Raw genomic sequence first — 144,179 nt, forward strand, 5'->3', positions numbered from 1 at the left:
GGATTAATGGATTTTTTTAATAAGTCATTAATAAGTAAGGCTGAAGGGAGCAACCCCATTCCTTTAGCCATTCTGTCAAGTGACAATACTGTAAGAAGCCCCAACTGGAAAACAGAGAGTGAAACTTGACTGGACACTGAAACTGTTAGAGGGTCCATCTTGGATTTTGCAGCTTCTAGAACTAAGAAAAGTGAACTATTATTTACTAGTTAATATGATGTTATAGTATTCCAGATATACTAAACAGAATTGTTTACCCCGGGGGGTGGGGGAGAAAGGATAGCAAAATTCCCTAAACATGGACTTGGCTTTAGAATTTGATGATTTGTAAACACTGAGTTTGGAGTTACATGTTTTGGAAAAGCTACAGTGATGTGAACAGAGCACCACTGGTGATTCTGGTGAGGGCTCAGAAAAGAGCTAATGAGAGTCCTGAATCTTCTTGGATATCATTTAATGGAACTGTTTCTTGACCTTAAACTAAGATCAAATGGAGATTGTCTAAGGGTGAATGAACTGGGTGTTAGCATAATGGAGCAATTCCTTTTATTGTTTTTTCCTTCTGTTTTGTGTGAGAGTGGTCAGAGTTGAGAGAAAGTCCCATTTGGCCCAAGCTGATGGCAAACTCACTACATCTCTGAGATGATCCCAGCATCTCGTGCCTCCTACTTTTACTTTCCAAGGGCTAGGATTACAGGTGTGAGCCTCTATGCCTAGCATGCAACACTTAGCAACTGGATTGATCTATCACAAAAATTAACTAAAGGGTATTGGAAACAGGAGGGAAACCATCCTTCTAAGAAAGTGGCAAAGAACTTGATTGATGGAGAGCAAACTGACTCAGTAAAGGATGAACACACTTGCTGAAGCTTGAGCAGCTGAGTTCACTCCCTGAAGATCAAAGTTGAGGACTGACTCTGAAAGTTGTCCTCTGGATGCCAGACATGTGCCATTGTAACCATGTGTAATCCCCCCCCCCACACACACACATACACACATCCTATTAAATAACTAAATAATGTGAACAGAAAAAACACTTGGCAGAAATAAACCTTTGAGTCAAGGCTGATGGCAGAATTCAAGAGTAAAACTCAATTGTTGGCTTGAGGGTTCCTCAGAGACTGTGAAGCCTATGGAATAACTTCTCCCATTATTTGCTGTAAAATATTTAAAAGAGAGACAGAAATTAAAGCCTTCACTTATAATCAAAATAAAAGGAGAACTTGACATTTTGAGTTAGGCCTGAACTGAATCCACAAGTAAATAACTCAGGAAAAACATTCAGCTGGAATTCAAAATTAAATCGGTGACTACAAAGAAATTTTTGATAGTGTATTTCTTTACCCTCTGAACCTGAAAGCCTTGTGCTTGCTTTTACCATAAGAAAGCTGGAAAGATTAGACGAGGGTAGTTCCACCTCTGTGAAGATTTCATTTCAGAGATTCTAGAACTCAGAGACCAGCATGTGACCGAGCCTGGTACTTTAATTACTGTTCTATGGCTGTGAAGAGTCACCATGACCAAGGCCACTCTTAGGAAATAAAGCATTTAATTGAGATCTTACTAAGAATTTCGGAGGTTTAATTCAATTGTTGTGATGGTGGGGAGCGTGGCAGCAGTCATGGCAGGCACCAGTGCTGAAGAAGTAGTTGAAAGCTACATCCTGATCTGCAGGCAGAGAAAGAAGGAGTAGGCTTGGCATGGGCTTTTAAACCTCAAAGGCCACACCCTAATAACACACTTCCTCCTACAAGGCCATGCCTCCTAATCCTTCTAAGCCTATCAAAGAGTTCTACTCCTGGTGACTAAGAATTTAAATACATGAGCCTATGGGGGCCATTCTTATCCAAACCTTCACACGTGCTCAAGTAGGCTGAAGAATGAGAAGCTCTATAAACAGGCATACTGGGTTGCTTCATAGTTTAAGCTTTTGTTTGTTTTATTTTTCAAGACAAGAGTTTCTCTGTGTAGCCCTGGCTGTCCAGGGGCTCACTCTGTAGACCAGGCTGGTCTCAAACTCAGAGATCTGACTGCTGCTACCTCCCAAGTGCTCCCATTAAAGGCATGCACCACCACCACCCAGCTGTAGCTTAGATCTTTATAATCCAGTCACCTGACTGAATGACCAGATAATCCCAAATGCATACAGGGAAGCCATGATGTCCTAAACCCATGCTAGAAAAAGAACCAGACAACCAAGTATTTGTATTTATTTTTAAATGATGCCCCATATACAACAGATAGTATATGAAAGAAATTTATTGGATGGAGGTGGAGAGATAGAGAAGAAAAGGAAAGAGAGACATGGTGGGTCCCCCCCAGGAAAGAAAGGGAGGCAGACAGAGCGAGAGAGAAGAGTAAGAGAGGAAGGTAAGAAAGCAGAGTAAGACAGGAGAGTAAGAGAGACAAAGTGGTGGCATGGTCCTTTTATTGCTTGTGCATGCGTACCTGCCACATACCTGGTGGGCTATACATGATGGCACCATAGGTTACTAGGCAAACCAGAAGCAGGCTGCTTATACGCTAACACTAAGCACCATCCAAATCCACTTCCCTAAGTTAGATGAAAGATTGGTACTTTAAGCAAATAATTTTGGAGTTAGTATATTAATTAAATATACTCAGATACACATACCTCCTCAGTCAACTGAGGTATCAAAGTATCTCACCAACAGGACTGAGATTTAAAAGGAGATGTCTGTCAATCATTAAGCCTGTTTAGAGTAGTTGCCAAACATGGTAGTGGTGACTACTGTCAGTATGAATAAAACTTATTTTACACAAGGACTTCAAAAGTCACATGATTGCAATGTCACATGATTGTAGCCAGCATTTTACTACTTTGTGGGTTCTACTTTCTTCCACACTTCTCCACCCCTTTTCTTCTTCCCTTTCAACTACATAATACTAGATAAGAGAGAAAAAAGGATGACACAGAGGAATTAAAAGAGATCTCTGAATAAATCAGGAGTTGGAAAGGGGGCTTCATTATTGTTAGACCACTTTCTGCTGATTAAAGGCCTCAAGTTCCTTAGGGCAAATTTCACCATCAGGATATCTAATTTCTTCTTGTTGTTTCTTCTTTGTAGATGACTACTTAACAAACCTTGACCAACAGTGACCAACAGTGACCAACAACAACCAACCTCAACCAGCAATGAGCCAACAACCTACCCTGCCTCTCTGGGCCCTAGCATTTATACACTCTCTGAAAAGTCCCCAGAATTACAAATGGCACACAATCACAGAAACTATCTGCAGCTGGCAAGACCACACCTCTGCTAGAGCACAGGGAAAATCATAGTCATCCTCTGTAGAGCTCTCTGATAGCTCAACAGCTGGGATTAAAGCAAAAACACATTCTTATGATATTTTTTTTATTTTTTTCCCTTTTTTTTAATTTTTCATCAATTACACTTTATTCATTCTGCATCCCCCCATAAGCCCCTCCCTCCTCCCCTCCCAATCCCACCCTCCCTCCTCCCTCTGCTTGCATGCCACTCCCCAAGTCCACTAATAGGGGAGGTTCTCCTCTCCTTTCTGATCTTAGTCTGTCAGTTCACATCAAAAGTGGCTGTATTGTCCTCTACTATGGCCTGGTAAGGCTGCTCCCCCCCAGAGGGAGGTGATCAAAGAGCAGGCCAATCAGATTATGTCAGAGGCAGTCCCTCTTCACATTACTATGTAACCCAATTGGACTCTGAACTGCCCTGGGCTACATCTGTGCAGGGGTTCTGGGTTATCTCCATGAATAGTCCTTGGTTGGAGTATGAGTCTCTTGGAAGTTCCCTGTGTTCAAATTTTCTTGTTCTGTTGCCCTCCTTGCGGAGACCCTGTCCTCTCCAGCTCTTACCTCAACATAAAACCAGACACATTAAATCGGCTTGAAAAAAAAGTGGGAAATACCCTAGAACTCATTGGTACAGGGGAAAACTTCCTGAACAGAACACCAACAGCACAGGCTCTAAGAGCAACAACCAATAAATGGGACCTCATGAAACTGAAAAGCTTCTGTAAAGCAAAGGACACCGTCATCAAAACAAAGCGACCACCTACAGATTGGGAAAGAATCTTCACCAACCCTTTATCTGACAGAGGACTCATATCCAGTATATATAAAGAACTAAAGAAGCTGAAAAGCAGCAAACCAAGTAATCCACTTAAAAAATGGGGAACAGAGCTAAACAGAGAATTCTCTGTAGAGGAATACCGAATGGCAGAGAAGCACTTAAAGAAATGCTCAACCTCACTAGCCATTAGGGAAATGCAAATCAAAACAACCCTGAGATTTCACCTTACACCCATGAGAATGGCCAAGATCAAAAACTCAAGTGACAACACATGCTGGAGAGGTTGTGGAGAAAGGGGAACCCTTCTCCACTGCTGGTGGGAATGTAAACTTGTACAACCACTCTGGAAATCAATCTGGCGCTTTCTCAGACAACTAGGAATAGCGCTTCCTCAAGATCCAGCCATACCACTACTGGGCATATATCCAAAAGAGGCTCAAGTACACAAAAAGGACATTTGCTCAACCATGATATATTTTTTTAAGAAACCAAAACTTCAAAAGTCTCCACTATGCATGACCTTGTTTGAAAGATTTATCAGATCCCCATGACGAGAAATTATCTGTGCTGTAATTACCCTGCTGACTCCCACTGCACAGTCTACAACCCACTAACAGATGATTGCTGTTAGATTTCTAGTGAACACAGGAGAGGATCATAGCTCTTCTTCCTACTAAGCTCCCAATTCATAGTGTTCTGTCAGATTGAGAATTTTATCTGATATGCAACAATTTGTATCAAATAGCTATAAGAGGTGGAGAGAAAAACATGTAAACGAAATCATTAAGAAGACATATTTTTCACATATAAAGCAAGTGTGAAAAATCTTGACAGTTGGTGTCTTTTTTTTAATGTTTTTAAATTTTTTATTAAAAATGTTTTTTCCCTATATATTCTGATTATGACTTCCCTTCTCCAATCTCCCCCTAGATATTTCCATTTCACTACCCACACAAATCCATACTCTTTATACCTTTTTCTCATTAAAATATAAATAAGCATTTTAAAGAAAAATAATAATGATGATACAATAAAAACAAACCAGAACAGGACAAAACAAACAGAAAAAACAGCCAAAGAAGAAGTCCAAGAAACACATTCAGACACTGAGATATATTTGTACACAGAGGAAACCCATAAAAACAAATTTGGAAACCAGAATACACGAGCAGAAACTATACAAGAAAAAAATTAAAAATTAAAAAAAAACTTAAAAAATACCAGACAACGCACTGTGAGACAAAATAAAACAACAAAAACCTCAAAAAATACCATTGAGTTTGTTTTGTTTTGTGTTGGCCATCTAAGGCTGGACCTGCCTTCAAGTGGTTTATATATCCAGTCAGAATCTGCTGGAAAAAAAGTTTTCCTTGCAAGCAGTTATCAATTGAAGATAGCTTCTGGCTTAGGGATTGAGTCTTGTGTCTACTTATCCTATCAGAACTGTAACCCTATATGGCTTAGACCTGTGCAAGCCCTGTATTTGCTGCTGCAGTCTCTGTGAATTCACATGTGTGTAGTCATGTTGTGTCTAGATGGCCAAGTTTCCTTGGTGCCTTTCATTCCTATTGGCTCTTACACTTTTTTGCCTTCTCTTCCTGAGCTCTGAGTGGAGGAGTTTGATGGAGAAATTCCATTTAAAGCAGAGTGTTTTCAAGCTCTCTTACTTTCTGGACACTGTTCAGTTGTGGGTCTCTGTATTTGTTTCCATCTGTGGCTGGAGGAACTGTCTTTGATGGTGGCTGAGCAGGATACTGATCTATGAGTATATCAGAATGCCAATAGGAGTCATTTTGTAACTATTCCTTAGCAGACCAGTAGTATTTGGTTTTCCGTTAGGACAATGGCATATTCTTAGGTTCTTGGCCAGCTGGGCAATGTCGGACAGGGGTTCTATCTCACAGAGTAGGCCTTACTTCCAGCCAGAGAGAAGTTTGTTAGTCCTATAACTTTTTTTAGTTTCTACATTAACTAGAACTTTCAGCTATATTCTGCTACAAAGTACTGCAAAAGCATGGTACAAGCCTGTAATCCCAGCACTTGGGAGGGGCAGCAAGTGAATAATGAGAGATTCAAAGTCATTCCCCACTATTTGGGGAGTTCAAAACCATCCTGGGCTGCATGAGCATGTGGCTCAAAACAGTGATGCTCATTTAAGCCTAAGATTTAAAATTTATTCCAGTGAACTTTTACTTTATGTTCCCAAACCCTAAAGTATATTTCTAAAAGTAAATTCTACGCCATATACTTCTAAGCCTATAAATCCTGATGAAATGCTGACCCTTTTAATGTTCTTTTCATTTCTTTTGTATAATTTTCAAAATTTTTACAAGTCTGTCTCAGTACTGCATTATCTGTTATGTTGACAAGTGTTAATGTAGTTCCCATCTTTCCCCAAAAGGACTATAAAAACAAGGCTTTTGGATTTAAGGCATAGATATAAATATTAAGCCCAGGTGTTTTTAAATTACCTTTACAATCCCAAAAGATGCTGTCTATATTGAACAGTTCTGGCCAAATGTCATAAACTGTAGTCTATGCTTGTACTGACTTAGGTGACATCCAGAATAAATGCATAACATAAAGCCGAGCTTGCTGACATATTTATTTCTAGGATAGTTCTGTCATCTGAATTTTATAATCATATTTGAAAATCCAGCTGTGGAAAGGTATGCACACTAGATAAATAACCACTGGGCATCTGCCATACCACAGAGTCAGACTGTATATAGTAATAAAAAAAAAGTCTAAAATGCTGTTTCGGCAATTCATCCTTTTAAGTTAAAATTTCCAATTAACCATACACAGTTTGTCACTGTCGATACATATAACAAGTCACTTTATGCCTGTGAGAATAAAAGATTAGAGCATTTTTTTTTCTGAAAATTCTCCCTAAAAGTGATTTCTGGCTTCTATAAGTCTTGACTTATCTAAAATCTTTCTATAAATACAAATGTCCACTTTGCCCAGAGTAGTCAGTTTTCCATTTTTGGTTAATTCTAAAGAAGAGCTCTGTCCTGTGCAAGAAATGTTGGCTCAACATCCTGGTGGATTGTTTCTATTAACAGACAGGAATGTCTTCATATGATCTAGACTACTATTCCTGGGAGGTAACAGGTTCAGTCCTAGAAGAAAACACATTGCTCTAGTCATGATTTAATGAATATGTTCAACTTTTAGGAGATTCTTCCTTTACCAAAGGCATGCTTTAATTCTAGACCTATGTATTAAGCAAACATGTAAACCAAAAGAGTAAGTGGTTATGACTAGCACACATTTTCTTGGAGACCTTTGCCAATTCAAATGTGATGCTTTGAGGTACAGCTAATTCTCATTAGCTACTTTTCATTTTAAATATTTTACTAAAATTACAATGAATTTTATTTGATGAAAAAAAGGGGAGGTCAATAAATACAATGAAAGCTGCCAAGGCTTATGACAAGCAGCCTATGGAAATATAATTTTTCAGTTGTGGTTGATGCAGTAAGTAGAATGCCCCTACACTGCTCACACAATGAGCGAATGCTGTCACTACTATTTTCCTCTATTCTACTGCCATTATCTCTCCTACTCCATTTAAAGAATTGGCATAATCCAGCTTAGAATACATAATAAACCAAGGTTTAGGCCTCTTAAGTACAGATAGCTTATTTTATATTCCTTGTATTGCCCTAGCGTAAACATTATACCTTCAACATACCAATCCAACAAAAGAGTGACATATCTGCCCTGTTCACGTCTTTTACCATTGAATTGTTCGTAATCCTTACCTCCTTGGGCAGTTTGTATTCACAACAGTGTCAGTGTGTGAACTCATCTAGAAAGAAAAAAGTAAGGAAGGACTGACTATTTTAGAACTTTTGGATTTGGGTTTGGATTTTTCTGTGATTATTTTGCACAGATTGAAAGATTTTTGGTTGATAAAAATATTGAATCTATTGAAGCAAAACCTCTCATCTAAGAAAGCATATATTTCTTCATCATAATTTTTGCTTATGATAATAGGGAAATATAAAACCACTCTAGCCATATTAGCATGTTGGCTGGTACATACACATAAGAATAACAGCAACTGGGCTCCATAAGTTACACACACACACACACACACACACACACACACACGTGTGTGTATGTATGTGAAACAGTAATAATATAACAACAACAATAATAGTACTAATTATAGAAGAAAAGGTCTGAAAGACAGACACAGAAAGAGTTGGAGAAGGCAGAAGGAAGGATGAAATTATGTAAATACTTTATTCATTATGAAATTATAAAAATTTTAAAAATAAATTAAAAAGTCTTGTTCATGAGTCTTCAAGGAAATGTGAAAGCCATAAGCTCATAATAAGAACAGGAGAATGGATTTTTAATTGATATTTTAATGAACTTCTGGAGAAGGGAATTAGACAAGCATTTCCTATGTAGCAGAAAGCAGGAACCCCTAGGTTAACACATTGAAAGAGTTGTTGGTCTTTCAGTCAAAATTCTGGAGTACAAGAAGAAAAGGAAAGCACAGATCTGATGACAGATCGCAACACAGAAGGAACCAGAGCAAGGGGCATGATGAGTTGAATAACTTCACTGGTAAGGTTCTAAGAAGAAAGCACAAAAAGAAAAATGAAAACATTGTTAGAGGATGAATGCAAAGTGTCTCTTACAGGCTCATGTGTAATCACTTGCTCCCCAGCTGGTGGTACCATTTGGGAGTTGGAAGAACAGCTAGAGCTAGTGTGTCACTGGATGAGAGGCTGGTTGTAGTAGGTATAGCCAGACCCTATTTCAGGCTTGATCTCATTCTGCTCCTTTAGGCAAGCTGAGGTTTTAGGAGTCAGAGTCACAAACATGGTGGCCTAAACACCACCATGTATTTCTTGTAGCAATGGAATATATCTCCTCAAACCATGAGCCAAAATGAATCCTTCCTTTCTTAAGCTTTTGTAGGTCTCAGCTACAAGAAAAATCACCATATAAATATGATATAAACACAGTCATGCTTTGTAAACAGGAATTAGAGCAGTATCAGAATACTATTTCTCCTTCCATAGTAATTATCACAAATAGCACCTATAGAAACCAAACAAAAGCTATAAGTCCACTACTAGAAATGTAAACAAGGAAGAGAACAGTTCAAATGTTCAATAGTTGGGGGGAGGGGATTTTTAAAAAAGTCAAGGTTCACCTTAATAAAAGGATTGTGGTGAAACAACCCAATTTAAGTTACTAATTAGCACAGACTTAATCAATGAAATATTCAGTTGTTGAGGATGTACACTTAAGGACCCCTGAAAGGGCTCAGCTGGCAAAGGCGCTTGCGGCCAGCTCTGCCTGTGTGAGTTTAATCCCCGGGATCCTCCTGGTAGAAGGAGAGAAGTGATTCTCACTCACTGTGTTCTAACCTCCACATGCATGCGAGAGGATGCACATGCGCAGACATGCACACACTCACAGTAAATACATATAATTGAATATTTCTAAAAGAATGTATAGCTAAGCAAAAACCTCTAAAGAAGATTATAACTTTAATGATTATAAAGCAAGCCAGTAATGGATATTAAAATCTTTAGACACAACATATGATGAAAACATATCCTCAAATATCAATAACACATATTACCGGAAGACCCATTGGTGAAATATTTATTTTTGGTAATTTTTATATTAATGAACTTGATAAGTCATTGAAATACACAAAAAAGAAATGAATTATGGATTATGCTTTTCTGTCAACAACAAAAAATAAGATTACATTTACAATAAGTTTCAGTTTTAATAACCACACAATCCATACAAATACAGATAGAAAAAAAATGTAAAAAAAAATTAAGATACGCCAAAATATAAATAAGCTCATTTGTGGATAAAATGTGCCCCTTGTACAGTATGTAAGTATATTATATATGTATGTATATGTATGTATATGCATAAAATCTTGTATAGTTGTATATGTATACTTGAATATATATACATTACATATGATATATATTATATACGCATTCTTATATAAAATATTTAGACAGGATGTAGTGATTCAGACAAACTCAATGTTTAAAATTTAAGAAGGCAATTCAGGACTCTATTTTTACCACAATCTATCTGGAACAAAACTGGCCATAGCCTAAAGGTATTGGTATTTTTTTAATAAGCAGTTTTTAACCCTTTTCCTAAAGAAGAAAAGGGGTTGGGGAGACATGGATGGCCTCTTAAACTTTCCTCCTTTGGCTTGTGAAAAGCATAACACTTTCATTTCCCATGAGTGAAGTACATTGTTGGAGCTATAAAGTATGAGGACATTATGCTGGAAGCAACTATTACTGCTGAATGACCAAGTGTACTTTAACACAGACTATAACTTCAGTGAAGATATATCCCATCAGTTTAAAAGTGAGAGACCGAAAAGTTTAAAGCCCCAGCCACCTTGTATACTATCTAACCACCACAGACGAAAGCTGGACCTCAACAACAACAGAAATAGCAAAAAGCCTACACATACATGGAAACTGAACAACTCACTACTCAATGACAGCTGGGTTGGGGAAGAATAAAGAAAGAAATTAAAGACTTCCTAGAATTCAATGAAAATGAAGGCACAACATATCCAAACTTATGGGACACAACGAAAGCATTGCTAAGGGGAAAGTTCATAGCACTAAGCGCCTTCAAGAAGAAATTTGAAACATCACATACAAGCAACTTAATAGCTCACCTGAAATCCCTAGAAAAAAAAGAAGCAGACACACCCAAGAGGAGTAGACCATTGGAAATAAACTCAGGGCTGGACTCAATCAATTAGAAACAAAGAAAACAATTCAAAGAATCAATGAAACCAAGCACTAATTCTTTGAGAAAATCAACAAGATAGACAAACCCTTAGCCAAACTAACTAAAAGGCAGAGAGAAACTGTTCAAATCAGCAAAATCAGAGACGAAAGGGGGACATAACAACAGACACAGAGGAAATCCAAACAATCATTAGGTCTTACTTCAAAAGCCTATATGCCACAAAATTTGAAAATCTAAAGGAAATGGACAATTTTCTTCATAGATTTCATTTACCAAAATTAAATCAAGATCAGGTAAATAGACTTAATAGTCCTATAATCCCCAAGGAAATAGAAGCAGTCATCAAAAGTCTCCCTTCCAAGAAAAGACCAGGGCCAGATGGTTTCAGTGCAGAATTCTACCAGACTTTCAGAGAAGTGCTAACTCCAATTGTCTTCAAACTATTCCACAAAATAGAAACAGAAGGAATATTACCAAACTTATTCTATGAAGCCACAGTCACTTGATACCTAAACCACACAAAGACCCAACAAAAAAAAAGAGAACTTCAGACCTATCTCTCTTATGAACATTGCTGCAAAAATACTCAATAAAATACTTGCAAACTGAATCCAAGAACACATAAAAGATAGCATCCATCATGACCAAGTAGGCTTCATCCCAGGCATGCTAGGGTGGTTCAACATACAGAAATCCATCAATGCAATCCACCACATAAACAAACTGAAGGAGAAAAACTACATGATCATCTCCTTAGATGCCGAAAAAGCATTTGACAAAGTCCAATACGCATTCATGTTTAAAGTCTTGGAGATACAAGGCACATACCTAAACATAGTAAAGGTAATATACAACAAGCATACAGCCTACATCAAACGCAATGGAGAGAAACTTAAATCAATCCCACTGAAATCAGGGCCAAGGCAAGGCTGCCCACCTTCTCCATATCTCTTCAACATAGTACTTGAAGTCCTAGCTAAAGCAATAAGACAACTAAAGGAGATCAAGGGGATACAAATGGGGAAGGAAGAGGTCAAAGTTTCACTATTCGCAGATGATATGATAGTATACATGAGTGACCCGAAAATTCAACCAGAGAACTCCTTCAGCTGATAAACACCTTCAATAAAGTGGCTGGATACAAAATTAACTCAAAAAAAAAAAATCAGAAGTCCTCCTGTATACCAAAGACAAAACGGCTGATAAAGAAATCAGGGGAACAACACCATTCATAATAGCCACTAATAACATAAAGTACCTTGGTGTGATTCTAACCAAGCAAGTGAAAGATCTGTTTGAAAAAACTTGAAATCTCTGAATAAAGAAATTGAAGGTGATATCAGAAGATGGAAAGATCTCCCGTGCTCATGGATTGGTAGGATTAATATAGTGAAATGGCCATCCTGCCAAAAGCAATCTACAGATTCAATGCAATTTCCATCAAAATACCAACACATTTTTTTACAGACCTTAAAAGAAAAATTCTCAACTTCATATGGAAAAACAAAAAACCCAGAATTTCCAAAATGATCCTGTACAACAACAGATCATCTGGCGGTATCTCTATCCGTGATTTAAAGCTGTACTACAGAGCAATAGTAATAAAAACTGCATGGTATTGGCATAGAAACAGAATGGTAGATCAATGGAACCAAAGAGAAGACCCAAAAATAAACCCACACCTCCGGATACTTGATTTTTGACAAAGAAGCCAAAACCATTCAGTGGAAAAAAGACAGCATCTTCAGCAAATGGTGGTCTAACTGGAGGTCTACATGCAGAAAAATGAAAATAGATCCATATTTATCTCCCTGCACAAAACTAAACTCCAAGTGGATCAAAGACCTAAACATAAAACCAGACACACTAAATCAGTTAGAAGATAAAGTGGGGAAGAGCCTAGAACTCATTGGCATAGGAGACAACTTCCTAAACAGAACACCAACAGCACAGGCTCTAAGAGCAACAATCAATAAATGGGACCTCATGAAAATGAAAAGCTTCTGTAAAGCAAAAGACACTGTCTTCAGAACAAAAGGAGAGCCTACAGACTGGGAAAGGATCTTCACCAACCCTATATCTGACAGAGGGCTAATATCCAGAATATATAAAGAACTAAAGAGGTTAAAAAGCAATAAATCAAGTAATCCACTTAAAAAATGGGGAACAGAGCTAAACAGAGAATTCTCTGTAGAGGAATATAGAATGGGAGAGAAACAGTTAAAGAAATGCTAAATGCCCTTAGCCATCAGGGAGATGCAAATCAAAACAACTAAGATTTCACCTTACACCTATCAGAGTGGCTAAGATCATAAAGTCAAGTGACAACACATACCAGAGAGGATGTGGAGTAAGAGGAATCCTCCTCCACTGCTGGTGGGAATGAAAATTTGTACAACCACTTTGGAAACCAATCTGGCACTTTCAGACAATTAGGAATAGTGCTTCCTCTACATCCCCCTATACCACTCCTAGGCATATATCCAAAATATGTTCAAGTATACAACAAGGACATTTGTTCAATCATGTTCATAGCAGCTTTATTTGCAATAGCCAGAACCTGGAAACAACCCAGATGTCCATCAATGGAGAAATGGATACAGAAATTGTGGTACTTTTACACAATAGACTACTACTCAGCAATTAAAAACAAGGAAATCAAGAAATTTGCAGGCAAATGGATGGAACTAGAAAAGATCATCCTGAGTGAGGTATCCCAGAAGCAGGAAGACACACATGGTATATATTCACTTATAAGTGGATACTAGACCTATAAGGATAAACATACTAAAATCTGTACACCTAAAGAAGCTAAACAAGAAGGAAGACCCAGGGTAAGAGGATCAGTCCTCACTTAGAATGATAAAGGGGAAAGACACTGGAAGAAGAAAACAAGAAAAAGGACAGGAGCCTACCATTGAGGTCCTCTGAAAGACTCTATCTAGCAGTGTATCAAAGGTGATGCTAAGACTCATAAACAAACCTTAAGCAGAGTGAAGGGAATCCTATGAAAGAAGGAGTTAGTAAGACCTGGAGAGTACAGGAGCTCCACAAGGAGAGCAACACAAACAAAATATGTGGGCTCAGAGGTGTTTTCTGAGACTGACACTCCAAGGTACATTCATGGATATAACCCAGAACCCCTGGTCAGATGTAGCCCATGGCAGCTCAGTATCAAAGTGGGTTCCCTAGTAAGGGGAAGAGGGACTGTTTCTGACATGAACTCAGTGCCTGGCTCTTTGACCACCCCCCGAGGGTAGCGCAGACTTGCCAGGACACAGAGGAGGACCCTGCAGCCAGTCCTGATGAGACTTGACAAGCTAGGGTTGGATGGAAGGAGAGGTGGACCTCCCCTATTGGTGGACTTGGAGAGGGGCATGGGAAGGTGGGATTGGGAGGAAATGAGGGAGGAGACTACAGTTGGGTTCAAAGTAAATAAAATGTAATTAGTGTAAAAAAATAATTAAAAATTATTATTAAAAAAAAGCCCCAGCCATGTAGGAAAAGAAACTAGCTTAATGCAATCTTTCCCCACCCACTAGTTATACTGTTACTAGGAAACTGGCCCACCCCCTTGGGAGAGACACCAGGTTATTAATGGTTTGGGGACTTTCCTATAGTCAATCAATTCAAAATGCAACATCCCTTTTGTGTTTTGACCAGCAGATGCTTGCCACGCAGGAATCCCCCTGCTTTGGGCATTCTGGGAAGGACTGGAATCTTTAAATCACCCAACTAACCTGAGCAAGGGGCTCTTGGCTCTCACCACTTTGGCAGTGGCGGTGTGAGTCCACACTGCAGCTTGTAATAAAGAGATCCTCAGGGGTTTGCAAGGGACTTGACTCCTGGTGGTGGGTATTTTGGGTTTCACAATTCGAGCATAACAAAAGCATGTGTCTCTTCCAGCTTTTCCAACTTAAAATCCACAAAACTGCATTAAAAGCCGAACTAACAGTCTTCTGACCCTTCTGATGAGTGACTCTTGTTCCATGTGCATTTGAGCATTCTTGCAGTTGAGCACTCTTACCTGTCATTTGCTTTAGTCTCATTCACCACCATAATAAAATGGAAAATGCCACTACTGTATACTTCCTAAATATAAATGTTAATGTATTACCATGCATCTTTTTATGTAACTGTATACTAAACTATTTAAATTCACATTGCTAAACAGTGTTAGGACCTTAAATATTAAGAGCAGTTGATGTCCTTCTATTTTCTGAGCTAGGTTCTCATTATATAAACCAGGCTGGCCTCAGGTCAATGTCTTCCCATCTTAGCTGCTAGAGCACTGGGATTGCAGGTGGAAACCTCCATTTCCTGCTAGCCATTGACACCTTTAAAATTTTTTTATTAGTCCTTTGTGAGCTTCACATTATGCACCCCAATCTCACTCCTTATCCTTTTGTATCCACCCTCCACCCTTGCAAACACCCCACACACAGAGAAAAAATATCTCATTGTGGAAACTGTACTGTCCGTGTGTCCCACAGTACACTCTTCTGTCCACACTTCTTTGCTTGCAAATGTTCATTTCAATGGCTTGTTGGTCTGGAACAAGGCCTCTGGCTTCTGCTATTCTATCAATACTGGAACCTTACTGGGCCCCCTCTGGGATATCCTGTGGTCCTGTGTCATGGAGAGCCTGTAGTTTTGGATCTGTGGGACCAGCCCCTTCATGCTTTCTAGATATTGGAGTGGACTAATTCCCAGATGTAGATGTGAGCCTGAGAGGTATATGAACTGGTCAGCCCACTAGCCCTCTATCATGGCCTTGGGGCTGGCTCACCAGGAGGCCAACCCTTCATGCAACCCCAAGTTACCTCTCTCCCCTGCAACCAGGACCAGCTCTACCCTGCTGTCCTGGGCGAGGCGCATGGCCCTACTCTCTTGAGTGTTGCAGCTGGTAAGGGGAATGGCCAGTTCTCCCTCTCCCTTGACCCTGGGGCCAGCTCCCTGGCTGCCATAGATGATAGGAATAAGGGAGGGAAGGGCACCTCTCCCTCATCTGTACCATCACCCAGCAGACAAGACACAGTTCACCTGCAACCCTCACACCGTGGGCCAGCTCTACTGTGCTGCCCAGATGAGGTGCAGGACCCACTCCTGAGTGCTGCAGCAAGTGAGGGGCAAGGACAGATTTCCTGCTGTCATGACCTCAGGGCCAGCTCTCTCACCTGCCATAGGTGGCAATAGGTGAGGCTGGGGGAGTGCATTGCTCCTTTGCCCATGTTGCTGCAGATCAGACAAGTCTCAAGGCCAGTTCTCCCACACCCAGACCCTTGGAGAGGCTCACACTTGTGCCTCCATCAAAGTCAGCTCTACTGTGAAGCCCAGGTGTAGAACCTGCTGTCCAATACAGCTGATGAGGATCAGGGACCGTCCTCCTGCTCTCCTGAATCCAGAGTCAGGTCTCCTGCCAGCCACAGGTGGTAAGAGGGAAGGGGTTAGGATGGAACCTTTCCCTCATCCACACTACCACATCAAAGACAAGTGGTAGGGCCAGCTCTCCCAGGTTGATATCCCTGGGCCAGCTCACCTGAGTTCCTGAAGTGTGACAGCCAGCTCTCTGGAGTACTGTAGCTGGCTAGGGGCAGGTTAGCGCTCTCTCTCTATTTTTTAATTTATTACAATTTATTCCCTTCGTATCCTATCTATAGCCCCCTCCTTTATCCCCTCCCAATCCCACTGTCCCTCCCTCTTTTCCTCCCATGGCCCTCCCCAGTCCAGTGATGGGGAGGTCCTCCTCCCCTTCTGTAGGGTCAGCTCTCTTAATCTCATGCCCCCAGTGACAGCTCTCCCAGGAAGTCAAGAGCCAGCTCTGCAGAGCCATCAGACATTAACATGTCCCAGGCATGGATGTCTTCCTGGCCTTTGGTGGTAACAGACAGAAGCTGCTCAGGCCACAGATCTGGACATGGCCCCCAGTGGCATCACTGGCTTCTCACATCAGGTTGCTCTTCACTACCCTCGAGTCTGCCGTACTGCCTCCTTCATTGTGCCTGCATCCTTCTGTTTCTCTTCTCTTCTGTTTCTTAAGATTTCTCCACATCTTACTTGCTCCTCTTAGTGGTACAGTGCCCGGGGTGTCTGAGGTCATCTCAGGAGTGGTCTCAGGAGTGCTATGCTCTAGTCATGTATTATGGCACAGGCCAGAGGTCATCTTAGGCATGGTCTGCCCCCCCCCCCCTTACCCAAAGGCCTGTGCAGTGCCCATCTGGTGGTCATCTCAGGCCTGTAGTCCCAGGAGAGGTTCTTCTGGTTGCTCCCTGTATTGGGGGGGCATCTGGGGCCTGTCTGGCATGGCACTGGTGGCTGTCTCAGGCTTGCTTTTTTCAGGGAATGCCAGGCTACTAATCATTCAGGTGTTCATTGGTCAGAACACTGAGTGTAGACCTCTCTCCTCTCTGCCATCTATTTTTAAAATTGTTTTCATTATGGTTATTATTATTAATTACAATTATTCACTTTATATTCCATCTGTAACCCCTTCCCTCATTGCCTCCTAGTCCCACCCTCCCTTACTCTTCCCCCTCTATGTCCCTACCCTCGTCCACTGATAGGGGAGATCGCCTCCCCTACTATCTGACCCTAGCCCATCAGGTCTCATCAAGACTGTCTGGATCTTCTATGGCCTGGTAAGGCCACCTTCCCAGGAGGAGGTGATCAAAATGCAGACAACTGAGTTTATGCTAGTGACTGCCCCTGCTCACCTTACTATGGAACTCACATGGAGACTGAGCTGCCCACGGGATACATCTGAGCGGGAAGTCTAGGTCCTAACCGTGCATGGTCCTCAGTTGATTCATCAGTCTCTATAGGACCCCTGGGCCAAGAGTTTCTGGCTCTGTAGGTTTCCTTGTGGAGTTCCTGTCCCTCCAGATCTTTCTATCTCCCCCTTCTTTCATAATTCCCTGTACTCTGCCCAAAGTTTGGCTATGAGTCTCAGTATCTGCTTTAACACCCGGCTGGGTAGTCTGTCAGAGGCCCTCTGTGGTAGGCTCCTGTCACGTTCCCTGTCTTCTACTTCCAATGTCTACCCTGTTTGCCCTTCTGAATGAGGATCAAGCCTCTTCACTAGGGTCCTTTTTGTTGTTTAGCTTCTTTAGGACCATAGATTTTTAATGTTTATCCTATATTATATGGCTAATACCAACTTATAAGTGAGTATATACCATGTGTGTCTTTCTGCTTCTGTGTTACCTCACTCAGGATGATCTTTTCTAGTTCCATCCATTTGCCTGCAAATTTCTTGATTTCCTTGTTTTTAATTGCTGAGTAGTACTCCATTGTGTAAATGTACCATAATTTATATATCTATTCTTCAGTTGAGGGACATCTAGGTTGTTTCCAACTATTATGAATAAAGCTGCTATGAAAATAGTTAAGCAAATATCCTTGATGTGTGGTTGAGGATCGTTGGGATATATGCCTAGTACAGCTGGATCTTAAGGTAGCACTATTCCTCATTTTCTGAGCTTACACTGGAAAAAGATCTTTACCAATCCTACATCTGACAGAGGGCTAAATATCCAGAATATATAAAGAACTCAATAGGTTAAAATCAACATACCAAGGAATCCAATTTAAAAAATGGGTTACAGCCCCAAACAGAGAATTCTCATCAGAGGAATAATGAACGGCAGAGAAACATGTAAGGAAATGCTCAACATCCTTAGTCATCCAGGAAATGCAAATCAAAACAACCCTGAGACTCCACCTTACACCCATCAGAATGACTAAAGATCAAAAACTCAAGTGACAACACATGCTGGAGAAAGGGGAACCCTCCTTCATTGCTGGTGGGAATGTAAACTTGTACAACCACTTTGGAAATCAATCTCGTGCTTTCTCTGCCACCTGTTGATGAAAGGACCATGCATGGAAATAACCTAAAACCCCTGCACAGATGTAGCCCATGGCAGCTCAGTATCAAAGTGGGTTCCCTACTAACCCACTTTGGGAACAGGGACTGTCTCAGTGGCGATCACCTCTCCCTGAGGGGGGAGCAGCCTTGCCACTCCACAGAGAAAGACAATGCAGACAGTCCTAATGAGACCTGGCTGGGGTCAGATGGAAGAGGAGGAGGGCCTCCCCTATCAGTGGACTTAGAGAGGGGCATGGGAGGAGATGAGGGACGGATACAGAAATTGTAGTACATTTACACAATGGAATACTACTCATCAATTAAAAACAAGGAAATCATGAAATTTGCAGGCAAATGGATAGAACTAGAAAAGATCATTCTGAGTGAGGTAACCCAGAAGCAGAAAGACGTACATGGTATATACTCACTTATAAGTGGGTATTAGCCATATAATATAGGATAGACATACTAAAATCTGTACACCTAAAGAAGCTAAACAAGACGGAGGACCCTGAGTAAGATGCTCAATCCTCATTCAGAAAGGTAAACAGGATAGATATCGGAAGAGGGAGAAATCAGGGAACATGACAGGAGCCTACCACAGAGGGCCTCTGAAAGACTCTATCCAGCAGGGTGTTAAAGCAGATACTGAGACTCATAGCCAAACTTTGGGCAGACTACAGGCAATCTTATGAAAGAAGGGGGAGACAGAAAGATAAAAAGACCTGGAAGGGACAGGAGCTCTACAAGGAGAGGAACAGAAGCAAAAAATTTGGGCCGAGGGGTCTTTCCTGAGACTAATACTCCAACCAAGGACCATTCATGGAGATAACCTAGAACCCCTGCTCAGATGTAGCTCATGGCAGCCCAGTCTCCAAATGGGATCCCTAGTCTCTGACATGAACTCAGTGGCTGGCTCTTCGATCACCACCCATGAGGCGGGGAGCAGCCTTGCCAGGCCACAGAGGAAGACAATGCAGCCAGTCCTGATGAAACCTGATAGGTTAGGGTCAGATGGAAGAGGAGGAGAACCTCCCCTATCAGTGGACTGGGGAAGGGGCATGGGAGGAGAAGAGGGATGGAGGGCAGGATTGGGAGGGGATGAGGGAGGAGGTTACAGCTGGGATACAAAGTGAATACACTGTAATAAATAAACAAAATTAATTAGAAAAATTAAAAATGAAAACAACAACAAAAAAGTTCATAGTATACTTTTGTGGAAGAGACAGCAGGATCTCCAAGTTCAAGGCCAGTCTGGTCTACAGAGCAAGTTCTGGGAGATAAGGGCTACACAGAGAAATCCTGTCTCAAAAAACAAAAGAAACGTTCACAGCAATACTTAGCTTTCATCAAGCTTTATCCAGCACTTCAACACCTGTTTTATCATTACTTCCACGTGGGAGATTTTTCCTCATGTATAAAGTATTATCAAATCCATACTTGTATCCTTACATTACACTATATAAAGAAAGATTTTTTCTGGCAGCTGCTATGGAAAGGATAAAAAGGTCCTCTTTTCTAGAAGGCCCAGCAAACATTCCTTTTCTACAGTTTTTTTTTTTTTTTTCATGTGTCAATCAGTACCTCTGAATAAAAAGAAAGAGCTGTAAGGACAGTAAGCACATGCCTGAGATAGTTCATTGCCCACTAGGAAACTACGTCCCTAAGGAAGGTGATATGAGCTAGATAATAAGTAATTTTCTGCTTTTGCCATCATGTTATACAAAGTATTCTATATTAATAATCACTTTCCTCACTCATGAGAAAAAAAAATTACAATCCATTTTACATTTTTAGTTCCATAACCAATATGAATACTATGAAGGATATTTGGATTTGAAGATAAGTCCCAGATTAGAAAATAGAGAGGACAGTGCTGATGATAAGAAAACAAAAAGGGATGGTTCCTAGTGCTAAGAAGATGGCTATGTTTTATTCCTTTGGGGGAACTTTGAGACACTTCCAGAAAATTATGACTTAACCTATACAGAAATGAAAATGAAAATGTATTAAATTCCTATCACCTGAATAAAAACAAGCCTATCCAAATAAATGTGTTTCATTTCCTAGGGTATAAATTGGAGATGGCTTGTCTTGGTAGACCCACTAGAAGGCTGGTCTCTTCAAAGATGGCTTTCCCCCAGACACTGTAAATGATTGGTGGTGACTGTCATTTAGCTAAGATGGCCAAATCCTTTTACTCCTTTCCTGATTCAGCCAGACAATAGTCTCTTGATTCTGCTTTCTTAGGCTTTCTCTTTTCTCCAATACAGTTATTTTTCCTTTTTCTTCCTTTTTTCAGACAGGGTCTCTGAAGTCAGGCTGGCCTTGAACTCACTGGTGGAGGAAGCTTTTGAATTCCTCATGCTTGTGCCTTCACCTTCCAAGTACTAGGATCACAGACATGCACTACTGTATAACTTAAGTCTCCATGTTTAGTCACGCTCAACTTCTGTTCTTTTTTCTTTTCCCTTCTAAAATGCCTTCAAATCAATTTTTCTTCAGTGAATATCTGGATTTGAAGTCTCATCCTTGCCTCACAAGGTAAACTCTCTAAATGAACATGCAAGCTGGGCATGGTGGTATCTGCCTTTAATCCTAGCACTCAGAGGCAGAGGCAGGTGGATCTCTGTGAGTTCAAGGCTAGCCTGGCCTAAAATGTGAGTCCAAGACAGCCCAGGGTACACAGAGAAACCATGTCTTGAGAAACCAAAAATCAAAAGAAAAACACAGAACAAACAAATAAACAAAGAACATACCATACAAGAATCAAGCTTTCCAATCCCCACAAAAATTAGCGAACATTTTTGGTAGTTTCATGCAATATTGCATGAATAGTATAAATATTATTTCATTTTTTAAGTGTCAGTGGGATAATTTAAAACATAAGCCACAGTGTGACACTCTTGGTTATCAGTGTATCACCTTTGCTAGACTTTGCAACAGTTTGCAAAGTAGTTGCACTGGCTGAACTGTAGCTAGAAGAATTTAAGAATATAATTAACAATAACCTTAACCATAGTGTCTGATCTTCTAAATTTCATAAATGTAAAAAGTATTTCATCACTGTATGCTTCCATATGTAATTTCTCATTTAGGATTCTTCTTCTGAGCAGCTCTACTGTCACTTTACTTTTATATGCAATTCTACATTTCTTTTTTTATAGACATTCTTTGTATATTATGAATACTTTTGTTGGCTATTTACATTTTCAAAGGTACCTTCGTACCTGGATATTTCCTAAGATATTCTAAAAATATGCAACAGTGATTGAAATCTCATGAGACAATTAAAAAGTAAGATTTAAAAATAAAAAGAGGTCAATGGGATCATTTGGACAAAAGTTTAGAGCTTTGGGAGCTTCTCTTGAAACTTAAAAAAGATCAAACAGCTCCAATGACTTCTAGAACCTTCAAACTGTCTACGGTGCACAGTTTAAGAATGGTTTGAGTCTGAACTCACTATAAAAGGAGGAAGAATCCAAAGCCAAAGAAGTTAAGTTGCTGACTTGGGGTCCGGCCTCTACCTTCATAAGGAAAACATGGGAAATATTCTGAAGCAGTAGGGAAGGCTGACAGTGACTCTAGTCTTGGAAGCCTAATTGTCTTCCTTTGGGAAGGCCACGCCAGAAGTTTTACTTCACAAATATGTCCTCCCAGATTATTTTCTACCCAAACTCTGCCCTTGGTGTCCAAGCTACTCACCAATCCCCATGTCATTAGCTCTATTATAGATATGTAAGATTAAACTCTGGAATTTTTTTTTTCCATGGGTTTTATAGGCATGGCGGGAGGGACAAAGTAGGCAGATGTTGATATGATAGTATGGAAAGCAGAGGCCAGGTTGACTGAGCTATTCACCATGACTAGCAGTTTGATGTCTCCTCAATTGTATGTGAAAAGGCTTCTCAAGGTGAAGGTGGAAAAGACTATCTCTATATAATGCTGCTGGACACAGAGGCAGGGACATAACTGCCAGCTGTTATTACTCATGCCTCCTCAGGGTGCTGTGCTGTGCGCATATACACCTATAAATTATCTAAAATACACAGGGGTTAGGTTTTGACAAAACCTTTCTCAGACAGGTCTAGGCAATTGTCCTCGGCAAATACACCCAGACTTGTGGACACTTGTCAATAATATGACAGGATGTTACCTACCAGGACATTTATGAACTCTAGCTACAGCTCCTTCACTAATATCATGGCTGCACACAGAGGTCTGCAAGCTATGCCTGATTCTCATACCTGCTCAGGTTGAAATCCACAAATGGACAACTTAATTGTTTTGCCTCTCTACAGAATTACTTGACATTGATATGTTATTGTTCCCCTACTACATTCGTTCAATAAGAAAAAAAAAAAGAAAGAAAAAGAAAAAAAGAAAGAGAGAAGAACAGGAAAGAAAAGAAAAGAAAAGAAAAGAAAAGAAAAGAAAAGAAAAGAAAAACCCTTTCACAGTTGAGCCAGTTTGAGCTAAGCTTTAGGAGACTTATGAGCCAGATGCAAGATGCTGGGGGTAAGGGGCTGGAGAGATGGCGCAAGAGGTTAAGAGCACTGATTACTCTTCCAGAGAACCTGAGTTCAATTCCCAGCAACCACAGGGTGGCACACAACCATCTACATCTGGTGCCCCCTTCTGGTGCTGTACAGATAATAAATAAATAATTAAATAAATAAATCTTAAAAAAAAAAAAAAAAAAGATGCTGGGGTGATCTCCAGATAACTTTGAGCCTTGTATTTTCAGGGCTACCCCCAACCCCACCCCGTGCAAACAACAGTTCTCCTACAAATCACCATCTACTTAATCAGTAATTACAGCAGCTTTTTAAAATATCAAATTCATTTTCATATTACATTTCTTGCATTTTGTTTTAAAATTGTTCCTTACTACCATGAACAGGACAAGGTTGTTCACTTTCCACTCCTGTTCAAAATATAGTGTCAAGGTTATAACAAGAGCAGTAAGACAAGAGGAGATGATACACGGGCTACAAATAAGAGAGGAAGAGGCCAAAGTAATATGACTTGACACATAAAAGACTCTATAAAGATTCTGCCAGAAAACTTCTACACCTCACAAATACTCAAAGTAGTATCCTACTACATTAGGATACTACTTTTATGAAAATTAACATAACAAAAATCAAAAGTTTTCCTATATAAAAATTATGAGCTTAACAATTATCTTAGGGTTTTTTGCTATGATAAAATACCATGACCAAAAACAGTTTTGGGAGAAAAGGGTTTATTTCATCTTACAGCTTGTAGTCCATCTTCCAGAGAAGTCAGGGCAGGAACTCACTGCAGGAACCTGGAGGCAGGAACTTATTCAAAGGCCGTGAAGGAATGTTTTTTGTTGGCTGGCTTCCATGGCTTCCTCAACCTGGTTTCTTACAGCACCTAGAACCACCAGCTCAGGAGTGGCACTTCCCACAATGGGCAGCCCTCTTGTCTCAATCACTTCTTAAGAAAATGTACTATAGACCTTCCCTCAGGCCAATATGGTGGTGGCATGTTTTCAACTTCAGTTTCTTCTCCCAAATTTACTCTAGCCTGTGTCAAGTTGACATAAAAACTAGCTATCATATTGATTAATCGCACTCATAACAGCCTTTTAAAAAGAAGCATCTAGGAATAGATCTAACCAAAGAAACTACTGACTTACAATGAAATATTTAAGGCACTGAAGAAAGAAGTTAAAGAAAATATCAGAAGGTGGAAATACATTCCATGTTCACAGACTGTTCAGATTAATATTGTGAAAATGGCCATCGTGCCTAAGGCAATTAATAGATTCACCACAATCATATCAAATTTCAAAGTAGAGGTCTGTACAGATAGCTCAGAAGTTAAGAGCAGTTAATGTTCTTGAAGAGGACCCAGGTTTGATCCCAAGCAACTACAAGGTGATCTGTAACTCCAGTTCCAGGAGACCCAGTGCCCTCTTCTGAACTCCACAGGCACCAGGCACACATTTAAATGTGCATGTATGTATGTGTATATATGTACATGCAGGGAAAACACTCTGACACATAAAATAGATTATATAAATCTTAAGCTTTTTTCAGAAATTTCAACATGCTTCTTTACAGAAACTTATTTTAAATCTCATCACTTGTGCAGAAACACAGAAGATGAAGGATAGCAAGAATGACCCTGAGTAATAAACACACTGCTGAAGGTATCACCATTCCTAATTTAAAGTTAAACTGTCGTTTCAAGCTACAGTAATCAAAACAGGATGGCACTGACATTAAAAAAAAAAAAAGACACATCGATCAATGGAATAGAATTGACGATCCAGACATAAGCCCACATTCCTACCATTACCTGACCTTTGTAAAAGAAGCAATAAACAAAGAAACATTGCTTTAAAAACAAAAAAACAAACAAGCAAAAAACCATCTTTAACAAAGAGTGCTGGGCAACCCAGATAGCTATAGGTGGAAAGAATGAAACTAGATCCTCACCTCTCATCTCTCAACCTACACAAAATTTAACTCCAAACAGATCCAGGACTTCAACATAAGACCTGATACTCTGAATTTAAGAGTGGAGAAATGTGGGAATACACATTGACTTATAGGCACAAGAAAGGTGTTTCAGCACGGAACAGTGGTGGCACATTCATTAAGAATAATAATGAGCCAATGAGCCCTCATGAAATTAAAAAGCCTCCTGAGGGCAAAGGACAGCACCATTCAAGTGAGGAAGCAACCTATATCTGGCACCCACGGGAGGGATTAAAGGCATGCACCACCACAGCCCAGCTGCTCCTGTATTTTGTTTGTTTGTTTGTTTGGGTTTTTTTGGTCATCTTCTATAATATAAAATTTAAGTAGTTTATGCCTTTGGGTTGTTTGTAACATAAATCGTCTGTCCTAGAAGTCAAAATCAAATTAATTTTATTAGTGAGCCTAATGTAGGGTCATAAAATCAGGAGGCTAAAGAGATGGACCTCTGTAGCCCCAGCTGGAGTGTAATCTGTGCAACATAGAAAAATCTCTTCAAGTATTTAATAAGCAAACACAAGTATGGTGCATGGGGTTCCTCTCTTAGGACTCTAGCTACTAAGAAATATAAAACAGGAGAATCACAAGTTCAAGGCTAGACTCAGTATCTTAGCAGAGCCTTATTTCATCATGTTAAAAGAGAGCGTGGATATTAGCTTATTAATAGAAACTTATCTACTTGGCTTCAAACCCAAGTGCTGCAAAAAAGAGGAATGAGAAATTTCCCTTTGGTGATTTACAGCATCTGAGAGGTAAAAGAGCATATGCAGCTCTTGTTCCTACAAGTATTCCTAAAAATCACAACAAAAACATAGATGTTCAAAAAAGGCCCAATAAAAATCAATTCCAATGTTCTCAACATGACTGCTGCTCTCTGCCCTATACTGTTTCTAACCATTTGTTGTTAACAAGAAGCCCATAATTTTCAGCAGAAAAGCTCAAGTTATACAACAATTAAGCTCTGGGTTTGTAATTTAAACTTTCATACTACCTCCTCCGTCATAATCAGTCTGCAATAAGTCTCAGAGAAAATGAAATACAACCTGGGTTTATTATTGTAAGGGTGTCATGCTATTAGAGCTAAAAGAAGTGTTGGCATGTGTAAAACTGATAAGGTCCTTTCAGTCTTTAATGCTTCCCCCAGTGTAGATCAATTATAGAGAACTCCATGTGTAGAGTGGCATAAAACAGCCTTTAAGTTTTATAAGGAATGCATGCCACTATAACTTCCCATTAGAGGATAAGGACAGAGCTACCTTCTTCACTGAAGCATGGCCTTTGCTTTGCCTAGAACATTCCGTAGTCGTTGTTACTTTTCAACCCTGTCTCATACTTACCTTACACATTCCGTACAGTATTCCTGCATGCTCTTATTCAGACCCACTCACAGTAGTTTCCAGGCTTCTCGGCGTAAGAGAAATGCATGACGGCTTCCAGGGAAGAACAATCTGCTGACACCTTTATTGGCAACACAGTAATTTTAAGGGATAGACTATGAAAATCACTGTTAGCTGAGGGTAAACAAAAAAACTAGATCTTCTTCAAGATCTTCAGTTTAACCAAAGGAATGTTTTGTTATTAAAAAGTATTATCTAATACCCTGAGAGAAAGCATTTTTCTAATGATTTATTTATGCTTATTTTATGTGCATGAATGTTTTGTCTGCATGTATGTCAAGGCCCTTGGAACTGGAGTTATAGACAGTTGTGAGCTGCCATCTGGGTGCTGGGATTGAAGGAAGCCCTCTAAAAGAGAGCCCTTGACTACAGAGCCATCTCTCCAGCCTGAGAAAACACTTTCTAAATGAGAATAATTTTACAATCTCCTCAAAAATTTCAGTCAAATTTTATTATTCTAGAAGTTGTTTAAAAATAACAGTCTCTTGCTAAGTATATATATATATATATACAATGCTAATGAGTTCATTTTTATTAATTTTAAGTTGTTAGATAAAAGCATAAGAAATATATATTCTAAATTTCTAGTTTCTAACGTTTTTTCAATTATCTATTATTTTGTACATTATACATAGATTGGAAATATTCCCCATCATCTTATTTTGTATGTATTTATAGGATATATAAAAAAAGGATATGGTAGCTGCCTGACCCATGGGGTCATGTCCTCAGGATCCTGCGGCTGCTTATAGTCACCATAAGACTTTTCAGGGCTGTTGACATTGCCATTGTCTAGGGCAAGGACCTCGGATTGAGACAATATATTTGTAAAAATCTACATAAATGATACTACAGAAAAACCAGTTAACTGTATAAACCGTACAGTACATGGATAATTAAAGCTTTGCACTGTAGGATTTTGTGGGGTCTGGGGCTGAATTACTTTCCTTATTTCAATAGAGATTGCCGGACCATTAGATGTAAGTATTTACATTATCAAATACTTGGAAAAACACAACTATATCCATTAGTATTTAAATAGAAAAATAGATGAGAGCCTTCTTGACTTTGATAGAGACCCCCTGGTATATAAAATCCAGGTTTTATTTTCCCTTCTTCACATACCAGTTTGTGGGTTCTATAGTTCTCCTGTATGGTTATTTTGATTCATTAGTTTAGTTCAAAATGTATTATACTTAGATTTATTTAATAATATTTCCTTTAATAAATGTACTATTATTTCTTCCCTGTTTCAATGAAATAATAATAGTGCCTTATTCTGATACTGTTCAATATCCTTTATATGGACAAATTGTCATTTGTGAAAACTAAAATTGTTACTTACCAAAAAAAGAGAGAGAAAAGAGGTAGACAGAGACAAAAGGAAAGAAACTTAATTTTATTCTGTGTTTCCACAAGAAAACTTGACAAAAACGTTCCTTTTTAAAATTAGAATTGGATGTTAAGAATCATTTACTAAATCATTTCACTAAAGGAAGGTAGAGTGTTGTAGGGCCCACAAGGTGGCGCTGTGAGTACATGATGGTGCTCCTATTGCATAACAGCATTTTCAAAACTGGATTCTCTTGATTTTTCTAAATGTACTTGGAATTGAAAAAGGTAAAGCTATTTGTATTACCTTGATCTCTTTTAGTTGTCTTATTGCTCTAGCTAGTACTTCCAGTCAAAGTATCACTATTTGCAGATGATATGTCACTCATGAATACATGAGTGACAGCAAAAATTCTACCAGAGAACTCCTTCAGCTGATAAACACCTTCAGCAAAGTGGCTGGATATGAAATTAACTCAAAAAAAAAAAAAAATCAGTAGCCTCCTGTGTACGGAAGAAATACAGGCTTAGAAAGAAATTAGGGAAACAATACCCTTTATGGTAGCCACATATAACACCAAGTACCTTGGTGTGACTCTAACCAAGAGAAAGACCAGTTCGAAACAAACTTCAAGTCTCTGAAGAAAGAAACTGAAGAAGATATCAGAAGACGGAAAGCTCTCCCATGCTTATGGATTGGTAGAATTAACATAGTGAAAATGTCCATCCTATCAAAAGCAATCTACAGATTCAATGCAATTCCAATCAAAATACCAACACAGTTCTTTACAGACCTTGAAAGAATAATTCTCAATTTCATATGGAAAAAAAAAAAAAAACAGAATTGCTAAAACAATCCTGAACAAGAACAGATCATCTGGAGGCATCTCCATCCCTGATTTCAAGCTGTACTATAGAACATCAGTAATAAAAACTGCATGGTACTGGCATAGAAACAGGTGGATCAATGGAGTCGAATAGAAAATCTAGAGTAAACCTACACAACTATGGATACTTGATTTTTTACAAAGAAGTGAAAACCATACAATGGAAAAAAGATAGTGAGTTTCAGCATATGGTGTTGGTCTAACAGGATGTCTACTTGTAGAAAAATGCAAATAGATCTGTATTTATCACCCTGCACAAAACTAAAATCCAAGTGGATCAAAGACCTAAACAGAAAGCCAGACACACTAAACCTGTTAGAAGAAAAAGTAGGGAAGAGCCTAGAACTCATTGGCACAGGTGACAACTTCTTGAATAGAACACCAACGGCACAAGCTCTAAGATCAACAATCAATAAATGGGATTTTATGACACTGAAAAGTTTCTGTAAAGCAAAGGACACTGTCATTAGAACAAAATGACAGCCTACAGATTGGAAAACAATCTTCACCAACCCTTTATCTGACAAAGGGCTAATATCCAGTATATAAAAAGACCTAAAGAAGTTAAAAAGCAACAAATCAAGTGATCCTATTAAAAACAGGGTACAGAGCTAAACAGAGAATTCTCATTAGATGAATATCGAATAGCAGAGAAACAGTTAAAGAAATGCTAAATGTCCTTAGTCATCAGGGAAATGCAAATAAAAACGACTCTGAGATTTCACCTTATACCATCAGAATGCCTAAGATCAAAAACTCAAGGGACAACATGTGCTGGAGAGGGTGTGGAGAGAGGTAAACTCTACTCCATTGCTGGTGGGAATGTAAACTTGTACAACCACTCTGGAAATCAATCTGGCGCTTTCTCAGACAATTAGGAATACTGCTACCTCAAGATCCAGCTTTACCACTCCTAGGCATATATCCAAAAGATGCTCAAATATACAACAAGGACATTTGCTCAACCATGTTTGTAGCAGCTTTATTTGTAAGAGACAGTATCTGGAAACAATCCAGATGCCCCTCAACTGAGGAATGGATACAGAAATTGTGGTACATCTACACAATGGAATACTACTCAGCAATTAAAAACAAGGAAATCATGAAATTTGTAGGCAAATGATGGGAACTATAAAAGATCATTCTGAGTGAGGTAACCCAGAAGCAGGAAGACACACATGGTATATACTCACTTATATAAGACATATAACATAGGATAATCATACTAAAATCTGTATACCTAAAAAAGTTAATCAAGAAGAAGGACCCTGGGTAAGATATTCAATATTCATTCAGAAAGGCAAATGGGATGGACATAGAAAGATGGAGAAAACCAGGAACAGGATAGGAGCCTATCACAGAGGGCCTCTGAAAGACTCTACTCAGCAGGGTATCAAAACATATGCTGAGACTCATAGCCAAACTTTGGACAGAGTGCAGGGAATCTTTGGAAAGAAGGGCGAGATAGAAAGACCTAGAGGGGTCAGAAGCTCCATAAGGAGAGCAACAAAACCAAAAAATCTGGGCACAGGGGTCTTTTGTAAGACTGATACTCCAAACAAGGACCATGCATGGAGATAACCTAGAACCCCTGCACAGATATTGCCCATGGCAGCTTAGTCTCCAAGTGGGTTCCCTAGTAATGAGAACAGGAACTGTCTCTGACATGAATTCAGTGGCTGGCTCTTTGATCACCATCCCCTGAGGGAGGATCAGCCTTACCAGGCCACAGAGGAAGACAAAGCAGCCAGTCCTGATGAGACCTGACTGGTTAGTGTGAGAGGGAATGGGAGGAGGACCTCCCTAATCAGTGGACTTGGGGAGAGGCTTGGGAGATGAGGGATGAAGGTGGGATCAGGAGGGGATGAGGTAGGGGATACAGCTGGGATACAAAGTAATTAAACTGTTAAATTGTTTAAAAAGTAGAATCAAAAAAAAAAAAAAGAAAGAAAGAAAGAAAAAAGTTGAAATCTGATTATACATTAAATAAGGAGCAACTTCAAAAAAGGGGGGAGGGGTTGTTCTCCTCTACTACTGTCTGACCCTATCCTATCAGGTCCCATCAGCCATCAGGGCTATCTGGATCCTCTTCCTTTGTGGGCTGGCTAGGTCACCCCACCAAAGAGACATGATCAAAGAGCAGGCAACTGAGTTCATATCAAAGACTGTCTCTTCTCCCTTACTAGGGAACCCACATGGAGACTGAGCTGTCTATGGTCTACATCTGAGCAGGGCTACCTCTGAGGAGGTGGTTTAGGTACTTTCTATACATGGTCTTCATTGGTGCATCTGTCTCTGCAGTCCCCACTGGTCCTAGCTTTCTCTCCTTAAAAGCTGTGAACTTTCCGTTATTAGAAAATGAATCCATGTACCACATGGATGGCCACCATATGTGCTGGTGCTGATGGTCTTAGGTTACTGGCCAGAGCATTTGTTGGTTACAGGCCCAGCACTCTTCCCACAGGGGACACAAAAGAATCATGCTGTCAGCATCCCAGTGCTAAGACAGTAGTGCAGCTTCCTGACTACACATGAAGAAGTATGTTTGTTTAGTTTTCAGTAAGCACTTAAGTTTTGAGTTACAACCTATTCAGCAGCACAGACTGTAGACTGTACATATGAGATCCTCCTGGGTACAATATGCAAGTCTTGGCTGGAATGTCTCCAGGAGGATATAGACCATGGTCCTCCATCCCATACTTTCAAAAACATATGACTTAGCACTCCCCCAAATGTCAACACAAAAATACAGAGCTTGCTTTAACGATGTCACGCTGTAACAGCAATATACTGAAACAGACAGTTTACTGTGAAAACTGAATGAGAAAACCAGTACAATTACAGCTTAAAATATTAAAACTATTTATTTAGGAATGAAAAAATTCACATACCAAATAGAATCCAAATCTTAATAAAATAGTAAAGTACATTAAAATTATACAAGGAATAGTACAGAGTATATAAGTAGCCAAAGTCCTATAGAAGTTTATGCAGAAAATTCTACAATTAGTGACTTGTACATTTCAGTAACTCTACAGTCTTTTCAAACCTGCAATAGAACAAATGATAGATTTGCTAAGTCCCTGGCTCATAATGAATAATAGGACTTAAGTTGTTAGTTTCTGAGCTTAAGATAAACTTGAGGGTTTTTCTTATTTAAATAGAAGAGAGTAAAAATAAATCAATTCTTGTAGCATAAGTTATTTTAGAATTTTTCAACTGTCAAAGAGCTTTGCATTTTTTTAAGGTAGTAGGGTGAAAATATTCGGATATCATTTCATCATATCATATCATTTAAACTGCTTTTTGCTAAAACTAGATATAATGCCATTTGTTCCCAATGTAAGTGAACAATATAGGATCATCACTGGTCCTACTTCAATAGCTAGCTGGGAAGACCAGCAAGACTAACATAATACTGAAAATGTCTCCAAACTTTCCATCTACATGCACATAATGTTTAGGTAAATCAATTATCAGAAGTAGAAAAATGTGAATTATCAACTAAAGTATCTCTGCCCTTTGTAGCCCATGATTAATTCTGTGAACAGTGTTTTACATCATTTGTTGGAAACCAAAACAATGACTCATCTCACATACATACAACTGGAAGTAGATTTCCTATCCACTGGAATCTTGAAGGAAATTCCACCTTAGTGAGACTTTCACTTAGTGAGACTTTCTGAGCACATATGTACATTCTATGTATACTGTACTCCAGTACAGTTCCCTACACAGAAATGGTTTCTGTTGCCCCTTTCTGTTACTTACATTTTTTCCATCCTTTCCATTTTCCGGATTGTTGTTTCCTTTAATTTAAAAGCAACAAATTTAGGCAATTTCTCAAAGTAAGCAATCCTCAAAAATGGAACATGAATATACAAAACACGCTCTGAAGCACTGCGTACAGTGACTCTATGAACTCAAAGACCCCGTAAGAGTTTAAGTTTATAATTTACAATTTTTCTTGCCAAGAGTATACCCTACATAGTGTGCTAAAACAATACTTGTTTCTTCTCGACCTTAGAAATCATCTAAGAGGCGTTGACATTCTCTTACCTCTGAAAAATCCTTGAAGCTACAGTAATGAATAGTGGAGCTCCAGGGTGTTGACTCTGATGAAACTGTAGGACAGCTAGACAACCGAGACGTACTTGCTGGTTCCCCAACACTGTCTTTTTTATCTGTGAAGAAATTACATTTTAGGATATCTTTCCATTACATAGTAGATCCAAATACTTAAAATTTTCATTTACAGAAAAAATAAATAAATCTAAAATGGGTTACGGATATAGATAAAAACTCACTTGAGTTTTTAAGTTTTTATACATATGGAGACAGAGATGCTAAAAATTCTCTAATAAAAATGTTAAAATACATTTGTGGTCTGTGGTGTATGCTTGTAATCATATGTACTTGGGAAGCTGAGAAGAATCATGAGTTCATGGCTGGCCTAAGCAATAGAGAAAAACCTTGTGCCCCAACTCCCAAAAAAAATCCAGGATTATTTTTCCTTTATCGTGATAGAAATCACTTTAATATAAATGTTAGCAATTTAAACTATAAGCTACTTAAGCCTAGAGTGTTGGCACTTGACTGCTCTTCCAGACATCCTGAGTTCAAATCCCAGCAACCACTTGGTAGCTCAGAACTGTTTGTAATGGAATCTGAGTCCCTCTTCTGGTATGCATGAACAGAGCACTCATACACATAAGAAGCCCAAATAAATAAATCTTGAAAAATAAAACTATAAACTACTAACTTATGTGCTCCTTTCTTTTATAACCAATTCTTGGCAGTCTGTGATTCTCTATTTTCTTTATTCAAAGAGCTCTATAATTTTATTTTATTAATAAAAATGTTTAATAAAAGCTGGGTGATGTCTCCATCAGTAAAGTGCTTGTTTAATTCCAGAACCATGTTTAAAAAAAAAAAAGAAAATCAGATGCAGTGACGTGCATCTACAGTCACACCACTAGGGTGATGAGACAAGAGGATCCTGAGAGCTTGCTAGCTACCAAGTACAGCAAAGTTGGTGAGCTCCAGGTTCAATGAAAGACTTTACCTCAAAGAATAATGTGGAAAATTATAAACACACACACATACAGAAGGATGATAATGTTAAATGTCCATAAAAACCACTGTTCTGAAAGACTGAAGCCAACAGTACTAATACAATTTAAGGACTCACCATAGGGTATAATATCCATGCCACTAACAGAATCATAGTCTTCACATGCTGCATTATTCTCTTCAGAATGAATATTCTGGAAGGTACAGGTAAATATTTAGAATAAAATTAAGGGTGTTTCATTTTATACTGATAGACATAATACAAGCAAAGCACAGGGAATATTAATATATAATTGTTCTTACGTATATAAAAAAAAAAAAAACTTTTAAGTGTAGAAGTAGATAGTAACCTTCTTCAATCTACAACCCCAGTCTCTAAAAAGGTAAAGACAGACTAGAAACAGAAATATTTTTTTTAATTGCTCAATTGGGAAGTAATATAAGAAAATTAGGTAAACAGATATTAGTGAAAAATTGTCCACAATATTAACATTCCTTTATTCATATCATGTGATTTTTTTTCTATTTCCTGTAAAATTTATTTCAATGCAATCAATAGTATTTTCCACTTACCATGTTAAGTTATAATTTTATTCATTTATACCTGGGAAATAAATCTTTATTTATAAGTAGAAACAAAAATCTTAAAACAAGATTTCTCAGACTACATAAGGCAATGGTAAATGGCGTGGTTTAAATAAGAATGGGCCCCACAGATTCACATATTTAAATGCTTCCTCACCAGGGAGGGGCACAAATAGAGAAGGACTGGGAGATGTGGGTTGTTGGAGGAATGTTACTAGGGGTGGGCTTTGAGGTTTCAAAAGCCCATGCTGAGCCCAGTGTCACCACCTCTCCAGGCACAAGGATCAGGAGGCAGTTCTCAGCTGCTGCTCCAGTGGCCATGTATGCCACGATGCTGTCATGAGGACAATGGACTAAGCCTCTCAAAATGTAAGGAAGTCCCCAATTAAATGGCTTCCTTTATCAGAGTTGCCTTGGTCATGGTGTATCTTCACAGAAATGGAACAGTGTCTAAAAATGTAATTTTGATAAAAATGTTTCTATGAAATTTACTTTATGATTGAAGTTAATGCTGAAAGAAGAGTTGTAATTTTAATTTTACCCCCTCTCCAACTTTTCCTGTAAACTGAAAAAGCCTTCTGTCCTACTAAAATATGTAAAATAATTTAAAGGTTTTCTAAATATTCTTACATCATTTTAAGTATTACAAGTACTATTAATCACTAAAAGCTCAACTTACAGGTTTTTCAAATTATCTTCTTTGATAGGAAAACAAATAGCCACAAGAAGTATAATGAAACTTTTTAAACTTAAGTAGACTTTATTCTAACTAAACATTTCTCATTTTCTATATAGCTTCACTCACATATAGCATTTCTAAGAAAACACATATTTACTAAGGTAAGTACTTCATTATACATGACCAGTTTACATAGTGATACCTTCTTAGCCAAAAGCATCTCTGTTTCAAGAAGAGTGACTCGACTTAGAAGGTTATTCCAGGCCTTTTCATCAACCATCACTTTCCCTTTTACTGCAGCTTCCAAACACTCCACTCTTTTCTCTAGCCAAGTCAGCTTCTTAAGCTTTTCTTGACATTCAGCCAGTGTGATCTGAAGTTCAGTAATCTGAGGATTATTACAGATAGCCTAAAATGAGAAGCAAGATCACAGATGATATGAAAAGCAAATGTATTTCCATTCCTTTGTGTTGTTTTGATAGCCCAGGAAGGATAAGAGTATAAGAACACAGAGCCCTCCCTGCAAAAAGCAGTGGACTTTAACATGAGTTTGTCAGATGTGACCCCAACAACTATTTGGGAATTCATCTGCATGATGCTCTTTAGTTTCTTGAAACAATGCCTAATACAAACCCAAAAGGAAATAAGCAAATGACAATGTGATGATTACCTAGAGTGTCACACAGCAGAAAGTAAGCCCATAAATAATCATTCATAAATCCAACTGTAACACAAAATGTATAAAAATCAAAAGACACAAGCATTTTAGCAGAGCAGATTATATACATAATGGTGCTTGAGTCAAGGAGAAACAGAAGTGGAAGGATAGCAAGGAGTCAGGTTAGATGCAGACATCTATAATCCTACCACACAAAAGGGTAGGCAGAAGGATTTTTTTCAAATTCAAAGCCACCTTGGTTACATAAAGTCAGCCAAAGCAACAAAGTAAGACAAAGCCCTTTAGGGCAAATATAGCAAAAACTCAACCAAAGGGAAATATGGAAACAAAATGCCAATGTTTCTACTTAACAATAGAGGAAACAAGTGGTAGAAAACTCTACTGTGCAAAGCGGTACATCTCTCTTGGTAGATCCTATTGCTGGTACAAGTACTGTCTCTTATTTCTCTTTGCTTTACTTCTAACTCAGGAGAAAAACACCAAACATCCCACAATTGGAAGTCACTGAATCATATTCAGTAGGATCGACTCCTTAAGTAATAACATAGATGCCATAATTTAAGAATTCAGAAACATTCCAGCTTTCAAGCACTGAAATAATCAGATACCAATGCAACGTGTTACACAGCTCCCCAGTCCTTACTTGCAGCTCAGCCCTGACTTCCGAGATATGTTCTTCAGGTGTCATTACTTCACAAGTCTTCTCTTCTGACTCATCACACCCATCACTCACTTCTGTGGAAATTACTGTCCCTTCAGGAACGTTGACACTGTCTTCAGTGTACAGGTGTCGGATCACCACAGCTTTCTTCTGCATTGAGACAACACAGAAGAAATACTTCAGTGGCTTTGCTGCCACAATTCCTTTAAGTGTGCTCACAGCAATTCTCTAGACAGACTGTAGAAAGACTAAAAGACATTTAAATTACCACGTAAAATATATCACAATATAACATGCTAATATTAACATATTTTATATGTGTTTGTGAAAATGTGGTTCAGCTTTTTAAAAGAATTCTTATGTCTTTGTCAAACATTTTAAAGATTTCTAGCTTTCTTTCAAAATGCTGGAGAAAGCAGTTACAGTAAAGATGAAACATGATTAGCAAAGATTTGATTACTTGTTTAAACAGGCTGATCTGTGCTTTTGTAAATGTTTGAAATGTTACATGATAGGAAGTTAAAACAAAACAAATCAAAAACAACTTTTAGGTGTGGTAGCATACAACTATAATCCCAGCGTTCACTAAATCCAGACAAGAGGATTATAAGCTTCAGGTCTGCCTGGGCTATATAGTGAGACTCTGTCAATGAATAAGGTACACAAACAAATAAAAGTTGTGCCATAACTTACAAGTTAAATAACAACTAGCTGTCTGAGGACTCCCTATAATTTCGTTCTATTAAACAAATCATTATATATACTTTACCTTTAGCTAAAAGTTCAAAACACTAAAGGGAAAAGTATTAGCAAGGACCTTGCACTTTATCCACTGTCCTTTTGTCTATGTGTTGTCCGTATAGACACTGAAAACCCTAACAAAGGAAGAGAACATAAAGCGCATCTATATGAGATGAGGCTTTGGGAAGGAGACAATTTGCTTTAGCACTGACTCAACTTTTGTCTGAATTCTACTGATTTTTTAGTAGTTAATCAAGTTTCTGGTTATAAAGCTCTAGTCATGTATTTTGGATTAGGGAATGAATAATTCTATGTATTTTGCTTTATCTAGAAACAATGTACACCTTTTATCTAATTACACATTGATTATTCATCTATATTCTGTCCTCTCACCCAAACGGAAAATAGCTGGAAGTACACTGATTATTAAAATGACATTTTAGCTCAGAGATACCCTTGGATATAGTAAATGTTCTCTAAATGTATTAGATTCATTTAGCCACAGATGCTCAACACTGACAAAGGCAGAAACAATCTATTCCTATGAGTGAAGAATGCTCAAAACAGTAACTCAAAACCAGATTCCAGATTATTAGATAATCTATATTCTTGGTTATCAATGCATCTAAATGAATCTTGATAACCACTCTTGTTACTAATAGATTCTTGTTACTACATATACACGTCTTTTAGGGATGATCAAATATGTAATTAACAATATATGTAGAGGGGCTGGAAAGATTGCTCAGGTTAAGAACATGTATGGCTCTTGTAAAAGACATAGATTTGAATCCCAGCACTCACATGGGGGCCCACAACCACCCATGACTCCAGTTCCAAGGAATATAGCACTTTCTTCTGCTCCATTCTGGTGCACATATAGATGAGATAAAATAAATATTGTTTTTAAAACAATAGATGTCAATGCCTCTATAATATAACGATACTAAATTTTATCAGGAAAATGAAAAAAAATTCAAAATTAGGAATATAAAACCTGTTCAATTTTTTCCTTTATACACTCTTCTCACAACTTTAGAAATAGTTCCTAAACATTCTACACTATTAAAAAGTACCATGCTGAGACTATTTAAGTGGAGCAAAGGGAAGGGGGTATAAGAGAGAACACTAGGGAGCTGGATATAATCAAAGTACTGATATAAATAAATAAAGGCCATTTTTTTAAACTAATAAGTACTGATAAAAATACCTTGTATACTATGATATCTGACTAGAATATCTCATCAAATGTCAGTTGAAGTCATGAATCTTTATTGCATTCAGATATACTTCTGTTCCTTTGCATTTTCCTACCTTTCCTGAAGTCATAAACCTGCCAGTGATATCAAAGCCAACAGCCTCGGCAGGGGTTTTCTCCTTGTTCGAACAAGCCTCCGGCTCTTCCGAGATGTTCTTCTTTCTTTGGCATGACAGATTCTAAGTAAATAAAAATAGCAGACAAAATACATTTTGTAGACAATTATGATATACTATTTTCTATTAAATACTAAATTCTATTATTTAAATACTTTTGATAATAACAAATAGTAAAAGTAATGAAACAACTCATTTTGTTTCTTTGTTTATTGTAAACTTAAGTGAGACTGGTATGGTGGAGCTATAATTCCACACTTAGAAGACTGAGGAAAAAGGACTGAGGCCAGCTTTGGTTATGTAGAAAGTATGAGGTCAACCTGGGCTACATAATTAAAAAGAGAAAATAAAACAAAAACTTCAAAAAGCATCAAAAATACTTTATCTTTGAACTGTTAATTTAGTTCCACATCACAGATATAGAATATATGTGAGTAGTATCAGAGAAATCATTGTCCTTGACAGGGTTATACCCTATATGTGGATAATCCTAAGGCATTGAATATGTGGGCTGTATGGAACAATGGGATTTAGAATTACCTAGGTGCTATGGCCTTATCTAGGTACAGATTGTAGTGACCTGTACTCAGAAAAAAGCTACCTGTGAAATATTTATCTCCTCTAGAGAAGGCTCCAAGACCTAAATGTTTACAGGGTGGAATCCTCAACATCTCTGTGGTTTTACACATTCAGATCCCTTCAAATTCCCATCTTGGATCTAAAGAACCCATGTTTGAGCCAAACTACCCTTAGTTTCTAAAAATGCCCTTAAAATTCCTACAATTACGCATATAACATTAACATAAGAATTCCCTTCAATTCATAAAACACTGATGCCTAAGATTTTGGGGTCTTCACCTACCAAGCTTAGCTGCCCAGTCCCTTCCCTGAAGAAAAGCACTACTGCCTTTGCTTCAGTAAAGCTGTCACTATGCTTAAGTCTCTTTTACGTCTGTCCATGAATTCTTTCTTTAATTATTAGAGTCTAATGAGACAAAGACCTTGTGGGCCCAGCAAGGCAAGTAACAATGTATTTTTTAATAATTTGCTGTCCTTTCAAATACTGGGGGTTTCAGAAAAAGTTAGCACTAAAAGTCAGCACTATTCATAAAATCACCTTTTCAACGGCAATCAATTCCTTGTGCTTTTTCATCACACAATTCAATATATCACAGACAATTTGGATTTTCCACTCAGCAAATCCAGACTGTATGAACTGCTTTTTTGTCAAAACTGGTTTATAATCAAATTGATCACGAAGAAGCTGCAAAAAATAAGGTAAAAATTAGGAACAATTTATTCATATAATTCAAAATTTTATAACCCTTGGTCAGAAGGTAATAACTACCTTTGAGAAGACGATCAGGCCATTACATAAAGTATGCAAAGGGCCTAAAATTATAGAACGGGTGTTGAGTTATGACAGATTGCTAGGGATATGCCGGGGTGGGGCAGGAGGAAAGAGGTGGAAAGAGAAAGAGGGAGGGGGGAAAGGAAAGATGGAGGGAGGGAGGGAAGGAGAGAGAGCACACTTCAAAAAGCCAGAGCTACATGAGACACTGTCTCAAAAAACAAAGCAAAACAAAACAAAGCAAATAAACACACACCAAAAAAAATTATAGTACTTGACCTAAATTAATGGTAAATATAAGGTTCTTAAAAGTAAAAATCAACTGAGATCAAATTCAGTCTCCATTTGGGTGTCTGGATGTTACTGCAGCTGTAAGACCTGGCCTCAGATCCCAAGGAACAAACTATGCTAGTTTCAGTTTATATCTCACTAGCAAATTCATGCAGAAGCCTGTGGATTACAAGTTCTCTTTTGTTTCATCCAGTACATAAACTTTTACTAAAACTTCATAAAAAGCAGGCAAATTACAGCCAGTGACAGCATTTACCAGTTGCCATAATTAATAGGAAATGTTGACAAAGCAAACATGAATTGTATCTTAACTGCAACAGAGACCATATTTTAATGAGATAAACAATTATGAAAATACTGTCAACTATACATACATATAACACTTATCAACATATGAGAGTGGGCCCAGATTACAATGAAGCTGAAATTTTTTCTGTGGCCTAGTATTTTAACTACATTACTTCAGTATTTAGACACAGAAATACTTACATTGCACTAAAAACACACAATATTCAGAACAGAAACACGTTAAAAGTTCGTAGCCCAGGAGCAATAGGTTATGCATACAGGCCACATCTAGGTCTGTGCAAGCACAGTCTGATGTTTGTCCAATGCCAAAATTGTATATGGATGCATTTCTCAGGATGTATAGCACTGTTAAGTGAACATGCAACTGTGTTTTCATTGTTATTACAAGAGCATTAATTTTAAAAATCATTCCATAAAGTAATTATTACTTCATAAACTCAAAATACCTTATAGATGGTATCTGTAAAGCGCACATCATTCTTTGCTAAGAGCTCCACATTGGATTCCATCAAAAGTTCTGATACATAAGGGGAATATGAGGTAAAAGAATAGCTGATGATGGGCAAAAATGCTGCTGTTTCTCCCTTCATCAAACTGTCAGAAAAAGGGAAAAAGATTCTTAATTAGCATAGTCCCAAAAGCTGTGTGATTAAGTATAATTGGCAACATTGTCATTAACTTACTTACTCTTATAGGAACAATAATGAAGCAATATATGAATCTGATCAGACTATAAAACAGTACTGTGCATTCTCACGTGCTCAAAACTTCACTATCACTGTAGAGTCTATCTCCTACAGTGTTTACTGGTTTTATGAAGTGTATTCTTACTTGACCTATTTTATTTCTACTGTAAATAGAAAGAAAGTACCATCTTACAGTTCTCAAGAGTATTTTGTTTTTGTAACATTGTTACATTAACTCATCTGTTCCTACAAAAACTTGAAACTTGGTTAATCTTATGAACTATATAGGTTACAAATGAGGAACACACAGGAAAGAGCTTATGTTGTGATTAGACACCCACTTTCTGCTTCCTTGAGATCTGTATCTTCTCAGTTCTTGCCTAGGAAGGTATCCTACACTTTGCCCATATCTTTATTCATTATGACTCATCAGATAAATGCTCACTTCCATGAAGCCACCATCTCGGTATCTGCTGCCACATGCTATCTGTTTCTGACTGTCTACTTATTTACTATTGTAAAATGCCTTACTGATTCTTGCACAAAAAAGCAAATGAACTATTTCTTCACTTAGCCAGCTGAAGTTATAGTAAACATACATATAAACAGTATGTTTTCCACAGAATTCAAAATGTTTGTGTAAACCTCCCCATCTCCAACCCAAACTTTTAAAAAATTTTTGTTTTCATTTGTATGTGTGTGCCACACATGCTCCATGCCCACAGCACAGGCAGATATAAGCACCTGATGTGAGTGCTGGGAAGTAAACTGCTTCTCTAGAAGAGCTGCACATGCTCTTAACTGCTGAGCCATCTTTCCAATCCTCCACTCAAACTTTAATAAAACTTTTAAAGCATGGAGACTGCTGTAAGAAATCTCACTAATTGGGATTTTTCCTGCTAAGAGAACACATGATACAAATGTTTAAAATCTATCTTCTATACAATGAATACACAAAGAAATAAATTAGCAAAAAATGGTAACATCATATTGGCTACATTAAAAATACTACTTACTACTCTATGGAATGAGAGAATAGAAGATTATATAATTAATAAAATCCATTATACTCCAGGGAGTTTAAAATTATATGGAGACAGTATCTAGACTGATGTATATACAGCTAACAAACAGACATCTTAAATCTCTTGGGTTGGAATTTTTATTAATTCATACTTCTAAGTTCCTACAGTTTTCTGCTTTCTTAAATATTATAACATATACAAATAAATTTCCTTTAAATGTATTACAGCTGTTTGTTGTGTGCATATGTGTGTACATGCCCTCACATGCATGCACATTAGGAAAAGCACTTTGGCACACACATGAAGGACAAAGGACAGTTAAGTCCTGGGGACTGAAATCAGAGTCATCAGGCTTGGCAGCCAGTTACCTTTCCAACTTGTCAGCCCACGAGTGTATTTAAAGAGGAGCCAAAAACAAGCAAGCAAACAAACAAAAACCCCTAACAACAACAACCAAACCTATTATTTTCATTTAGGACCCTCATTGTGTCATATATCACACAATCTCAAAGTTTTAGCAAACACACCCCCCCACACACACACACACAGGAACACACACAAATAACGTTCAAATATCAAATGTATTATAGCTTACCCAATATAATCCACTTCGTTAGGGTAATTTATCGAACGAAGCACTTGTTGTAGCTTCCGCAAGCTTCTCCTTAAGTCACCTGTTGCCATTATTTAATATTAGATTCAGCTCCTAATCTTTCAACTTTTCATCTAAAAATAAAAGTATGAAGTACTAGTTAAGTGTTTGCTTCAGAAAGCTGTTTTTCTCTACTCCATGTGTCTCCTATATCTGCTCTGTATGCATCTCCTACACCTGCTGTATGTGACTCCTACACCTGCTCTGTATGGGTTCCCTACATCTGCTCTGTATGCATCTCCCACATCTGCTCTGTATGTATCCCCAGCACATTCACGTCACACTATTTCTACTCCTCGGAACTTAGCACTTCCGTGGCAGGTTAAGTGCTTACTGCATTGCACCAACTCTAAACCCTAAATCTAAACCTGGCTTCAATCTCAAAAAATAAGTTTGTCTTATATTTATGTTCTTCCAATGTATTTCATCTAGCACTCTCCCAAATATGTTTACCTCAAATGACAACAGATTACAATAGTCACTTTTCCCTGTGACCAAATACCTAACAGAAGGACACTCAGTGGGAAAGAGGTTTATTGGTTCAATCCTTGAGGAGATATGGAGCCTCCTAGTATGGAAACCATGGTGGCAGACAGCACTGAGGTGGCCGGAATGTGAAGTAGCTGCTAGCTCACATTTATCCAGACCAGAGGACAGAACAGCAAAGAAGTGGAATCAAGCTACCTACCATCTCAAGGTACCTTCACTCCCCAAGCCACCTCCTCTAGCTAGGTCCCACCTCCTAAAGATTCTATAACCTGTCACATTAGCACCCCAAGCTGGAGACCAAGTGATCAAACACGAGCCAGCCTATGGAGGACACTTCACATCCAAATCACGGCTGGTACCATTTGGAAAAAACATAGCAAGTTGAAATAGCTTTCATCATTAATTACCTTTAATGCTTACAAAAGGTATATAATATAACCAATAAAAATAAACATAAATATAGCACAGATTAGTTATTATTCCCCAGGGCTTGGATTTGGATTTCATGCAGTTGCCAATCAGATGCCTATCTTAAAACACAAAACAAAACAAACTCTTAATTTACTATTATCTTGTTCAAGAAAATTGTAAGAGTACTTTGAGAAACAAATTCTCTGAGACTAAAGCTCCTTGAAAATGAAATCACTGGCATTAAAAACAAGAACAATTAGATGAAATATACTTTATATAACTTTTCCCAGTCTGCATTTCAGCAACTATCAACATATAAATCACCCCTTCCCATACCACCTCTGTATCTACATAGATCAAGAGAAGTAACTAAAGCTGGCAATTTGCAAAATTGTAAGCCCGGGCCACCATCCATTTCTGTAGCCGTTGCCCTAGATTGGGCACCTATTCAATCTCTATATGAATACCATTCCCATTTCCAGTCTGGTCTTTATGAACATGGCAAAGAACAAGCTGCTGAGCATACTTTTAAGTACTCTTACACTGGCATTCTGGTCCCCAGTTTTGAAACATTAAATTACATTGACTAAACATTAACATGTTTAAGCAATATAAATTGTAGGGGAAAAAAAGGAAGGAATCCTAAAACCAAATTATACAAAATGCTGGTCAAAAAAGTAAGCATAATTTCACATCTATCCAGGCCAGGGGTAGACAAACATACAGAAATGGTTAAGACAGACTTCCCAGATCAGCCTTTATTGCCTAGACAGGTGAAGTGGGAACTACTGAGGCAGTAACTAAAAACCTTGTTCCTGAGATTTAAGATTGCAGGTCTGATCTTATTTGGTTCCAGATTCGTTTGACTTAACATAATTCTTACTTTTTATTCATATCCCATCTTCCCAGGATATTCGATTAGTCCTGGGACTATTATTCTGTGGGATCTTTTCTTTTTCTCATATCTTAGAACATCTTTATCTTTACATTATTTCTACCTCTGGTAATGGAATTTCTGACAATAAAGTATGCCCTAGGAATTTACATCCTCTTCATTACCAACAGAATGAGTATTTTGAAGAAGAGTAAAATTCAAGTACAGCTTGAATATATAGGTGAAGATTTCACAGAAAAGAAAAACAAAGACATTAAAGAAGATCACAGAAAACTGTTTAAGAAAGGTTTTCCTATTTTTTAATTGGTAAATACTAAAACTATTATTATTAATTAAAGCTAATCAAGTACTGATACATGCTTTACACTTGATCTTAGTCAAGAGGCCAATAAGCACTATACACTTTTTTTTAACATATCAATGGACATTAAAAGTATTCAGATTCAATCATTAAGGTCTCAGTGGTCTACCTAGTTTTCTGAAGAGTTAAGAGCAAATCAAATCTGCCAACTGAATTTCTGGAAGAGGTTATGAGAATGGCACAACATGGCTTTGGTGAGGAATGGGAACTGAACGAAGGGCCTTGGCATATTACCCAGTGGCTCTACCACTGAGCTAGATCCCCAGCCCAGCAGTTTAAAATGTTTAATTTTAAATCCAGCTCAATCTCATAGCTGGATTTACAGGTCTTTAAAAACATAAGATATCACTGTACTCAAAAATCTTTTCGTTCAGGATAAAGTAACTAAACTTTAACCTCGGTGTATAGCTAGGATTTTGAGATCCAGCTCGATTTGTCTACAAGCTAAGCTTTTAGAAAGAGGAATAAATATTTCTAGAAATTAAATTTACAAAATCTCTCCGTAACAGATATTAGGAAAATGCTGTCGTAAGACAAGAGGTTCGGTGACGGGGTTGGGGTGGTGGTGCAGGAGACAGCTAGGGTGAATGGGAGCAATAGCTCAGTGGCACCGCTGCGTTCATATATCAAACTGTCCTTTTTGGCGCTTGCAAATAAATCTAATCCAGCCATAAGTCAAGAATAAATATGTTACTATTGCTTTTTATAGAGAGAGAAATCTGTAGTCCTAAAAGTAGATGGAAAATTCTTTAGAATAAAAACCATGAAGATGAAAGCAAAGAGAACACGAAGAAGTATTTTTACTCTTCTCGACAGTTTTCTGGAGCTACATGTATCTATTCTTGGCTGACAGGCTCTAAGAGGCATCTACAGTGTTTAACTTCGCAGCCTTAAAACCAGTTCTAAGAAGGTGGTCTTCCTACTTGCAGGGCACAAAGCGCCTGTGTACAGAGTCAGGTCCTATCTAGGATTCCCCTCGTGCCGCTAGACTTAAAAGTACGAAGCCGTAGACCTGGTCGTTCGCCCTCAGCTCAGGAACCTCGGTGAGCACAGCAGACAGACCACCTCCATTCACACCAGAGCACAGCCTGTTCCCGAGCGCGGACCCAGCCAGCAGCCGCCAGGGAGAGCGAAGGGGTGCCGAGGCGACCGGGCCAACACTGAAAGGAGAAGAGAGTGAGAGTAACCTGAGAGAGTGGCGGGGACCGATTCTCCTACAGACTCAGAGGCTGAACTCCCGCGCCCTGGGGCGCCTCTCGCGCCGACGGTTTGGACTAGGCACCGAGGGTTCGAGCGCGGCGCGAACAGCGGCTAAACCTTCCGAGCCACCGGCGGCCCCAAAGTCTGGGATTCCTCGGCGCAGATTCCACACGGGGTCTGCGAGACTTTCTTGGGAGACTTGCTTCTCACTAAGGGATGATCAATTATATAACTTACACTAGATGTCACATTTCAGACTAGCATAACTCGGAGGCCAGAATCTTTTAGGAAAACATGCGAAAAAATAAAGACCTTATGGCGAATCTGAAAGAGAAAAAGTGAATCCTTATTCTATGAGGAGCCGCTCCGCGACGTCACTTCCGGCAACAATAGGAAACGTCAAAAACTTACCGTCCGACACTCCGGCTTCTGCAGGCTGAGGTGCTGTGAACTCGCGGGGGTCTGGGACTGCTCCGGGTGCCCTCGCAGCCGCCGCGTTCTCCAGCGTGAACACGCGCGCACTGGACAGGCCTCTCCATGGCTTGGGCATCAGTACCCGGCTGAGCCATTTTCTTTTCGGCTGACAGCCCCTGCCCGGAGGCTGAGTCGTCGCGGCGGCGGGGGAGATCGCAGGTCGCTCAGGTACTGGCGTCGGCTCAGATACTTCCAAAGCCTTGCCTCTTCCGCCTGTACGCTCCCGCTTTTCTTCTTGGAAAAGAAGACTAGGTGTGCTTGCCACTTAGCAGCGCCGGCCCAGGGAGCAACAGTTTAGGACCAATGACACTGTAGTACGTTTTGAGTGACAGCGGCAGCGACTTATCGAAATGGTATATCGGCGTCGAGAGGCGGGCGTGGGTCGCCTCTTTCTCTTTCTAGGCCACTGGTATAGAGGTCGATTTGGGACTCGGGGTAGAGACGCGGTGTCGTCCCCCAAGAAAGATGACAAACAGCGAAGGTTACTTTCTTCAGGTTCCTGTGTTGTTTCGTGTTAGTTATAGTGTTATTAGGTGCCCAAGCACGCTTTCAATTTTTACAACATTCCATTAATACGAATCCAAATACAGACAGTTTAGAATCACTGCTGATGATTAGTTTCTACAGCTGTTAAACTAACTATAAAATTGGCTAAGTTCTTTTCTTTTTCTTTATCTTTCTTTTGTTGTTGTTGTTGTTGTTGTTCTTGTTCTTGTTACTGTTGCTTTTCTGTGACTAGGCTCCACTTCCCACCTGGTACGTACTTAATACGCATTGTTCAGACAAAGGCCATATCAATGTGCAATTCTTGTTTCATATATTTTAGGTTTATTTTGCATTCTGTATTTACTAGTTAATAATTGTGGCTACTTCGTTTACAAATGAGACATTTATTTTTAAGGACCACTGTGTTCTCTTCAAAGCACTACCTTCATCATTGCAATTGAATACAATTTGTTGTTCATTTCAGTGTTTGCTCTCCCTTTTGTGCTTTCAGACAGGGTCTTCTGCTCTCCCAGATCATCCAAACTGAAGGAAGGCACCTGTAATTTATAATCCAACCTTAGAAATGATACCCTATTACTGTTGCCATTTTGTATTTGTTAGGAGTCTTAAATCCAGCCCACTTTAGATGGTCAGAGGATAGCATAGGCCTTGAGGCCCAAGAATAAAAAAAATCACTAGAATCCATTTTAAAGGCACCTGGCACAGTTACCGTGGCTGACAGCTTTTAAGCTGAGCCAAAATATATCCAAAAGACAATAAGTCCGACATAGAATAAATGTCTAATTGTGAAGTTATATGTAAACCTGTACTAGCAATAGCTCCTCCTGAAAAACAATTTTTAAATGTATTTTGTATTAATTATCCTAAAGAATGTTATTTAGTATTACCTGAAGAATAGAGTATCTGAAAGGAATGTTTGTGATTTTACGGTATATATATCACTATTAGAGATTGTGTATTTCTTATCTATTGCCATTTTACATAGCTGAAATTGGATCAAATGGATGTATAAAAGAATGTTTTTGAAAAAGCAAGCAAGAAAAGGCTAGGGGTGAATTTAAATAAAATGCAGGTCAGTGGAAAATTTTTGTTAAACCCATTTGATCAAATAGAGTTCGGAGAAGTGTGTTTTGGAAATGTATTTTTAATTTTGAAGACAAGCATTAGATGGCATTTATGAATGGTAAAGGGTAGCAGAATGGGCTACGCCTCATGTTGCTACTTATATCAGCCAGGGAGTGCTTTTCGAGACCTCTACTCAAATGAAGCCAGAATATTTTACTATACTGCAAAACAACAGCAACAACAACAAAAACCTGAGGATGAGACTATATGAAGCAAAGTTTACTAAGATAAGGAATATTGATTTAGTAGAAGCATTGAAAGAAGAGGGACTTAAGAAAAAGGGTACACACACATACTTTGTGTACATACATACTTTGTGTACATACAAAGTATGTGTGTGTACCCTTGAAAGTATCTTTCAAGATAGAGTTGTATTCAAGTGTCTTAACAATAGAAATACATAAAATTTTGATGGCTTTTAAAGTTATATTATTTGAAGGGTTTTAAAAAGTAAATAAGGGCTGGAGAGATGGCTCAGCAGTTAAGAGCACTAGCTGATCTTCCAGAGGTCCTGAGTTCAATTCCCAGCAACCACATGGTGGCTCACAACCATCTATAATGAGATCTGGTTCCCTCTTCTGGTATACAGGTGTATATGCAGTCTAAACACTATACATAATAAATAAATCTTTTTTTAAGTAAATAATACTGTTTGGGTGTACTTATCTTTTTCTCAGGAATGTTCTTTTAATGAATAAGATGTATTGGTTTATGGTGTATTGTATAGGTTTGAATGTGATCAGATGAAAACATAGGATTAAAAAAGAGTCACAGTAACCCTTCCTATCCATGGTTTACAACAAAGTCAAGTCTTGATTGTAAACATGATTCCTGCATTTGTCAGACTCTCTTTGTTCTTAGCAAGTACAAATTGGCAACCCTCTTCCCTTCATATGACCCCATAATTGTCCCACATCAGCAGGCACCATCTTCTATCCACATACTTCACTGCATTTCACCAGTACAGATTTGGCACATTAACGATAAAAGCTTATTGGGAGCAAAAGGTTGTGGCTTTAGGGTTTATTATGGCAGTGTTTTGGCTATGACCCAATAGAAAGTTGCCTATGCTTCTTCCCGGATTTGATAGATACTATAAATCCTTTGTAAAATATTATCCACGTTTATTGAAGTAAAACAAAGGTTTACATTCAAGTTGGGCAACAAGTTTAAGGAGCTTAGTTCTAGAATTAGCCATTTACATATTCTTCAAGAATAAGGGGCATAGGATTGTTTAAACTATTGAATGAAGGAACCAGATTTAACAAATAAACCAAAGTTAGCCTTTATCTGCCCATACAGCTTAGCTATTTATAGATGTGATGAGGGTGGGAAAACAGGAGGTGGGAAGTGTGAATGCTAAATATACACCACCATCTCCACCATCTTTCCTTTTTTTTATCCATGTTTTCATGTTGTACATTTTTAGGTAATTTTCCTCTTTATTTTTGTGGAATCTGGATTTGATTTTTTAGTTTTCAGTTGTGGTGAAACAACGTACAAAATAAAATTCATCATCTTATCCAGTTGAAAAAATACAAATCAATGGAATTCAATATATTTATAGGGGCATGTGCCCATTTTCACTATCTATCTGCATAATTCCTTATGTTTTATAAAGGTAAAACTCTATGGCTGTCAACCACCCCATGTGTTTCACCAGTTCCTGGCAATCCCATTCTGTTTTCTATGATTTTGGCTACTCTAAGTCCTTGTAAGTACATGTAAGCAGTATCATGTAAATTGTTTTTATGTAGTATTGAAATATTAACAATGTTAAGTTTTCTAATTCCTTAGTATAAAACTATGTCTAGTTATTTGCCTTCCTTCTATCAGCAGTGCTTGTACCTTTTGTTGTAGAGTTGTAGAAGTCTTTCGCCTGACTAGTCAAATTAATATTGTATTCTTGGTGTTCTTGTAAGTGAAATTATTTTCTTAATTTCCTTTTCAGATTGTTCATTAGTATATAGAAGTAAAACTGATTTTTTTTTTTCTGTTGACCTAGCATCCTGCATCTTTGCTGAATTCATTTGTTAACTCTAAGGTGTTTTGTTTTGTTTTTGACACAAAAGCAGAGGTCTTACTTCAAAGAGAATAAAAGAAGGCTTATAAAACAAAGCCAAACATGACTCCATAGTCTGAGAACATAGCTTCTGGTTATTCCAAATACCATGTTCCAGCATGTACAAAAAACTGTAACAGTTTTTTGACATTTTTATAACTATAGAACAAAAGAATGTCTAGATCAAGGCACTTTTCCAATACAGGGTAAAGCATGAGGAAGTTGAGTTATAATGATCAGGGAAATTCCTGCCACAGGTTTCAGATGTTGTCTGGTACTTGGTTAGCTTTTTATTTGGTGAAAGCTGTTGCTCAATTAAGTTAATATATCCCAAAAGGTTTCATGTGACAGTCACAAGGATAGTAAGTCAGACAGAAGTGGGCAATGGATGGCTATTAAGGGGTTAAAAATAGTCCAAGATAATTTGATTAAAGATATGCTACATCCCAACTCTCCATAATCACAATGTACTAATCAGTCAATATTGTAAAATAATCTTTAACATGGGTGTGGCTTCTTTTGTGAATTTCAGTTAACTGTTTTACCTTAGGTTTTTCAGAATCTTTAGTGTTCTGCATGTAAGGTTATATCTGCAAAGATAGTTTTACTTTTGTTTCCTAGTTGATGTCTTACATTTCTGTATTAATTGCAAAGATCTCTGGAAACAAATGTATAGCTGAAAGAGATTTGGGTTGTCAGCTCAGAACTCTTACTTTACATGTGAGGAAACAGAGTTCAAAATTTAAGAGATTTGCCCAGTTCTCACAAGTTGCTAAGGAAGGAGCCTACATCTCATTTGACTCTGCTCCTTAGTTCAGGTTACCACCCTCAGTATTTTGCTTTAAAACTTTAGGTGATGTTCATTGAGGAGGTATGCTGGAATGTGCCATCATGGGGACTGATACAGTCATACTGAGTAATTTGTAATGCTTTAAAAAGAGAACCTTTTTAAATACAATTGGTATCTGTGAGCAATGTGATACATTAATTGTATGTACAAGTTAAAACATAACTTGTTTTATAATAAGCATGTTTAGGTCAAAGCAAACTGAAGAAATTAAATAAGCCAAAACTTCTCAGATTTGTGGGTACTTTTGCATGGCATGTCTTCATTTTCTTACATTTGTTTAAATGCTATTTTCCTAGCACTTATAGGAAGAAATTAAAGAGGTGGGGGTGAGGTGAGCCTTAGAAAACAAGGCAATATTGTAAATCTTTTTGAATTAAAACAACCCAGGATTGGTATGCCTTTTAGTAAGAAAAACTGCTCTTGCAGGGCCAGATCGCTACATTTAATGAGTGCGGCTTTTATGTGTTGAATGTGCCTTGTGACCTCTCAGTGCTTAACTGTTTCCCCTTTCTCTTTAGAAAGCCCTCCTTGTGGATTACCTTTTTTCATTTCTCTGAAACTGTGGGCTCTAAATTTTAGGAGTGTGATTGGTTATCAGGTGTTTTTTGTTTTTGTTTTGTTTTGTTTTAAATTCACCAGTCTACTCTAAACAACTTTGGTGGTCTCCTTGTCTATTCTTTTGGATGTCCAGATGTAAATTATAGGCTGCCATTCTGATTCCAAGTGCCTCACTGAAAGCATTTTCTCACAGACTCTCCCACATTCTTACTCCATTAATACCACTTCATGGCACCTGAAGATTTTAAAACCTAAAATAGTGAAACATTAAGTTGTTAGACTCTATTTGAGAAAAGCTTTTAAAAAAAAATAGGTGAATTTCCTTTCTTTAAAATTTAATCAAATTTGTATTTTAAACATAACTATCTGTGAATATGTTGGTACTTTATCTGAGCTAGGATGTTTATTTACAGATTCCACTTTCACTACTTAGATGTAAAACACAGTGAAAAAAAAAAAACCACTAGAATCCCATTTAAAGCCATTTAAGTGAAACTACTCATGTTTTGTCAGTCAACACATAGGTATGACTTCACACAGCTCAGAAGGAACTTTATGGAATCATATTGTCTGAAGAAAAATAAAATAATTAGAATGGAGTTTAAGAGACTCTTGTAGTCCTGTTGGCCACTATATACGTATTAACTGAAAATGAACCGTTCTTCATTGCTAGTTGTGCTGTATAGTGTTATGTCAACTTGATACAAGCTAGAGTATCCTGAAAGGAGGGAGCCTCAACTGAGAAAATGCCTCCCTATGATCTAGCTGTAGGGCATTTTCTTAATTAGTGACTGTTGTCGGAGGGTCCTGCCCATTGTAGGTGGTGCTATCACTGAGCTGGTGGTCATAGGTTCTAGGAGGAAACAAGCTGAGTAAGCAGCACTCTTGATGATACATCACTCCTATCTTCCTGGTTCCTGCCCTGCTTGAGTTCCTGTCCTGACATCCCTCAGTGATGGACAGTAAAAGCCAAATAAACCTTTTTCTTCCCAAGTTGCTTTTGGTCTTGGTGTTTCATCACAGTGATAGTAACCCTAACTAGGGCATTAGGGTTTCAGCCACGGCTTAGGCTGCCTGAGTGCTCAGCTCAGTGACACTGAATGAAAGCATTCGTGCAGTTACCTTTCCTTCTTCCAGTCATGCTTTGTTGTTCAGTTATATAAGAATGTTCTTTGTTTTTCTTTCTTTTTTTTTCTTTTGTTTGGGTTTTCTGAGACAGGATTTCTTTGTGTGGCCCTGGCTGTCCTGAACATCACTGTAGACCAGGCTGACCTGGAACTCAGAGACCCACCTGCCTCTGCCTCCCAAGTGCTGGGATTAAAAGCCTGTACCACCATTTCCCATTTAATATAGTAATGTTGTGATAAAAACTGATTAATGTTTAACAGGCAGGCTTTATATTAGATAGAGAAGATCTCCTAATAAAATAATTTGTATTTTGTTTTTCATAAATAGTCTATTATTTTGAAAAGAATAGAAATATATATTTGTTAGTTCACAAGTCAATGCACTAGCCCACTCCTAGGTTCCTTAGCAACCTGTAACATCATCACTTGCAGCCATCCAGTGTGTGCATCAGGTGTGTGTGCTTCAGCTGTGCACCAGATATAAAGGACAGCCCATCACTACCCATTCTCTCTGCTTCAGCTCCTCTCCCCTTCCCTCCTCTCTGTACTCTCAGGGCCCTTCATCACCCCCCTTTTTCTCTTCTCCTATGCTTTCCCACTGTCTGTCTCTCTTTCCCCAGCCCCATACAATCTGGTCTTCAATCCAGACCTATGTGTGGTATTTTTAATATATTATTACAATATTTCTGACTCTCCATACACATATAGATATGCTATCACTCTTTTACTCTCCATAATACATATATAACATATATTAACGTATAGTATATTGTGGTAAATTTAGAAGGTATAGTGTAATAAATGTTTATTATTAGGCTATAGTTATTACAGAAGTATCATCTAACCTGCTACCAATAAAGACATAGACACTTGTTGTATTTTATAAAATAGCCTTTACTTAGAGCATTGCAGATATTAATCCTCTAAACTAACTTTACCTTCCATCCCCAGTCTTGAGCTAGCGTACATCCATGGTCCCAAAATACTTATTAATGTTTTTCATCGATGCTCATCCAGCCATGGGCTCCTTTCCCATGCTAACCCATAGCATCAGTCCATTTCCTTCTCCTCTGATCCTTTCTCAGATACAGGCCAGCGATGAGACTGGGAGAGCAGTCAGGGTCCCTGGTCTTCTAGTAAAAGCCTTGGACTCATATGCACCCAAGTCTGAGCCCTACATCTTCTCTTCTCCACCTGTGTGGTCACAGACATAAAATTTCTACTGACCTTTGAAGATGATTGTGAGGACTTCTTAGTGGTCTCCTGATGACCCCATCCTGTGAACCCCAAACTCCACCTCCATTTCTTCTACCAAATTCCAACCTTCAGCATTTCTTATTTACCAGTCAACTTTAAATTAAGTGGCCCAAGGTTTACACAAGGCAGGTTTACGTGAGAATGTACTCATCTGAGCAGGGACAAGATCTTGGGGGCCAGTAATTAAGATTAAAATACATAACACCAGGCCAACCCCCAACAGTACATATAATATATTGGATATATAATAATATATATTGTAGAGTGAGACATTGATAGTCAGCCAAACACCATCTTTTAAATAAATGCAATCCATCTACTGAAAGTAAATTGTATACAAAACTATTATTATACATGAAAAAATTAATAATATTAATAATGTTCTGTAATGTTTTCTAGGTCTGAAAATCCCTTTACAAAGGAGATGTTTTTAAATGAAAACTGTGCTTTTTATTTTTTGTAGTTGCTTTCTAAGATTTACTCTTATATATGTATATGGGCATCTTGCCTGTGTGTATGTCTATGCACTGTGTGCATGGAGTGTTCACAGAGGCCAAAAGAGGGTATCAGTTCTCCTGAAATGGAGTTTTTTAGTCATTTTTAGCATGCAGTTACCACAGAACTGTCATATTCACATACATATATGTATTATTTTATGTGTTGGAGTTTTTATTTCCTTTAATAAGCTTTATGATGAAAATGAATTCAAATGAATAAAATATTACATAATCCATGCACTTCAAACTATTTTAATAGACTCATATCTAAGTGAAGATATCATAATATAGAAATGCAATTCAGGAGTGGTACTGTACAGCTATAATCCCAGTATTTGTGGGGACTGTGGCAGGAGGCTCCAAAGTCTGAGGCCAACGTAGGCTAAACAGCAAGACCCTGTCTTGAAAAAAGACTGAAAATACTGATGTATGATGACACATATCTGCATTCCACGAGGCTGAGACCCAAGAATAATGACAAGTATGAAGTCAACTAGGATGGTGTAGTGAGATTGATATATTTTTTTTTTCTGTTAAATGACAAATGTATCTTCAGAGTACTTCCAAAAGACCCATTTGACCAGCATAGTCTTCCCATCAATTTTTGGAATTCTTTCTGGAAACCATACCAGTAGTAATAGAAGACTGCCTGTAACTCCAGTGCCAGAAGATCTATTCCCCCTTCTGCCCTTTGAGAGCACACAAACATGTGGCGCACGTGTACACAGAGAGAGGGACACAGTGAGACAGAGACAGGGAGAGGAGAGAGAGAGAGAGAGAGAGATCTTTGTTGCACTGACTTATTACAAAATAATTTCCCTCATTTCCCACTTTGTTTTTAGGTATGGTGTACTAGCCTAGGCAGTTAGCTTCTCCTTATGTCTTCCAGTTATGTTTTCCTAGCAAAAGTTAATGAGATTCCTCTGAACCTCATAGACTCTAAAGTAATACAATTTAGGAGTAGGATCATGATTACTTAGGTAATTGCATCCAAAATAATCTTATAGATATACTTTGGGATGGAAGAACAAAGTAAAAATTATCTTTTAAAAAAGATTTAAAGGATAACAACTTTCTACTTTGGATTAGTCACCAAATCTTATATGCTGTTAGTCCCATGGGATAAGAATTATTAACTATTATTTTACTAGTGAGAAAAATGAGAATCAAGGATTATAAACTAATCAGTCTTTGTTGAAGGTTAATCAATATTTTTTTTGCATTAAATCTTGTATGCATTCCACAGGACAGTCTAAAAAAGCTGCAGCTGGCAGCGGCAGATTAAGTACTGTACAGGCCAGCGATGAGACTGGGAGAGCAGTCAGGGTCCCTGGTCTTCTAGTAAAAACCTTGGACTCATATGCACCCAAGTCTGAGCCCTACATCTTCTCTTCTCCACCTGTGTGGTCACAGACATAAAATTTCTACTGACCTTTGAAGATGATTGTGAGAATTAAGGTGTAATGATACATAAACGTTTTGAGTGGTTGTCACAGAGTAGTCAATAAACTGGCTTTTCCCTTTTGGTAACCAGTAGGTTAGTTTTGTGTGCCTAGCAGGGGTGGTTTTGTCTTTCGTGTTTCGTCTAAGGTTCAGATCATAACAAGAAAATTATTTCACTATTTTACTGTATTCATATGAAAATAAGTATTATTTTTCTAAAATTTTTGAAACAGTAATAATCAATTTGGATTAGTGAAACAATATTTTATTTGAAAGGGGGTTCATCAAAGTAATTATTTGTATTAAATACTGTTTTTTATTTAGTTTTTTTTTTTTTTAGTTGGTTTTTTTGCTCAGGAAAAACTCTGTTTTGAAAGCAGTATCAGTTAAGTTTAAACTAGTCTCTTTCTAAATATTTGTGTATGGGAGTCCAGGATATTTAACAGCTGCTCTGACGGGTGACATGTAGGTGAGGGAGATAGAACACCTTCTTATTATATCATTTCCCGGATACCTTGGACAAATGCACAGGGCTATTTGGAGAAGAAAGAAATTTATCCTGGAGTTCTAGGTGCCTAATTTATAAGGTTTTGAATTAGACTTCAGGGCCTATGTTACATTTTATTACAGTCCACAGCCTAAGTGTAGACTGGGAGGAATTAAATGGAAAGCCTGCATCACAGCTGTTATGCATCTGGGGGTTTGGTTAAAAGGGACTAACGTAGCTGAGCCTGAATTATGATAAAAAGCAGGGTCTGGAGGCAGTTTAACTGAAGTCCTGTGCTCTGATTAGAGCTGGATTTAATATTGGCCCATAATTTTACATAATTATAAATTGTAAGTGTCTTCAGGACATCAGCAACTTAATTCCCACCACATGAAAAAAAAAGTGATTATGTCACCTGTGGATCTCAATAGTCTTTAGCAAGCAAGCTGGGATAGAGGCAATGAGCAGACCAGGTATTTAAACTTCACTTCCAAGTGCTGCACCTCAAGCATCCCAGCTCTTCCTTATAATATCCTACAGCTCTCCCTGAATTTTAATGAAAAATTTTAATTCCGATAAACAAATATGTTCTGCAGATTTGTTATATACTACTGGGAAAGATGGTTTACATTGTTGTGTCACCTTATCACCTTTCTCTCAGGCTTGCAGATGGGTCAAGGACTTTGGAGAGTGGCCAGAAACCAGCATCTCCAACAGGAAGCCTACAGTGAGCCAGGCTACCTCAGCAGAGAGCAGAGCAGAAGAGTGGCTTCAGGCAACATTTCTCACACCAGCCACCGTAAACAAGCCCAAGGAGGCATCGATATATACCATCTTCTGAAGGCAAGGAAGTCGAAAGAACAGGAAGGGTTCATTAACTTGGAAATGCTGCCTCCCGAGCTGAGCTTCACCATCTTATCCTATCTGAATGCAACTGACCTCTGCTTAGCTTCCTGTGTTTGGCAAGACCTTGCTAATGATGAGCTTCTCTGGCAAGGGTAAGTTAATCCACTGATATTTAACTCAGATACTGTCTTGCTTAATTTTCTTTTCATAACATGCATATATTATGAAATAATTATTAATTAAATTTTTATTTTTTTATATATTAATTACAGTTTATTCATTTTGTATCCCAGCTGTAGCCCCCCTCTCTCATTCCCTCCCCATCCACTTCCCTCCCTTCCTCCGTCATCTCTTCCCATGCCCCTCTCTAAGTCCACTGATAGGCTAGGTCCTCCTCCCCTTCTATCTGACCCTAGTTTATCAGGTCTGATCAGGACTGGTTGCATTGTCCTCCTCTGTGGCCTGGCAAGGATGCTCCCTTCTCAGGGGGAGGTGATCAAAGAGCCTGCCACTGAGTTCAAGTCAGAGATAGTCTCTGTTCCCAGTGAAATAATTTTTTAATATGAGCTTATACATTTTACTGTGTTTTACTAAATCATAGGAAAATAAGTAATAGTTATCTTCTCAGTCCATTTTGATATTGACATAAAGACAGTAGAGAAAACAATGGGATGATGAGTTTACAGAAAGAAGAAAGTTTTTATTCAAGGTTGAGTAGAAATTTTAACAGTTGCATGTCCTTGTAATAGTGAAGAATCACGGATTTGAAACAGTGTCTTAAGGAAACTTAGCAGCACAGCATTTGGTATCTGTAGTTGTTGAATTATGCTGTGCTTAATTTGTTGTTAATGTATGATCTCTTAAAAGAGCAAGACAAATCTCCTTTCCCAACATTTAGTGATACTTCACAGTTGCCATGGTTATTTAATACATCCCAAATAGCTTCTTAACATGGCAAGCTCTGAGTAAGACTTGTAGCTAAATGTTACTGCTGTGCATGTTAGCTGTGTGTCTTTCAGGAAGTTTCTTCTTCAGTTTTTTTGTATGGTGTACCAACACTGGAAAACTATTGACAGGATTAAGCAAGCCAGTACATTTAAAACCCTGAAAATAGTTACTGTCATTTAGTAATCTCTAAGTGATTGTCATCTAGTATTGATCTTATTTTTGATTGCTTGTGCTTAATTTCAGATAGTAGTCACAAAAATGATTAATCTTTGCTACACAAATTCTTAGACGCTACTAAAATTGCTAATTGTATGGCATTGATCATATTTAAGTAAACCGGAAGTGCAGATTTAAAAATAAAAGTTTATAGCCACATGTTACTTCTCTAAAGACCATGGGACCTGGGGGAATGGAGCTTAAAAATGAGGCAGACTAAAGCCTCATTTAATAGCCAACTTTAGAGCATTAGACATGAGAGCATTAAGAATAATCACATGAGTAAGAATTTTCTTACTCACATGATTTTTCTCACATGATTAAGAATAATCACATGAGTAAGGTGTGCAGTCACAAGGACAAAACTTCCGTGGCAAAAACATGACTTTTCATAGAGGCGTTAAATAAATTACAGTAGTCAGCTGTGATGAATAATCTGAAGTAAACTCACTATCTGCTGTCTCTAGGATGAGCACAAAAAATATTCTAAAACCGATTTTGTGTTTTTCAAGAGACTGAAGTCACAAGACTCTTGTTTTCTTGAAGTTGTTTTTACAAGCACTCAGAATTTCCTTCACACAACTCCATTCTTGGCTTGTGTTCTGGCAGCTCTAGAATCTAATTCTGTTTCATCTAACATCAGAATTTTGTCATGTAAATGCATGTTTTATCTTAGGAAATAGAGTAACTTTGGCTTTTTTTTTTTCCTCTTATGTTTACAGGTTGTGTAAATCTACATGGGGTCACTGTTCTATATATAATAAGAACCCACCTTTAGGATTTTCTTTTAGAAAATTGTATATGCAGCTAGATGAGGGAAGCCTCACCTTTAATGCCAACCCAGAGGAGGTAAGTGGAGGTTATCTGCCTCAGGTGAACTCTTACGATCTTGCTGCAACATTCTAATATTGTGACTTGCGGGGGAAATTAAAAGTAATTGCCTTTTCGGTCTGAAAAACCAAGCTTCTGGTTACTGTTATATGGCATAACTGTAATTTGTCTTTTCTGGTCCTATTCTAATCTGTCTATGTGCAAACATTATATGGCAGAATTCTTGACATGTATACATTACTCTACTGGCCTGATATAGATTACCAGTGAGTATAAAAATTGTCAATGAGAACATACATGTAATATTTTCATCAAATTATATCTCCAGCATTATCTTCCCATTTATTCTATTTAATAGTGATGTACTTTTATTAGAGATAATCACAGACAACATCATTCTGTATCAAGATGTTGAATGTTGATGGCCTTACCTGGCCAGATGGCTCATTAGGTAAAGGATTTTGCTGTGAAGTCTGGCAGCCTGCGTTCAATGCTCGGAACCTATAAAAAGGTGAAAGGAAAAAAACAGAACCTGCAAAGTTGCCTTCTAACTTACATACTCGTACTGTGGCACAAACACATGCGTGTACTAATATAATCATTTTTTATTAAAAAACATAATTTAATGTTACCTAAAGCTTCTTCCTGATTCTGTTATTTAATTATTTCATAATACGTAAGAGTGAGCAAAATATCAAGAAAAAATTTCCCTTATATTTCCTATTCTTAATGTATCTTGGAAAAATTAAGAATTTTAGAAATGCATACATATCTCCTGGACTTAGGCCTTCAAATCCAAATGGAAATGGGAGTTAATTACTTCTCAGTATGTTGTTTTCTTTGGAAACATTAATTAAAATACTTTAATTTAATAGTTACTTTAAAATAATTTTCATTTGTTATAAAGTTACTAAGAATTGTTTAGGTTGGTGGCTGGAGAGATGGTTCAACAGTCATAAGAGCACCAGCTGCTCTTTTAGTGGTCCTGAGTTCAATTCCCAGCAACTACATAGTGGCTCACAACCATCTATAAAGGGATCTAATGCCCTCTTCTGTACCCTATTCTTGTATGAAGGCATACCTGCAGATAGAGCAATAATACATATATTACATAATTAAATAAATCTCTTTAAAATGGGAAAAAGAATTAGGTCATTCAGCTAAGTAGTTCTAAAATTATCTTAATTTTGCTATAAGTAGGAAACTTTTTTCAGTTTTTAAAGTGTAAATTTAAGTATTGCTCTTATAACTATGAATGAAATAACCCAATGACAGTACATTTTAAAATAAATTGACTTTTATTTACTATGAATAGTTTCCTTGTTAAATTTGTCTTGTACACTTATAAAGCTAAATGCCATTTTTAAACATACACTTTATTATTCACTCTTATAATTATCAGTATAACAAATGATATGTTATAAAAAAAAACCTGCTTTAATATTCACATTCAGATAGCCATTCTCTTTTTTATCTATTAATATTTTGAAGAAGTAGGTGAAATTCTAATGCTTTTTGTTGTTGCTGTTGTTGCTTTGGGCTTTTTGAGACAGTATCTTCTATAGCCCAGGCTTGTCTTGAATTTACTATGTTGCTCAGGCTGGCCTTGAACTTCTGATCCTCCTGCTTCAGTTTCCTGGATGCTGCGACAATAGATAGTATGTCACTGTGCCCCCCAAAACATGATATTCTTAATGAAAATGAAATAATTTATGATTAGCTAACATTCAAACTATATATTTGGAGCCTTTATAATAAAAAAGGCACTTTTTAGACTCTAGTGAACAATAAGGAGTTATCATAAATTAGAGTTTATTGGTTATTTCTTTATTGTAATTTCCAGTATCTTTTACTATAAAATATAGTAGCTTTTCACAGTATCTTCTGTGTAGACAGATAACATAAGTTATGTCACTTTTCAGCTCTTATACTGTGGCCAGTGTGCTTTGTAGGGAAATCTCACTATAGTTATTCAGAGACTGGATTAGTTTCAGAGCCTTTCTTATTTTCATTACCATTATACTTTACTGGTTGCTGACTAAAACAGTTAATGTGGCGAGCTGTTTGATCTTTTGCTTTGTTCTGCTTAGCAATTAAGTGGGGATTGCTGAAGAAGAACTGAGGCCAACTAGTGTAGTGTTTTTGCTCCGGGATGTGTAAGAATCAGGAGAGACAGCTTTTGTAAGCCCCCATCTTTTGTGAAGTCTCACTGGCTTCTGCCATAATTATATGGACGTTGAATCAAAGTATCATCTTTCATATGTCTTGCAAGTGTTCCATTGTAAGCAAAGTATAATTTGGTAAATACCAAGTTGTACAAAGTCAGAAAAGTGAGATAGCATTGCTGGTACTGACTGTGGTAAGTAGTTGTTTCTTGCTGAATATCTTATAGTCTTAAAAACAAATTCTAAAGTCATGCTTTCTATGGAAGAAACAAAAATATTATGACCTCACACACTAGATATGGGTTAGATAATTTTAAATGTCTAAACTGGAAAAAATAAGACAGAAAAGATGTTTCTATGTTTGCATCCCTGTACATTATGCCATGTAGTTCTTGTTAATAACTCCTAGGATGTTTTGAGGGAAGGCAGAAAAAGGGTATTTAAGTCCCTTTTTTAATATGCTAGAATTAAATGTATAATTCAAACATTTGTTAAGCAAGGGAATTTAAATTATCAAAATAAGATTTTTAGGTCTTCAGTTTACTTTTCCATCCTAACTTCCATTGTTATTGAGAGTTGGCTGTATTCCTTTTCTTCACACATGGGCCTGATTTAGAATAGTCTAGAGTGTTACTGACTAAATTAATTCACTATTCTGAAATGGTGCTGCCCAGAGTCACAGAGCTGAGCCACTCCAAGTCTGTCATTCCAGACTCTGATTCTATGCTGTTGTGAATATCAGTAGCTAAGTAGCTATTACCTATAGCAAAAGAGAAAATAAAAAATTGTCTTTGCTAGAATATATTTATGGTACAAATACGACACCCCTCCAAAAAAGGTATTTAATGTGTTCAGAAAAATGGGAGAAAACATTTTAATGACTGTATTCTAACTTTCATTACAAATACAAAATAGATTGTTTATTGTTTACAAAGTAAATCAAATTCATATAAAAAAGTTATTGGAAAGATATTCTCATGTAGAACCTGGCAGTATGACTATAATTAGTCAAGTCATGGGAATGGAGTGCTAGAATCAGAGTACTTTTTGGAGATTTATTTTCTTCCCCCACTCACTGGAGCACTGTCAACAGACATTTTTCTGGGTCCACCTAAATGAGCAGTAAATTATTGTTGATAATATGTTCAAATGTAAGTGATGTTTATTGCAGCAGCTGTTTGAGATAAGTTACATATATTTGTTGAGTATTGTTTAAGAAGTGTGCTTTTCCATGGTTTCTAGTTTTGTACTTAAGATTTTTCATAGTAAACATCATTAAAATATAAATTAAGAATACTTACAGCCACAGGGAACAAGATTCTCCAAAGGACACCGTTCATGTCACGGATATGGGTAACCAAACTCCATAGCAACTGCTGGCAGTGGCTCATGGGGTGGGGGAGAACATCTGCACAATTTTGGTACGATTATCTAGCACGCTGTTGCTATCTGCATGACACTGTGATTTCTAGCTGTATGTTATGTCTTGATCTTGTGCATGAGCTTGTGTACTTTGTGGTGATGACCACATTCTAGAAAAGGAATGTGCTGAGTACTACCTGTTTTCATGAAGTTGTACTTTCCCTGCATGTACAAGTTCAGTGTGTCAGTTCTCTTCTGCGAGGAGTGCTGTGATAAGCTCTGTTTATCATCCAGTGTTTCTTAGGATCCTTGTTTTACAATGTTTTCTGGACATAGTTATCTTTAAATTTAGAGTCTTAAAAACTGATGGTAAGCATAGTGTAATACAGACTTGTTTTCATATCTGCAGGTGTGTTTTAAGTAGTTTTTTATAATGCTATGCAGTCAGATTTTTAAAAGTATGCTTTAGGTGTATAAGAATATTTTCCCATATTGATATAGAAATATCTAATTCTATACCCTTTTATACATTTTACTAAATGGATCTTGGATTACATTTACTTAAAATATTTTGTTTGACCTACTTTAGATGGAAATTAATTAAGAATATGTATAACATTGTTAAAACAACATATTTTTTTGCTGTCGGACCAGCAAATATATAAGTTCTTCCATTATAGGAACAATTTTAAGAGGGAGCTCGCTTTGTCGTTAGAGATTTTAATGTATAGCCTAAAAATGGTTATTATCTACTTTGTAGCATAGGAACAGTGGTGTGAATAAAAAACTTTTACTACTAAGTATAGATAACCCCAATTGGTTTCAACAGAACATACAAATGAACATTCTCAATTACATAGTAAGGAAGGCATTTTGCAGTTTAGTAAATTTGAATAGGTTAGATTTCTGGTTAGTCGACTTGTTTACAATATAGTTTTCTAAAGCCTATAATTCATGATGCACATATGGAATAGTCCACAAGTAAATGTAGGGCTTATTTGATACAATAATATTTGATTTTATTAAAGGAATACACTTATAGATTTAAGACTGGTTAAGAAGTTATATTATTCATTTAGAGCTATCTAATATGATCGCTCTGATAAAAATCTGTTGGTTTATAATTGCTTGTTTTTAAATGTAGCCAGCAGTAGCTATAATGGAATCTGTATACCTTCAATTATTTATTTTCTTTTCCATTGTCTGATAGTACTTCCTATTTAAAAACAACAGTTTTAGTATCCACTTTTAAGTGAGTATATACTATGTGTGTCTTTCTCCTTCTGGGATACCTCACTCAGAATCTCACGATTTGCTGCAAATTTCATGATTTCCTTGTTTTTAATTGCTGAGTAGTATTCCATTGTATAAAAGTACCACAATTTCTGTATCCATTCCTCCATTGATGGACATCTGGATTGTTTCCAGGTTCTGGCTATTACAAGTAAAGCTGCTACGAACATGGTTGAGCAGATGTCTTTCTTGTGTACTTGAGCATCTTTTGGATATATGCCTAGGAGTGGTATAGCTGGATCTTTAGGAAGCGATATTCCTAATTGTCTGAGAAAGTGCCAGATTGATTTCCAAAGTGGTTGTATAAGTTTACATTCCCACCCTAGACCTATAAGATAGGATAAACATACTAAAATCTGTACACCTAAAGAAGATAAACAAGAAAGAGGACCTTGGGTAAGATGATCAACCCTCACTTAGAAAGACAAATGGGATGGACATTAGATATAGGAGAAAACAAGTAACAGGACAGGAGCCTACTACAGAGGGCCTCTGAAAAGTATCAAAGCAGATACTGAGACCCATAACCAAAACTTCGGTAGAGTGCAGGGAATCATATAAAAGAAGGGGGAGTTAGTATGACCTGGAGAGGACAGGAGCTCCACAATGACCAAATATATCTGGGCATAGGGGTTTTTTTATGAGACTGTATATCTAACCAAGGACCATGTATGGATATAACCTAGAACCCCTGCTTGGATGTAGCCCATGGTAGCTCAGTATCCAAGTGGGTACCCCAGTAAGGGGAACAGGGACTATTTCTGACATGAACTCAATGGCTGGCTCTTTGACACCGCCCCCCCACCCCCGAGAGAGAAGCAGCCCTACTAGGCCACAGAGGAGGACTTTGCAGCCAGTCCTGAAGATACCTGATAAAACAGAGTCAGATGGAAGGGGAGGAGGTCCTCCCCAATCAGTGGACTTGGAGTGAGGCGGAGAGAAGATGAGAGAGGGCAGGTGGGATTGGGAGGGAATGAGGGAGTGGGATACAGTGGGATGCAAAGTTAATAAACTGTAACTAATAAATGAAAATAAATAAATAATGAAAACTACAGTTTTGTTGTGTCTTGACAGACTAAGATAACTTTCATGTTTGATATTTTGGTTATTAGCTAATTTGTTAGGAAAAGTTTTACTAAACAAAATATGCCCCTAAAGCAATATTCAGTATTTCTGTAGACTGATACAAATGTCCCTGACTAGTAATTTGGTATAATTAACTATTTGTAATCAAGTCTTTGATATCTCATTTTCCGTATGAACTCTGTAAAATCTAAGTATGTCCTATTTCCAGTGAAGATTTACAGGCTATGTAGATGGTTTTTTATTCTGGAAAAATGCACTAACTTTTGAGATTAATCATAGATCCACAGAGATAGAAAATTTTATTTATCTTGCTATAGAAAATAGTCTCAGTAATAGATAGTAGATAGTAGATAGTTGATAACAAGCCCTTTTAGCAGGAAGATGTATGTACCTTGAACAATCTTTACAGCCTAGAGATGAAGAAACTTAAATTTCTAATTCTTGGCTAGGATATAATCTGAAGGTTATCTTGGAATGATTGAGGTGTTGGTGCCTGTCAGTATGTTTCTCAGTTGTTGCCTCATATTATGGACTGGTACCTACAGTAGGTATCAATTAGAATGCTTTGGCTTCAAGGAACAGAGAACCTAAGCTGACAGTGAATAAATGGTATACATTTCTTTGCTTTAAAGCATTTTGAGGGAGATGTCTTATAGATATGTAGTGATCTCATCATGGAGAGGCTGTTGACTTTGAGAGGGCAGCCACATCTAGCATCACATTTTCTTCCCTTCCTTCCTTTCTTCCTTCCTTTTTTCTTCTTTCCTTCCTTTTTTCCTTCCTTCCTCCTTCTCTCCCTCTCTTCCTTCCTTCCTTCCTTCCTTCCTTCCTTCCTTCCTTCCTTCCTTCCTTCTTTTTCTTCTTCCTCTCTCCCTTTTTTCCTTCTCTTTCTCTCTTAAAAATAGATTATTCTTCTCTCCTACATCCTGACCATAGTTTCCCCTCCCTCCACTTCTTCTTTCCCCCCGACACCTCCTCTCTTCCCCAAATTCACTCCCCCTCTGTTTCCTCTTCAGAAAAAAGCAGGCCTCCAAGAAACAACCGCCAAATAGGACAAAACAAGATACAATAAGACTTAGCAAAAAACCCTCAAAACAAAAAGCTAGACAAGACAACCTAACAGGAGGAATAAGTCCCAAGAATAGGCAAAAGAGTCAGAGTCACACCTGGTCCCACTGTCCCACACAAGCAGCAAGCTAACATAGAGGACCTGGTGCAGACCCTAGACCGTCTCTCTCTCTCTCTCTCTCTCTCTCTCTCTCTCTCTCTGCATGATGTCTGGCAGTGGGTCTCTGAACCCACTCCCGTAGCAGTATATTATTAGAAATCAATTCATTGATTTTTTTTTTCCAGTTATGTTTGGTTTTACCCTAGTCACTAGAATACTCGGTCTCCAGTTCCTGGCCTTCCAAGCAGTGTAGGGCCCGTGTTCCCTTTCAGGCCATATGCTCCCATGTGGGCTTCAAGTTAGACCGAAAATTGATTGGCCACTCCCACAAGTTCAGCACAACCATTTGTCTGGCAAATCCTGAATTATTTGACATGTTGTAACTAACCAGCAAACTGGAAGTATTAACTTACAGAGAAAAAGCCAGTTGAGCTGTGTTTCGGTTGGGGATTTATTTATCTAATTGTCAACCAGCTCCTTTTACTCCAACTAAATTCTCAAAAGCAAATATGAAGATAAATTGACTTGCTAATTAACAATGTTTTGAAATAATTTGTATTCAGGATTATCTATCAAATTCCTATAGATTTGGGTAATGAGGATGATAAAAATAAATGACTCTTTGAGCTACCGACAATAGGAACATGATAACAATCAGGGATAAATTTAATTTAGAAATTATTACCCTTACTGAGAGTATCTCAGATTCAATTCTTTCTTCCTAATATTTTATTTTCAGGTGTTGCAAAGAGTCCTTACAACTGCAAGATGGCAGTTGGTTTTGTCATTACATACACATCAGAATCAGCAAGTGCATTTGTTAGAATTGGTTCACATGGAGGTCAAGAAAGCCAAGGGAAATAGAACCAATAGATTGTCTTAGAATGATTTATTCAACTCTAAAGGCCATGAATGCAGCCTGTCATTCAGCTGGCAGATGTGGCCTCCCTAGCAAGGAGTCAAGCCATAAGATAATATAATAGGCCAGCTAGCGCACACCTCTAATCCCAGCACTCAGGAAGGCAGACGCAGGTGGATCTCTGTGAATTGAAGGCCACGAAGTGAGTCCAGAGCATCCAAGGCTACAAGGAAAACCATATCTTTGAAAAAAAAAAAAAAGATTATATAATAGGCCAACAAGTATTTTTTATTTCCTTTTTTACTGTCACATTAAGAGCTGTAATTCACCTCAGTTCTACCTTTACCCTTCTTTGTCATTACTGCGCAGCAATAGCACTCTGTTCACTCAGTGGTAGAAGGATTTAAAATGACATGTTAGTGTCCTCCCTATTCAAATTGTTGTGCTTCTGGTCCCAGTATCTTCTTTGGGTATAAAGCCGCTGACCCAGCAGACACCAGAACTAAAGGAGAGTGAATCAAACCCTTGCAAGATGTCACTCCTTAACGTGGTGTTAGGGGTGCTCCCCCAAAGGCTAATCCCTAATTTCCTGCTTCTAGCAACCTAGCAACTTAAACAGACCATGCAGTCCTTGCTATTCCTTTCTCTTTTGGCCCAGTGCTTATGTAATTTAGTCCTGTTAACTACAACATAAGCAGAAGTATACCGAAGAATTTGTAAATATGTTTCTAAACCTAAGTCTAAGAAATGTGGGAAGAAATCTGTCTTCTTTGTTTTGAGAACACTGTATGTCTGTAAGTATGTATATCTAGTCTAGTTTATAAATGATTTTCTGGTTGAGAGGCTAACTTTGTCCTGTCAAGTCAAGTTTATTGTCTATCATGGCTTCCCTTCCTGTCCTAGTTCCTAGAGTTAATGCAATACATGGTTTACAAGCAGGACATGGGGTCAACACAAATCTTTTACAGAGGAATGGATTTCCCCTAATTGTCTCATCTTGTCAGAGAACCTGATGCACGTTCTGCTTGATTCCTTTATTTTCTATGGTAAAGGCTGATTTTCTGTCTTACTGTGAAATCATTGTTGAATAAAAATTAAGTGAAATTTAGACAGTGTGTTCGTAGACAGTATATATGAGTGAGAATTTTTTCATTTGAATTATGCTTTTGTTACCGATTTAGATAAATATACTTAGAAATCAAATAATATTATATTAGATATTTTAAGTACATTTTAAAGAAAAATGTATTTGCCGTAATTTCTTTCAGCATACTTTCTCTAATTCTGCCCCTCTTTCTTGATATAACTATAGTTTCAGATCTTCGATATCACTTTCTAGATTGAATATATAGGATAGTTGCCTCACTTACCTGTCTTTAATTTAGCAATTGATGCTACCAACATGGCTACTGTATCAGAAATATAAATGACTTTTTTTATTCAGCTTTTGGATGTCTTCAAATGTAAGGGTTTTTTTTTTTTTTTTTTATCAGCTTCATTGTGGCTTTAAAAGTATGAGAATAGCATAAGTATTTTTCTAACGTTACCTTTATTTTTTAACAAATTTCTCTGTCAACTCTTTCATCTTCTGGCATGCAAAGTTTTAAATTGTCTTTAAAGATAAACCTTTTTCTTTTTCTCAATTATTCCATCTTCTCCACTGTTTACCGACGTTTTCAGGTGACTCCGCCGAACCTAGTTTTTCTACCTCGTGCTCACTTCTTATGTAGTAGATTTGAACTTGACTATGGAGACACTTCTTAAAAGTCACTAAATTTTTCAAAATTTTGTACCCTGTTTTCCCATTAATCTGGAAGTATCTAAAAGGAAACTTGCTGTGTTTCTGTAATATTGCCATAAAAAAATTTTAGGACTTAGTAAACAGGCTCAGGAAGTTCAAGTAAATTGCTTATTTTCATATCATCATGTAGTAGCACTGTGATCAGAGCCACGGTTCAGTGCCACGTCTGAAAACTATGCTCTTGTGACTCTACCAAGTAACTGCTTTTAGTAATTGAAGGTTTTGTTCTGTTTCTTTAATTAGTTTTTGTTTGTCTTGTGTTTTGTTTGGTGTTTGTGTTTATGTGGTTTCAAATTTTCTTTTAAACTGGGACTTACATTATAGTCTTAGCTAGCCTAGATAGAACTCACTGCATAGCCTAGGCTAGCCCCGATTCTCCTGCCTCATCCTCCATTCTGGACAGCCATGCAAAGCTGGCATTGACCTTTATACACGCTTTTCTGTTTTAAATCTCAGTCTCTTAGATTCAGAGACATTCTTTAGTCATTCTCCTTACAAGTAATATTTCTTGTTCAAAGTCTTTCATCTTTATCTACTCGTTTTGTTTTTAGCTCCTATTGGGGACAACCCTGAATACAGGTTTTATTTTTAATAGAATATTTTTGTAATTCTTTGGGAATTTTATATATGCATACCGCGCATTTTTATCATCCACCCCATACTCCTCCACTAACTTCCCCATATCACCTCAACTTCTTCCCAACTTGTATCCTCTTTTTAGTTTTATTTACTTATATTGTTTGTTTATGTGTATTGGTGTTTTGTTCACCACACATGCCCAGAGAGGCCAGAAGAGGGCTGTCGATCCCCTGTTTCAGAAGTTGAAAGTGTAAGCTGTCATGTGAACCTTGGGAATCCAATTCTGGTTCTCTGGAAGAGCAGCCAGTCTTCTTAAAGGCTGAGCAGTCTCTCCAGCCCTATCCTTTTTTGTATTTTATATATTTTATTTTATATATTTCAATTAAAATATAGTATCATTACCCCCATACTCCTCCCATGTCCCCCACTTTCTCTCAAATTCTGGGCTCTGTTTTTTTTTCATTATAATTGTTACACATATATATTTATTGCCTCATTTTTTTTCCTGCTCTATCTTTTTTGCCTTTTAAATCTTTCCAGTTAATCCATCATTACTTCAAATAACATGCCCCCTCCCCCGTGTGTGTGTGTGTGTGTGTGTGTGTGTCCCTCTCCTACTCTCATTCCTTTGCCTTTTTCCTCTCTTATTTTGGAATCTACAGTGAACAAGTACTTTAGCACTGAGCTATCAATAGGCCTTAACACCATCATCTGTTTGTTTGTTTGTTTGTTTTTTGTCATCTTTTTTTGTTGTTGTTGATTTATTTTTTTTTATTTTATTTTTCTTTTTAGTTACATTTTGTTAACCCTGTGTCCCCGCTGTATCCCGCTCCCTCATTCCCTCCCCAACCCCACACTCCCTCCCTGGTCTCCTCCCTGCCCTTTTCCAAGTCCACTGATAGGGAAGGACTTCCTCCCCTTTCATTTGACCCTGTTTATCAGGTATCTTCAGGGCTGGCTGTAGAGTCCTCCTCTGTGACCTAACAGGACTGCTCCTCCCCTGGGGGGGGGGGGGGCGGAGGAGGTCGAAGAGCCTGACCTTGAGATCCTGTTAGAAATAGTCCTTGTTCCCCTTACCTTGGAAAACTACTTGGTTACTGAGCTACCACGGGCCACATCCAAGCAGAAGTTCTAGGTTATATCCATAGATGGTCCTTGGTTGAGTGTCAGTCTCAGAAAAGACCCTGTGCCCGGATATATTTGGTCCTTGTAGAGCTCCTGAAGCAGGGTCTCACATACGCCATGTTGGCCTTAAAGTCCTTGAACTCATGATCCTTCCGTTTCCACTTCCCGAATTCTAAGATTACAAACGTGTACTGCCACTCCTAGTTTTGTTGTTGTTGTTTTTAATGTTGGGTGAAACCTCATATTTGCTGGACAAGCACTTTTGAGACCAACTGAGCCATATCTCCAGCCCATCTCTTGTTTTCTTTTCTCATATTTTTTTGTAGTCATTTCTCTCTTCATCAAGCCAAGAAAAAAAAATTATCTTTCACTTTTCATTGCCTTGTGGACTGATGTCCAGCATATTTATCAAGTACATTCACATCTTCAACTTTGTGATATGCAGAGTTTTAAATTATGTTTTAGAATCTATTACTTCCTGTCTCTACATGTTCAAACCTGTGTATCTTCCATAGCCTACTCCTTAATTTATAGTCTATTATTTTTTATGGTACAGTAGTCTCTATAGAGTACAGATTCCCCAAAACTTCTTGTGTACAGACATTCCTGAAAGTATCTATGTATACTTTGGTTTTTCTATACATATGCAACTATAATAAAACTTAACTCATCAGTGAGGAATTGTAAAATACAATATTAATAGAATCCTTGCAACACTACACTGCAATAAAGATCATGTGAATGTGTTCTCCATGTGACTTACAATATTTCTACCTCTTCTTTTAAAGGAATCACTTTGTGGGTTCCCTTTGTGTGGCTTTGCTAGCATTACTGTTCTTGTGCTACAGGGAATTTTCACATAGAACACAGGTCAGTTTCAACATAAGTAGTGTGACACCAGAACACCAGCATGGAACTTGTATCGTGTACAACACGGACACGTATCGGATGAGGTGAGGCTTGGAAACTTATGACCTCACAGTATTCAAATAATGATTAAACAGGTGTTGCTGAACTAAGGTTGACCAAATAACTGCCAGAAAGCAGAACCACAGTAAAAAGAAAAGGATTATTACATTGTCAAATTCACCCTGTAGACCATTGCTTCACTTTGTTATATAGCCGTCAGAGGTTTTCACGGATGTGGCTAGAACATTCGAATCTTGCCATAAAATTGATCACTGCTCTAAGTCCAGTTCTAGATTTACTGTCAAATTCAGGATATGTCCCTCCCTCCTGAATTCAGCCCAACTTCATGTCTCTCACTACTTCTGCTCTCATGATACAAGATAAGCAAAAATGTTTTTCTTCAGTGTGGCCCTCATTCAAAGCTATTGAAACCTTTCGCTCCTTCAAATAGTATCCATGTGCCCTAGCTCATAGTAGTTGTTTCTGGCATCGGACTGTTAAAATGCTTATTTTACATGTTTATTTAAGCTTTATTCAACCATCTTGTATCATTAATTTGTCATATGGATATATTCTAGGTATTAATGTATCTGTGTCACTACCACTAATAATCTTTAAATTTTCTTTGGGTAAAATACTTGTCTGACACTATTCACTGGCCATTACTGAATACTGTGCCTACGTAAAGCTGTAAGATAGTGCATATATAGGCCTGGAGAGATAGCTCAGTAGTTGAGAGCACTGTCTGCTCTTCCAGAGTTCCTGAGTTCAGTTACCAGTAACCATCTATACAGGAATCTGATGCCCTCTTCTGGAAGGCAAGGGTACATGCAGGTAGAACACTCATATACATAAAAAATAAAAATAAATAAATCTTTTAAAAAGATTGTACATATAGGTAGAAACATAAATATGCACATTTGTGTCTTATAAAGTACTCTCTGGGTATTTATTATTATATCTAACAATAAAATTTAAGTGGGTATTTTCTTAAATAGCTCTAATTCTTTGGGGTTGACTAGATGACTCAGTGAGTCAAGGTGCCTGCGCCTTCCAGGGCCTCCTTTAGGGGTAAATTCTTGTGGGATTTTTTTTAAGCAAATATTAAATAGATTTTTAAACCAGGTGACAGTGGTGGCACACACCTCTTATCTCAGCACTTGGGATGCAAATGCAGGCAGATCTCTGAGTTCAAGGCCAGCCTGATCTACAAAGTGAGTTCCAGGACAGCCAGGACTACACAGAAAAATTCTATCTTTAAAAGACAAAGAAAAAAAGAAATAGGTTTTTGGTATGAACATTATGAGTTTTCTTGTTCTGAAGAAATATTAGGCATAATGTCTATTTTCTTATATGAATTATTTTTATGCCCATAGTAATTTTTATTTAGAAATACTTTTAAGGAACATCTACTTTGGCCAGTGATTTCAACTGCTGAGCTTATATTTATGCCTGGAAGCCATCTTACAAGACCAGTGCCACTGTGGGCTAGTGTGATTACCTAACAAACATCTTTTATAATTCTTTACAAGTGAAAACTAGCAATCACACCCTGATCACAACAACCTAAGTAATTCTAAAAGTTAAGCAGGGTAGAATTTATATTAGGAACTAAAATTTAAATAAGCAATGGAATTAAATAGTAGTGAATTTGAAAGTTAAGTTTGTTTTAGAAAAGCAAAAAAAAGAGGAATCAAGCAGATGACAGAGTTTGAGCAACTGAGCTCTAGGTACAAGCCTGTGTTTTCTGATGTGCTGCTAATTTGAACTGATACTCGTGCTTGCTGGCTATTTGTCCTATGCTTACTGAGGCTAACCTGCCTGCTTCAGAGAAATCTCAGCCTCCAAATTGGCACGTGCTTCCTTTCCTTGTAAAAACAATAAAGTTGGCTTCTTTCAGGTCATTTTCCCAGTTTTAGGACTATATTTAAAACTGCTGTGTATGCTTACCTCTTTTCATTCAGTTATTTTAAAGAACTTAAATTAGATTAGATATATGTTTTCAAAATATGTTCAAAAAAAAGGAAATGACCATCAGCTGTGTATTATTATTAAATATATTTTATGATACTTAATGAGCCAAATATTAAGGTTACTGTGTGACTAAGTAACATCAAATGATGGTGAAATGGCACCATCATGTATCTAGAGAATTATGAATTTATTTTGTTTAATTTTAACAAGGAGATCAGAATTAATCTTTTAAATGGTAATTTGTATATGAATAAAGTGTTGTAATGCATAACAAACTTTCCCTAGTGTTTAAATCACTTCAGTTAAAATTAAACACTGGAGCTAATTCTAGAGCCATTTGAGAAACAAACATGACTCACTTTTTGCTCAGTAGATCAAGTAAACATACAGTCAACTCTCAATCATTCAGACTAATGGAGGAAAGGATGGAACAAGCATTAAAAGTTGTCTAGTGCCCTGCCCCCTCAAGCACTGCCAAGAAAGCCTCACTCCCCCCAAAAAAACAAAAACAAAAAAACAGAAACAAACAAACAAAAAAAGGCTTTCTCTCTAGATCCTAGTACATCATGTAGCCTTTGTTTCAAAGGTGTCAGTGGAAAACAGCTTGAACTGACAGGAAAGCTTCGTGCTATTATATCTGCTCTTCTTTCTGTGCATTTTAAAGTTGCTGCTGTAGTATTGCTTTTATATTATTACATCTCACATGAAAAGTTGATAACGCTGCTGTTAAGATTCTGATGTCTCAAAATCAGATTTACATAAAAAAGTCTTATCTTTGAATTACAATTTGCAGATAATTATAACCTTTCAAAAGCATTACCTCATGGTACCAAATTGCTTTTTAAATTTTTAATACAAAATTTTAATGTGAAACTTTTTATCTTTGAGTCTTTCATAAACATTCTTTCAACTTTTAAGATTCTAATATGTGCAATATTTCTGAGTACAATGTGTTTGTGAAGAAATGCTGAACGAATTATGTGTGAAACAGTATGTTGCATGTACATTATATGTAATTTTCTCTGCCAATTAGCTGCACACACTATGTTAGTATCCAGACATATGCATTCATTGAATGCATGTAGCTGGAGAACTACAAGTTGAAATAAACATACCTGCCTTTTATTTCAATAACTGCACATTCAAATGCATCTGACATTTATTTGAATGTGACCTTCATATATGTGAGAGAACATTGCTTTCAGCATTTGGATATTTTTATTGTTAATGGTTTGTTGTTGTTAAGTCAAAAGTAGATACAAATGTGAGGGTAATGCTTCTCTGGCCAACTCTGCATGCAGAGAAAAGGAAATTCAAAGATAAAACCTATCAAATACAACTGATTTTTTTTTTTTTTTTTTTTTTTTTTTTTTTGCCTTATGTGCTTTGTCTCAAAGGTATTTTAACAAGAGCTTGCAGAATGTAATGATGCTTAAAGCCAAAGTAGTAAGAACAGAAATAGATCTGGAGTTTGGCCTACTTCCCTGTAACTTAAATAATATAACTTTGTTTCCAGAACAAAGTTGTGTTTCATTTGGAGAGTCTAATTGTTTGAGTTTTTTTTTTTTTTCTCAAAAAGCTATTTCCTTAAAATATATACCATAGCATATATCTCACATTATATATATATATATGTATATATACATATATACATATATGTGTATATATATACATAATATATATACATATATATATAATCAGTTAATATTTCTGTATACCTACTTTTTCCTGTCATGAGCCAAAAAATAGGATGTCTTCTTGAATCTTAACTTTGAATTTCCTACTTTTCATTGCATGTAAATTATCAACTACATATCATAGATTTAGTTCAGGCTTCAGCTTGTATTTTGCATGTTAAAGCTATAAACATTGTAGTAATGCTGGAAAGAACCTGCAGCTATGGTTCTGTAATTGCTTAATTACTAAAATTTATAAATCAAGGCTGAGTTTGCTTATGTAGACTTGTCTTTCTGTCTTAGGGAGTGAGCTACTTTATGTCCAAGGGTATCCTAGATGATTCGCCAAAGGAAATAGCAAAATTTATCTTCTGTACAAGAACGCTAAATTGGAAAAAACTGAGAATCTATCTTGATGAAAGGTAAAGCAAAAAATTAAATCTTTATCAGAAATGAGTGAAGTAATGTGTTTGTTAACTTTTACTTTAAACATTATAGTACATAGAGTAATCTAGTTGCAAAATTGAGTAAAACCATTAAAAAGATTATTATATCTTATTACTCATTTGACTTTTTCTTTAACATGCTGCTAAAATGTTGTCATTATAAAGGTAAAAAATGGCCATGTATGGCCTGACATAGTGGCTGTAAATGGGGGTAATGACAGCACTCAGAAGCTGAAGAAGAAGGATCTCAAATCAGTGGCCAGCCAGAACCATAGAATGAGACACTATCTCAAAAAAAAAAAAAAAATGTGATTACAAAACAATAGTCCATCGTCCCTGAGATAGCAAACTGAAAACAAACATTTTCGTAGAAGTTGCAACCCTGACTTTTTCTTAGTAGTTAAACATGAGCTAAGTGTTTAGGTAACCAGAAGTCCTAAATCCTGAAACTGTCCATTTAACAATCTATTGTAAAGACAAATTGTAAACGTCAAATCCTAGGGACTGTAAGAATATGCATGTATATAATGTTACACAGAGTGATTATGTGAATGTCTGAAAATTCTTCAATGGTGAAGCTAGACATATGGCTCACAGGTTAAGACTGCTTGTTGCTGTTGCAAATATGGTTCCTAGCATCCACCTGGTGGTTCACAACTCCAGTTCCAAGTCATTTGTTCTCTTCTGTCCTCAGCCGGCACCGTGTGTACAGAGTGCACAGAGAGGCATGTAGACAAAACACCCATTCACATTCTTTAAGTCTAAAATGGTGACATTTAGTATGCAATCATGCAGATAGAGATGATGGATATATTGTCATTCTCATCTGATAGTTATTCACTTGTGCCCTTATATTCTAGTTAATTGCAGACATAACAATATTGAGAGGAGCATCTACACCAGCATACTTATCATTGAAAGAAGTCTCCTATGAAAGGTGTTGTCTTTAACTACTTTGTCTTTAAATGCTAGTGACCTAGAGATTGGTGCTTCTTCTGTAGGTCTTTTTGTAAATATTTAGCTCTGCTGACCTTATGATCTCTTGCATTTGCTTATAATTCTGCCATTTGTGTTGTGTAAGCAGACACAGGCCAACTGTAAACAAAGCAGTATGGCCCTGTTCCATTATATCTATTTACAAATACAAAGCAGTAGGCCAGAGTTTGCCCACTGGCTGTATTTGCCTAACCCTGCCATAAGCAATTGGTCAAAATGAAAGCTGTGATCATATAATCAGGTTTGAGTTCAGTAACAGTTAAAGAACATTGTTACGAAGAATCACTATATATTAAATATATAACGTGTACATATGTTTACATTATACAATATTTACATAATTATAAACATATATCCATAGAATTATTATACCTATATGTTGGGATGGTGAGCAGCAACTAGAAAGAATGATGTGAATCTGTTTCTAAAGACAAAACTATTTACAATAAACTATATCAGGAAGGAAGAACAGACTGTAAAACAGTGTGTAGTCTATGTGAGTGTTTTTTGAAGTCTACATGAGTAGCTTTTACCTCTAAACATGTGTCTTGATGCAATAGAGAAGATTCCTTGCAATTTAAATGGCATCAACTCTAGGGATGTTTGGAGTTAGATCAGAGGGCATTTGGAAAGAAGAAGCCTTTCTTTGTTTCTTTGTGGGGAGGTTGTCTGTCTATGTGTAGCCTAGACTAGCCTTTGAACTCATGATCCTCCTGCCTCAGTTTCATAAGTGCTGTCACACCAGCTGAGCTTTGAATCTTATTTTCCAAGTAGAGTTGTATATTTTACTTTACCATGGTTTTGGGGGGCTATTTGAGAAGTTCTAAATAGCTTAACTTTGTAATTAATTACATTTAATTGCTTTAAAAGGTAAGGATAAAGTTTACTGGTATAGTAATCAATAATGAAGTACTTTTATAAAAAAATGGTGTGTTATGACTTATTTTTTTTTTTAGAAACATTAACTACAACTGTAATTTTTGTTCTCTTTCTGTAGGAGAGATGTCTTAGATGACCTTGTAACCTTGCATAATTTTAGGAATCAGTTTTTGCCAAATGCACTGAGAGAATTTTTTCGTCATATTCATGCTCCTGAAGAACGTGGGGAGTACCTTGAAACTCTTATCACAAAGTTCTCACATAGGTTCTGTGCGTGCAATCCTGACCTAATGCGAGAACTTGGCCTTAGTCCCGGTAAGAATAGGTGTGTGTGTGTGTTGTTTCATATTATTCTTCCTTCTACCACCTGGAGGAAAAATAATCATAATATGAAGTTTTTTGGTTTTTTTGTTTTTTTTTTTTTTACTGTGTGGGAAAACACTTTCACAAACTGTAAAAATTTGATTGACTTGTAACAGTGATAGCATGGATGGGACACTCAGAAAGACATGTACTTACCCTTGGCACACAGCAAATGCATAGCTTTATGAAGAAAGTTAGAGTACCTACATAAATTCTTTAAAGTTATTCTTATTTTTACCAGCTAATATAAAGGTTATTTTGAAGCTTTTATAAGCTGCACATAGATGACAATATTTTTTCATTAAAATTTATTTAATACAATTAGTTTTCATCATGTATGTACATGTGTATATTTATTATCAAGTCACATATGTGCACTTTCATTTTACAAATTTACTTGTATCTTTGTGTTAAAACTTGTGCTTATTAGTCAAAAGTTACAAAACCTTTACATGTCATATGAAATTTGCTGAACATGTTTAATAAGATACAATGTTTAACCTAGCTCTCTTAAGACTGCAGGATTCTAAAATGTAAACAGCATAGTATTGGAAATATCATAACAGTTGCTACTACCATAATATTAAGTATTGCCCTGTGATTATATGAAAAAAGAAAATGACTTTGTTCCACGTAATCAGGAAGGACAGTGTTTCCCTAAAGATTTATTTCTGAAGTTAATGTACAGATTCCAGCTCCCTCTAAAGTACATCTCTCAAACAAGAGTAGTAATTTAACAATCTTAAAAATTCTTTACATTCTATTTTTAGTGCCAAGGTAATAGCATTTCATGTCATTAAAAATGCTTTCAAATTTAATTAGGTTTTTGTAAAAAGCATTCTTTGTAAATAAGCTGGTGGTGGAATTTATTTAATCATAGTTGGATATAACTGTCCCATTTGAAAATGAAAATAAAGCCAGTTCTGAAATATTAAGTCTGGAATGTGTTTTCACTATACACTCCTAGTGCATCCTGAAGTTCCTTTGAACTGGAGAGAGAGTCCATTGCATTGGTCTTCAGACTGGATGAAGTTTACCCAGTTTGCACAGTCATAGGTAGTTTCCCAGGCAGAAATTTGAAGACTGGGAGAAGCTGAGGTCCACAGGATGGGTCAGCTGCCCTGTGTGATCTTTTTTGATTTTAAATTTTTGTCTCTTTAACACCTGGGGATATTTTGTGGTAGCTAATAACAAACATTTTTCCTTTCCCTTTCAGATGCTGTCTATGTACTGTGCTACTCTTTGATTCTACTTTCCATTGACCTCACTAGTCCTCATGTGAAGAATAAAATGTCAAAAAGAGAGTTTATCCGAAATACCCGCCGCGCTGCTCAGAACATTAGTGAAGATTTTGTAGGACACCTTTATGACAACATCTACCTTATTGGCCATGTGGCTGCATAAAAGCACAATTGCTGGAACTTCAACTTTATTCCAGACTAAGGCTACCCAGGGACAGACTTAGAGGAAGTGGGGTTGCATCAGTGCTGGTCATTCCAGTCCAGCCGGTGTGTACAATGGAGCTTGAGTGCACCCCCTCTTTTTGTTTCACTGTTTTCTAGTTTAGAAATCTCAGAACTAATTTTGCAGACCTTTTCTTAATTTTGCTCATCATGTTTGCACAAAACAGACACTATATAACACAGCTGTTAGAGAATGTTAAACTGACATGTACTCTATAAGATGGAGAGTTTGTGCATTAGATTTGTCTGGAAACTATCCATTTTCATCCTTTTAAAAATACCATGTAATGTATGCATATTTAACTGAAGAGATTTATAATCATAATTATTTTATTGTAAAGATTTTAACTAAAGGTTTTCCTTTTCTCTTGAACTGAGTTTGGAAATTTATTTGACTCTGATCTAAGAATATTGTTGGCTTTGTCAAAGTTGCATCTGACCCTGGAAACCAATACCAGCTACCCATTTCTTTGAACTTTGAAAAGAGGGTTGATTTGTTGATATATTAATATACTATGCAATCTGGCCTTATTTGTATTACATATATCATTTGGTTAATTTTTAAGACTTCTGGGTTAATAAAGTTTCAATACATCCTTTAAACATTGAGAATATAAAAATGTGTCAGAATTTAAAAGTCACACTTACAAACAGAATAAAATATCATTAGAACTTGGGGAAGTCTTTACTTCCTAGTTTTTTAAATACTCAGTCTTAACTGTTTTCCTAATCTTGATCTCTCTTCAAAGTTAATTAATAAAAGGACATTATACACTCATTTTTAAAAATATTTATCAAGAGCTTTCTATCTGCTGTGTACTATGCTAGATGACAGTAGTGATGCCTAGACATGAGTTCTCCTCCATTCAGAGATGGCACATGCTGTGTAACAGAGGAGCGCTGCTGAATTGTTCTCCGCTGATTAGTTGGGGTTTTTTGGTGAATGGTGCACTGACCTCTCTCTGTCTACATCCCTGCCTCATTTTTATACATCTCTATGTTACTATCTGATATTTCCTTCCCTCTATCTCCTCTCCTTTCTCAATTTGACTATCTTTAAGTCTTCATTTCCCTAGTAATTTTCACTTTTTTTTCTTTCCTTGGTTTTTGGCTTTTGGTTTTTAGGGTTTTTTTTTGGGGGGGGGGTTGGGGGAGAGACAGGGTTTCTCTGTGTAGCCTTGGCTGTCCTGGACTCACTTTGTAGACCAGGCTGGCTTAACTCACAGAGATCTGCCTGCCTCTGCCTCCTGAGCGCTGAGATAACAGGTGTGCGCTCCCGCACCTTGCTTCATTATAATTTTCTTATGGAAATATCCAAACAGTAAATTGATTTTACACACACTCCACCTAGACTCTACAATAGCAGTTTCATTCTGTTCATCATATTATCTTTTCCTCCATCAGTGCCTCTTAGTGGTTTTAAATATATCAATATTAGTTTCAAAAATCTATTTTCTTTGTTGCTATTTTCTTTGTTTCTTTATATATCATTAACTAGAGGTCTACATTTTTAGCTTCTTTTCTCTTCAAGGTAAAAATTTCATTCAAGGAAATATAAAATATTCTGTGAATCTTTACAAATGCTGATCCTGTACAAATTAAATTGATGTCAGTTATATGAAGTTTCTTAACTATAATTATTATACAATTTCTTATGACATAGTCTCTACCCACAATTTTAGAGTTATATGTTATAAAATCCAAAGTCTTTTATTATAACAAGCAACTTAAAAGGTATAAGAAAAAATACTCTTTCATGTTTACTGATAATATACTCTTGAATACTCATATTTTGTGAAGATCCAAACCCTTTTTACATACTAGCATAGTTTTATGTGACTTTTTATTGTTGTTTTGTTTTTGTTTTTTATTGATAATAGATTCTTCTCTCATACAATATATCCTGACCAGTTTTCTCTCCCTCCACAACTTCCAGAACCCACCACCTCCTCTCTCCTCAAGACTACTCCCCCTCCATTGTTAACTTTTCAGAAAAGAGCAGGCCTCCAAGAGTCAACAGCCAAATGGGATAAAACAATACAATAAGACAAAGCAAAAACCCTCATATCAAGGTTGGACATGGCAAGTCAATAGGAGGAAAAGAGTTCTAAGACCAGGCAAAAGAGAGGAAGCCTATGCCATACACTGCCTGGATAGCCCAGAGACCTAGGGTAGAACTAAACACAGCTGATTCCTAATGACACTCTGATACACTCATTGATCAGTGCTTTCCTTGTCAAGTAGTCCTCAGAGAGGCTTTCTCTGGCAGCAGATGGAAACAGGTGCTGAGACCCAAGCCAGGCATTATGCAGAGACAGAACGAAAGAGCCTAAATATGAGGTCTCCATCCAGTCTGTGCCCTCAGAAGAGGGGGAGGAAGGATTGTAGGACTCGGAGGGTATGGAAGACACCAGGAAAACATGGCCCACTGGATGAGCTAAGCAGGACACATATGGCTCACAGAGACTGAAGGGGTAAGCATGGGGCCTGCCTGGGACTGCACCAGGTCTTCTGTGTATATGTTATGGCTATTTGCTTCATGTTTTGTGGGACTCACAGTTTTACTTGAAAATACCTTTCTTTTTTAAGAATTTTTTGCTGAATATGCAATTCTACTTTAATATCTTTTCCCTTTATGGCCCCAACCCCAGTTGTAAGGAAGGATTTATTTTTGGATTATGGATTTTAGGGATTTTAGTTCAGCATTGCAGGAAAGGCATGACAACTGGGACCACCTTCATCCAAGGAGATAAGAGCTTTCAGGAGGTGGGAATAGGCAACCTACCCCCCTTATATCTCTACATATTAGCAAACAAAGCTGTCCAGAAGCAAGGCCAGGCTATAACACAAAATCTGCTCAGAGGGATTCATTTCTGCCACCCAACTTTATTTCTTAAAGGTTTCACAAACTTCCAAAAAAGCATCAGTATCTGGAGACCAAGTGTTCCAACACATGAAACTGGTGGGAATATTCCACATTCAATCTATAATTCCTTTTGACCCCACAAAAAGCATTATTGCCATCTCAATGCAACTATGCTTCAGAAGCCCAAAAGGCTCAAAACAACCTGTTTAATGATGAGCTTCTGTAAAATAAGATGTAAATGACAAAATGGTACATATTTCAAATCTGCAATGTCGTGCAGAATCCCGTTCCAAAACATGAATGTGGCCAAAGCAAGGAAAGATTGAAACAAAGATCAAAGCCCAGCAGGGAAAACAAACTGTACATATCTGTCTGGGATCTGGCACTCATTTAGACTCTAAACAGCTTGTATATTAGCCCCTCTCTGCTACCTACAGTACACATGATCTTAGACCAGCTACACTTGGTCTCTTTAGCTTTCCCTGGAAGACACCACATGCTTCTGACGTTTCCAGTCTCCTGGGGTCTCTATTGTAAGTTACTGATAGATTCCAATTTCAGCTTCCTTCTTCATTCAGAAGCTCAATGTAGGAAAACTGTCCCTGCTACACCTTGTGTAGTAGCCACAGCAGCTTTCTAGTACCTTGGTATAAGCCTTGGTGCTTCCTTAACTCTTGCCAACATTAATGTTAATAATGACCCCCAGGGTTCAGCTGCCTGCTCAAGATATACTCTGGACCATTTGGGGTGGCGTTGATGTAGTTTCCGTGTACCATCTTGGCTAAACCTGAGAAATCACTTCTCCGGGCAGCCCAGTGCTAGCACGCACCCTGGAAGTTCTCACATTCCTAGGCACTGTCAAATGCATTTCTGTTTTTAAACCCTGGGAGCTCTGGCAGGTGATGTGTAGTGTCTTCCTCTTAAGTAGCTCTTCAGAATTACAGTGTAATGTAGTGTAAGTGCACTTTAGCCTCATCGTCTCTCTTGTCTCTCTGTCTTTCTCTCCCTCCTTCCCTTTCCACTTCCCTCTCTCCTTCCCTCTCCCTTCTTTCCCCTCCCCAGGGTTACCTAGGACATAGTATGTGACCTGAGTTCACAGAAATCCTCCTGCCTCAGTCTCTCAAACTCTGGGATAATATACCATGAATCACCAAGCAGTTTCCAAGGTTTCTCTTTCCCTAATATCTTTACCTGTTACTGTCACATTTTCCTCAGCCACTTTGTCCACAATTTGAAATAAATGCATTCTTTTTTGTGCCCAAATGTACATTTTCCACATTTTCTGCTTTCACTGTACATCTACTTAAAAGGACCATACCACAGCCTAAATGTGCTATCTTCAAATTTCCTCTGCTTAAACTTAGCTCATCATTTTTAAAATCCATTCTTAGTCATTTTAAGGACACAGACAGAACGTGCCAGCTGCTTTTCTGGGTTGCACCATTGATGACTTGTATTCCTGTTTCTGTTCCCCTCTAAAACCCCGAAAGCCCAGCATTTGCTATGTGTACTTCTGTTGGTATTTGGGCCTTCCTCACTTCCCTTAGAATCACCCATATGCTCTGATTATAGCACTTTAGGGCTTCTCAGGGCTGTAGATTCAAACTTTTTCACATTCCTCCCACAAACCAATTCTAGAGGCTGATGATCAGTTTGGTTGCATTTATACAGCATCTGGCACAGTTCTTGTTACCAGTACATATTTATTGATTTTCGTGTTGCTGGACAAAATAACTGCAAGTGTTCTCATGTTCATTCAATGTCATGCTATGGAGATAAGAAGTTCTGTGACCTCCCCACACACAAAATAATTAAAATATTTAACAAAAATAATAATGAAGGCCCAGAGAGATGGCTCTGCAGTTAAGAGTATAGACTGCTCTTCTGGAAGACCTAGGTTTGATTCCCAGCACCCATAGGACAGTGCACAACAGTCTGCAACATAAGTTCTGGGATATCCAACACACCCTCCTGGTCTCTGCAGACAGCCAGCACTCAAGTGGTACCCATACATCCAGGCAGCTAAACACCTATACACAGAAAATAAAAAAAAAATAATAACTAAAATTAAAAAACAACGTTATATCTGGGTAGAAAAGAGAGAAAGAAAAAAGAAAAGTAAAAACTTTAGAAAGACTGAAGGAAAATGGTAATGGAAGAGCTAGGGAACAAGAATGTCAGTAGGACAGTGAGGACTGGGTGGTATAGCTCACAGAAGAATTTGCTTAACATGTGTGAGGCCGTGGTTCAATCCACAGTCCTTGTCTCCAAAAGGATACTGAGCTTGAGGCTTACTATATAGTCCACACTTAAGTTATTCCATCTCTTCTCAGGCTTTTTGACTCTGTTTCCACCTGTGGCTGAGTTCTGTGAGGTTAGAAAGTCACAGTGCTGCTAATGGATTTTATATTGTCACTAAACAACTCTTTTCTTACCCAATGTGTAATCTGACCTCTGCTGAAACCCACAAGAGTGCTTCGTAGCCTGTCTACAGTTTCCTTTCCCAATAAAGGCTGAGTTGTCTCAAGCCTACAGTGTACCATAGCAAGTGGGCAAACTCTTATATACAGTCACCAGGCATGTTTTCTATGACAAAACTCATTTGGAAAGAAATGGGGAAAATAAAAGCAAAGGAAAGAAGAGGAGGAGAAAATCAGGAAAATGAAGAATGCAGATAAGGAGGGTGGAAAAGGAAAAGATGAGAACTGAAAAAAAAAAGAGAATGAGGCAAAGGAAAAGAGAGGGAGGAGAAAAAAGAGGAAAAGAAAGTGCTTAAAATGTTTTTAGTTGCTGGGTATGGTGGCTCATACCTTTAATCCCAACACTCAGGAAGCAGAGGCAGGTGGGTCTCTGTGAGTTAGAGGCCAGCCTGGTCTTCAGAGAGAATTCCAGGACAGCCAAGGCTCTGTTACACAGAGAAATTCTGTCTCAAAAAACCAATATATACCTCCAAAACCAAAATATCTGGGCACAAAAAAAGGGTCTTTTCTGAGACTGATACTCCAACCAAGGACCATTCATAGATATAACCTAGAACCCCTGCTCAGATTTAGCCCATAGCAGCTCAGTGTCCAAGTGGGTACCCTAATAAGGGGAATAGGGGCTGTCTCTGACATGAACTCAGTGGCTAGCACTTTGACCACCTCCCCCTGAGGGGGGAGCAGCCTTGCCAGGCCACAGAGGAAGACAATGCAGCCAATCCTGATGAGACCTGATAGGCTTGGGTGAGATGGAAGGAAAGGAGTACTTCCTTTATCAGTGGACTTGGAGAGGGGCATGGGAGGAGATGAGGGAGGGAGGGTAGGATTGGGAGGGAATGAGGGAGGGGGATACAGCTGGGATACAAAGTGAATAAACTGTAATTATTATAAAAATAAAAAAGGAGAAAAAAATGTAAGGAATAACATAAAAACCAATATATATGTATATATATATACATATATATATTGGTTTATATATATATTTTATATATATTTATATATATATAATTATATATATATATATCTTCCAAATTTTTCACCAAAAGCTTTTCTTTTTTTTTTTCCTGAGTCATTCTGTACAAACCAGTTTCCCTGGTGGTTTAAGAGTTTATGGAGTTGCCAATCAAGATTAAGTATAACAATGTTCAACCTCCAAGACTCCTGAATTCAGGTGACTGGATGGATCGCTGCTGCTTTAGTTTTTAAAATTAACACATATCTGCTTTCATTTATCTTTATTATTTTTATATGTGTCAGTGTTTTGTTTTTTTGCATGTCTGTGTATCACGTGTACTCAGTTTCCCATAAAAAGAATAAGGTGCCAGATCTACTGGGACTAGAGTTATAACTGATTGTGAGCTGCCATGTGGGTGCTAAAAATTGAATCCAGGTCCTCTGCAGCCTGTGCTCTTAGTAGTTGAACCATCTCTCTATTTTTGTTACTTTTATTTATTTCATTACTTTTAACTTTAGAAATTGAAGTCATTAATCTTTTTACTCTTCTCTTAATTATCCTTTCAAGTGTGCGGTAATACTATGATTACCACTGACTATGTTGTTCACAAGAGCAAGCTTATCCACAAGTCTGAATATTTAAAATAATAATCTATTTTAATTGAAATATGCTGTGCACCTTCTAAATATTACCATTAATTCCACAGCTCAGAGTTCTTGTCACACATCCATAAGAGAATCTGCTCTTTTCTGGGAAGCCATCCTCAGGAAATAATGGCAAACACAGGAAAGTAAGCATACTCTTTTTTTAATTTTAATTTTTTTATAAATTTAATTTTTTAATATTAGTTACAGTTTATTAACTTTGTATCCCAGCTGTATCCTGCTCCTTCATTACCTCCCATTCCCACCCTCACTTCCTCATCTCCTCCCTACCCCTTTACAAGTCCACTGATAGGGGAGGTCCTCCTCCCCTTTCATCTGATCCTGTTTTATCAGGTATCTTCAGGTCTGGCTGCAAAGTCTTCCTCTGTGGCCTAGCAGGGCTGCTCCTCCCTTGGGGGGGGCTAGGTCAAAGAGCCTGCCATTGAGTTCATGTCAGAAATAGCCTCTGTTCCCCTTAGTAAGGTACCCAATTGGATATTAAACTACCATGGGCTACATCCAAGCAGGGGTTCTAGGTTATACCCATACATGGTCCTTGGTTGGATATATATTTGGTCATTGTGGAATTCCTGTCCTCTCTAGGTCATACTAACTCCCCCTTCTTTCATATGATTCCCTGCACTCTGCCGAAGGTTTGGTTATGAGTCTCAGTATCTGCTTTTATATTCTTCAGAGGCCCTCTGTAGTAGGCTCCTGTCCTGTTACTTGTTTTCTGCTACATCCAATGTCCATCCGATTTCTCTTTCTAAGTGAGGGTTGATCATCTTACCCAGGGTCCTCTTTCTTGTTTATCTTCTGTAGAGGGCCTTTTTATCCTTTCCATAGCAGCTGCCAGAAGAAAATCTTTCGTTATACAGTGTAATGTAAGGATACAAGTATGGATTTGATAATATTTTATACATGAGGAAAAATCTCCCACATGGAAGTAAGCATACTCTTAACTATATTCACTGTTTTTTAAGAAAAGAAAAAAATTGGAATATTCTAATCTTGGGGCAGTTAAAACACATGTTTACATAGGCCTCAGATCCTCAGCAGGATCCTAGTGAGGTGGACCCAAATACATCCTTATCCTGTTTATAAACAAACAAACAAATAAATAAATGTAAAAACCATTTATTTAACTTATATTTAAAGATGTCATGGGATGGTGAGAACTTCAGTGTTGATGAGCGTGGTTAGAGAGATAAAGAGGAGGCAGGTTGGAATGAGGTTATAGAGTCTCTTAACATGTGAGGTTGAGATTTGCACCATTGAGTATGCACAGTTATATCCAATATATGTATAAATATGTACACACATCAACCACCATTTGAAACACAGCAAAAGTTATGAAAGAACAGATTAAAAAAAAACATACCAAAATACATTATAAGGATTTCTTTTCTTATTTCTTCTTTTAAAATGTAAGAACGATGTATTTTAGGTAAAACAAAATTAATTCACTGAATTATTTAGACAATGACAAGAAAGATAAACACTTCCTTATTTACTGGGACAGCTGATCCTCAGAAAGTTTTCAGGTATTTTTATTCAAAGATTTAGGACACTTGGCTGGTCTGCTAAATCCTGTTTCAGACAAATGTTCAATTTTCAAGTTATTTTATTTTATTTTTGTCTAATTGAATTAAAGACCAACAAGAGAAATATACCAAATCTATGTTTGTTAAAGTTGGGGGGAGAGTCTCCCTTCTTGCCAGGGTAGGACATAATGGTTGCATTTAATTTAAAATGATTAATGAGATTTTGTCAGGCCCCTGGAGTTTACTAGCGCTGCAGTTTGTCAGGGCAACAACCTGGGAAACTGGGACGCCACTCTGTCGCCCAAAACCACTCTCCAGGCAAGAAATTAACTGGAGGGAACCAGTGCCAGGTACAAGTCAATGGCACTGTCTCTTTAGTATTGACACTTTAAAAGTCCACATCAGAAATGTGGATGTTTGGGGACACAAACCTAAGATATTGTTTCCAATCTCTTCGCAAGTAGTTAATCACTTATTAGAATGCGAAAGGGTTTTTGGCAGTTTGCAAAGGAAAGCATTTGAAGACAAAATCCTTACTAATGTCCTCTCTCCCCTCTAATGCATTTTAAAAATTAAAATAAACAAAGAATTTAGGATCTCAGGTTACCGGCTGTTTCCTTTTTCCTTCTATTTTTTTGAGAGTTAAAGCAGTTGGACAGAAAAAAATCATTTTTCACTTTTTAGAGCACAGTTTTATAGAGAAGCATGATCTGATATTTAGTTAGGATTTTAAATTAATCTGTGTGATTAAATTTTGGCTTAAACCATTTTTATTAATGAATTGATGTTCAAAATGAATTCCATGATTAGCTAACACTAAAGTACTGAATGAATATGGCTACTTATTTAGTAAAAGCAAAGTAAAATTTTTCTTTGTATTAATATTATAAATGTACTTTTATACAATTATTATATTGTATTTAATTCAAACACGTACCAATATCAATTATAATGGATCCTGGTTATCAATCTCAGCCCAGTATCAACACTGAATTACAATAAGATCATACAACTTGTTACTTGCAGCAATTACCAACACCAGTAAGGTACCAATATTTATGATTCTATTTTTAAATCTGTCCCCACATTTCACTCAAAAGAAATTTCTTCCAACAAAAGCATCATACAAAAAAAAACCTTGATGATATGATAAACATCTAAGGACTATTTCTGTGGAAATTTAACATGCTGTACATTTACCTATTTTTATTAAAACAAACAAAAATGAATGACTACCTTGATGTTGAACAATTTTAAGCTGTCTGGTCACTAAAGAGAGAAGCTTTCTGCCATAGTGAGATTTGCAGTAAATATCCAGTGTGTGGCCTAGCTTGCCAGGGCTGCCAGCTTTACTGAGACAGCAAAGAGATAAAATGAAGTATCTGTGTGTGACAGTGGCACTATGTCAGTTACCCAACACATCACCCTGCAGTGAGTTTCTTCCAAAGCCACATAGGAATATTAAGTAGTTGATTGTATTTCAAAGATGCTCAAAACTCATATACATAATTTAGTTTATTAGATTCAGAATATCTGTTATTCATGGTAGTAAACTGTAAAATCAAATTGTGTTTACAAAGACATCACAATTACTCATTTTACTTCTCTTTGGAGATTTTTCTTCTTAACTGTGAAATTGAAACAGCATGTATTTCTCTTTTCTATTTAGGACGTGGAGAATACACAGTTTTCCCAAATGTCCATCATCAGAGATTATTGGAATCTTTTACAACGAGGTAGAGACAGTTCTAGAATCCTGAGTAGAACCCAGTTCTCACTGAATTAGGTAAAATCCAATGCCTTATAAACTGTCAACCCAAGGGAGAATTTATTGCCATGATGGAGTTGTGCTGACTGACTCTGGGTCAGGTTCTCAGCCTCAGAAATCTGGTTTTGTCAACACATCTCAAGCAAATGTATTTTCTATGACACCGATTTTAAATTGAGAGCAAAAGTGAATGTTACAGTTATCAGCTACAGTGAGTAAACTCTGTCTTTTTGCAAGTAAAGCTTATAAAGTGGACTGCTGCTCGTGGAAGCAGCGCACAGGGACATACCCAAATCAAATGCTTTACTTCTTATGTCAGACACAATAGCCAAGTGCATTTTTAAATAAAGAAAATTTTACACATAACTCATTTGATAACTAAAATCATGCGTTTTCCTCATAAAATGAGCTTTTGTTTCATAGTAAAAACAAAAAACAAACAAAAAATCCTCACCTGTACAGTTCCTGAAAGCAGAAAGTTAAAGAGAAGAAATTTGTATTGCTGTTGTGAAAAAAGTTCACTGAGAAGAAAAAGCAGTGAGATGAGAAAATAGAAGTGAAACAGATGTAATATAAGTGAATACAGTTGCTATGGAGTTGGAGACTAAGAAAAAGAATTGAAGCAGGTAAGCTAATATTCTGTCAAATATTCATACTTTCAACTTCTTGATATCATGCATGCATTTCTTATTTTAACCTCATGCCCATTCCTCATTCATTTTACTATTTTTGTGGCTCAGAATATATATTGTACTTTAACTAATGACACCAATGACTTCAGGATTAATCTAGGCAATCATATTATATATAAGGCTTAAATATTTCTGATGCATTCAGCGCGTCTTCTCACTTTTTAAAGAAAAATTTCATTTCTCACATATTTACATTCTACTCCATATAGTCAAGGTTAACATAGCTCCTAATACCTATAACAGGGCAACTAACTAAGGACATTATTTATAAATATTAAAGTTTATATTTAAAATTTCAATCAGATAAAGACAGCTATGAGGTTGGAGAGATAACTCAGAGGCTAAGAGCACATCTCTTGCGGAGGACCTGAGGTGGTTCCCAGTCCCTGTCGCAGGTGGCTCACAACCACTTATAACTCCAGCAGCAGGGGAACCTAGGCTTCTTGTTTCCACTGGCAGGCATACTTACAGGTGGATAGCCCTCCTGGACTCACACGTACAGGGAATTTAAAAGTTCTACTCTAAAACAAATCAAAAGAAACCCAGTTTATGCCGGGAAGGACTTTACAGGGTTTGGTGAAAACAAAAGAAGAAGAAGAAAAAAAAAACTATTCCTTTTTTATCAAGGGTTCAGGGTGTTGATGGAGAAGGCAAGCACACCATGCTCATTTTAGCATAGTTCACAGGCACACATAATACAGTGGTCAATAGCGGTGTTGTGTCTTTTTTGAGGATCACACGAGCATTATAGGGACCGCAGGCTATGCTGGTACTTTGTGCTATTTTTATTTATTTATTTATTTATTTATTTTGGCTCTCAAGTACTTAGTGTATGTTACTGTGGTGGTTTAAAAGAAAATGCTTCCCCAAAGTCTCAACAAGGAGTGAACACTGTTAGGGGGTGTTACTCCTTTCTGGAGTAGATGTGTCTTTGTTGGAAGAAGTGTGCCAGTGAGGGTGGGCATTGAGGTCTCAGGTGCTCAAGCCACACCCAGTGTGCTGTCACTTCCTGCTGCTTGCCAATATAGATGTCAAACTCTCAGCCCTGTTGTCACGAACCTCTGAACTGCAAGCCAGCCCCAATTAAATGTTTTCCTTTATAAGAGTTGCTGTGGTCCTGGTGTCTCTTCACGGTAATAGAAACCCTGACTAGGACAGTTATAATCTGAAGAATAACAGAATAAAATATGTTATTTTAATATTCCTTACTGGCAGAAATTTGATTTTTGACAAGTGTTCTCAAATTTAAGCATGGAAATAAAAGCGTGGTGGAATCTTGAATAATTTGTTCTAGTTAGAAAGTAAGGTGTAAGCAACAGCTTAGTTAAGAAATGACTGAAAAATATGGCAGGGGTACTGAAAAAGTGATTTTCAGCATTTTATTTTTGTTCACAATTGGAGCAAGGCAGAGGCAATCCAGGAGAGGGGTAAGGCCTGCCACAGCTATGCTTGCCATGTTGGGGCTAGCCAGACCCCCTTCAATTTTAAAGATTCTTTGGGGCAGGCAGTTGGCTCAGGTAGAGGCAGCTGCGCAAGTCTGATGACTCGATTTCAACTACCACAACCCACATGAAAAGCCACATATTGTGGTGTGAACCTGTAAACCCAGCATTACTACAAGAAGGTGGAAGAGGCAGAAACAGGAGACTTATCAGCCAGAAGTCTGCAGGCCAGCTGGCCAGAGTGGGGGAAGTAACAGGAAATCACTCTCCTCAACAAGGGGGAAGGCAAGGAAGAGTCATGAAGTTTGCCCTCTGATTTCCACATTTGCCTGCTGGCGCATTAGTGCCCACATTCACACATACATACACATATACATATGTGACTAACTTGTCAAATATGAATTTTTCAAAAAAGTTAAACTTTCAGCCTGGCGGTGGAGGCAAACACCTTTAATGCCAGGAGGCAGAAGCACCCTTGTAGATGAGACCCACCCTAGTCTGCAGTAAGAGTTCCAGGATAACCCAGGGTACAAAGAAAAACCCTGTCTCAAAATAATAAAATAAAATAAAATAAAATAAAATAAAATAAAATAAAATAAAATAAAATAAAATAAACCAAGCAAACAAACCCAAACTAAGTCACTGCATTCAGGGATGTTTTCTTTTGCTAGTATGTCCTTACCAGTACATGAAGGATTCTATTTCTAAATATTCTTTTTCTATCAGTTTGCAGTTTCAAGTAATGCTAATATGCCACATACTTAAAAAAAAAAAAAACTAGAAGAAAACATTTTGAATGGTTTAACCTAGACAAATGATGAACAGTTGAGGAGCTTGAATAACACCACGTGTTACTATTTTACTATGTATGGTATTTATGATTGTAACCTCACTCCTCGGAAGGGAGGTCAGAAATATCAGAAACTAAACGTTACCCTCAGTTGCACAGTGAGTTCTAAGCCAGGCTGAACCACATGAAGATCTGTTCGTAGCTAAAAAAAATAAAAAAGAAGAAAAAAAAAAAAAAAGGAAAGTTAAAAAAAATAAAATTAAACCAAACCAAACAATTACCTCACAAAACAAGCTAGGAAGGACATAGTTCCCTGAAGTATGTTCTTATGTGCAAGACTACACAAGCAAGCCCACAATAAATTTTAAAACTTTAATTAAAAAATAAAACAGGCAAATGTGACATGATAGCACACATCTGTAGTCCAGCACTTGTTGGGAGACAAGAGAGTCAAAAGTTCAGGTCATCAGCAACTATATGTTGAACTCAGATCCAGCGTGGGCTGCATGAACCCTGTCTCAAAAAATGGACAAGAAATCAGAGAGAATACATGGGACTGACCTAGTCCCTCTGCGTATATGCAACAGTTGTGCAGCTTGGTCTTCATGTGGGATTCCTAACATTGGGAGAAGTGGGCTCCTCTGACTCTGTTGCCTGCCTTTGGGACCCTTTTCCTGTACTGGGCTGCCTCATCTAGCTTCAACAGGAAAGGGTGTGTCTAGTCTTACTGCAACTTGATATGCCAAGGCCTCCCCTTTTCTGAAGAAAAAGGGAGGAGGAATGAATGGGGGGTGGTGGTGGCGAGGGAAGGTCAGGGGGAAGACCTGGAGGAGAGGAGGAAGGGGAAACTATAAATTAATCAATTAAAAATAGGCAATAATATTTGTTAATTAGTTAATAAACTGTAACTAATTTTATACTCAAAGCCAGTTATATGATCCCAAATTAAATCTTACACTAATGACTCTGACATGTGCAAACACAACTCCAAGTTCAACCTCAGCTCTGAACATCTCAGAGACTGTGGAAATGCTTTAGAGTTGCATGCCATTTTTCAGGATGTTTTATTGTTCTTGATTTCTTCATCTAGGTGCTGTCACCTAACATACTTATAGTCACAAACCTAAAGGAACCAAACTGGTGCCCTAATAGCCTGGAGGGTGAGGCAGGGGAGTTAGGGACCTTGAGGCCAACCTGGGCAATAGAGAGAGACCAGGTTTAAAAATAACAGGTGGTGTTATCTATAGTCCTCACTATTAGATTATGTTAGAATATGTGTTATCCACAGTCCTCATATTAGAATATGTTCTGTTCTTAGAACTGGGATGAGGCACATTCTTACGACAGTCCTTGACTCCTTCCAGTCACACCTCCACTGACTCTTTCTGTCTTTGACCCTTCACCCAAGTTTCTTCGCAAAGGCTCCCTCTGTGCACAAACCAGCCAGACATCGCTAGGTACCTAGCATCAGTAATTTGTCAAACAGACTCATGCTTAGCTTAAGACCACCCCAGTGAGTCTTAGCCTCTCCAGCAGACACCTGCCTTGTAACTGGGGAATTATGGGGTTTATTGTCTAAACCAGGACACTTTTGAGGGTGTGAAAATGCTAAACCAGATGGTACTTCAACACAACAGGCATAAACTAAGGATATATGGTTATGCTGCTCATGACTGTAATACAATGTGATAAATGCAATAATAAAAGTTTAAATACTTTGAGGTGAAGGCATGTAGGATGAAATGCATGTAGGGTTCAAAATTTGTTTTCAATCAAACACATCCCTAAATTGTTTTCCAGTTGGAATCCATGATTAAAAAAAAAAAAAAAAAAAAAAAAGCTTGTGACGTCCAGACCATTTGTATTGTGCCTCATAGCTCAGCCCAGGCTTGAGAAGGAAACCCACCTTTCAGACATATGTTTTGTAAGTAATTTCCTATAGAAAGAAATGTCATTACTATTTCAGAAGTCTCATATTTCACTGACAATTATTTTGAAATAGGATTTGCATGTAATGTGCAGCTTACTCTTTCATTGTACTTGCTGGGCTAAGAACTTTTACTTCACAACTCATTTAGCATTTAGGAGATATTCTGAAAAGATAACTGTGATTTTGTTTTTCTGTAAAAGAAAAAGCCTTTTTGAAGATGGAGATTATTATTTCCTCATAAGTAAATGGACATCTCAAGGTTTAGGGTTGGATATAGTGATTTATTGTAATGTCAGTTACAGTGGTAATCTTGAAAGTAAGAAATAAAATGTATGTACAAAAATGAAAGAGATTTTATGTTTAAAATGGCATGTAGTTCAATATCTGTGTGGTTTTGTTGTTGATGAAGTTGTTCACAAAACTATTTGAATTACATTTCAGTAGATACTACAGCTGATAAGACGATTGTATGGATGAAGATTCTGCAAAAAGATAACTCAAATCGTTATTCAATAAAATAATTAGCTGGGTATGGAGAGGGGCACCTGTAATTCCAACGCTAGTGAGGATGAGTTGACACTAGAGGACAGCGAATTTGAAACTGATCTGGGTTACTTAGCAAGATTCTAGAGAAGGAAGAAGGAGAGGAAGAGGAAGAGGAAGAAAAGGAGGAGAGGGAGAGAAAATGTAACCCAATGATAGAGTGCTTGCCTATGTGAGATGTGAGAGGCTATGAGTATGAACTCCAATAAACTCAAAAGACAAAAACCAAAAGACAAAATCCATTTATGTCCTTAGAAAATGAGCAGAGTTGTCTGGATATAACATCTCCAGACAGAGCACTGCCATGCTTCTCTAACTCTTCCCTTCCGGGTTAAAGAAGAGCTATCTAAACACAAGGTTGTGGACCTCACATAGTCAATGCAGAGCGAACCTCAGACTGCATTGAAATGGTTGCAAATAGTTCTTCATCTTATATAAACTGTTTATCAAAGAAGATGAAGTATTTCTTATGATAGATGTAAGAATAATAAAGGTCCAATTTCATTTGAGAAAAAAATATCTTAGTTCTGTTCCAAAGAAGGAGTCTGATTAAATGAAGCACTTTAATTCCCCAGTGTAAGGGTTTGAGGTCTGGTTGAAAATGTTCGTGACTATGAATATGTTCTGTAAGAGTAACTTTTATTCTCCTGATGTAATTGTCATCTCATAGGCTTACTGCCATTTTCTAGTTTTTTCTGAACTTGTTCAACTCAGCTGTTCTGGCTCAAAATCCTCTCCAAGATGACTGAATCAATCTGGCTTCTCTCAGATTCTGACTGAATTGCTCTGCTTGACTTCAAACTAATTCTAGCAATCTGTTTTAATCCTATGGCTCCTTTTCATTCTTTGGCTCACTCTATCTTTACCTGTCTGTGTCTGGTTTATTCTCTCTTCCATCTGTCTCTGTAAAACTCTCCTGGTAAAACTGCCCCTCCCGTCTCTCTGTGTCTCTGTCTTTGTCTCTGTCTGTTTGTCTCTGTCTCTCTCTCTCTCTCTCTCTCTCTCTCTCTCCCTCTGCACTGCTCTCTTAAGTTATCTCTCGTGAGTGTTGGCTGTATTCTATTCAGTCAAATGTTTCTCTGATTCATCTGATTCTCTGTCTGCCCCTCAATTAGACATCACTCTCAAACATGGCTGTTTCCTTCTGCTAACTAACCTTACTCACATTGTTTGGGATTAAAGGTGTGTACTAAGGGCATATCTGTATTACAGCCAGATCATACTATAACTCAGGGCATGCCTGCATTCCAGCTGGATCACATAGGCCTAGAAGCTCTTCATATGTGATCCCTTGCCAGAGCAACCATTTTGCCAAATTAATGTTCCTCTATATCTTCCCCCTTTCTGTCTAAGTTAAAAACTGTACACAGTTTAACTATTACAATAGAAACAATTATCAATCCCATAAACATAACAGTCCTTAAGAAGATCCAGTGATGCAATGATTCTTATCCTATAATCAAAGTTCTGATTATCTGTCCTTCAGCAAATGTCAATTTCAACATCAAGGTCAGATCAGATTTTTACATTTCATGGAAAAGTCTTTCATCACCTGTGGAGATATAGACAAAATTTCTTTCCCATAGTAACACATTCCTTGACTTACATTCTGATGTTAAAACATCTTTAAAGTATACAGATTGATCTAATTCAGGTTTGTTTGTTTTTTTAATCCAGCATCATTCAGCTAATCTTATTCCCCCCTTTTATCAGGTCTTTATGAATCCACACATAAACCAGACACTTAGGCATTTGCATTCCATGCTGGGCTCCATGTCAGCGAGTAGGTCTTCTTACCTGTTGTCAGTGGGATGTCTATATTGATCCTCAATTTCATTATGTACCATAGTTTTTCATTAAGCACTCCTGTTCTCTTACTTCCTCTGTTGCTCAAGCATCTGTATTGTCATAGCTGATTTTTGTTGTTGTACAACAACCTTTTTTTTGAGAGGAAATAGATAAAGATTGCAATTGAAAGTAGGGAGGGGTTTACTTCATTGGTCAAAGTTGCAATGAGTACTTTGATGGCTTTTTCTTTCTTTTTTTTTTTCTTTTTATAGAAGGAAGAGCTCATTTTAGGTTAACAGTGCCAGAGGGTTAGAGTCCATGATGGAGGGATGGAGGTAGTAGGTGATGGGTGATTGTTGTGGCATCTAACATCTAATATCTCAAACTACAAACAGGAAACAGAGAGGGCTAACTCAAAATGACATGAGTCTTTTGAAACCTCAAAGTCTGTGCCCACCCAGCAATGCCACACCTCCTAGTCCTCCCTAATGATCCACTCAAGGAATCACATTATTTTATATTTACATAAAATTAGATATAATGCTTTCAAGTGTATTGTATATGTATGTATATAATATACAGATATATAACCACACACACATACATATAGAGTTATGCCATTTGGGCTGACAGAGTGCCCCATAAGAACCATACACTAACAAAATCTCTAGTAGCCTAGTACCTTAGCCGTAAGAAACTTCCCTGTGATGGCTTTTTCAAGTCCTGTTTCTATTCCTTCAACTCCTACCCTTGGCCTTCAGGGTTCTGAAATGGACTTTCCCATTTTTTAATGCAGGAAACACCTGTCTGTGTAATTGACATTGTCTCTTGGGGTAGATTATTGTGATTCGCTGTCTCAGGATCCTGCTTCCTTTCTTGCTCTGGGCTCAAGGCTTTTGTGGCTCTATTGTCGTCCAAGTCTCTCTGGGCACCCAGCTGAACTCGAAGAACTGGTGCTTCCTCTGGAGATGATCCCATACAAATTTATCCTCTCTGGCTTTCTGTCAGGTGTCTCCTATCCTCTGTGACATTTCTTTCCGATGTCCTCTGCTTTCCGCAGAGGTGGGATTTCTCCTTTTCCAAGCATATTATAAAAGTATTTCTCCTTCTTCAATCATATTATAAAAGGTAACTTTTATTTGCCTGATTTAATTGTCCTCTCAGCAGCTTACTACTGAATAAGATCATCCTTTCTAGTTCTTTCTGAACTCTGATTGGCTGTTCAACTCAGCTGTCCTTGCTCAAAACTCCTCTCCAAGCTATCTGATTCAAACTGGCTTCCCTCACCTTCTCACTCTTCTTGGAAAAACTACCTCTGAACTCCAAGAACTGAACTGCACAAACTCACCTGAACTGCACTCAGCTGTACTGTGTTCTGGAACTCTACTGTATTGTCTTCACAGACTGTCTACTGTATTCAGCTCTACCCTTTTCTCTGCTGTACTGTCTTCTCTACTCTCTCTTTACTGCATCCTGTTCTATCATCTCAACTCTACTGTGCTGCTCTTAAGTAGCTTCTCTTTCCGGTCTGCTCTGTTGAGGCTGGCTATGTCCTATCTCTGACTCATTCTGTCAAATCTTCACTTTTACCCTCAATTAGATGTCACTTTCAAACATGGTTGCTTCCTTCTACAAACTAACCTTACTTACCTTGTTTAATCAAAGGCCTGTCTGTATTTCTGACAGAGGGGATTAAAGGTGTGCTAGATAAGGAGCAGCCATGTTGCTTGATTAAAATTCATCTCCAGTGTTTCTGTTGGTGCCTGTGTTTAGTATTTGTCCAAATGAATAGTATTCCAAAATGTTAATTTGGGCACTAACCTCCCCCCGCCCCCCATTAACAGGCTAAAGTGTGATAGCTCAGTATATTTATGTAAATTTGAATAAAACTAAGCCACAGCTGGGCTGGCTTTGTGTAACTTCAGATGTTCAGGCCCTTTCTATGATCTAAACATCTGGAATACAAAGAATTTTGGAGAAGAAAGAAAAGAGTCTTATTTATGTATGTATTTATTTATTAAACTTAATTATTTAATCACTTAACATAAGCTTAGGGAGCTTGCAAGCAGGTCTTGAATAAATGCAGCTGGCTCTCTCCCTTCTAAACAGACCAGTGCCTAGCTTGGGATATTTTGTAAAACTGAGAACTTTATGTACTGTGCTCCTAACTGTATTGCTCAAGACGAGACACTTGCAGCAAAATATGCTAGATAGTTTTCCAAAAAGCAACAACTATTCTCTGCCCCAAATGTGGCTCTACAGAATGCCATCTGCACCATGAATTCTGCCACATAGTGGCTATCTCAAGAACTATGAAATTTTCTTCCCCCAAGGATTCATTCATTTCATTGGTGGAAAAGGTTGTACTAATTTTACCTACAGCAGGTCTTTTGTTTGTTTTGTTCCTTGGAGCCTCTAGAACAGTGCCTGGCTCTTCGCAGTGAGATGGGCACTGGAGGTACACTTCATTTAAAGGCTGTTGTGATGGGCAGTGTAATTAAAATTAGGGTTTCAAAGTTATGCTGATAAAATCGTGTTTCGTAAAACCGAGAGATTTCTGCATAGTTTCTAAAGCAAATGGTGAGGCCTATATTCTCATATTAGAGATTACATGATGCACCTAATTAGGAATATGGAAAATGCTCATTGCTTGGTATATATACACAATATTGGTAATTTAAGTTTCCACTCCTAGGGTGCTGGGATCACAGGCCTTCTTTTTTAAAAGAGCATATACACATATGAAATAACATGTTTTTGTTCTTTTGATGTTTTTTTAAACAACACCTTGTGCTTAGTTAATGAGCCTATATTGTGAATGACATAAACAAATCAAAATGATCGTGCATGTGTATAATCACAGGATTCAGGAAGCTGGCGCTGAGGCAGGAGGATCACACAGTAGAGACCAGTCTGAACTACTTAGTGAGTTCCAGCAAAGCCTGGATACATAGAGAAATCCTGTCTGAAAGCAAAGAACCAAAAATGGTAAACAATCATTGTACTCCCCCGCCCCCATGAAAGAGGGTTTCTCTGTGCAACCCTGGAGCTCGCTCTGTAGACCAGGCTGGCCTGGAACCCACAGGGATCTGCCTCCCCCTGCCTTTAAGCGCTGGGTTAAAGGCATCCGCCACCACTATTGGGCTTCATTATATTTTTCATGTATATTTTCTAACATTGTTGAAACTTTATTTTGAATATGATCTTCTAAAAAACATACAATTACATTTTAAAGCCTAATATATATACATTGAAAATATTACTGAGTAATCTATCTCAAAGTTCTTTTAAGGAATCATTTCCATTTGGAAGTCAGTAAAGCCTACATGACACTTTGGAAGATCACACTTTGCAAGATCTTACTCTTCTTGTTTACAAATTAGCTTACAATTGGATTGATAATGTCATGCCGTAGAAATATATTGTTAAGATGGAAATCTCATTTTCATTAGCAAAAAAAAAAAAAAAAGAATTTTAAAAAATTGTTTGCACTGCTGCAGTACCAACGGTGGTCAGTAGAGGGCAGCATTAGATCCCTTGGAGCTGGCGTTAACAGGCGGTTTTGAATGCTCTGACAAGGGTGCTGGGGACTGAAATGGGTGAGGCCCTGTGTAAGAGCAGCAAGCTCTGTTACTGACCGCTGAGCTATCTCTCTGGACCTTATAGTATGTACATAAAACTAATACTCTCCACACAGCGCATTGCTTTGAACAAATACAACTTCAAATAAATATTAAATGCTAAGTGGAGGACAGACTCCATCTTGGAGAATCAGTACAAAGTGTGCAGCCAAAAATTACAAATTCCAGCAGTGCCAGGTGTGAAGAAGTTAGCAAAAAAGGTTTAAACTTAAAAAAATAAATACCATGGCCTGGGGACTGGGGGAGGGAATGGGGGTGTAGCCTTGTCCAGCATGTGCAAGACCTTAGGTTCAAGTGGAGGGAGGGAGGGAGGGAGAGAGGGAGGAAGGGAAAGAAGAAGGAGGGAGAGAGGAAGAGAAGGAGAAAAGGAGTAGGGAAGGAAAAAGGAAGAGAAACAAGTTTGAGAATCTAAAGTTGATCTTAAGTTTTCAATTCTCCTGCCTGAGCCTTCCAGGAGCTAGGATTACAAGCCCTCACCAAAACTCTGGGCCTTAAACATATTAGCACTCAGGAGGCAGAGGCCAGCAGATCTCTGTAAACCAGGGGCCAGCCTGGTCTACAAAAAGAGTTCCAGGACAACCAGGGCTACACAGATAAATCCTGTCTCAAAACAACATAATAAAACAACAAAACAAAAATGCAAGTCTTGAAGAATTTTAAAGATGGAAGTTACAGGCAATTTCACCCAAAATCTCAAAGTCAGTGTTTGCTACTCTAAAAAAAAAAAAAAAAGGAAGTATGTGTAACTTTTCTGTAAGTACTGTACTTCCAGACAGACATCTTTGTGATTGAATATAGAATTAGTATGCATATACAAAATAGCATACACACAAAACCAGTTTAGAATAACATTTTAATTATGTTTTAGCATATGTGAGGTAATTTGTTTTCTCAACTGGATTCCCAGGTCAAGGTCTACAGCGTTTATTTGAACCAGCTACATATCTCATTTTCATAAGGGTCCCTGGAGGCGATAGTCATACATGGTTACTTCAGCCTTCACAAAAGCAATACAGCACAGAAGCCAGGACTGGAATACACAACACAGAGCAGTGACAATTTCAGTTCCTCTCACAGTGACAAGACCCTTTCAGGTAAGAGATCAAAGTGTTGCTTTCTTTTCATAAGGTTACTGGGCATGTTAATAAAGGAAGAGGATTGTTCTTGCTGCATCAGGATGGGAAGTGTGTGAGGGAGATGGCTCCAGAAAGCTTCTTGAATAGGAATGGTACTAGCTCCAACTGTGTAGTCTCACCATGAATATTTACTATGAGGCAGCACCATTATACAGAAGGTCTGAACAAAACTTTCCGTTAACATTTTTATAAAGTCTATAGTTCAGAAGGTGTTGATATTCGACCTCAACTACGTATTAACACTTATGTTTGTTTCATCGAACACCGTTTCACTCATGTGACAGTGGCAATGCAGGTCAACGTAAAACTGGATGAAAATGTCAAAATTAATTCGCATGACTTGTGTGGAAAAATGTTAAGAATAGCCCACATATTCACACATGAAAATTATAAATGTAAATAAGGAACAATTCAAGAGATAAAATCTCTAAAGCTGCAGAAAGACTTTCACTCTGCTAATTGCTTTAGATTTTAAACTTCAATTTTTTCTGTTTAAATACAAAAAAAAAGTCTTATACTGTGGGGTGGCAGTTTTTAAAGAAAAATAAATAGCTAAAGACCAGCAATATTACTTTTTCCAATTTTCCTATGAAATGGAAATTTGTTAATAAATCATGTTACAGTAAGTGGCAGTTTCCTGGGATAAAATGTGAAATGCATGTATTTATAATTGGCCCGGAAGATTATGGTCACTTTTTTTTTTTTGGTGTTGTTTAATGACTTCTGCAAATGTGATTTTTTTTTTTAACTAATCTACTAATGCTTGAGAATTACAAAGAAAAAGCTGTTTAGCACAGAGTTCCTGGTCAGATTGGAGTCTTTATATTAGAAAATAAATTGTTTATTTCTAAAGTATAACTTCATTTTTACTGTTTTGTGTATGCATCAGGGGTATGAAATGTTTTGTTTACAAAGCAGAGAATGTTTAAAAGCCAGACATACTTTTTGTTATCATTTGAAAAGGAAGTCTTTTTTTCCTTCAAAGTAAAATTTAATAGCCTAGTGTCATTGCTGTGTGCATGGGGGGGTGGGGGGGAGGAGTAAAATGACTAAGAGAACTAATTATTAAATGTAATTTCTTAATTGTATCCATCATACTAAAACTCCTGAGCCTTTGTGTACGGTTATTTAAAGTGGCATGTGTATTTTCTTTCCTTGTTTTCCCTTTTAAATTAACAGTGTCCTGGCACAGGGCATAAGCCATACCTCATGTCAATATTTAAAGCACAGAGTCTGAAATTCTGAACAATAAGAAGCACTCACACACATGTGGATTATTACTTATGAATAAGGAAGGTGTCCCTTAACTTTTGTTGCACTGTCTTTTGATGTATTTCCTCTTTAACATTTCTGGTGACTTTCAAAAAAAGCTGAGCCTGGGGTGTGGGTGTGAAGTGTCTTTCTCCACTCCTTCCTGGGACTCCTTCATCTTCCAGGTGAGGCCTGAGGTGATTGATATTAAAAGGAGACTGCCTGCTGACGCATTGAAGCCAGACTAAATTCCTCCAAGATTCCAGGACCTTATCTCTGCCCCTAATGCCTCCCTACCAGACTTTATCTGAGACTTTCTACTGGTAGCTTAGTACTCAGGGTCTACAGACTTTCACCAGCATCTCCAGAACAGGAAGACCAGCTGCAAGGCCTGTGTTCAGGCCAGCCATTCGTTCTGGGGGAGGAATATTGACACCGCGACACCACGTAGGAAGTTATGTGACTTGTAATTAGGGTTGACATCCTCCAGTGACTCCAGGAAAAACCTTTCCCTGATACTGGTACAGGCTACTTTAAATGCTTGCCCTCCATCTTAGCTTGTGTTTCTGTTTGAAACTAGTTAAAAAGTTAAATTTTAAAATGATGGGTTGAGAAACAGACCTGAGAAAGTGCGTGAAAACACATCAAATCTGCAGAAGTGGTATCTATGAGGGGCGAATAGAGTGGGAGGAATTCACTTCAGGATGAGATGGCTTTAAAAAAAAAGCATCAGACATAAAAGCAAATAGAACACGCATATGTATGAATAAGTAAATCTTTATAGAAAAAAAGAATAACACGTCTCATTAGAAAAAAAAAAAGCATTTGCTGCTGAGCGGAGCTAGTATTGCTTCTTCATTGAGGGCTCAGTTTGGCTTCTTGCTGTTTACAAGGTGCTATGGATGATTACGGCCTGTGGCGGTGTTCTACCGAGACTGCATCTTAAAACGAATGACCAGGAACAAACAATTCATCCCCCAAGGCAGAGAGCCCTTCCCTCTCTCTTTACCGAGGCTATTCCTGCTCAGCACCGGGGCGGGTCATCCCCCCTGCAAGCTGTGTCTTTATCTCTGTTGCGGAGGCGCTCTGCCGGCCTGCAGATGCGCTCTAGACCCTTGTAAATTGCCCTAGAAGCCCTCGGGCCTGTTGAAGTGGACATGATTACATTTGACCTAGGGAGGGGTCTCGACAGTGAGTCCAGCAGAGCAGAAAGACAAAGAGCTCTGAAGTTGGTTGCTGCAGAGCGCATGATGGCAGTAGACTAGTCTTCTGGTCTGACAGTTAAGGCCAGCGCTGTTCGCTACAGTCTGACAAATCAGGCGTGTCACTGGTGTGAAACTCCAGTCACTATCAGCTTTGGCAGAGGACTCAGTGCTCCAGGCTCAGCAGGTCTACCTCACCATAAGCCTGCAGGGGGATCGGCCCAGAACCTCCCAACCCGGAATCTTTATTACGAATATTTCCACAAATAGACCCATACACATGCTTTTAACAGGCAAGCCAAGGGCATGGGGAGGGGATCAAATAACCTACCATGTCTGCTAGTGATGACTTAAAATATTGTCCTTCAGTCAGAGAATTCGGGGGCTTGTTAGCAGACAGGGAAAGCTTTAACCCTTTAGGTTAAAGTGGACTTGCTCAAGGTTACACACACTCTGTCTAATCCCAAATATCTTTTAGCCATGTCTCACTCCCTAGTCCCTTCCACTGTCCTGTCTCGAAAATGTGTTCTGTTTTGAAAGTATCAGGACCTGAGCCAGCCAGGAAGGATTCGCTATTTGCTGTCAGTGCCACTTATGAATACAATTGCTATGTTTTTCTCCGGGAATACCTGCCTTACAAATTCGGATAAGAGGGATCTCAGAGACCAACAGATACTGCCTGAGAGGTTACTGGGTCAAAGAGAAGCAGTCTGGATTTAGCATTAGCTGGACCTGGAGGGATCTGGGAGCTTTTAGGAAAGGGTCAGGCCACTGAATTTGACATCTATCTTCCCTGAAACTATAGGCAAAATGACCCACCTGTCTTTGTCCAACAATCTTTCCCTTAAAGAAGTCAGAGTTTGATGTTTCTGTGATTATTCTTTAATTGTTTCATGATAACAAACAAAACATTTTGAAGCACTACAAATTCCAGTCACTTAATATTCTTTTAGTACTTGTGTGGGTGTACATGTGTGCATGTGGCTGCATGTGCATACGTGTGTTGGTCTGTGTGTGCATGTGTGTATGTGTGTTTGAATCTAGAATAATAGATAATTTATTTTTGCAAGGCGGTACGTTATAAATTGTTTCCTATGCCCTGATCCCGTTCTAACCTCTTTCTTTCTCTTTTTACTTTTTACCTTCCTCCCTTCTTTCCCCTCCCCTCCCCTCCCCTCTTCCCCCTCTCCTGTCTCCTTTTCTTCCCTTTCTGAGCTAAAAAGAGAGAAACCTCAACCTTCAACTGTCAACTATTTTCCAAACACCAGCTAATGTTCCCCAGGACTGGCAGCAATGTGACCCTTCTGTTTTCAGATGTGTTTTTCAACATGTAATGGTTTGTTTGTTATGTCTCTCGGTGTGGTATAAGAAAAGGTGGGGGCTGGCCTTACGAATGTGGAGGCTGCATTTTGTTCCCCCTTTGGAATACCCAAAGCGATTTTGTTTTTATTTTCATGAATAGCGTAGGTACCAATACTAGTACCCAAGCCAAATTCAGAAACTAGATGGTTACTTAAGTATCAGCAACTCCCTAAGTATGACTGTTACAAACTTTTTTCTTTAAGTCTGCTGTAGGAGGAGAACTTTCTAGGGTGCCGACAACCCCTTTACCCTGATTTTTTGAGTAGTTCAATGGGATTGCTATATTTTATAATTTATCACCTTTTCAGATATGAAACATATCCCCTGGTGGCATATTCTGTTTAGTAAGTTTTTACGTTTTGAGAAATAAGAACTCTTTGTTATGTAACACGATTTTATAAAACTACCTTCCCTAAGCATATTTTAAAACAGTATATAACTTAAGTTGCACTAATAAATTTAACAATAATTTCTAAAAGGTTCTGAATTGGACTGAAAGTATACTCAATTGTTGTTATGCAAAAATATAAGTGTCTTCACTGTTTCTGGCAGAGTAAGTAATGTTTAAATTTCGTTCCAAGAAATAACTGAGTAAACAAAAAGTTACTTATTATTATATATTTATATATGTATATACGTTACTTTTATACTTTAAAAAGTATTTAATTGTTTGAGATTAACTCCTCTTAAAAACTTTCTATTGTGAATGAGAACTTTAAAAAAGCCACTCTCAACAGTGTGTCTGCCTCAGAAAGATGTTGGTTTTAAACTTCTTTTCCTCCATAAAATCTTATTAGGCTGCTTTCATGGTTACTAAGGATTTCGCCAAGAAGCTGAAGACTAAATTGCTCTCCTCATTTAATCCACGGCTTTTATTGCATGAGCCTCGCTAATGGCCCCACCGCGGCCTTTCAGTCATTTGGTCCATTCTCTCATCATCTCTTTCCAACTCACCCCAACCCAACGTTATGTCAATGCGGCTTAGGGAAATCGCGACCCTCAGACTAAAAAATAATTTCCCCTTGTCTGCCCCTCGCTCTCTAATGGACGCTTTATCACCCGGGAACAATCGCCAAGTCCGCGCGGCCCACATGGAGGCTTCCTCGCTCGTTCCCTTTGCAGGCCCTTCCGCGGTTTTATGATCCGTTGCTGTGGTTGGAATGTTTATAGATAATAAACAACTAATCCATTTCTTGCCTAATGAATTGCCCCACCCGCGTACCCGTTTAACGCCCTAACTAGCTCCAGGATCAAGCTGAGACATAGGCAGGGGGTGGAGTGTCAAGCTGCCCCGTTTCTCTGCCCTTTAAAATCAAAGCCTGGAGCCCGAAGTCGGCGGGCTCCTCTTTCGCGTTCCCAGGTGCTTCTCCCTTGACCGCCCTTCCCCCACCATTGCCACCCCTCACCCCACCCCCCACCCCCGGCTCTTCCCGACTCTGGCACCCCTGAGTTTGAGTTTTCAAAATGTTGATGTTTGGTGGCGCGGGTTGACGGGGGAGAGCGAAGAGGCGTTTCCTAGAACTTGTTTGAGCTGCCCAGCGATGCTTGCACTCCTTCAAGAGCCCAGCAGTCTCGAGGTGACCTGCTGGGACTAGCCGCTGCAGCATTTTCTAGTTTGGTTCAACCGGTTTCCACAGAATACATCCCTGAAAGGTTAGAGCTCAGAAAGACGCTCCCATCTCTTTGCTGCGGGTGGGGAGGAGCGAGTTTTGCAGTGCCCCCAAGGCTGCAAATGAGGGCATTAGGCCAGGAAATAGAGTAGGTGGGGATTGCACCATCTAGTTAGTCAACGGCAGACCTCGCTCTGAACTAAAGAGGGAAACGAATTCTCAGCACACCTGGAAAGTGCGCGGAGGATCCGGCAATAGGTATTACAAGATCAGAAGAAACCCACGCCCTGGAGAGCTGCTTTTATATACATTCTGGCAGTTGCACCTGGCCTCTGTCAGTAGCCGAGCCGGAGGGTGTGATGACAGTGACTGGGGCCCGCCTAGGGGCTTTGCGAACCCAGCACCGGAGTCTCCCACTGTGCTACCAAGCACTGGGGAGTCCACTGTCAAGTTTGTGGCCCCCTGCAGAACTTCAGTTTTCGACCCTGGGGCTTCCATTTCCTTAGCACCCAGGGTGCTGATTGGAATTGGAGTGGAAGCTGCAGGGTTTAAGACAAGCGACGGTCCTACTGCAGGCGCTCCCAAAGCCACCCAACAGTGAGTCTCCCGAGAGACCTCTCCTTAGATAGTTTGAAAGCTCTGCAGATGTCCCTTTATAAATTTAATATTGGGAAAGTAATGTTTGTCCCAGCTTCCAACTGAACCCCTGTCTCAAGATCTCTTTTCTCCAGAGCCTAAAAGAAGACTCCTTAGAAGCAAGCATTCTGCAATCTTGATTCCCCCCACCCCCCATCCACATAGGACTGTGCTCTTTATTATGAGGAGTACTTGAAAACGTCCGGGCACTGTTTATTTTCATCGGTGGACAGTTTCCCCCAAAACTGTGGGTAAAGAGCATTTTAAAATCTGTTTCCTTCTTTCTTTCGCTAGTAAATGCCCTTTTCCATTGTGTAGTGAGATTCTGACATCCTATCATTCCCTTTACTAATCCTTATTTAGTGTTTCCTGTTTGAGGCATTGGGGACACTGTTTGTTGAAACACACACACACACACACACACACACACACACACACCACATACAGCTGCTGGTTTAGGTAAGTGGATCAGGTTTATATCAGGACTCATTTGAAGCTGGCATTGAGAGGATGTGATTTTTAAGTGAAGTGTTCATTACATACAAGTCTGGCCACCTGGATGAAGCTTTTCTCTCCTCACCTAAGAGCTTTATGTGTGCAGTTTAAACTGCTCCGCCCCACCCCCAACACACAAACACACAAGCTTTTCCATAAGGCAACCAATGTTCTTCCCTCCTTTCCCTTCCAGAGCCCATTTACAGTGCAGAATCTGGTGGTCCAGAGGATGGTGCTTCATGCCTCTTTCAAAGACTGGCGCTCATCAATCAAGAGCTCTCCAATTTAATGTCACTGTCCTCTACAGAATCTTTATTCTTCGGAGTGTTTGTCATTACCACACAAATCTCAAGACAGAAAGAAAGAAAGAAAGAAAGAAAGAAAGAAAGAAAGAAAGAAAGAAAGAAAGATCCTTCCCTGAGAGATTGGCTTTTCCTTCTCTAAGCCTGGAGTTCTGCCCCTTCCTACCTGGGTCCTTTCTCTGATCTAGGGAAGTGGGATCCACATGTACAAGAATCGGAATCTTGAATGGTGGCCAGGGGGTTCGCCAGGACTTAGCTGATTTCTGTTGAAAGGGTTTTCACTCTCTGAACCAGAATTCTCTTCATAGAAGAGGTTGTTCCTCAAGCGAGGAATCCTGCAGTGTTGGGGTTATTCTATGACTTTCTCCTTGCTTCCTTTCTCCTGTTGAGCACTAAGTTTCAGACTGATCTATCTCTTGATAAAGAAGACAATTTTAAACTGATCCTCAAAGGATAATCGCATGAAGGCAAAATATAACCCACCACTAGCTGCTTGTTTTTCCTGACTTTGCTGTTTGATTTGAACCTAACTCATCGGAAATAAAAATAAGTAAGGACCCAAACCTTTATAGGTTCTTTACATATTGAATGTGTTTGTGGTTGACACAGAGAGTTAAGAAAATAAATCCTGGTTGCTAATGTGAGGAAGGAGGTTATTTGTATATGAAAAGCTTAAGATCACACACACCCAAAGCCTGTCTGGACCTTCCCTACCTGTAGACCTGCAGGAACTGGTAGCTCAGAGTGAGTGTGTGGTCAGGACTTTTCTGTGGCTGCCTCTGGCCTGCTACTGCTGAAATTGGCTGGAGCAGAGCTTCAAGCAGCAGGGAGCTGAGCTTGTTTTATTTGATCATCAAAGGAACTGAGAACTCAGCAAGGCTCCACCCCTTGCTTGCCTCCTAGGAAGTGCTGATCAGTTGCAAAGGCATTTGCACTTCAGACTGCTGTCTTCTGAGTGTCTCTTCCTTGCAGAAGGTGTATTGTGTCCCTTGCCTTGACATTGCCTCATGCAGTAGAACATGGGTACTACTCCAGGTCCTTGCAGAACTGTGGGTGCATCCTGGTCACCTCCCATAGAGTTGGTGCCTACTGAAAATATGGAGCTGGAGGTGTGTTCTCAGGCACCGTGGAATCTTTATCACTCATTCTGCTCTGGGGGAAGGCAGAGATCACAGACTGCAAAAATGGGAAATTGCACATCTAAGCACTTTGCTAGCTGTAAAGGAATTGATGGCAGTGTTATCTATCACTGACATTTTCATGTCCAAGCGCAAGGACAGTTGCTAAGAAAATGCTAGGCAGAGTGCTCTAGTTTCTCACCTCTTTAGTTCCTATGCTCATCTCAAGCTGGCATTTGCTGAAGTACAGTTACACAGTCTTGAGGGTTGCTGTTTTCTTTTTCCTGCATGTAAGTTAAGCTGATTGACCTTTAGAATTAACTCATAATTCAGAAACACAGAATCACTTAAAACCACTTTGTGAGAGCAGAGGCACACTTACAGACCATTTCTTCTAGAATGGGCACAGGGAGGTGCAACTACATGAACACAAGGAGTCACTAATAACTCAGTCTTGATTGTCACTTTAAGATAATGCAAAAGGTGACCCCACAGACTTTTTCTTCATTAGTAAATTATGGCAGTAAAATACTGTCATCCTATCTTACTGTGGGAAAGAATATACTTATAGAATTATGATACTATACCTTGTTTGAGCACCCTCCAGTAACTTTCCATGTAAAAATAGAGACACAGTGTATGACAAATTCCATACAGCTATGAGAAGTTTACTGGTTGAACCTAGAGATGAGTGAAAGTGTTGAATGAAAGAGACAACTTCAGAAGAATAAAATGCAGATGTAATTATGGGTACAGGTGACAAAATATAAAAGTGAGAACCTATATTGTTATGATCAGAAGAATAGACAATTCATGGAGAAAGAGAAAGACTTGCGTTACTTTAAAAGTAGAAATTCCGCTGACTAACAGTAGGGGTAAATGAAGAGAGATTTCTCAGGCTACTTCTAACCTATCCCTTGCTAAGCACATTTCCTCTGCTCTCTTGGCCTGCATTTCCTGCCACTGCCCCTTCTGTCTGTTCTTTAACCTTCCTTCCAAACCTAGCTCAGTGGCCACATAACACCTTCGGGTTCCTGAGGTGATAACCTAAGGAGCAAGTTTCTTCTCTGCTACTTCCATCCCCTGTCAGATCTTCCCAGACTTTCTCAAGACCCTATCATGTCCCAAGAGCAAGCAGATGGATGTATTCCCACGGAGGACCTAGTAGATGATTTAATGTACTCTCTGGTTCAACCTTCCATAGATGCCCTAGTACAAATGTTTTGTGTGTTTTTTAAACATAGGACCAGAAGCTAACAATTTAGGCAGTTTTCCTACATGGAGAAAGAAAGAATCAATATGCTTTAAATGATGGTTCTTTCTTGTCTCTGTGCTGATCTGACTCAGCTCTATCCCTTGCAGTGAGTTCAGTTATTCATGAAAACAATACTGAAATGCCCCAAACTCTCCCACTGTTTTAACATGGTCTTGCTGCATTACTCAAACAGGCCTCAAACTCAAGATCCTTCTACATCAGTGCTTGAAAATGGGCCGGGTAGCTGTCCATTGCCTTCATCTCTTTTTCTTGGGTCTTAGGAACATAACTTGAAAATTATTATTTTATATGAAATCACTATGTCAAATATTCACCTTACTGAAGACATAAGAAACAACTCATAGTTAGAAGCATCTTTAAGTACCACTAATGAAAACAACAATATGTATAAAATCTGAGACTTAATAGATCTCATCCATAATTCTTCAATATAGTTACAAACAATGATTTCTGAGAAAAACTCACTTTTATGTGTTCCTTCAACTAAGGTCTAGTTGTGTCACCATCTGCATTGAGGAATGTACTCTAGGAAAATCACAATGAGAGGTCTGGGAAGACAGCCACAGGAATGGAATGCTGTGCAAGTTGTAGGGATATTTCTCCCCTGTTATCCCCATTTGGAGGAGGTCAGGCTGCACTGATAGCAGCTGCAGAAACAATTGGAGACCTTATTCATAAAATCAAAGGCAGCATGCCAGATGGCCACCAACCAAAGGAACTGAGGCTGGAGAGGATTAGCAAAAGCCAGTGCAACGGGGAACAAACCCTCTGAGAATAAACATCTTTGTACTTCTGCTAAATTGTAAAAGTCAGAATGAAAACAATAAGAGTTTCTTAAGGGGGACATTTATCTGCAGAGGAGGATAATTTCCTTTTTTCTTTTTGTTCCTATCCTGTCTTTCTTTCTTTCTTTCTTTCTTTCTTTCTTTCTTTCTTTCTTTCTTTTTTTCTTTCTGTTGTTGCTCCCTGATGGAGCACTCTAACATTTTTTTTTAGTTGAAAATTTGGTATGTTCAAGTAATCTTCATGTGATCCAGAAATACTAGAAAAAAAAAAAGAGAGAATCTCTGCTCTTTTAGTTAGTGCATGTTTGACAATTACTATCTCCATCTCTGTGGTGGAGATACTTAGATCTGAGCTATTCTTACAAAGAAAGCATCATTATTAGGAGATATTCACCTCCTAGCTATATATCATGCTAACCAAGACACACTTACACTATCAAAGTCTGGACATGTCACTGGAGTCACATGCATAACTGTCAGGTAATACTTAATGCTTTGTTGGTAAATATTCAAACCATTATGACAATATATACCTAATGTATAAAAGCCTAAATTGAAAGATAAGTTCATCAAATCAAAGTTATCAATCACTTCTAATTACACACAAATATTGTGGATGAAAGTCTTTATTTATTTCATATGCATGAAAATTTTGCCTGCATGTGTGTATGTATGTGCACCTCCTGGCTGCCTAGTGCCCATGGAGGCCAGAAGAGGGCACTAGATTCCCTGGCATTAGAGTTACAGATTGTGAGACATCCTGTGGCTGCTGAGAATTGAAACTTGGTCTTCTGTAAGACTAATAAGTGCTCTTAACTGCTGACTTATCTCTCCAGCCCCACAAGAGAATATTTTATAATACTAAATTTTATATTTTTGAGACTCTGAGTGAAAGGCCCACCGAATAAGAAGTAAACTTTTGAAAAGTATTTTTGTGCATGCTTATTGAAAAGTAAATGGTCTTTGTGGAAAAAAAAGAAAAACCATAAGCTAGAATTTTGACATAAACTGTAATTGTGGTTTAATGAGCCACTAAAATTCTGAACCTAAAATACTAGTACTTTCGGGAATTAAAAAAAAAAGTTTCAAGTTTTTAAAAGCAATCTAAAATAATGCTTTTAAAAATAGTTTCCTTCAAATAAGTTTAATTTCTAAGAAAAATCGGGCCTCTTAGGTTACCATTAACATCTTGGGTATTAATTTAAATTCAAGATTAACAGTAAATATAAAATCCTAATTGAAGGGACTTATATACAGGGTGATTCTGGTTCTTGTTTGTACAGTGTGAGGAAAAGGAAAAGCTGGTACCTGTCAGGTTAGGTTGGTGAATTCAAAGCAGTCAGTTTGGTAGTTAAAGTCTCTTTAACAGACTGTGAGGGACTCTGGCTTACCTAGTTGGATTCCCTATTAACCAAATAAACATCACGACACTGAACATTGGCAGTATTATGCACTACATACTATTTTAAATTAGAACTACTAAACACATTGCTCAATTATGAATGACGTGTTTTTTTTCCAATCCTTAACTGTTTAGTATTATTTTTATATGAAAAAGTTATACTGGGGTCTTATCATTTAATAGTTTGATACATCCATTTAAAACAATCACAGGACTGTAAGATATTTAGCAAGCAGTGACAAGGTGGGTGGGCTGTCATGTCATTTCTAATATGTCTAACATGAAATGGAGATGGACGCAATTATGAGAAAAATTTCAATGCAAACATACTTTTGGTGAACTTGAAATGCTTCAGGAGTGGGTGATTTCTAAAATGAAACAGTCATCCACTACAAATCAGTGACTTTGTTAATATTTGTATCAGCATATGTATCAGAACCAAAGGAAACATAGTAATGAGTGCTGGGATCTGGAACATATTAAAGTATCACGAAAGAACAATGCGTATCTGCATATGTGGTTTGTCATGCCTTAATTTCCCTTTAATGGTTATACAGAGGAAGTGTTTGGAAAACCTGCTGTTTATGCCTTTCATCCTTCTCACTTGAGGATGAAGGTAGTGGAGATTCTGTCTCCACACTGAACAGTTTATTCCAAACTTGAAATAATTGTGCATTCCACCAACAAATGTTTGTGTGACATTCTATAAAGGATACAAGGCATATGGCCTTTGTAAATGAGAAAGAGTACGTAAACAAAATATTAAATGTCTTTAGAGGAGAGAAATGGTTGATACAAAATCCTGAGCAAACGAGAAAGCCCTAGTTGTTATTTGTCTCTAATAGGAAGAAATACTATATAAAGATATAGAAAAAGGATGTGAAAAAGTAATGGCACTGGTTGTTTCTGCCGCCTGATTGGTTGGCAGGATTAGAAATGAGACCAGTGTTTTAACACCTTTTCTCTCCTTGAGTTTTAATGAGAGAGTTTTATAAAACCATCTAAAATTAATAAAATGAAATAAGTTAATTAAATACCTTGTAATATTTCAAAAAAATGGACCAAATACCTTGGAATTCTTTGTTGGCCTTAATGAGTAAATAAGTAAGTGGAAATCTGGATTGAATATTAAATTATGTTTACTATTTAGACAGACTAAATTAGAAAACATTCTAGGCAGGGCAACTAACATTAAAGCTAAAATCTAAGGAAGGAAAATATAAGATGTTTGTGGTAAAAAGCGTTTTTTGTAAGGAAAAAGCCTGGCTCCAGGAAATTTAGGAGGAATGGTTAGAGACTCTAGCATGCAGTTTATAGCAGGCCTTGAATATCAAGGTAAGGACTTTGGTCTTTAAAAAATACAGTGTATCTTGCTCAGGATTTTTGAACAGCTGAGATTGGTCTCCTAATACTTCCCACTCAGAATTGGGATCACAGTTCTTAGAGTCTAATTCAATATTCTGGATGAAAAGCCTGTCGTGAAGGTGGTGGGTTTGTTTGTAAACTTTGGAAGAGCGAGACTGACTTGGGCAAGGAGATGAAAAAGTGAGAAGAATGAATGTGCTGCAGGGTCATCATCACCACTGGGCTCTCCAATTTGCTGTAACCCTGTGTCTTTCCCTGTATCCCATGCCAGTCATAACTCAGTATTCTTGTGTCTCCACCACCATGCCAGACTATAACTGGAGACTCCTGAATGTCTGAGAAAGTGTAATAGATTTTAAAAAGCACTGTCAGCAATTAGATAATCCAGGGTGGTCCACAATTTTTGAGTGCCCAATATATGCTAGAATCTGCAGTGAGCACTGGAGGATAGCCTGGAGTAAGCCAGAGTTCATCCTTCCCTTTTGTTTAGTTGGTCTCTTATAAAGACAGACAAAACGAAGTAACTGGTACTGAACAGATTATGGCCATAGGAGAAGTTTGGATACTCAGAAAATATGTATAGATATAGGAGGGGAAAAATACATCCAACTGGAGCAAATTGGTAGTGAGACATAAAGCAACTTTTTTTTCCAAACTAGACTAGTGTATCCTCTCAGGCATATTAGAAGAGGGCCATTGCAAGGTCAAGGGCAGGAGACAAGAAAGATGAATTCATCACAGGAATAAAGCCTTGCTTGTTAAGAAAGAGACACCAAATTTTTGAGGCAAGCAGGAAGAAACAAAACTACAGTGTGGAAATAACATATATATATATTTTTACAGGATTAAAGAAGAAAACAGAGAATATTTGGATCTGAATCCTCTACCTTCAGAGTTACACTGAGGTTTGAGGAGGATGTTGAGGCTGACTTCCTTCTGTCTCAAGGTTGCAGACTGGATTATCAGCCCTCAGGCGCTCCGAGGCTGTGGAATAGCAAATATGATTTTGGTACAACAGTCCCTGGCAGAGTGAGCTAATTTGCAGAATGTCAAGAAAAGCCATCACTGCCAGTTTGAAAGTACGCAGGAAACATGACCTGAACAGAAACCTTTTCAATCATTAGGGTTGCAGGAAGGGCATTCTATTTCTCTTTTATATCATAGGAAAATAAGATACATTATTTGCTAGTGTATTTGAGGCTCTCTCAAAATTAGTTACTTTCTGTGCTGAACTATCTATTACCTAAAAGGAATTAATTAAAGCCAAAAAGAGATTTTTCACCTGCTTTGGGAATTTCTTTAAAATCATGGGGGAAACGTTATCAAAGTTCAGTGGTCCCAGACTTCCTGAGAAAAGAACACGGTTAGGAAATAACACTTAACAAGCAAGAGATCATCCCTTGGCTCCTGCCCTGTATGTTTTAGAAGGACAAAAACTCAAGACCGAGGAACTTCCGAGCTGAGAAAAGGATTAAACCCACCGGGGTACATTTCCCCTTCCCCCAACATTTCCAAACTAAAAGCAACACAAAAGGGGAAATTGCCTGATAGCAGACAAAATGGATGCATCTGTGTCGATGCTCTTAGGGAAGGTCTAAAAAGGAAGGTCAGGTGAGTGGGCAGGGCTACCTGGGTTTCTGCTGCCCTGGAGCCCTCCACCCACACTGCAAGCCACAAGGCTACACTCTTCCGAGCAGAGGGAGCCAAAGGAGGAAGCGCATCTTTCAACAACAGGCTTTGGGGGGATAAAGGGTACAAATCCCAAGTTGCTCAGATGATCATCAAGATTTAACCAGTGCATTTAACACGTTCAGTAGTTCTGAAAGTGCAAATCAGACTCCAGTGTCCAGAGAAGGGCAACCTCTGCGGACAGACGTCACTGCGTAAATCAAACGGGTCACTGGAGGCTTGGTGCTGATGGAGTAGGGCTGTTAGAATTCGTGCTAGGTGGTTTAATCTGAAAAGGCTAGAAATTATGTTGTTGCCTCTGCAGAAACATCTCTTTATCAAATAATTGTAAATATATCTCCATTTTATTGAATACTGTTACCTATTGTTTTACATCATGTGATAAATTGCAGTTAGGTACAAAGAATGATTACAATTTAAAAATCGATCTAATTCTGTTATTGCTACATTTTACACAGCAGCAGAAGTCGGGCTGTCTTCATTATTATTTTTTAATTAAATTGGTCTATTAGATAACCTAAGCCTTTAAAGCCATATATCCTATTTTAATTAAAAAAAATTCTGGTTGTGATCACTGAATAGAATTAAATTCCCATGTAAAATATGGGAAGAAAGGAGGTAAGACAAGGTCATGTAGTGTTACCTGATAAAAGGAGACAGTAATATTTAAAATGAGGTAAGTGTTGCGCCGATTTATGATGTATTTTATCTGCAGGAGAAACCATAGTTTATCGTAGTGTCATTCAGCTTGAATCGTCAGCTGTATATCTTTGACTTTTGAATGTAACTGTTGAAAGGAAAAGGCTTTGAGAGATGTGAGCTATGAGACAGATCAAAAGCTTAAAGCAATTTTGCATTGCTAGTTCAAATATATTTTTATTGAAACATATTTTGTTGTCATGCATGCATAAATATTATATAGTATCAGTCAAGAGGGGGTGAGGGTCCCAGATTAGCTGGGTATTGTTAACAGAAAAGGCAAGGCAAATTTTCTTGCAATAATTTCTTTCTATAATCTCAAGGTTTGCTATGCGTGTTATTTTTTTAAACGTTTAATTCTGTGGTAGTGATTCTTTGCCATTGGCCATGTTCACTGTAGACAATTCTAAATTAAGCAATAAGGTTAAGGACCATAAACTTTACAATAGGGTAGAGCTAATTAGAGCCTCAGGAAGCTAATGATATAATGATAGTTTCGATATCAGGGGATGTACATATATATATATATCAGGGGATGTACATATATATATATATATCAGGGGATGTACATATATATATATATTTACTCACATACTTCTATGTTATGGATTTTTGTTTTTAAATTTATTTTCCCACAATCACATTTACATTTTTTGGTGCTTTCAATCAGGAGCCCATCAACTACTTGTGGATCAGGGTTCTGAACACTCAGTGACATCTCCCAGTGCTCCTGACACTGACAATAATTTGTTAATTTGTGGGATAGAACTATTTTCTCCAACTATTTTCTTCAGATTTCCCCTCCAACTTAGTATCTCCTCTTCAAGTAATTTTAGAATATTGTAATACATTAAAATCACAGACTCCAAGTCATTTGAGAAGAGTTTATAATTTCTAGTATTTTATTCTACCAAAGTTGGTTTTTGAACCGAATTGAGAAAAAATAAACTGTTTCTGCAAACAGAGTTGCTAGAGATGAGGGTAAAAACCAGCTGTTCTAACCTTCCAAAGACAGGCTGAAAATTTATCTCTAAAGATTTAAATTATTTAATCAAGAAAAGGCAGGTGAGATAGGAAGGAGAAGGTCTATCTTTGTTATAATTTTTTTTATATATAGAAAATAGGAATTTATTTATTTATTTATTTATTTATGTATTTATTTATTTATTACAAGTTATTCACTTTATATCTTGGCTGCAGCCCCCTCCATCTGCTCCCAGTCACACCCACCCTTCCTCTTCTTCCCCTATGCCCCTTGCCTCGTCCACGGATAGGTTATAGTTTTTAAGAGCTACAGTTAATAAAGTGGTCAGAGTTCATTAGATTTTCTGTGTCTATTTAACTTATTGCAGTCTAAAAAATAAAAGTTTAAGGATGGCCTCCTGATCTTGTTGTCCGTGGTATCCTGAGTACAGAGAGAATGAAGTTTTAAGAACAAAAATAATCATAGCTCGTGCATTACATACCCAAATACATCTCCACAAATAGCATGGAGATCTCATAAAGTATAGATGCTTCATTGCTAGTTTTCACCATTCTGTAAAGTGGAAAGACACTGATATGTCAAAGGATTTCATACGTGATAAAGCAGCGTACTGTTTCGAGTTGGTGTAGCAATTTATAGGAGGAACTTCTTACCTCATACAGTCTCACTAGTATTTAAGGAACGACAGCTTGAAGGAGTTGGTTCGTCGTACATCTTACCCAGCTTTACTAGAATGAGTACGAACGGACTCAGTTCATAACTCACATCCTTTTGTAAAGCAGCAACTGTACGCCAGCAAACATATCACAGATGTGCGTCTGTGTGTCTCTCTGCCTTGCTGAGGCCCTAGATAAACTTTTAAAGGTTTGTTTAAGAAAATCGTTAGTTAAGGGCCATTTCACATTAACACACATTCTTTCCTTTGTATTTCCTTTTAAAGCTTGCTTAAATACTGTATTTTCATTAGATCTATCAGAAAAAAAATATTATGTCCCTTTCTGCATTTGATTAGCCACTCCCCACTAAAGTCACATTTACTACAGCCTATGGTAATAAAGTGACTCTAGCCATTTTTACCATATTTTATACTTTGATATTTCAAAGCCTTCCCTTAAAAAAAAATCTCTTCTCCCCACTTCAGTAAGGTGAATGTCTTATTGAACAGAAGTTTAAAGACTAAAAGGCATTGGGCCAGGGTATAAACAATAAAGTCTCAGGATTTCTTATATCTGAACAAGGAATTCTTACAACTCATGGAAGAATCCAGTACATGCATTTAGTTTTAATATATGATTTTATGATATATAATGAAAGCAATTATAAAGACAGTGCAGATGGGAAACCAAATACTAGATACTAGGCTTTGTAAATAAAAATCAATTTCTTAAGAATAAACTTATCTAGTCAAAATATTCTTAAACTATCTCTTAGGTGACAGATAACCTAAACACTATTAGCAACTATTTTGATTTCCTGCTTTTTGCAAGAAATTGAGTGTAGCACATGCCTTAACACTGTTGTAATTCACAGTCTAATCATTTGTGCAACAATGAGTTAGAAGTTTGGTTTCAACTGATTATCACTATTTGTAGAATTAGTAACAATGTAGAACAAAAATAATTTGTTAGAATCATTCAAATATTTCTAAGAAAAACTCATTTTGTAAAGATGTTTGATTTTCTATTGTAAGGAATGAACACGGAAGTAAAAAGAAAGATGTCTACACTATTTTCAACATTGGGAAACAGTAATCTGCTTTTGTGTAAAAGCTTTTCTGTTAATTATAGTGGTTACCTTATGTGCTACGCTCTGTCATAAACTATATCATGGTATAAACAATAATATAGCGCTATATTTTATTAGGTATGTCAATATTTTAATCTAAGATTTCATATTCTTTTTTTTTAAATTTTTCATCAATTACACTTTATTCATTCTGCATCCCCCCAAAAGCCCCTACCTCCTCCCCTCCCAATCCCACCCTCCCTCCTCCCTCATATTCTTAATATTGTAGTGTTTTTTTTAATATCCAGTATTTTGGACTCATAATTAATCATTTCCTAAAACATGATACAGTTTTGATAGTCAAACTTTACCATGCTTTGGTCTGCTTCCCAGGTTTCTCCTTTCGATCTTATTACTTTCTGTTTTCTTGAAAAATAATCTTCTTGTGTTTCTTATCACTCTGTTTACAGGTTTTCACTTTTCATATCCCTTTAAAGGTTTTCTCAGTACATTTTTTTGGTAGAGATCACATAGTGATTCATTTAGTGTTTGCATTGGGAGGTAGTGTATGGGTGAAAATGGAATCTTCCTAAGTTTTTTTTTTTGCATTAGTTCATTAAAGCAAGTTAAGCTCCCCAGAGTCCACTCAAGGGGATAACCCTTCCTTTTAAATCTTAAGTTGTAAGTGAGGCGGTAATGGTAATGATTTTAGTATTCATATTTATATTTCATGAATAGTTTATAATCTTTTGATATATATTTTAGACGTTTCATTTGCAGTTATTGAAGAGACATAACAATCAAACTATGTACAGCAATAAATTTATTTCTAGAGAGTCATTAAAAATTAAAATTCTTAGGCTATTAGATGCATTATAGGGTAACCAAAATCTAAAAGAAACGCAAGTATATTATTAAATTTAACCAAAATGGTAACTCTTCAAAGATTATTAAACTACAGTTTGTATTGAAGTAGCTAAGGAAATATACTATATTATTATTCATTCTATAATGACGTATCTTTGAAATATTTTTTCAATTGATCAACATTATTTGTGGAATTAGTAAAATTTAGAACAAAATGAGTTTGTTAAAATGATTAAAATGGTTTTAAAAAACGTTTGTGAAAATGTTTGAGTCTCAATCACAAATAATGGAAAAATAAAAATTTTCTGTTGTCATATTTAAAGAAAAATAAAAAGTAACAAAATGCTTCCATCTTTATATCCATGCATCTCTGTGTATTTATATGTCCATCCATTTATCCATATATACACACATCTACCCACCTTACTACTGATTAAAAATCCATTACATCATGACTTAACAACTGTCCCATGGAACTAATTTTATTATTTGCATTTTATTATAATAGTACTGTGGTTAAGAAAACATCAAAATAAAATTATGTTATTTAACTTTTCAATAATAGCATGAAACACAATAGCTAAATGTGGTTTTAATTAAATTATTAAGTTACTAATTAGTATATGATTTTAAAATTACGCTTCCATTTTAAATGCCACAAAAAGAAAAGTTACCTGAAGTTATTAAATTGATTCATTATTGTGGGACTTATTTTCTTTTTCTGGAAGCCAAAAAGCATCACATTGATTGTGCTCTTTTATTTTATATGTATCTTTCCAATCACTAGTCATAGTTGTTTTACAAAGGATAGGATTTTATGCATTTAGATAAATCATCACCAAAACACACTGTCACCTTTCAGTTTGTTACATAGGGAGGCAACTGCAAAAATGCATCATCTTTATTGTGATACACGTTCTTTCCCATCACTAAACACTAAGCCCTTTTTGCCTGTTATATTGCTACAGTTCCACCAGAAGATAGGACTGTGAAAATCTGCAATAGCTTTCACTGTGACTTGATAAATAGCAAGAGAGCTTAGTGGAAATGCTGAACTCCTCCATGATTAAAAAGCAAACCTTTAATGTAGTTTTTGTTTACCATGTCATAAGTGCAGTGTTGGAAGTTACTGCCAAGGAGTCATTGGAACAGGCATCAGTTCGGCAATGTCAGCCAGCCAACGCTTTGAAAATTATTCAGTTCCTCTAGCCTTATGACTAAAATAATATCCAGTGGCTCCAGCCCCAAGCCTGGTTAATGCATCTGTCCAGAACACATAATTACTCGGTCATAACATTCCCCCGGCCACCAGCCAACAAACCAATCAGCATTTCTTTCTAACTCACCAGAATTTTTGCTGTGTCAAACTGTTTGATCTCTAGGTAGTAAAAATGCAAAAAATGGAGGACACTGCACTGGAAGGTTTTAATTTAGAAGAGTTTCTCATGGAAATTAAACTTGAAGAGAAACATGTTTTTGTTGTCATGACTGAAGTTGAAATTTTAATTTGGTATCCTTTGCATATTGTGTAGTTAGTTTGTTTTAACGCCGCAAGCTCACATGTAAGTCATTTTAGTGAGGAAATATCCTAAGAACAAAATAATGCTGAATATATATCCAGTTATGATCTGTCTCCTAAATATTAACAAACGTAGTGACAGAAACATTATCCTTTCAGTTAACACAAACACACTGTGCATCATGTATTAACATGCATGCATGCTGTATTTCTATCACTGTCTGAGGGTAATTAAGACAATGTATACATAGGCACACAAATGTGTATAGAGTTGACTTTTACACGTTTATTACATTTGAATAATTGGTAATCAGATCCTTTAAAGTATTCCAGATTAAGTTACCTTATTTTGCTTTATGTATACAGACTCATTTAAAATACTTTTAAATGTATTTTTGGAATCACTTTTTGTTTTGTTTTGTTTTGATACAGGGTTTCTTTGTGTAGGGCTGGCTGTCCTGGACTCGCTTTGTAGACCAGGTTGGCCTCAAACTCACAGCGATCTGCCTGCCTCTGCCTCCTTGAGTGCTAGGATTAAAGGAACATGCCACCACTCCCAGCTGAAATCATTTTTTATGAGGTGAAATTTCACTGAATATCTGAAGTTTGAGATTGTATTGTAAAGAACAAATACATAGATTTAGGTCAGCGGAAGAAATGAAAATGAACACTCCAGACAGGAGAATAAGCATCGAAGAAATGTTAGGAAAAAAACAAACAAACAAACAAAAAAAAACAACTGTATACTAGGGAAAGCTGCTCCTTTTGGACTGTAAAGAGCGCTTGGAGAAAGTGTGAAATGAAGTTGACATGGTGATATGTATCTAGTCGTGAATCACCTTGCTATACAAACTACAAATGTGGGAATTAGATCTCAGTATCTGGGAATACTTCCAATTGTTAATTTATTGTCACATGGAAATGTTTTCTTGTTTATATATTTTCTTAACTTTATTTCATCATCTGTTAGGTTTAGATTACAATAGGCTTGTTAGATCCTATGTTTGACAGAAACAGAAAAATGTGTAGACTTAATTTGTTCCCTTAAATGGTTGATGAAGTTCAAACAGCATAGTGTATTTATCTCAGACAGGCACAGATATACAAGCAAATGGGACCTGGAATGAAGAACAGAAGGTGACATAACAGAACCAATTTAATGTGGCTACCTAAACATTCATGAGGAGAGGCATAATCAATATTTTTTTGAGATCACGGAAAAAAATACTGCAATTACGGGTTGATTTTAAAGTGTTCCGTGGGCTAGTGTCTTTGAATACTTGGTCCCCATGTTACGGCATTTTTTTGGAGAAACAGTGGAATCTTTGGGGGTATGAAGCATGGCATGCCGAGGTAGGTCACTGGGTGTGAGTGTTAAGGGTTATAGACCAGCCCCACTTCCTCTCTGAACTCAGCTTTTTGTCCGGTACTGTGATGTAACCACCTTCCTTATGTTTCCTCCTCACCCTCCATGTCTTTGCCGTGATGGACGAGCCTCGTTGAAGTGTGAGTTAGAATGAATCTTTCCCTTAACTTGCTTTTTACTGATATTTGGTCACAGCAACAAGAGAAATAAACACTACATGTGCGTACCAATGTACTGAGATATTTTTGAACATTTTCTCTTTATACCGTATCATACATATTTTTTCTATTGGTATTGATACTTTCAGCTCATGTACTGACTGGTCCTCATGTCCCATTTCATTCCCTGGTGATAGTAAATGTACATTTTCTTTTACAGACCTTTTTTTTCTTTCTCCAATCTCTCTCTCTCTCTCTCTCTCTCTCTCTCTCTCTCTCTCTCTCTCTCTCTCTTTCATGGAGCCCAAATGACCTGAAGCTTGCCATGCAGTCAATTTTGCTCCTGAACTCTTGATTCTCCTGCCTCTACTCTTGTGGACTGAGAAATAGGAAGGCATCACCACACCCCACAGAAAATTTTGAATTATTTACTCAGACACTGGATAAACAACACATACAGATTATCTCTAAGGCACAGTTGTCTTCTATCTTTTCAGAGTCTGGATTTTTAAAAGAGATTTATTTATTTTATGTATATGAGTTTTTGCCTGCAGGTACATGTTTGCCACAACATGTGTGCTTGGTGCCTCAGAGGCCACAAAGGATGCTAGATGCCTAGGAAGTGGAGTGGTTATGTGTTATCACCTGGTCTTCTGCAAGGCCAGTAGGAGGCCATTTCTCAGGTCTCCAAAACTTGGATATTCATAAAATCATAAGCAACTTGAACTTCCACTTGTGTTAGCACAGTTAAAAGAGTGATTTTGTGGAAGAATTATAAAATACTGAAGCCCTGTGTATAGTTGTAGTCTGTATCTTTATAACTAAGTATATCTAAGAAAGCAAATCTAGTTCGAGAAGAAAATCTTTGAAAATAGATCTAGCACTTAGAGTAATAAATATACTCGAGGAGTCATATTTGGCTGGGCATGGTGGCATGTGCCTTTAATGCCAGCGCTTTGCAGGTAGAAGCATACAGTCTCTGAGTTTGAAGCCAGTCTGGTCTACAGAGGATAGCCAAGACTACACAGATAAACCCTGTCGCAAAAAGCAAAATAAAACAAAACAAAACAGAAAGAAAAAAAATCATATTAAAGTGAAGGCACAGTATTAACGAGTTAGTTTTACCTCTGATATTAATACACTAACCATAGTGATTTCTGGAAATTCACACCAAATACAGAACTTGTCATTCATAATTTAAGGAAGTCCCATTATTATAGAGTGAAGGCACTCTATATACTTTTGTGGCTTGTAGAGATTTAATAGCTTCTTCAAATAAGTAAAAAGAATCATATAAAATTAAAAATTAATTTATTGATTTTATTTAATGCTAAGTATTACTATTATTTAAATAATGAGAACTTTAACTTTATATTCATATAAAAGTTAGTGTCCCTAAACCCAGCGTGCATTTGACTTTTTTAACAAGGGTCCACTACCCATGTTGATGAGCAGCTACCATACTGGAAAACAGACCTCTAATATGAGCATAGCTGAACTCATGATTTAATTGTATGCTTGGAAACTGATATAGACCTGGGTTCCAATCCCTGAATAAAATCCATAAAAGCATTTGCTATGGTTTTATTAGATATCTAATTCATCTAGAACATTTTAGTCAGGGTCTCACAATGTGGCACAGGCAAGCTTTGAACTTGGCAATCTTCCTCCATCTACCTCTAAAGTTCTGGGATTTCTGGTGTTCACCACTATGTTGGACTTATTTAGAATATTAATAAAATTTTATTCTCTTTTGTTTTATTGAATCATTGCGCTTTCCTCAGGGATACATTTTTTTTTGTCAACTTAAAAAAATTAAATATAATCAAGTATACTTACTTGTAGGCTCTTAACATCTAAAGTAGTATTTAGAAGATAATAAGCATGAGATAAATACATGTTGTGTGCTATAGCTTGATTGTGAGAGTGCCCATTTTGTCATAGTTCCATCAGAAATGGATGACTACATATTTAGAATCCATTTCCAGATCAAATGAACTACAAGAATATTTCCTAGCCTCTTATTTAAGTACAATTCATTTCAGACTTAGGGGTATTTGATCAATACAATACCCTTTTTATTTTTTTTTCTTTTAAAAATTATTATTTGTTATTTTATGGGAGCATGGATGTTTTTTCCTGCATGCATGTTTGTGCACCACATATATGCAGTGCCTGTGGAGGCCAGAAGAGGGCATTGGATTCCCTCGAACTGGACTCACAGATGGCTGTGAGCTGGCATGTAGGTATTGAGATTCAAACCTGTATCGTCTGGAAGAGCAACCAGCCCTCTTACCCCTTGAGCTATTTCTTTAGTACCTACACAATGTCCTTTTAAATTATGCTCGGGAATACAACAAAGCACAAAACAAAGTCAACGTGATTGCAGCACTGAGACAAATTAATTAAAACATTATGAGTATGTGTGTGGGTGTATGGGCCCCTGGAGCTGGAGCCACAGGAAATTGTGAGATACCCAATACAGGTGCTGGGAACTGAACTCATACCCACTACAAGACACGTGTGCACTCTTAACTGATGATCCATGTCTCTAGTCCTCAAGTCATTTGTTTAATTTGATGATGCTTTAAAAGATCCCTCCCCTATCGCTGTGCTAGGGAAAGGGCATAGGGGGAAAAGAGGGATGGTGGGTGGGATTCGGAGGAGATTGAAGGGGCTACAGTAGGTATACAAAATCAATAAATTGTAGTAAAAATAAATAAATAAATAAATATTTTAAGAAAAGATTTATTTTAATTAATTGATGAGATAAAAAATCAGGATAGATATTCTAGATAAACTAATGCATTATACTATTTGGACGGTGAGTGTAGACAGATAAATGAACAAGAAATTGCTTTTAGCCCTCTACTGTTTTTCACACTTCAGGAAAGCATTAGCTCATTGATTTTGATAAATAACCAGAATTAACAAATATATTTTCATTCTAGTTACACTATTTATCACTCTTTATATTTTCTTTTCTGTTTGCTTTTTAAAAATAGACTTTTAAAAACTTTTTAGACCCACAGACAGGATGTAGATATTCCTTGCACATTCATTTTTCAAATTTCCATGCTACATGGCTGTTTTTATGTCTCTGATACTTACTCCTTTTGTTTCTGCATTCTGCCCAGCATCTGCATATAGACTCTCCCTCCACACTGCAAAGAAAGCCGTGCTAACAAAGACACAAACACTAAGACGGTCTGAATGCAGAATTCCCTCCCTGGGCTCATGTCTGTGAACACCAGGTCCCCAGCTGGTGGTGCTGCTTGAGAAAGTTATGCCACCTTTAGGAGTGGAGCCTCACTGAAGGAACCAAGTCACTTGGGGTGGGTTTGGAGGGTGTGTATGCTGGCCCCACACTCTTTTCTTTCTCTCAGCTCCCTGCATGAAGATGGACTGTACTCATCCTACTTCCCGTAGACCATGTCTTCCAAGCTATGATGGAAGCCATCTGCCTAGAACTATAAGCCAAATTAAACCTAAGCTGATATTTTGTCAGTGTTTTTACAGAAAAACAAAAAAGTAACTATTACAGGCACAATAGAAGTACCCTAAAAATAACCCTTGCTAGAGAAAAGTTACTGGAAATGATGTTTTTGTGATCTTATTACAATGGTAGGAAATAATATCAACACCAATACTAAAAACAATAGAAGTGCAGGAAAACCACAATGCACAGTGTAGTATAGTTTGTGCTAAGAGCACAAGTGCTGGGCTGGGGAGCACCTCAGTTGGAAGAGGGTTTGTCTTCTACACACATGGCCCTGGGTTTATCCACAGGTCTGTGTAAACTAGGTGTGTGGGCTATCCATGCGCTACCAGCACTCAGGAGGTGGAGAAAAGAGGATCAAAGGTTCCTGGGGAATCACATGGAAAGCCCCAGACCAACCTGAGCTACAGACTTGATGGTAGGCGAGTAAATCTAAGTTCTGGAATTTCAGGCCACCTCTGTGTAACAACTGGATTAATAGTAGGAGCCACCAGTTGAACGAGTGGGAAAAATGAAAGAGATTACCCTTGCAAAAAGGTATCACACCATCTGGAAGACAGTGAATCCTTACCAAATCATTGCTACTTTTTTCGTCTTGAACTTCAATGAGATAATTGTCTTCACCAAAATATCATCTGTTAAACATGTCTGTAATCAGTATTGCACATGTGTTGACCAAGGCTCACACAGTTAGCACTATCACAGCCATTAATATTCACTACATTGCTGAAATTAGCCTACCTTGGCCAATTCCTTAGAAACAGAGTTCCAGGCACAAGCATATGTGCTAGTAATACATTTTAAGGGGTGAAATTTGGAAATGCAGGCACAGGGAATAAGGGGGGAGAGGAAAGCCAGGGGGATTCTTTTACTGGATGCAGGGAGCTTCATGATGAGCTCATGACTCATTTTCACATGATAGCATCAGTACGCCTTTACGAAGCTACCGATTCTTTCATCTAGTATTTTCAGGACTAGAAGAAGAGAGCAGAATTTATTACCAGCCAGTTGTTCAAAGTTGGCTTCATGAACCTTAAGGCTTAAGGGGTGCACATGTGTAGGCTCCTACTGGCTGCCTTAGGATCACACTTCTCAGGAACAAGGAAGCCGCAGGGCCAGAACAAGGAGTGTTCCCTGAGGAGGCTGAGGCAATGCTTGGGACCATACTCATGAACAACATAAGGAAAATAGAGGAAATTGCCCCAGCAACCCCTTGCCTACAAGAGAAGGAACACTTCCTGCTAGAGCACTTCCATGCCTGGGAGCATGGGCCTGGAGAGATGAACAAGTTCACACACACACACACACACACACACACACACACACAAGAAAGAGAGAAAGACAGAGAGACAGAGAGAGAGAATGACACTCAGAGTCACAAATGCCCACTTTTGAATGACAATGAAGCCAAGAATTGAGGGAAATAGAGGTTACCTAGATGAATCAAGCCATTTCTCATTCCCTTGGAAATTGGCTGTGCATGGGGCATATCAAATATCTGTGAACACTGTCGTCACTCCAAGTGGATATTCTATGAGTATCTCTGTTACACACCAAGAAATCTACTGCTATAACTCATCCTGAGGCTTGAAACCTCAATTTATCATCTGACAAGTGAATAAGCAAAATAAAAAAATAATTAAAAAAACAACCACAGCACAATAACAAAGCATAGAACTTACGATGAAAGGGCTCATCAATTTTTGTTTTCCAAAGCCCTGCTAAAACATCACTCAGGCTGAATAATATTTAGACAAAGGGATCCATGGCTCCTGTGCAAGTGATGCCATGCTCTCCAGATATAAAGCAGAACTGCTTTTGAAAGTATCATATTACTGAAAAATAACTTCTTTATCTCAAAGAAAGTGTAAAATAACTTAAAAAAACATTTCAGATGTATGTTAATTAAGATGAATTGGAAGAGAGGTGAAGAGAGTGAAAACATGGTGGTTTTGCACTTCAGCCTGTTACATAAGCTTCACTCAATCAAAAGTGTAGAAATGGCTTTGCGACCAAGTGAGTTTGGTCATAAAATGGACAGACTGAAATATCAATTTTAAGAATCAGAAAACTGAAGGGAGTTGGGGAAGGCATGTAATTTGGATTAATTCTCTCTACTAGAAAAATTACACAAAGGCTGGAAGGTGTCTGCTCTAAGGCTTAGGAGGAGCTAAAGCCGGAATGAAAAGATCCTGGTTCAGGATCTCGGACGAAGGAAGAACCACAAAGTGGTCCCAGCATTTGGTGACCACTTTCTAAGTAAAGGTTCACATGAAGTGAGAGGTTTCTTATTATTTTTTTAATTATATTTGTTTGTTTGTTTGTTTTCAAGACAGGGTTTCTCTGTGTAGCCTTGGCTATTCTGGACTTGCTTTGTAGACCAGGCTGGACTCACACTTACAGAGATCTGCCTGCCTCTGCCTCCCGAGTGTTTGGATTCTTAGTTCTGGAGAAGGGTGAGAGTAAGCAGTGCTTCTCACGGAGAACAAGAGCCAGCCAAAGGGCTTCCCGGCTGAGCTCTCCTTTCCTTAGGTTGGCACTCGAAAAGGCCAGGCAGACTCTCAGACAGTAAAAGCAAGAGAAGCTAAGCATGAAGGGGTGTGCAGCATTTACAGGAGTGAGAATCAGCTTAAAACCATCTCACCATCTCACATAGGCTTCAGTCATTCCTGCCTTGCTAACAATTTCAGGGAAAATATCCCTGCAAACTGACACATCACCTAGACTTTTTCTTTTCAGCGTTGGAGATTGAAACTAGGTCATAAGAAATGCAGAAGAACTCTACTACGGAGCTATATCCTTATTTTATTTATGTGTGTGTGGTTTGGTGTGTGCGTGTGCTCGCTATGGGACACTTGTGGAGATCAGAGGACATCTTTTGGGAGTTTGTTCTTTTGCCCCACCATGTGGAATCTCAGGTCATCTACCATCTCACATTCTTCAGCTACTCCTCCTTTTACTTTTTTACATTTTTAAAATTTATTTTTACATTTTTAAATTCATTCTTCTCTCACATATTACACCCCGACCATGGTTTTCCCTACCTCCTCCTCCTCTAGTCTCTCTTCTCCATCTCCCTTATCCCCTTTTTACTTTTAATTTTAAAACAAAGAAGTCTAACTAAGTCACCTAGGCAGGCCTTAATCTTGTGATCCTTTTGTATCTGATACTCTATGCCTGGGAAATAGGGTTACTCTTCAGATAAAATGAATTATTTTCCATATAAAAACATAATGTCTCCCTCTGGTGAGAAAATCAGACAGGCTCACAGTCTAAACGACAATAAAAATTCGAAACAAAACGAACAACAGGAAGGCATGCCCATGGGAAAAGGAGCTGTAATGAAGTGAGTTAGTGGGGGTGGGGGAAAGTTAGAGGGAGAAGGGAGTTACAGTAATTAAAATGTATACATCTGTGTAAATAAGAATCTGGATTCTCCGAGCTTAGAGTCCCTGTCATGAAACCCTTACCCTGTACCATGTGGCAGGGCTGCAGCCCAAGGAACAGTGCAGTTGGAGACTTTGCTACTGTTCCCCGAGAGTGAAGTGCTTTGGCGGAGCACTGTGTCTTCAGTCAGCATCCATGAAACCTCTCAGGTAAGTTTCTCAGCTTGTACACATGCAAAGTTCTCCGGCCTCTCAGAGGACACTGTTCTCATTAACAACTTCCTTTTTTTTTCTCCTACACTTAGGCCATTGGCTGACATTTTACATGTTGAACCTATATTTTCTCTTCTTTAGTGGGGAATTCACTCTGGTCATTACCACTGACCAGGATGGTGATGAAGCCACAGGAAAAGTCTTACAACAATCTTTTTGGAGACAGAGTCTCATGGTTGGCCTCCAGGCTGGGAATCCTCCTGCTTCAGCTTATGGAGTGCTGGAAAAATGGACATAAGGCACTGTACATGATACCTGGTTCATAAGTATTTTGTACAGAGGAATATGCTGGGAAAATAGTGCAAGGGAAAATAGTTAAATCAGTGGTTCTCAAACTTGCCAATGCTGCTACTCCTTAATATAGTTCCTCATGTTGTGGAGACCCACAACCATAAAGTTATTTTCATTGATGCCTCATAACTGTAATTTTGCTACTGTTATGAATGGTTGTGTAAATATTTTTTTGGAGACAGAGGTTTGACAAAGGGGCCATGATCCACAAGTTGAGAACCAGTGAATTAAGTGGATTGGGATCCAGGCTCCAGGTAAATGTTGATATTATGTACACTCAGAGTGAAGTTCATGAACATGAGTAACCACCACAACCTGAGTTCCACGGAGTCTTCTCCTCCAAGATAACTCATCTGGGTAACACTTGTGCCTTCTATTTTCATACTGTTGTAGAGAAAATAATTTCAGGATTAGTTGGAACTGTTAAGTGTGCTGTTGTTTTCAGGTGTGTGTGTGCAGGCTGGAGGGCGATCTTTTTTTATTTTTTTTATTTTTATCAGTTACATTTTATTAACTCTGTATTCCAGCCGTGTCCCGATCCCTCATTCCCTCCCAGTCCCTCCCTCCCTCCCTCCCTCATCTCCACCGTGCCCCTTTCCAAGTCCACTGATAGGGGGGAGCTCCTCCCCATTCATCTGATCCTGTTTTATCAGGTATCTTCAGGACTGGCTGCAAAGCCCTCCTCTGTGGCCTAACAGGACTGCTCCTCCCTTCGGGGGTGGGGAGACCAAAGAGCCAGTCATTGAGTTCCTGTTAGAAATAGTCCCTGTTCCCCTCACTTTGGGAAACCAATTGGTTACTGAGCTACCACAGGCTACATCTGAGTGGAGGTTCTAGGTTATATCCATACATGGTCCTTGGTTGAATGTCAGTCTCAGAAAAGACCCTGTGCCCAGATATATTTGGTCCTTGTGGAGCTCCTATCCTTTCCCCATCAGACTAACTCCCCTTCTTTCTTATGATTTCCTGTACTCTGCCAAAGGTTTAGTCCATCAACGGTGGAATGGGTACAGAAATTGTGGTATTTTTATACAATGGAATACTACTCAGCAATCAAAAAGGAGGAAATCATGAAATTTGCAGGCAAATGGTGGGATCTAGAAAAGATCATTCTGAGTGAAATATCCCAGAAGGAGAAAGACAAACATGGTATATACTCACTTATATAGACCTATAAGATATGATAAACATAATGAAATCTATACACCTAAAAAAGACAATCAATTGAGCGGACATGGGGTAAGATGATCAATCCTCATTTAGAAAGACAGATGGGATGTGCATTGAACGTATGACAGGAGTCTACTGAGCGCATCTGAAAGACTCTAACTAGCAGTGTTTTCAAAGCAAAGACTCATGGAGGGCGATCTTAAGCATCCCTCCTGACCTTCCTGCTTGTTCGAGACAGGTTCCTTTTGAGCTGGCAGCTTGTGTGACAGGACAGCTGGTCCACAAGCTGCTAGGCGTTCCCTTGTCTCTGCCTCCAAGTTCACCATAGGAATGCAGACATTATAGCACACTCCCGTGCCTGGCTTTATGAGGGCCTGGAAATTTAAATTTAGGACCCCATGTTGCAAGGCAGGCACCTCACCCACTGAGCCAGCTTCCAGCCCCGTGTCTTATTCTCCTCCTCCTCAACCTCCCCTTCTTCTTCCTTCTCCTCTTTCTTCGTCTTGTGAAACTGTTTTCCTTTATCCCACAGACCGTTTTCTCTTGTTTTGAACCATGTATGTTTTTTCTCCTCCTTACTTCTGCCTAATGCCTCCTTTGCAGCCTGTGTTATTTTGCTACTGAATTCCTCAGAGGGAGTCCTGGCTTAACAGTGACTTCCCCTTGACCAATTGCTATCTGAATTCCCCACTCAACGATTGTAGAAATTCTGCTGCGGTTATCCGTGATCATTGCTTATTAAATTCAGAACTTTATTCTAAGGTTCCTTTCATCTTAAATTGTTTCTATGTCAACTTCTACCTTACACATACTGAAATAATTTAATTGATCTTATTAGATGACTTTGGTATCTTTTCCTATCTTATGATGTTTATAGTGTTTCTTCTCTTATTAAGAACTTGAAATCTAGATACTTATTCACTAACTTTGTGTGGGCGGCATGTGTGTGTTCTGTTTTTGGGCTACTTTTACTAGTAGAATGTTCACATATTCTAATCTGCACGAACTTATATTCTAGTGAGGTGAGTTGAACATGTAAAATAATTTATACAATATATTAAAAGTCCATAAAAATGAAGAATCAACGGCACGAGGGACATCCTGAGTTTGAGGAATGTGTAAAGGGGGGGGTAGGAAGTAGCAGGCAGTGTCCATGCCAATGAGAGCAGCCCTCTTGGGAGTCTCCAGTGAAGAGATAGTCTATCTAGGGCCAATCTATTTTTCTACTCTTATATTTTGGGGGAAAACAATGCACCTTAAATTCTGCAAACAGTGCTACTAACCCTGGTGATTTCCAAACACTGCCTGTCTTCTAGGATGTAGTCCTGTTTACATCTTAACATTATTCATTGATTTGTCCAATTTGGAGCATCCATCCTATGCCGGGATTGCAAAGGGGATGCAAAAACAAATAATGGCTAGAATTGTCTGAATCCATGTAGGGAGAGGTACTGTGATCTGGCACTGCATTTGGAGCCACCAGGAAGGAAATTTTCTCATATAGGGGCCTAACGAGAATGGCTATAGGAGCAAGACTAGGGAGGGAGTAACAGAATGGTTCCTGGAAAAGCGGCTTCTTCCTTTTCTCCTAAGTGATCATAACACAGGCAAAGAAGTTCAGCCTTCTTAAAGCCTTAGCCCAGACATCATAATTTTATATTTAAGGTATTTTATTATACTTATTTATCTTTTTATTTTGTGTTTAAGCATATGGGCATGTGCAGTTCAGAGGAAAACTTGCAGGAGCTCACTCTCTCCTTCTACTGGGTGGATCCTAGGGATTTAACTCACATTTTCAGAGGCTCGACTGCAGGCATCTTTATTGACTGAGCCAGTTCTCCTCTCTGGTCCCAAGATGCCATGATTTAAAAAGAAATCCACCCCCATTTGATATTATCAGTCTTTCCATTGATTTGTGTTTCAGTCCAAGAGCATTATTTATATTTCTTTAATCTCATCCAAGAAACACCATATATGACAATGTATTACAGCCAGTGCTTTTATCTGTCTCCCAGATTGCAATGACAAGTCTGACTTATATTGGCATTCACTGGGTACATGGGCAGTGCTTGTGAATACACAGAAAATGCCTCATGAAGACGTAGGCTAGTGAAACAAAAGGAAAATGAAAAATTACCATGAATTTGTTTACTGGTTTGTGTGATCATCCAAATACACTAGAAGAATAGGATTTCCAAATACATATTATTAAATAATACATGTCTAAATAATCATAATTTAATTATAAGTATTAAATATAGTTTTCTACTTAATTATCTAAGTATTATTTAATACTTATAAGTAGACTTATTTAATATAAACAAAGGTGTGAGTATAATATTAAAACCCTAACTAATGAATTTGCAAGTTTTCTTCCACTCAGCCCAGCCCCCTCAGACACTCACCATATACTTAAGGAAATCACTCTTTCTGCCAAACTCTGAAGTGTGTCAAGGATCTGCCTCTGTGTCAGATACATCTACAGTTGCTTGGTTCTGTTTCTCCAGGCCAGAGTGATATGTAGGATAATTTGTATATGAGTGGCTGTGGGCTCTGTTTCATTTGAGAAATTCCACATCATGAGGCAGGGCCTACTACTACTCATGTAAGTTGAACATGAGGGTAATTCCATGCTTGTTTATCAGTACTGTGGGAAATAACTCACCTAAGAGAGCAATAGTTATTCCAAAAGTTGTATTCCATTTGCATTTGCAGTTGTTTTTTTTTTCTTTTAATTTAATAGGATATATTTCTTTATCATACACAGTTGATCTACTAATCTTTATTTTTTTTCATCTTTGCATACTTAATCATCTGGAACAAGAGTAAAAAAAATTAAGCAAATTATGCATTTCTGAATCATAGTAACAAAAAAACCACCCACAGTAAAAGATTAGCACTGCTGGGAGACTGTTTAAGCTGGTGTCTGTTGTTGTTTTTAATTTACCTTTCGTTTTTCACTGAAGCATGTACACACTTATTTACCAAAGCTGGAACCCAGCTCCTACCCCAAGCTTTTCAGGATTTTGGAACAGTTTTGCCTTCCCCTTTTGTGTGTTCAGTCCCACACCACTGGGATTACTTGCTCAACAGCATTTCCCTGCCCCTGTTGGATTTTCTGACATATACTAGACTTCTTATTCTGTAAGACAAAAATTGAACTGTAAAACACATATTTCTCATAGAACCTCACAAATCTTTCTTTGGGGGAGATTTTCACTTTTTTATAGTCTGAAAGTCAAGAAAATCTCTGACATGCTGCATCTTCCACTAGTCCAGCTTCTTCCAGTGACTTCTGGAAATCATTATCTTTGTACTTCAGAGATGAAAGCTTAGTTAGATATGTGAGAGACCAAGCAGATGTGGCGGAACACAATGCGCTGCACAGTGTCTCGTGTCACAGGCCAACAAACGACGAGGAGCTTGTCTGGAATGGTGTCACTCACAGATGCTAGAAAACAGTTGTTTAGAGGAAGAGAATTAACACCACTGTGATTACGAGACTTGTCATGAAATCCCAGATACACGGATGCAAATGATACAAATCTATTTTTAACGCATTTAGTTGAACTTTGAATGCAAAGTGAAGCAAAGCATAAAACAGACTGTGTTTAGAAAACCCCCACTGTTGATATCCTTAATCATTTAAAAGCATGTGAATCATTCTAATAAAGACTGTCTATAACGGTAATGTGCGTATTTGCCTCACACCAAATTAGTTTCTGTTGTTATTCTTCTCTTTAATTTGTGACAGGGTCTCACTCTGTAAGCCATGCTGGCCTTGAATCTGCCCCATTACTACAGCCTCAGAGTGATGGATTAGTATTTTCTACCATGCTAGGCTGATGAGACAATGTTACTATTTCATCCTTTCAATATGATTTTTAAAATTATTTGAAGAATTTTGTAAGTCAGAATAGCAACAGTTCTTTGTTCAAAAAATCTCATGCCTGACATGTTCCAAGATGAGAGTGTTATATTTTGACAATATTTGCATAGCAGGAAAGAGAAGCATATATTTTTCTCACAATCTATAACACCTTTGGCTCATAAATCACCACACTATGGATAAAAAAATCCCCACTTTTCAAGACTTCAAAGAAGTTGATAGCACACAAAGTTTTCTGATTTTTGCCATTTTTCTCCCTGAGTTTGAGCTGTTGAGTAGTGAGTTGTCCAGTCTGGCCTTGAACCCATGATACGCTTGCCTCAGCCTCCTGAGTAGTTGGAATTGTAGGTCTTTAATACCACACCTAGCTTATGAAGCTATGGACTTTAGGATGGGCAGTCTTACATGATTTGGGAACTTGGTCGTCATTTCTGGAAGGAATCAGAATTGATTAAAATGGCCAATCCAGAACCATGGAAGATCAGTTGTTCAGGTGTTTGATGAAAATGAGGGTAAGTTTCATTTTCATAGATCAGTTGTAAGAGACTTCTTGTGGCCATAGAAAAGACTAGGTTCAGTTACTTTTTGGTTGCTCTGACAAAGCACCTTGACGATGTAAAGAAGACAGAGTTTGTTTTAGCTTAGGGTTCTGGAGGAGTAACTAGCATGACGGCAGAGTGGAGGCATGCAGGGAGCAGTAGGCATGCTGGCAGGAAGCAGGAAGCTGAGAGCTCACATCTGGAACCACAAGCACTAAGCAAAGTCAGCAAACTAGAAGCTGAATAAGACTTAACCTCTTAAAGTCTATCCTGCTTCATGCACTTCTTCCAGGAAGGCCACACCCCTAAACCTTACCAAACAGAACCATCAACTGGGGACCAAATATTCAAATGCTAGAGACTATGGGGGCATTTCTCACTTAAACTACTACTGCCTGTCCTTCAGTAAGGCTAGATACAAGATCTCTGTCTTCAGCAAAGGAAGTGGAGGAGGGAGAGAAGGAAAGAAGAAACGAAAGAAAGAGAGGGAGGGAAAAAAGGAGGAAGGAAAGATGCAGGTGTTGGGGAGGTATGTGTATGAGAAACAATGATAGCCTAAGCACTGCCTCCAAATTCTGTGTACATAACATACATTATGTTATTCCATATATTATTTCATGTATGTTTACATATATAAAATCGTTGTTTTCATGCAATGCATTTTTGTATTGATATTTTCTTTGTATTCTTCAATATTTCTCAAGCAAATTTGAAAAGTTGAAGTATATACCATGATCTCTATACTCTGGATAAGACTCAGAGCCTGAAGAACCTTTGGATATCACAATTGATATCAGAATTGGGTCTCCTGGCCTTATTCTGATTGGTGGTATTCACATTAAAACAACTATACACAATTCTCATGCTCAGTGGGCCAACAGGACACTTGGGAAGTTTTGTGATTTATTGGCCTTTATTTTTACTTGAATTATATTGTGTATTTAGGCAATTTGTCTGCACTTCATTGTTATTATTTTGTTTACATTTGAACCAGAAGCTGCCTATGTCAACAGTTCTGAAGGATTTGTGAGCAGTTGAGGCTTGTTATTTATGGTAATCTTTACTTTCTAGCTAAATAATTTTGCCTTCATCCTTTTCAAAACTTGGCTGGAAGTGTCCCACTCTGCTCTCCTGGATTACACTCTAACCATCCTGGGAGCCCTACTGAGCTGGCACCTACAACACAAAAATCATCTAGATGGTCTTCAGTCTTCATGAAAAACAAACAACACACGTTCCTCCCTTTAGCTTATGTAAAATGCCCTTACATAATTGAGCTCTTCATTCTGTTCTTCTCTTGTCATGCTGAGTCAGATTTTATTGGCACTTAGGTATGTGTCAATACATATTTATTGCCTAGATTAAATAGAGAGATAATTGTCAAGACAGTTTAAAACTGTATAAAAAAGCAGCTCCATCTTTGCTACTGCTGTCAGCAGTTACAAGAAAACCAATAATCTCCACCAACACCAATAGCTTGGGGGTGTTTAAAGCAATTTTGAAAGTATTTAATCATAATATCAACTTTTATCTATTTTTGTAAGTTTAAAGAATACTTAAACAACATTTTAAATAGACATTTCTTCATTGGAATTGCAAACTATATGTGTTTTGCCCTGATTCTTATCTATGAGGCATTTAAGGTATAAGTAAACACTACCTTTTTTTGGAAAATCATTCTATGTTTTTTAACATGAAGAAGAGTGATATCAATTTGTTTGTTTGGTTTATGTGTCAGCAGTTTAGGTCCTTTCTGAATCCAAGGGATTCTCCCTCTCTCCTCCCTTCAAAGATAGGAATGGATTTATGAGCTTATCTACTGATCAAAATAAACTTTTTGTGACAATTTCACTTTAATTCGAGATATAAAAGCCATTTCTGTCCACAGATGTAGTAAAGTTGGAAATAGTCTTTTTTTCTTTGAATTACTTCTGCAGTGAACTGTGAAAAGTTTTCTATAGAATATAGATAAGGTGTACTAAAATAGTGATGTCAGAAATGTTTTGATATCAGTAGCAAAACGCTGAGATACCATTACTCAGATTTAAATTTTTCCACAAAGATGCGTATTTCTGCCCGGGGTTATATATAGCCCAGCAGTGGAGTACTTGCCTGACATTCCCAAGCTCTTGTGCTCAATCCAGAGCATTACAAAATACTTTGAAAATGACTAATATTATAGTTAAAATATACATTTCTATAGTTATCCCACCTAATGGTTGGTTATGATACTATTGAAGTATAACTCTATTTGGGATCTAATACCTAGTTTGAACGGCATAACCAGGAACAAGCTAAGAATTGACAGCTGAAGCAAGACTGTTAAGATGATAATTTTTATGGGAGTCAGTTAGATAGATTTTCACCATGTGAAGAATGTCAAGGCTGGAGCTAGAGAGATGGACCACCACTTGGCACTTTCGCAGAGGATCTGAGTGAGTTCTTAGGACCAATGTTGGGCAGCTAACAAGCACATGCAGCTCTGGGTCTGACATTCACTATCCGGTCTCTGCAAGTACCCACCTACACTCATATTTCCATATTCACACAAACACACACATATATATGTATATCTACATACACAAATACACATAAAAAATGATAAAAATAATACAAAAAGAATGTCAAAGTCAAATATTTTATTCCAAATTCAGATCAGCTCAACACGTGCATTTTTTCTTTGTTTCAGCAAGTTTTATTTTTCCTTCATTATTATCATTATTATTTACAACTTATTCACTTTGTATTCCAGTTTTGTACTCCCTCTTTTCCTCCCAGTCCCTTCCTCCCTCTTTCCACCCTTCCTCCTTTATCCCTCTTCCCTATTCCACTGATAGGGAAAGTCCTCCTCCCCTACTGTCTGACCCTAGCCTATCAGGTCCTATCAGAACTGCCTGGATCCTCTTCCTCTGTGGCCTGGCTAGGTCGCCTCACCAGGGAGAAGTGATCAAGGAGCAGACAACCGAGTTCATGTCAGAGACTGTCTCTTTTTCTCTTACTAGAGGACCCACATGGAGACTGGGCTGTCTATGGGCTACATCTGGGCAGGGGGTCTAGGTCCTTTCTTTGCACAGTCTTTGATGCATCAGTCTCTGCAGTCCCCCTGAGCCCAGCATTTTTGGCTTTGTTGGTTTCCTTGTGGGGCTCCTCTCGGATCCTTCTATTTTTCTCTTTTCCATAAGACTCCCTGAGCTCTACTCAAAGTTTGGTTTGGGTCTCTGTATCTGCTGGGTGGAGTCTTTTAAAGAGGAGATCTGTGGTAGGCTCCTGTCCTTTCCCTCTCTACCACCTCTGTCAGTGTCTATCCTGTTTTCCTTTCTAAATGAGAAGAAGCATCTTCCCTTAGGGTTCTCCCTGTTTAGCTTATTTAGGTCTGTAGATTTTAGTATGTTTATCCTATATTATATGTCTAACATCCACTTATAAGTGAGCATATACCATGCATGTTTTTCTGCTTTGGGTTACTTCACTCAAGATGATCTTTTCTCGTTCCCACCATCTGCCTGCAAATTTCATGATTTTCTTGTTTTTAATAGCTGAGTAGTATTCCATTGTGTAAATGTAACACAATTTCTGCATCCATTCTTCAGTTGAGGGGCATCTAGGTTGTTTCCAGCATCTGGCTATTACAAATAAAGCTGCTATGAACATGGTTGGGCAGATGGTGGAGCATCTTTCGGGAATGGTATAGCTGGACCTTGAGGTAGTGCTACTCCCATTTTTTTCTGAGACATTTCAGCAAATTTTAATTAGCAGAGAAGAAAAAATGATTTCAGTCTGATTTATAATCAGTATTATTTTAAAACACGAATAACAGTTATTTCTGAGAGCAGTCCTATAAAATTGAAAGAAGCAATGGAGTGAGATTATTAAAAATACTTAAGGCTATTATAGTCTCAAATTATATTTCAGGGAGAGAAATGAAAACAAAATTCTAAAGTTCTAGGTTTGCTTCTGTTTTTTGTTTGTTTTGTTTTCTTCTGACAGTGACACTAGATTTTGTTAAAGCTCAAGTTTCTAAATCATGTGTTCAATTATATTAAAGAGGGCATTTCAAACTTGGATATATCTTTAAGCCCCTTTTTCATTTTTGTTATTGTGCCAACTGACAATATTTCTAGCTGCATCTGGAAGATGTAAGAAATATTCAGCTCTTTGATTTACTAATTCTGCAAGTGGAGTGCCTAGGGAAGGGAATTTTAGTCCCCAGTAAAATCTTTGATTCATAAACATCTTCTAAAATCGAATTCTCATACACACAAAACGTACTTAATCAACATTGGTTTGAAAGAACCAGAGGATAGCCAAAGCAATTATTGAACAGTTAGGGCATGAATGCACAGAATGGTAAAGCAGTGTAAAGTTGTGTTCAACTGTCCTTTTCTTATCTGAACTTTGTTTAGTCTTTCACTTGAACTTGTCTTTTGTTCCTGTTTCTGTTCTCTATTCTAGATGGGTAGACATCCTTGAATAGGGCTGATAGCACATCTTCTTATCCAGACATTATACATCATTGATGTATAATGTCTCTCTTCGAACTGAAATTTGAGGTAGAGAATTGTGGTAATAAGTTTAGAAAAAGAAAGCAATTTAGGGCTGATATCACTGAGGATTTGGAAGACTCTGAACAAGTTGCATAACCTCCTTGGATCCCCAGTTCCTCATCAGTATATCACAGACAATACCAACACATCCTCTTCAGGTGATGGCATGCCATAAGTCATGCAGAACGTATCTGACATGCAGAGAGTATCTGACACAAGAAAATGGAGACTTGAGGACACCTTTTCTTTTCCTTTCTCATTAACAAGCAGAGGAACCATGTATCCCACCATCCCCGCTGGCCTTTGGTTGATTTCTCAGAATGAATTCTTTTCATGACACTTGTTTCCTATTCTTACCCCATCCTTTCTCTCTCACATGATGCCTTCAGGATCTTAGTTCACTTTCTGCCTTAAACTTAGTAACTACCCCTCATTCAGGTATATGAGGAGTCTGAGGGGCCACTGTGAGGCTCACTGGTATGGCAAATGTTGGCAACCTTGAACAACTGAAAACACTAGACATTAAAGGGATGGAATAACTTGCCAAACATGTTACAATAAATCACCCTGGGCAGTATGGCTTAAGCAATGGAAATGTATCTTTTCACAGTTCTAGAGGCCGGAAGTCCAAGTTTAAGATATCATTGGACCTTTTCCTCGACTCATAGATGGCTGGCTTTTTTGTAGTCTTCACGTGGTCTTTTCTCTGTCTCAGTCCAAATCACATCTTCTTAAGGAATGTTCATTATTTGCATTTAACCAAGTTGGCACTTTGAAGAGCCTATCAGTCACATTCCAAAGAACCAGCTGTTAGCATTTCAACATGTGAATTTGAGAAATACATAATTCAGCTCACTGAGGGAGTGGAAGAGTGAATGAGGACAGAACCAGTCAAGAGCCTCTAGCTGCTCAAACAAACTTAAGGTGAGGACAGTCTTAGATGATTATACGGGCAGGAGAAATGAAGTACTAGCAGCAAAAAAGTGAAGTTAAAGCTTCTTTTTTTAATTTTTAATTTTTATTATTAGTTACATTTTATTAACTCTGTATCCCAGCTGTATCCCTCTCCCTCATTCCCTCCCAATCCCACCCTCCCTCCCACATCTCCTCCCTGCCCCTTTCCAAGTCCACTGATTGGGGAGGACCTCCTCCTCTTTTACCTGACCCTGTTTTATCAGGTATCTTCAGGAATGGCTGCAAAGTCCTCCTCTGTGGCTTAGCAGGGCTGCTCCTCCCTTGGGGAGTGGGGAGCGCCTTGAGAAATTACCATAGTTCCGTGCTCACAGAATATTTTAAACTTCTTTTTGTCCTTAACCATGTACCTGAAAAGTGGCTTTCCTTTGAATTGCCCAAAACCATGCCCATCATGAGCAATACTTTTGACTATTCAAAAAAATTTGAATAGTCAGTGTATTTTCTATAGAAATAGGTACAGATATAGTTGCTACTTTATATTATGAAAATTATTGTTTGTTGCTGATTCTGTGAATAATGGACACAAATAGATTATAGGTATATCAGGAAATACTGAAGGCTGTGAAAGTTCTTTTGTAATGGATTTCATGTTGTTACTCTTTTACTATTTTAACAAATTAAATATAGGCTTTTAACATAATCTTTCTTTCTTTTTTTGGAGGGGGGAGAACCTTGCATATGAGCACTGTCTACATTACTCCCACTTCTCCTCAAGGCTTCTCTTCTCCTGTGCCCCCTTCTTAAAAACCACACAGTCTTCTTTAATTATTGCTATGCATATATACAAACTACCAAGGTCATTTAGTGTTGCTTCCAGGACTATGTGTCCAGAGCTAATCACTTGAGGGAAGATCAAATATGGGAGCATGTCCCTGGAAAAACCCCAATTTTCCCTCTTTCCACAGCCGCTGACCACGTGCAGCAGCCACTGACCATCTGCAGCTCTTCATCTATGGATGGGGCTGTATTAGTCAGATTCTCTAGAGTAAAAGAAAGTGCAGAATGAATCTCTTTATATAGAAAGGGGACCAGGCTGTGGTTCAGATAATCCAACAATGGTTACCCATGAATGGAAGATCTAAGGATCCAGTAGTCGTTCAGTCCATGAGGCTGGATGTCTCAGTTGGTCTTCAGTATACTCTGGAATATTGAAGCAGTAGGCTCTAATGCCAGTGAAGGAATTGACTTACTGGCAAGGTTAGAGCATGGAGATAAAGATGCTTTCTTCTTCCATGTGCTTATATAGGCTTGAGGCAGAAGATGTGATCCAGATTAAAGGCGAGTCTTCTTACCACAAAACAAGAACAACACCAACAACAAAAATCGCTGGATTAAAGTTGTGTCTTCCCACTTCAAAGATTTCAATTGGAAGTTGATCTTCCCACTTCTAATTATATAAAAATCTCCCACAGGTGTGCCCCTCAATTTTGGTTTTTAGTTAATCCAAACACAGTTAAATAGATGAACAAAATTAGCCATCACAGAGACCATGTGCAATTCTCCCTCTCTGGTGGCATGTCAACTATATTTGTCATTGTGCAAGTCTTCTTTAGGTAATTACATCATTGCATTTCAAGGCGACATTTTCTCTGTCATGCTTAGGGGACATTATCTAGTACCTGAAATCCTGGGCCTCTGGTTCTTTCAATTTTTACATCTTCTTTTCCGCAATTTTTCCTGAGCCTTAAGTGTAAGGTTGCATTGCAAATATATCACTTGTGGGTTGAGAATCCCACAGTCCCTTTTTCCCTATACTTTAATGATCTCATAATAGTTTCTATCTGTGGCAAAAAGGAAAGTCAATATTTTTACTATAGTATGCTAATTTACAAACTAATTACAGATCTTATAACATATTCATATTACTGTAATAAAATAACATATATGTGAATACCAA

The 144,179-nt window shown here is 37.9% G+C and overlaps 2 protein-coding genes and 1 pseudogene across 12 annotated transcripts; 1 reads left to right on the forward strand and 2 right to left on the reverse strand.

Annotated features, from left to right (window-relative positions):
- Window positions 1-8,432: 8,432 nt before the first annotated feature.
- Cep44 (centrosomal protein 44) lies at window positions 8,433-46,444 on the reverse strand. 8 transcript variants are annotated; one of them, XM_060381797.1, is made up of 12 exons: window positions 46,301-46,444; window positions 42,901-43,031; window positions 41,041-41,188; window positions 39,761-39,907; window positions 38,584-38,706; window positions 36,511-36,678; window positions 35,391-35,597; window positions 34,043-34,118; window positions 32,911-33,035; window positions 32,623-32,660; window positions 26,573-26,693; window positions 8,539-8,665 (listed from the first exon to the last, which is right to left on the reverse strand). In XM_060381797.1, exons 2-11 carry the CDS (start codon window positions 42,987-42,989, stop codon window positions 26,606-26,608), a joined length of 1,209 nt encoding a protein of 402 aa, XP_060237780.1. In that variant the 5' UTR covers window positions 42,990-43,031; window positions 46,301-46,444; the 3' UTR covers window positions 8,539-8,665; window positions 26,573-26,605. The 8 variants fall into 8 exon arrangements, with proteins under 8 accessions (XP_021509463.1, XP_021509461.1, XP_060237781.1 ...); XM_021653788.2 differs by lacking the exon at window positions 26,573-26,693 and having other exon boundaries at window positions 8,433-8,665; window positions 35,391-35,576; XM_021653786.2 differs by lacking the exon at window positions 26,573-26,693 and having other exon boundaries at window positions 8,433-8,665.
- Window positions 17,195-17,314, reverse strand: LOC132653875 (small nucleolar RNA SNORA17; annotated as a pseudogene).
- Window positions 46,445-46,816: 372 nt separating the features above from the next.
- Window positions 46,817-80,288, forward strand: Fbxo8 (F-box protein 8). Of its 4 annotated transcripts, XM_060381802.1 has the most exons (7): window positions 47,252-47,268; window positions 50,041-50,133; window positions 57,362-57,698; window positions 59,433-59,559; window positions 75,842-75,960; window positions 77,978-78,184; window positions 79,439-80,288. In XM_060381802.1, exons 1-7 carry the CDS (start codon window positions 47,253-47,255, stop codon window positions 79,482-79,484), a joined length of 945 nt encoding a protein of 314 aa, XP_060237785.1. In that variant the 5' UTR covers window position 47,252; the 3' UTR covers window positions 79,485-80,288. The 4 variants fall into 4 exon arrangements, with proteins under 4 accessions (XP_021509465.1, XP_060237785.1, XP_060237784.1 ...); XM_021653790.2 differs by lacking the exons at window positions 47,252-47,268; window positions 50,041-50,133 and adding an exon at window positions 46,817-46,955 and having other exon boundaries at window positions 77,978-78,174; XM_060381801.1 differs by lacking the exon at window positions 47,252-47,268 and having other exon boundaries at window positions 77,978-78,174.
- The last annotated feature ends 63,891 nt before the right edge of the window (window positions 80,289-144,179 follow it).

This window comes from Meriones unguiculatus, chromosome 4 (assembly GCF_030254825.1).
Source record: "Meriones unguiculatus strain TT.TT164.6M chromosome 4, Bangor_MerUng_6.1, whole genome shotgun sequence".
NCBI lineage: Eukaryota > Metazoa > Chordata > Mammalia > Rodentia > Muridae > Meriones > Meriones unguiculatus.

Coding starts and splice junctions, on each gene's coding strand:
- Cep44 (XM_021653786.2), bottom strand. CDS start 42,989: ATGGCAACAGGTGACTTAAGGAGAAGCTTGCGGAAGCTACAACAAGTG. Junction 41,189..42,900: donor AACGAAGTGGATTATATTGG/GTAAGCTATAAT, acceptor TTTTTCTGACAG/TTTGATGAAGGGAGAAACAG. Junction 32,661..32,910: donor GCTTCAAGGATTTTTCAGAG/GTAAGAGAATGT, acceptor TTTAAATTAAAG/GAAACAACAATCCGGAAAAT.
- Fbxo8 (XM_060381801.1), top strand. CDS start 50,109: ATGATTTTGGCTACTCTAAGTCCTT. Junction 57,699..59,432: donor GATGAGCTTCTCTGGCAAGG/GTAAGTTAATCC, acceptor TTATGTTTACAG/GTTGTGTAAATCTACATGGG. Junction 78,175..79,438: donor AGAACTTGGCCTTAGTCCCG/GTAAGAATAGGT, acceptor TTTCCCTTTCAG/ATGCTGTCTATGTACTGTGC.